This window comes from Hydractinia symbiolongicarpus, chromosome 6 (genome assembly GCF_029227915.1).
Source record: "Hydractinia symbiolongicarpus strain clone_291-10 chromosome 6, HSymV2.1, whole genome shotgun sequence".
NCBI lineage: Eukaryota > Metazoa > Cnidaria > Hydrozoa > Anthoathecata > Hydractiniidae > Hydractinia > Hydractinia symbiolongicarpus.
In genome coordinates, this window is record NC_079880.1 from 19,977,846 (window position 1) to 20,088,938 (window position 111,093).

At 34.6% G+C, this 111,093-nt stretch overlaps 7 protein-coding genes across 7 annotated transcripts; 4 read left to right on the forward strand and 3 right to left on the reverse strand.

Annotated features, from left to right (window-relative positions):
* Positions 1–23,654: 23,654 nt before the first annotated feature.
* On the reverse strand, positions 23,655–57,743 carry LOC130647433 (ubiquitin carboxyl-terminal hydrolase 35-like). Its single transcript, XM_057453284.1, has 2 exons — positions 57,620–57,743; positions 23,655–25,862 (listed from the first exon to the last, which is right to left on the reverse strand). Exon 2 carries the CDS (start codon positions 25,800–25,802, stop codon positions 25,158–25,160), a length of 645 nt encoding a protein of 214 aa, XP_057309267.1. The 5' UTR covers positions 25,803–25,862; positions 57,620–57,743; the 3' UTR covers positions 23,655–25,157.
* Positions 27,253–27,733, forward strand: LOC130647434 (uncharacterized). Its single transcript, XM_057453285.1, has 2 exons — positions 27,253–27,395; positions 27,468–27,733. Exons 1-2 carry the CDS (start codon positions 27,326–27,328, stop codon positions 27,713–27,715), a joined length of 318 nt encoding a protein of 105 aa, XP_057309268.1. The 5' UTR covers positions 27,253–27,325; the 3' UTR covers positions 27,716–27,733.
* LOC130648157 (uncharacterized) lies at positions 31,918–35,023 on the forward strand. The gene is made up of 6 exons (XM_057454194.1): positions 31,918–32,213; positions 32,331–32,438; positions 32,755–33,104; positions 33,319–33,716; positions 33,816–34,675; positions 34,903–35,023. Exons 1-6 carry the CDS (start codon positions 31,918–31,920, stop codon positions 35,021–35,023), a joined length of 2,133 nt encoding a protein of 710 aa, XP_057310177.1.
* On the reverse strand, positions 55,941–56,633 carry LOC130648158 (THAP domain-containing protein 1-like). The gene is made up of 3 exons (XM_057454195.1): positions 56,529–56,633; positions 56,268–56,435; positions 55,941–56,027 (listed from the first exon to the last, which is right to left on the reverse strand). The coding sequence occupies exons 1-3, from the start codon at positions 56,631–56,633 to the stop codon at positions 55,941–55,943; spliced, it is 360 nt and encodes a 119-aa protein (XP_057310178.1).
* A 1,610-nt stretch (positions 57,744–59,353) lies between the features above and the next one.
* Positions 59,354–59,938, reverse strand: LOC130648160 (uncharacterized). Its single transcript, XM_057454196.1, has one exon. It carries the CDS (start codon positions 59,936–59,938, stop codon positions 59,354–59,356), a length of 585 nt encoding a protein of 194 aa, XP_057310179.1.
* Positions 59,939–78,288: 18,350 nt separating this feature from the next.
* On the forward strand, positions 78,289–88,121 carry LOC130647578 (tectonin-1-like). Its single transcript, XM_057453490.1, has 8 exons — positions 78,289–78,298; positions 84,739–84,794; positions 85,456–85,638; positions 85,920–86,000; positions 86,250–86,405; positions 86,762–86,887; positions 87,608–87,709; positions 87,828–88,121. Exons 2-8 carry the CDS (start codon positions 84,752–84,754, stop codon positions 87,974–87,976), a joined length of 840 nt encoding a protein of 279 aa, XP_057309473.1. The 5' UTR covers positions 78,289–78,298; positions 84,739–84,751; the 3' UTR covers positions 87,977–88,121.
* Positions 88,122–103,302: 15,181 nt separating this feature from the next.
* On the forward strand, positions 103,303–104,034 carry LOC130648161 (uncharacterized). Its single transcript, XM_057454197.1, has one exon. The coding sequence runs from the start codon at positions 103,303–103,305 to the stop codon at positions 104,032–104,034; it is 732 nt and encodes a 243-aa protein (XP_057310180.1).
* Positions 104,035–111,093: the final 7,059 nt, after the last annotated feature.

Consider the following 111,093-nt stretch of genomic DNA (forward strand, 5'->3'; position numbering starts at 1 on the left):
CTTGGAAAAAAGAAATGAACAAGGCTCTAGCTTGGCACCAAAGATAAAACGCAGAAGATCGATATCTGCAAAATAACAGTAATTCCGAAATATGATGAAGAAAACGTCAGCAATGGACAGGTTCACACGAATTATCAACATTGATAAACAAACCCATCGGGTAGAAATTATTTTGCAAAACAAGTCACGTAACTTTAACATATGTATCGGAATTGATATCACGTGTGATTGTGCATTTTAACAGATGGCTAGGAGAAGAACTTGCTGTCGTGCAGTATGGTGTTCACTTAATTTATTTGGCATTAAGGAAAACGATCAAGTCCTTGTTTAAGTAAATGTTGCAGACGAATTACTTGAAGATCTTCTAAAGAAATGCGCATTAACAGTAGGCAAAGTGGTAGAATTTTACAGGTTCTGCAACAAGAAAATTTTGCAGTCCTTTAAGAAACGACAAGAAATTTGACGGCTCTCAGGAATGGATTTTGCCAAAGAAGCAGTCTGGGAAACCGTCGCGTTGTTCAGAGCAAAATAAGGTGAGTTGCATCTAAACGTCAAGGGCTTGTTATATTTAGAGCCAAAGGATCGATAGTGGAAACGAAGTTGCGGTTTTTTCTGGGCAGAACATGTTGCTAAAACATCACAAGCACTAAACATAACATTCGGCCATTCCCATCGCTTCTGGTTAAAACACATCCTGAACTGGGAATATTAACTCGTGAAGAAAGGTCTAATATCCAGTTAGAAACATTTGACGTTCAAGAAATGTAGCAAATGGTTTTGTAGAACATTCTAAGAACTTTTTATTTATTCCGTTGAAGTATTTCTGTTTTTTTCAATCTGTTCCGATGCGTTCTCACTTCATACATTTTTCTAAGTTTCGCGTGAAGAAGACAAAAATGGCAAACTAAAATGTAATTATTCTTTTTAACATAGCATCAACCGTGTTTAATAATTTTTCCCGTATTTTATAGAGATACGATTATATTGTATTCAAACGAAAATGTAAAGCTCATTTGTTGATTTTTACATTATGTTGTCTACCGTAATTTATTTTCATAGAAATGGTATACTTGTGTTTACTCGTTATTGCTGCATGACATACTGTCATCGACTTGAAATATCCAGCTTCAAAGCTGAAATGAAGCCAAGAAATTAAACCCGGGAAAGAACACAAACCTCCAGCAAAGTTTGAATAAATATGTGAAAAGGCCCTAAAAATACCAAAAATATTAAAGGTTGTACTTTAAATCTTCAACTCGTGTTTTAAATTTGCAACTGGTACCTTAAAGGGTAACTCGCAAGTCCTGATATACTAAAGTACCTCTAATAGTATCTAATAGACAGGCTAAGCAATTCACCAAGACAGAGTTTTCTAAAAGCGTGACCACGCACTTCCTCCTTTCCCACCACCATCACTACTACTACCACCTTGATCGGGATTAACTCTATATCTTGGTGATATAGTAGGATAGTAGGGTTAACGTTGGTTTATATAAATTTGGTGGATATTAAAAACACCAGATTTACGAAACAAACCAATTTACGAGTAACTGAATCGCTAAGTTACAAACATTTAAAATGATTTTAATAAATTATAAATGAATAGCGTTTGTAACTTAAAATTGCAATCAAATAAAGAAATAAAGAAGGAAAAAACATTTATTATTTCTATTTAAAATAGTTCCTTCATATCCTAATCAGAACTAAGCATAAAATTCCCCCGTTACTTTTAAATTTCCCTCGATGGTAGATATATTTCCCACTATCATATATTAGTCATATATGTTAATGGGGAAAGTACCTATTACGTGGGAATTATAAAACGTATAAATGAAAAAAAAAATTTATTTGTATGAGAAAAAACAAAAAGGAAGGTCGATGTACGTCGATTAAAACAAGCTACGTTAAAAACGAGTTTTAGATATAATCTATCAATGCAGTTTGAAGTTAAAAAGAAATTATTGATATACAAGGTATATAAAGCGAAAGAACATCATCAAAAGATGGTTCGTATGTTTAGCAGTGCCATCGTACTTCCAATCAACGAATTCATTACTGTTTGCAAGAATGACACTCTAGCAAGGAAAGCCCACAAGGGTTCGTAAAAAGTACAAACTATACTGTCAACCAGCCGAACCGACAACTGAATTTATTTATTGGTGAAACTACTGATCTATATGTCGCAGTAAACTTCCCAGATATGACCACTTGCTTCCAAAAATTGAATGTTTTTACAATGACAGTAAGCGTTTATAATCGGTACTAGCAATATTATTGGGGGTTTTTTCATAGTAAAAGTAAAAGCTAACTGTTCTATATTGTGAAATTTTAATCTCATATTTTTGTAGGATGTGCTGAATTAACTGTTTTTTAAATTCATTTTGATTGTGACATAACAAACCCTCTAGACATAAAGTGCGAGACATACATTTAACAACATCGTAATCATGCTGAGGATTTCTCTTGATATTGTAATTTACGTTCTGCCGGTTCATTAATTGTTGACCGATTCTTCGTTTTATGTTTTTGTAATAACTTCAGTTAATTCAGGCTTTTGCTAAAAGTTTACAGATCAGCATTACTTCGGCTTATTTTGTCACACTTATCAGCAGCTTTTTTAAATGGGAAAAAATTATTTTCTACGCAGGCATATGGAAGTTTACTGTGTAAAAATTTTTAACACGGGTACTGATATTAATGATTAAGTCTCCCAAATCCTCAGTCCAAAACCAAACTATACCAATACTATTCTTACCACACTCACCCAAAGTAATCATTAATACAGGGGGATATGAGCGTCCCCTGCCCTCAGAAGCTCAAATCAAAGCTTAGATAAGAAGATTCATCGATCGTGAAACATGCTATGTAAAGCAGGATCATACGCTGTCATGCTTACGAAGAACCTATACAACAACATCGAGAAAACTACGAGAAACGACTACATGCTGAAATTATACTCAACAACGTTAGAAACTACTTCACACGCAGGAAAAATGAAGAAACGAACTATTGAACTATTATCTGGAATGAAATTTTAATAACAACCTAATAAATTGGTTTACAATATTTACTAACATACTCTGAAACAAACAGTATACTACTTATATATGCAATACTCACTGAAGATGCTACGAAAATACAGATATATGAAACTTGCCGATAAGACTTGCCAATACTAGTTATATACTACAGTTTTGAAATACGTACCGATTATTAGAATTTATAATCGGCGTTAGGAAAGGTGCCGGAACTCTAATGAAACCGGCACTGGAGGAAAACGATTGGACCTACGTGGAAATTATGGCCTGTCTCTGTTTCTTTAAAAACCATGCAAAACCTAGCCGGTGATCCATTTTGGTTTTTAATTCAAATTTATCTACACCAAATGACACACTTTAAATTCCATCCCGTCTGTCTTATATTCAAAAAAGGACTGAGGTGGTACTTAGGTTATATTTGTTTATCAACACATTTGGTTTGCCGGGTGATAGCCCAGCAGGCTGTTGGAGCCTGCAAAGCAATGACTAATTTATATACCATGACAGAACATCGACGAATATGATTATCTACGCATTGATTCAGCCATATGTTGCAAAAAAAGCCTTTCAAATTTGAAAAAAGCAAGGTATATTTCATCAATACAGATGAAGTTTTAATCAATAGCAGAATAAGTTATTCAATAAGATACAGAATAACAAGAAATAAACCTACACCAAGGAAGAATAAACCAACTATCACAGATACAACTAAAATAAAAACACTGATTACAACAAATGCAATTAGAAGGTAAATCAAGTTTACACCTTGCTACTAGATTTAACAAACTGTTTAAAAAACGTATTTTATTCTTTTCTATTATAGACTTATTTGAGATATTTAAATTCTTTACGGAACATTGTAATATCTACCATCTTTACAATAGCATGTTGCATTAGTGTTTATTACTGAAGATTGTAAGTTTGAAAGGTCTTAAGAAAAAACAATATTAAAACACGAACTGTTAAATTCAATTGACCTGTCAGTGTGCTTTTGTGGCCCAAAAAAGTTATGTAGCGTTTAGGTTATGCGCCATGTTGTTAAAATACTATGTGCTAAACTTTCTATATAAAATATGGAATTTTAGAAAAACGTTACCTTAACTGGCAAAATATACATTAGAGCTGCAAAGAACTTTTTGCTACAATTGAGAGCAATATACTAGTTGTTAGCTTACGAAAAAAATCCATATCTCAAATGTTAATCGACAAATTACTCGTCATGACGTCATTAACATTAAATTAATATCAATAGCTAACTCTAATTTTTAAAGCCATTACAATGCACGTGTAACTTTAACTAGGGACCACCTAGGACTGAGTTCCTAAACCTCGCTTCCAGAATCCGTTTCGGAATGGACTGGTTGATGACGTCATCAAAAAATCACTGAAAGACGATATGTGTGCAACCGATTGTCAAAAGCACATGATCTTATCAATTTCTTCATAAACGTCGAACGGTTAAAAAAATTTCTCTAAAAACTTTTTGTATAAGTGGATTTTTCCACAAGCCTTATCCATAAAAATTCGCCCGCTACAACAAAGTCAACACAAAATATCGCTTTTGTTATTAATAGCTTAAAAATTTCGCGCGAGTTTTAGAATGACATCGATTTGGGCGGCAAAGAAAAATACGTTGTTTTGATGTGATAACAAATTAGTTTAATATTTTCTTTTGCTTTCATGATCAATTTTATGTCCATTTCTATCATTCAAACCATTCAAGCAAAATTTGTTTTAAACTTAATTAAACTTATTGGTTTTGACTAGAAAAAACAAGAAGAAAATACGCTGTGGTTACAGTTACAAAGAGCACATTGTCAAATATCAAAAACAACTTTGAGAATTTTGAGAAACAGGCTGTTTAAAATGAAAAGTGCTCTTGTTGAGAGCATAAATTTTGTTTTGCAGCACTCGTAATATATTTTAAGCATGAAATGAGGATCAAGAACGACGCAGAGGAGACATTTTTTGTACAATTAACTATACTAGAGGAGATAACAAGGAAGATTCAGCGGGTAATTAACACGAGAGTCTTGGAAGTGCAGTTAATGTTTGCACAATAGGATTTGCGTAGCATAGCATATTGCTTCCCTTTATTAACCCGGCGTTGACATTGCTTCCCTACTGTTTAATTCTCAATTTCTCTTTATGACAATCTCAAGAATCAGATTTTTCGTAGATGGATTACTAACAGCCAATTTAACAGAAGGAAGCAGATGTTTTTTAATTCGTGCCATGGTCGATGTACTGCAGTGCATAGGATCTTGTGTTCACTGTATTGGATGTTGTTCAATCCTATTACAAAAGGCCATTGTCAATATACTGCAGTGTATAGGATCATGTGTCCACTGTAGTGGATGTTGGACAATCCTATTACAGAAGGCTGCTGTCATGCTGACTTCGACAATTCTGTGGACGGGTAAAAAGACCGATTTTTTTGCAAAAACGAGGCTTTTCAAACCGTATTTTACCGACCTAAAACAGCATCTCCTAGCAGCCACTTCGATGGTAAAAAATTTGTAATGTGAGAAGTATTTTGAGCGTTTGGTGGACACAGCTGTTTCAGCAAGCAAAGTTTCGGAAACTTAGACTGTGTATGACAAAACATTTTCCAAACTGTTGACTGGGGCGAGAGGCGCCTAAAATTAAATTTTTTAGTAACTAGCATTTTAATCACATTATCCAGACTATAACCAAGTGGTCTAAATAGAATATAGCCCTATTTCAACAAGATTAATTTAAAGTAGCTGAATTCCCGTGGAAGAATCCACTGAATCTCTCATTAAACCGATTTAATTTGAACTTTCAAAATCACATTTCAACCTCGACCCCGGCTTTTTGTCTCCGTTATAACGGGATAGAAAAGAAGAGAAAAAAGCACTGGGATCAAGGTTGCTCACTATCTGTATTATTTTATGTTTATACCCGCTAAAACAAAAAGGTCTGAAAATATAAGCATGTGAAACAACAAGAAAAATAATAATAAAATAAATAAAAAATGGAAAATGTCTAAAAAAATCAAAGGCGTCTAACAACCATTACGTAAAAAGCGAAATACGCCTAAAACATATACTTGCTTTGCCATTCTAGAAGTACACCAGGAAAAAAAGAATACCAAACATTAAAAAAAAAATTAAACATTTTTTGTTAAGTCATGCAAAAACAACTAATCAGTCTATTGCATACCGCAAACCTTCCAAAGTTATACTCAAAATATAAGAAATTAATAGTTGAAAACACATAAAAGAGAAATTTGCTTTAACAGACCTAAACTCATAATCAAGAAAATTACGCATAAAATCAAAGAAGCTAACATTGTATCGCTTTCAAATTTAAGAATCGAATATATTTCAAACGCTCGTAACGTAACAGATGTAAACATTGATTTAAATTTAGCTTTTATGTTTAGGTTTATTTCAACGACATCAACACTGAATCACAAAGTCTGTAGTGTTAAAAACAGTACCAACGGAAAAATTACTTTTTACAATTTATATAAATTCATCTCTATTTTAGAAAAATAGTGTTTTTTTCGTTTCAGCCTTGATGTTCTTAAATTACTTGACAAATGCTATCCTTATTATTCTCGTGTTCTTAGCATGACTATGGTCTAAAAATATATAATGTCTTAATAAAATAAAGCATGCTATGAGTTACTATAGCTAGCTAATGGCAATTTTTACTACATGTAACGGTCCATTGCTTGGACAGAAAAAAAATTCAGTTCGTTTGATCAACAATAATAAAGTAAGCTGCTAATCAATTTTGTGCGTCATGCAAATGTTCATATTTAAAACAAACAATCAAGCTTAGATATATTCTTATGATATTCTAAACTTCTGACCCATTTCTCAGAGCATATTCTTAAAGGAAATATATTTCGGCTTAAGACACAACAAGAAACTTAATATTTCTCTATTTTTTTTCAGGATTTATTTGAAAAAGAGACAACCTTCTTCGCTTCGGTTTTCTTTTTTCAGTTAATAAACAACTTTGCGTGAGATACGGCGCGCACATGGTAAACCAGGGGTAAAATTAAATTGTTTCAACCATAACGATCGAGAACGGCGCTGTAACATAAATGACAAATGGACCCCCTGTTTTCTCGTTTGGCGGCTAACTTATTTTTTTAATAAATTTTAGTGTAAGGCCACGTCATAAGAAAGTGACCAGTGATTTGCGTGTCGTGGACTCACATAGTTGCTTACGCAAGAGAATTAATATAAAAGACACAAAGTCATTCAATTGATGCCTAGCATTTTGGTGACTGTGAACACCTCCTAAACTTAAAGCAAAATATTTTCAGGCATGAAGTTATCCCACCAGTAATTGTTATAAAAATCATCCACGAGAGTTACGAGCTTCAAATTAAAAACTGAAGGTGTATGAGTATATTACGAGCTGATATGGTATCAAACTCTAAGTAGATTTTTCAAAGACTTTTTTAAAGCTCAAGATTGCTACTGGGAACTTACACCAACAATCCCCCAATAAAATTATGAGATTCCTTTTAAAAAAATAACGTCAATGGCATTTTAGATGTTCTAAACGTCACCTTACCCTCTGACCATTCCTAATACCAAAGTTGAGGCTCTGTGAAGGTGTTGCAAAAAAGCAGTCTCACTATATTCATTGGGCGATTGTCAGAATTCTTTGACATCTTGTTAAATAAAAACGCGTTAGTTACACAATGGTCTTCTTATCGCAATAACATAACCTGAGTGCTTACCCGCGTGTACAGACACATCAAGGCACCACCGTCCTTGAAACGTGTTAATAAACAGTGATGCGAATAGTTTACAGTTAGCTACTGTAAACAAAACGGGTGTCGCTAAATATGCATGGCCCTTCTAACAAAGGTGGCACTGAAAATTATCTAATCTGAAAGTCATTCGCACTACTATGCACACGTGCGACACACATTAGCAAAAGCTAAAGTAGTCTATTTCACGAACAGTTGACAATTGTCGCAAACAAAGTTAAAACAGGTATTGCAATAACACACGAATTCCGTAACACTATATATTAAACATAACTTGTGTAGCACTGTTGGTATGTTTTGATTGAATGTTTATAACCTTCATATGTTCAGTGCTTTTCTCATTATAGGCAAAATAAATATAAACATGAACAGAGTACCGCCCGCTACGTCAATTTTTTAGACGCACGTACGCCAAGAGATTGGCATGACGTGGCGTGCCAAGCAACATCATGATAAGCGCCTTAGAAACTTTTCGAAAGCCACAATGGGCAGACATATGAAGACAGATGAGGCAGACAAAAGGACAGAGAGAAGGAAAAATAACCGTGGCAGGTCTGCTGTACTGAGTTGCTGCGAGAAAAGATGGATACTGAGACAAGCGGGATATTTGCGTAGAGAGTATGGTTCGTTTACCACGAAACAGGTAAATGTAAATTGCGGGCTTATCATATGATATTTGCAATGAAACAGTGCGCAAAGTTTTAGCGAAGTCAGCATGCGTTACAGCCACTCGAGAAAAAGGGATGTTGAAACGCAAAAATGTGAATGCACGCATTGAATTCTCGAGGAAATTAAAGCCCATGGTAACGTCTACCCTTTGACGCACTTCCCTTCGAAAAAATCACTCTCAGTTTACGCGAAGAAACCGGCGCAAATGTAACATATTTCCTTCGTCCCATGGCATACGGAACAGGAATGATATTGGCCGAGCGAGTTTGGACATCAATCCCATGGAAAATGTCTCCCGCAACGTTGAAAGAGAGGTATAAGCTTTTGCGCTGTGATCGTGCCTAACGTACGAAACGTTTAAACAATTTAGTCAAAGATGCAAAAACACATTGCTTTTCCAGAAACACCATCGAGAAGACAATCAAGGCCATGACAAATGGTGTGAACATGATTGTGAAGGCAAAGGGTGCTAGTAGGTTTTTTTGTTATCGTTAATTTTGCACATTTTATTTCTTATAAGCAACCATGGCGTTGGAACTTCACGGCATTAGGGAGCAGGGAGGTTTTGCAAAAAAGCAGTCTCAATATATTTCCTGGGAGATTGTAGCTTTGTTGAGTAAACTTTGTGGGATATGTGGTAAAACGTTGCCTAATCGATCGCATATTGTTCAAGAATCATAAGGAACTTAACAGTATTTTATTCTCATTGGTCAGACAAAGTTCTGTCACTCGTGTTTTCCTACTATAAGTAACGTCCATAAACGTTACTGAGCTACATTTTTGTTACTTGTTAACAAACACGAAGACACGAAGTATATAGTGTAAGAAGCCATTGTAATGTCATTTTAAGATTATTGCTTTGTAATTTTTTTATAGATATGAACTCAACTAATGATTTCAAATGCAAGTTTTTATATCACTTAAATATAATTTTGCTCTGCGTAAAGAAAGACTTAACACATTAAGGAGATGTATTTGCTCCTATTGTGGAGCATTTTACTCAGACTCCTGTAAATTTACGTTTTTATTACTCTAAAACATCCCCATACCATCGGAAAGAGCTTACAAGGTTCAAATAATCGAAAAAAGAGAAACAGTCATTAACAGAATGAGATGAAAGGCACATTTTTATGAAGAAACAGAACAAACAACAATGAGAAGATGCTAGAAACTCATGACTTAATAACACTCAAATGGCCGCCACAAATCAAAGAGCTAACTGCTTTTGAAAACAATTTTATAGATATATTTCAAAAATTAAGTTTAAAAAAACGTGAAGACAAAGCTTCGGTATACGCCGAAAAAACCACAAATGTAAAAAAGTTAAACAATACAAATAAGTTGTTAGTTAATCAATATCTTGTCATATAAAAAGTAAGCAATAACGTTGACGATCGAATTAACAAGGAAGGCAAAGAAATTATAACTTTAAAAGACTATAAAGACAACTTCAATAACAACCCGAAAGTCACATTATTAAACTTGCAAAAAACGAATTAGAAAGAATAAACTCTATAAAAAAATTAAATTAAAACTAAATTAAAAACTAATTAATTGTAAATCAGCGAAAGGATACAAATGACGTCTCAAAATTGTTTCCGATACACAAAACAAAGCTAACTAAATTTTTTAAATTTTTTAGATTAAAGAAATCTACTCTTAAATCATAAAGAAGTTGTTGAACAAAGCTTTAAATTTTGCAATCGATTTAAAGGGGCTATGATACGGCTGTTGGACTTTAGTGACTTACGCGAAAGTCGAGTTAATGCTGGTGGAAAATTTTTGATCACTGAGGAAAAAACCAACAACCTAAATCATCTTAAATATCATATTTGGCATCCAAGTATAACTGAAAATGACAGAAAAGTTGCCTACATATATTGAATATGCGTGACTTATTCTATATAAGTACTTACCTTGGTTTTAACTCAAGCTATTTAATGAAATAAACTTGAAACCTTTCAAACTAACCAGCTATATCCTAGGATATCTTAGTTAAAGCACATACGTTTATTGTACATCAATCCAGTCAAAGCAACAACAATAACTTTAGTCTTTTTAAAGATATTAATTACCTTCTCAAAGCAAGTAACTTAGCATTTTTTCTCTCCGTGCTGTCTTTGTTCCCTCGTCAAAACAAATTTAATCGATATTAAATATATTTTACAAACCGTAGCTTATTTTACAGCGAGAAAGAATACCGAAGAAAAATTTTTCTTTTTTCAGGAAACAAAAAAAAAAAAAAAAACTACCAAAATCTACATAAAAAATTAATTATCCATAAGCAGGTTGTCTAGATGTCTACGCGGTTCTATAATGTGTATAATTCCCCGCATTTTGACCTTTTGAGTGGTTCGTTTATTACACGCCATTCTTTGGAAATTGCGGGGATTGAGCTTATTGAGCCATTTTTAAAATTTTTAGTATCAGGAGGCAGAAAGAATTAAAAAAAAGTTAAGTCAATATTTCAAGAACAGGACTAGGATATTGTTATTAAATGCAACCAAAAAGTTTTCAATTATCTTGATATTACTCCAAACTTAAACGACGGCAAATATAAACCAAGCCAAAAACCAGATAGTTTGATAAAAGGCAAACATTAAATCAAACCACCGTCCAAGTGTCATCAACAAACTCTCCTAAACTATTGAAAAACGTCTATCAGATTATTCAAGCAATGAAGGAATATTTGACAAGATGGCACCAGTATACAAGGAAGCGTTGAAAAAATCGGGTTATAATGTAAAAATTAAGGGCAGAAAGAATCAAAAAAAAAATGTCACATGGTTTAACCACCGTTCAGCAAAAATGTAGAAACAAGTATTTGGAGTTATATTTGAAATTTAATTAGAATCACGTTTCCGCGAATCACAAATACCACAAACTCTTCAATAAAAATACGGTTAAAATGAGCTAAAGTTGTACAAAAAATATGAAATCTGTTATCAACGCCAAAATCATAAGACTTTAAATACTGAAAAACGTAGGGATACAGAGAAAACATGCACCTGCATGAGAAGAGAAAGCAGTTTGTTGTACGGAGGATGTCTTCAGGAGAACATAATTTATAAAGCCACGGTATCCTGTGACAGTCCACTTTATCTTGAAAAGGTGTATATCGGTACTTTGGTATTTATTGGAAACGTTACGCAAACCGTATAAATTCAATTAGGCATGAAAAATATAAAAAAGGATACTGTGATCCGACCCGTGTTATCCGTTGCCCCAAATTGACCGAAGTTTTGAATAATCGAGAATAGTCAAAACGGGTCGGCTTCAACCACCACGGGTCAAGCAATTTGTTTCTTTTTGTCTTCTCCACTATCCACGTGCAAGCTTGTCCAGACAGTAAGCTAGCTACATATTATTATTATTTGTTTCTTAGTTGTATCAGCAGTGATTGATTGTTCGACCACCTAAATAATTAGCCAACGTTACAATGTTCAGCAGTTGATAGACTTCGTTTTACAGTTAGATAGGTAGCAGAGCTTGTATTAGAGCTAGCTAGCTAACTCAGCATAAAGTTTAAAAAGATACAAAATGCAATGTGCAGCTAACTATATACAGTAGCTAGGTAGCTAGTGACTTGTACTGTTCACCTATTTATCTAAAAGCTATTGTCCTAGACATAACAATGGAAACTAAAAGCCAAAAAACACATAAAAGATTTAAAGAATGGTGGGAAATAGAAATGTCAAAAAAGAACTCTTCCATAATATCAGAAGATACATATAGTATGATTGTGTGCTTTTTAAAGAAGGGAAGATCTTCAGATACGCCACCACATATCATTCGTCGTGTACGTAGAAAGAACTTCGCCATTATGAATTATCCAACTCTCAATTTACATGATATCCTTTGTGTGCCTGGGGAAAATGTACGTGCATTTCAGTTTGTGGCATGTAATTCTGTAGATGCAATTGTGTTGATCTTAGGGGTGGGGGGTGCATGTTCACTGTGTTTATATTTGTGTTTAGCTAAACTGTGTTAAATAATGTTATTATGTGTGGCTATAAATTGCTGTGTGACAATGGATAATATTGCATCTTAAGACAAACAATACGTTAATCTGAATTTGTTATAACTAGCATGTTTTTCATCAAAAGTGTACCAGTCTCCAACAAGCCAAGGCATGTGACTGTAGAATATTTGAGTAAGAATGAGTTTTAGGTATTATATATCTTTTTTCAGTTAAAATTTGTGTATAAAATAATAGAATTATAATTGCTTCCTAACAATACTTAGGTAAAATATATGAATTAGCTATATAAATGATGATACATAATTATTTTTTAAATAGTTAAAATAATAAGTATATATAAAGTTATTTACGTATTACCTATTTTTTTGTTCATGGTCCAGCTTTTAGTTGGTATTCTGTTCATTTATGAATGTACAGGTGCAAATCCTGTCTGGATCTTCTATTAGTTCAATATATATGTTATTTGAGTTTTTATGCAAGAATGATTATGATAATTAGCCAGTATGAAATTTAAAGGTTATATATATAATTAGGTTTTGTTATATATTTATTTTCTGTCTGAAAGTCCAAACAAAGTTTTTTGGTGAGGCATATTTCTATTTGTTATCTGTTAGCCTTATTTTTATCATATAGTTAGTTAAGAATTGTGTATATTTTAGTGCAACTCACCCCTTGGTAATTTTAAACGTGTTGCAACTGATTGTCAAATCTTTGAGATAATAGATAGAGTGCATTGTAAAGAAGTTCTTCACTCTGGTGTAAAAAAAACATTTGAACAGGTATGAAAATGTTTGCAACAGCATAATTTACATTGGATATTACCGTGTGTTATTTTAGTTTTTAAATGAGACTGTTTTTAGATAAGCAGAACGTATGACAATGTTCCACGTAGTGCTGTTGAATTTTACATAAAGCAGTGTGTCACATGTGCATTAAAATCCGTGCAACTAAAAAAGGCACCATTAAAGCCAATCATATCATCAGGTTTTCTGCAGAGGATTCAAGTAATTATGCGTTAAATTTTCTCTTTCTTCTTATTTACCGTTTTCTTTAGCTCACGGTTTATACCATTTTTATAAAAAACCTAAGGCATTTTGTAAGACTTAGGAACGCCAAATTTTAAGACACTTGCAAAGGTAACAAAATAAGGCATCAGTCAATTTGTTTTAATAGATTGATCTGATCGACATGCAATCAAAACCAGACGGAAAGTTCAACTTTATTGGGCACATAGTTGATCATTTTTCGAAATATCGTGTGCTATTTCGTCTGGAAAGAAAGACAGCGCAGGAAACAGCAGACAGATTTGTTGACAGATTCCTTTCCTTCTTTGGGTTGCCAAAGATTATACACTCGGACAACGGGAAGGAGTTTGTTAACAATATTATGGATTGCGTTTGTGTAATTTGGCCAGGAAAAACTACGTTTGTTCATGGAGCACCTGGTCATTCGCAATCCCAAGGTATGGTCGAGAAGGGAAATGCCACCATACAAACAATGATCAGTGCAAAAGAGCGCCACAGTGATAGTTGTTGTTGGGCAAAGTGGCTCCCAGAAATTCAGTGTAAGAAAGCACGAGTTAATACATACCTATTCTAGGTTTATTACTTGTTCATAGTAGTAAAGTAGAATGGGTTTGAATTTAGATGTAGTCTTATGTCAATTTTTAACATCAGTACCTTATATATTTTGTACATCTTTTTAACCTTTATAGTTGTCCTGAATAGCACTGTCGTTAGCAGCATTAAAAAGACGCCCTATGAAGTGGTATTTGGACAAAAACCAAATGGCCTTCATCAGCTTGGTTTAAATGTTAATTCCTTTGATAAAAGCATGGTTGCTGACATGATAGGTACCAAAGAAAGCACCATTGTTTCCAGTGTTGATACAACAGATACGGAACCTGATAATACTGCTCCGTATGTAGATTTCTTATTGCACCAACCACCAGATCCGATGGAACAAGATGAAGATGAAGAAACTTTCGAAACTACTTGCTCCGAGCGAAAGGAAATAAGGAAAACTGTTGCTGAAGAAGTCGCTAAGAATGCCATTTTCATTCAAAAGAAATATAGCAAAGGAAAGCGTATCAAGGTGGCTTGTTATAGAAATGGAGATCACGTAACATTAGCTGTACCAAAAAAATTACGCCACGCATCAGATCTAAAACGTTTGCCTTGCGTAATAATTGGAAAATCCGGAGGTAATCAACCCACGTACAAACTTCTTTGTGAAGAAGGCACTTTGCAAAAGCGTTACACAGCAAGTGTATTGAATCCGTTTAGCGGGCCTGTTCTTTGCAAATATCCATATGACGAGGAGTTGTCTTTGTCAGAAGTTGTAAGAAAAATTACCCACATGCCTGTAATCTACTGTCGTTGTAAGTTGTCAAACTGCAGAACAAATTAGTGCAGATGCTACAAAGCTCATGTTAAATGCTCATCTCGTTGCCATTCTGAACATACAGAGAATTGCAAAAACAACGAACATTGTGATGTTGCATCTCATCAAGACAAGAATATGGATCCTGTAAAGCAGTCGTCAGTGTCCAATTTTCCAAAATTCGGAGGCGCTGTCGTAAGCCAAGGCAACCGTTACGTCTTCCAAAATAGCTGTCCAGTTGACACCTGGCTCGCTGTCATGAAAATCCTAATTGAGGGTAAAGTTTTAACACCAGACGAAAATATCCCAAGTCATATAAATCAGTTAGTAGGTCTGATCAAAAAGGGCAGTTACGACGCTGCAAAATTGTACGTGGCACAGTTTAAAAATTTAATTTATAACAACACTATTAACTTCTACGGAAATGAATATGAGCGATTTATACAGTCATTCTTAGAGCCTTTGATCTGTTATTCAGAGTTATCAAAGTGCGATAGTCCACATTGCAGTAATCTGAATAGTTTTAAAACTTACAATTCCTTCCCTAAAATTGATGTTACTGAAATTCCCGAGTCTGACTGGATTAAGACATCTCACGTAATCAGTCAAGTTTGTTCGTGGTTTTCAAAAGGCTACACAATGCGGACTAAATGTAGTGACAGAAACACCAAAGGACTATCGATTTATGGATCAAAATAAAGAAAACGGGTAGAACAAATAAATACGCAGTAAATGAAAGATAATTTCTTTTTCACTACGATTACTAGGTTGTAGCTATTAGGTTTTTTTACACACGTTTAAACATATATTTAATTTTACTAGAACATGGAAGGCATATTGCAATGGACAAAGAAAGACAGGTTCGAAATCGTTTAGAAGCATTCCCTGTGTACTTCTGGTTGACTTAATTACGCCAGATCGAAGGATTGACATGCAGTCTATTCCACAGAAAATGGATATAAAGACTAGCTGTGGTGAAAGTGTCAGGTATTAATTTAATTTTAAGGTATCTTATTGGTCTGTAAAATCCGGGGGTGTCTACACCCTTTTAAAAAACATGGCTCTCGTGAAAGCAAAAAATCCCATTTTTGCTAAGAAACACAGTCTTTTCTTAAAAAGCGATGTATCATCTGCCACCATAATTGGTCAAATGATCCGAAACAAATTTACAGACGATTTACCGTTTGGTGGGGGAACAGATAGATATTTTGATTTACATGGAGGTGGAAATTTTCTCTAGACATAGAATGTAAATAACGTATTACTCTACCCTCCGTGAAAATAACTCCAAAAAAAAAACACTTGCGCTAATTAGTAAGAAAAAGGTTTTAAGCTGATACGATTAAATTTTAGGAGTTTTCATCTTACACTTATTGTATTATAGTTTGTTATGTTACAACTTATGTTATTGTATCATAGTTTGTTATGTTACAAAGTTATGGTAAAGGTATGGCAGAACATGTATAAATGATAAAGCCAATATGAATAACTATCTTTAATCTTTCGTATCTTTAATTTAATCTAACACCGTTTGGGGAGTTTTTGGTCAACTTGGGTCAACAATAAATGTTGCCCCATAGTGATTAGATGGTGTTTGGTCAACTTGGGTCAACAATAAATGTTGCCCCATAGTGACTAGAGGATGTTTGGTCAACTTGGGTCAACAATAAATCTTGCCCCATAGTGACTAGATGGTGATTGGTCAACTTGGGTCAACAATAAATCTTGCCCCATAGTGACTAGAGGGTGTTTGGTCAACTTGGGTCAACATTAAATGTTGCCCCATAGTGATTAGATGGTGTTTGGTCAACTTGGGTCAACAATAAATGTTGCCCCATAGTGACTAGAGGGTGTTTCGTCAACTTGGATCAACAAAAAATGGTGCCCCATAGTGACTAGAGGATGTTTGGTCAACTTGGGTCAGCGATAAATCTTGCCCCATAGTGACAAGAGGGTGTTTCGTCAACTTGGATCAACAAAAAATGCTGCCCCATAGTGACTAGAGGATGTTTGGTCAACTTGGGTCGGCGATAAGTCTTGCCCCATAGTGACTAGAGGGTGTTTCGTCAACTTGGATCAACAAAAAATGCTGCCCCATAGTGACTAGAGGATGTTTGGTCAACTTGGGTCGGCGATAAATCTTGCCCCATAGTGACTAGATGGTGTTTCGTCAACTTGGATCAACAAAAAATGCTGCCCCATAGTGACTAGAGGATGTTTGGTCAACTTGGGTCGGCGATAAATCTTGCCCCATAGTGACTAGAGGGTGTTTCGTCAACTTGGATCAACAAAAAATGGTGCCCCATAGTGACTAGAGGATGTTTGGTCAACTTGGGTCGGCGATAAATCTTGCCCCATAGTGACTAGAGGGTGTTTCATCAACTTGGGTTTTTTTTACTGCTGAAATATTATTGTCTTGTTTCTGCAAACCGCAAAATACAGTGAAATGTAGTTTATTTGCATTTTGAAGTTAGATATTTAATGTGCTTTGTAAAGCGTCTGCAGAAAAAATATTAGTTTGCTTACTCCGTCAATACGGGTCAACTCCCGTCAAAACGGGTCGGGTCCAAAATTCGGTCAATACGGGGCAAGAGGTCAATACGGGTCGGAACAACTGAATTGTCAAAGGAAGTTGAGGATAAAACATAACATTAAAACGTCACATGTGAGATGAAACGTCATAAAGAAATGTGCAACCTTAAACCGCGCATTGATAAAATGTAATTTGTGTATGTAAGATAAAACCTGAAATAGCTATTTATAAACACAAAAATCTTAAAAAAAACGAAAAAAAAAACGGAACAAATACGTAAGTCACAAAGGATTGACCAAGTAAAGTGATTGTAACTTTATTTTAAGATTATTGCATTGTAATGTGCATGAACTTTTAAGGAACGTGTGTAGTTTTCTATTTTTCTTAAATATAATTTGCTCCGCGTAAAGTATTGGGCACTTTTCTTTGGAGAAGTGATAAATACATTAGGAAGATTATATAGATATTGGGATCTATTATAATTTGGGATCCACATTTAAGTAAATTTTGCTAAAATTTTAAAAAATTAAGTTACTAATAATTTTGGGAGGTGACCACACTGAATATTTTGGCTTCGTTAACACCAAGAAGTACTAAATTTTTATTTGAGAAGTTGAGTGCTCTTATATAAAAAAGGTTTAATACAATTTTATATTGAATAACGTACACATAATTGTCTATAACAATATTTAGGCTAAAAAACAACCAGAAGAATAAAACTAATATTACATTTCATATAAAAGAAATTAATGATACATTTTCCATATTTTAGCCATTGAGAATAACCCTAAAAGAATTCCTCGCGCAAGTCTTTTGATGACACATGTGAAAAGAACGTGCGATATCAAGCAAATGCAACCAATGAGTTAATCCCGCCGATGTTTGGTAGGGAACTCATTCTGTGACAAAACAGACTACAGCACTGCTAAAGTCTATAGCAGAAAGTGACAGATAAACAATTATTAAAAACTAGTCGTAAGCCGTGGAAAATCCACGGCTTACGCCCGTCCTTTCTATACTGCATTGCTTGAGTCTCGCTATTGTGCAGGTAAGCTACCATTTTGCGTGACAGACAGACAGACGTATACGGGCATTATAATATAGATTTGGGCACGGAAGTTGTTATCCCAGCCAACCACTGCAAACAGCAATAAAATTCAATTTAAAAATGCCAAGGAATCAACTACGTAAAATATCACGTTGGTTTAAAATTGGTGAATGGGTAGGCCAAGGAATGAGAGTCGAGCTTGCCCGTCCCATTAAATTATCAGTCGAAAACAGGGTATTCGTTACACATATGCCTTGGGGGTATCTGTATAATGTAGTTCGTCACATTTTGTATCAACTCAAAAAGCTAGAAGATCACAATTTACTCTGAAAATGAGGTCTATGTTAAAATTAGTGGAGACCATGAAGGAAATAGTTTTTATAATGGCATATCAACTAGGCAGTATTATAAATCTAAGCAAAGATGAAAACTATTATTTTTACCCAGGATAACACAATGCTCCTTAGCATTATTGAAGGTAAGGTACGCTTATAGCAACATATTAAAAATTACAAAACTCTATGCCTAAAGCAGAAATTAATAACCTTCAAAACTAGGCAAAGACACAAAAACAATCTAAAGACTGCCTTTAAGTGTTTCGACCACAAATAAAAATGCTGCAACAAGTTCAGTACAAAAAAGGCGGTCTTCCGTGTATGTATGGCGAGTACCCATGTCTACATGCAATGTATGGTATAACCTGGTGCATATGGTGAATATTGATTAATTGGGTTTCCCACTTTGTTCTTTTGTGGCTTGGTCACGTCGCTAGTTGATTATCAAAATAAATTAATTTTTATAGAACCTTTCTTGCAATTTAATGAACTTCCTGTAGTTTAACAACGAGTGTTTCGTACGCACACACTTTTTAAAGACGTTTCTTATAAAATATGCATACTTTAAAAACCTTTCTTTTTAGGCCGTTTGTTATTCTGTAGTTATGGTATGTGTGATACACAATAGCTGTCACAGGTGTTTGTTTTGTAACAATCGATAAAAACTAATGAGGATACTTGTGTTTATTCAATATAAAAAAATAAGGAGTTGTCGACACTCGAAGAAAATTTAACATATTGCTGTGAAAGTGGTGGAATCCTAAAAATGGTAAAGAGTTATGTTATTGGGAAAATATGTTTTGACATACCAATTCAACAAGAATGCATCATATGTTTTTTTACTGCAAGCTAATTAAATAATTTCACAATAGCACCTATGTCAACACGAAATTTAGGTATGTATTCCTGATAATCATATTTTCTCTTTTGGTCTACTTGTCACGACTATCATGTAAAAATAGCTCTGCTTTTGGAAACAGAAGACAATGAAGTTGATTCGAATGTGGCGACTACATGGAAATTTTTGAAAAAATGAATGACAGCGAAAACTGGAAGACAAAAAAGCAAAATTAGCAGACCAACAAAATCAGTTAAACCGGCTTGTATTATCTGGTGGCTCACAAAGAAATATATTGATGTACGAAAAAAATACGTCGAACACTGAGAGGACCATTATAGAAGTAGAATTAGACATCTTAACCTTAGTAAACAACAAAAGATTTTTAGTAGGTATGATTATTATTATTATTATGTATTGCTTAATTGTGTCTTACAAAATAAACTAAGAAATTTCTAGAAAGTACAAGATTCGTGAAAATAATTTTGCAAAACCGTGAAGTATCTTGATGTGACTGATTTGCGAAATTTAATCTTCGCGAAATGCATACTTTTGTACCTCGCGAAGAAAAGTGAGTATTAATCCATTTAAGGTATACACTTTGTTGTTGTACATTTGTATAAAATCAATTTTCAAACCTGCAACTTTGTGAAATAACTTTTAATGTATTTAATAATTTTAACTTTGATCTTAGGATGCAAGTCTCATACGCTCTGCAATCTGAAGCTATATTTAATAGTTTATAGCACGTAATTCTTGGTGTTGGTCCTTGCGCTTTTTCAGTCAATAAGGCACTACAAAAATGGGCGTTAAACGTCAGGCCTACCATTGCCAACGTTTTATTTTTCTGCGGCTTTAGCCGGCAGAACATAAAATTCGTAAAGTTCTATTTTATTTACTTTTTATTTATATATATTTTGATAGCAAACTTGCCTTTGATAAAATTAAAAGACCACAGGATAGGAAACTACCTGTAAAGAGAAAGAAGATTGACCGACTTATCAAGGTTATAACAGAGGGTAAATTACTCGTTGTCATTCAGCCTGACTATAAGAGCAGACATTCAGAGTATGCATGCGCAAACTTCTGGGAACAAAAAAAATCAGTTTTTTTTAACTTACAGGTATCAACAAAACTTCATTTAAATATCAAATTTGCAGAAATTATCACTTTCCATTATGTATTTTGGAATTCATGACAAATTCTGATCCTGTTTAAAACAAAAACAAAATATTTCAAGAAACTCGTATATTTTCTTCTCTACCTTGACCGGAAAAATACCAACTGTTCCAGGCCTATATCTTCTGCTGACTGGTTATCACAGTGTTGAAATTTAGGCCTGAAGTAGATTAGCAATTACTATAACAGACCTAAAAATCCTAACTAATGGCCTTTTCTTGTGAGAAAGTTACATACGATTTCCTACACCTACTAGTTGTCCAGCGAAGACCTGAGCCTAGCTCCAATTAACAACACTTGTTTACAAAAATAGCTACAAATAGGCAACACCATGATTAGCACTTTGCAAAACTTTGTAGAGTTTGTGGTAAATATCTTGGCAAACGGAAGTGCAACTATAAGGTGAGCACGACAGGATACACGACTTCAACCAATATCTATTCCTTAATGTGGATAAAGATTCTGCTGAAGTGCACCCTAACAACATTTGTTCAAAATGTTATGCAAGAATAAGAAACATTCGAGATCGTTCTACAACAACAAAACATGAACAAATACCCTGGATGTCACAACCTATTTTCTTGGCCTGTTTTACTGATCTGCCAGCACGCATATTGCCTTTTATGCCTTATTAAAAGGTTTGTAGGGAAAACTAAAGAGGAATAGAAGCTAAATGCCCCAACTGTGGCAGTGAAACATTGGTGGGAACAAATTGCTATTCCAAACATCTTGTGGAAATGATTAATTGACTTTGCGTCACATGTGATAAAAATTGTGGTAACTGTTTTCACTAAACTCAAAAGAGAATAATTTACAAAGAGGTGGCAAGCCACCGCAATGATGAACTCAACCTGTTAGGTCTTTGGAAACAAGCTAGAGTACACTATTAGAGGATCAAAAATCTTGTTCCTCCAAAACAATCCTAACAACCCTTATTGAAAAGACTTAATTTGGACAAATTAATACAAAGGGAGATTGATGATGCTGCTGTGCAAGATATTCAGCACAAAATCGCAAATTCAAGTGCATTTAAGACGGGTGGATAGGGTATGCATACGGGAAGGATTACATGCGGATGTTACTAAGTCTAAAAAAATAAGTGGTAATCCACTTATTTTTTTAAAATAAATTAAATGCCTCTAAAAGCACAATTCTTCCTTTTTTCAAGGAATTAATTAAAAAATAATAAAAAAGGACAAACACATTTGAAAAGATGAACATGACTTTAACCAAGGGGAGGTTGGTTTCGACCCATTTTTCTGAACCTAAGTACCCTGGATGTTTAGCTGGGTCACCTCGAAGAGGTCCGCGGACGGTCATCAGCAGAAACTAGACATCCCTATCTTCCTAAAGTAAACTTTAACTGCTGTTCTTTCGTTTTTAACTCAGATAATAAGTGGAGTCGTTACTCTCCAAAGGCAAGATCATGTGTGATCAAACCCCCCTGCTAATATTTTTTTTTTGACTGGGGTAAGAAGTGGAGTCGTCACTCTCCAAAGACAAGACCTAGTATGTTCAAACCCCTTGCTAACTTCATTTTTATTTTATTTTGTTTTTATTTTTGACTGGGGTAATAAGTGCAGTCGTCACCTCCGAAGACTGAGTGTAGTCATGCCACCTTGCTGACTAATTCTGGTTAAAATATTCTTACCTCAGCTCTTCTAAAAAGAAACCATGACTCGTGACTGTTAATAAGGCGGTCATCACAGAAAATTACTGCTCTATCGTTGCAATGTATCCACATGTGAACCTTTTGGTCGAGGACTATGGTTGTGTAGTGACCATTATTTACGTTGCCGCAATGGTTGTACTTGCGTTACCATTCCAGAAGTACAGCAGGAAAAAGGATACCAAACATTAGAAAAAATCCAACATTTTTCGTTAAGTCATACAAAATCAGCTATTCAGTCTGTTGCTACGGCAAACCTTCCAAAGTTATACTCAAAATATAAGAAATTAATAGTTGAAAACACAGAAAAGAGAAATTTCCTTTAACAGACCCAAACTTATAATCGAGAAAATCACGCATAAAATCAAAAAAGATAGCAATGCAGCGTTTTCGAATTTAAGAATCGCATATGTTTCAAACGATCGTAACGTAACAGATGTAAACATTGATTTAAGTTTAGGTTTATGTTTTTTATAACGACATCAACACTGAATCACACAGTCTGAAGTGTTAAAAACGGCAACAACGGAAAGATTACTTTTTAGAGCTTGTGTAAATTCTTCTCTAGGATGTACACGCTGTTTTTTATAAGAATAGTGTGTTTTAGCTTCGACTTGGATATTCTCAATATTTTCTTCACGAAAGCCCATTAATGCCATTGCTCTTGCCTATTCATAATTTTAAAAAAGTGAATAAGCAAATAACTATTTTTATCTTGGCTAGTCATATTTTCAAAAATGTGAATAGACGGGAATCTTTTTTCGCCTTTTTGGCTATTCATAATTTTGAAAGTGAACTCGTTCGCATAGGTTTTATAAAATAACGGTGGAGGAATCCAGACAGAACAAGAAAATAAATATGGCCGCCGCAAACACATTGTCGGGGACAACTGCTACTACTGTGACAAATGAAGAGGTATATATCTTAATTCTTCACATTACATATTATGTTCTATAGCTTAATTTCGTGAATGTATCTTTTTTTGTTTGTTAAATTAACTTTTTAAGGTTCTCTGTGGTTAACAACTGTTGGGCAAAGTAAAAGTAGGTTATGGATTTTGGTACAGCGAGGAGAACTAGCTAATGATGGCTTTATCCTTGTTAGGTAGCTAGAACCTATTTATCTCGCTGTATTTATCACTAGTTAAGGTGGGTCAATATTTTTTTAGATAGTTTTATTCTTGAAAGACAGAGGTTATGGTACAGATCTTTTGGACAACTTTGAAAAAAGTCGAGTGAGTTTTGCAGCTCTTGTGATTTCGTTTACAGCGGCTGTTTTTATTTCTTTCTGGTTTTTATTGGTTCTTAAAACTGTTATTGCACATTTAGGTTTGTGGTGATAGTATACATTTGCTGAATTCACAAGACTTCGAAGAAATGGGATTTGGACTGGCCGATTTTCGACTGTTAATGCAAAAAATTTTATATGAGTTAAAAAAGGATCAGTTAAAGAGTATTGTATCATCAATTCGGCAGAGAAGTAGTAAACGCCGTGTTGAAAGTAAAAGTAAAAGCAGTACCATACCCATTGAGTTTAGTTGGCAAAATGTTGAAAAAAAGGATACAAAAACAAATTCACAGCAAGAATTGCTCAGGGAGGTAGCCTAAGAAGAAACAATTTTACTCATGACACATTGTTATCACAGGTATTAGAGCATTTAAGGTTAGTCTTCTTTCCTAACGGTGAAAGCAAAGAGCATGGAGGCATATCATTGATGAGAGTTACCTTAATTGGAACCTTGAATGAAAATATTGAGGATCTTTCCATATCGTTGCAGTCATATATTGACAATTTATTTGATTATGAGATAATAAAACAGCAAGCTATAGTGATTCGACTAGTCTAATAACTCTTATTTTAAGTGGTACAGGTAAACCCTCTAAAGATCTCTATACAAAGCAAGATCTCCCTTTTACAAGGATGGTCTGTACAACTAAGTTAATTATAAAAGCAACCCTCTGGACAATACAAATATTGCAACAACAAAACAAAAACAAAAAAACAAATATTGACATAAAACGTATATATATACAAATAAATAAAAACTATAAAAAGGGGGCAAACAACTACCTATGCGAAGACATAAAAAGAGAAATTTTACACACCCTTGCAGAGCTTCTTACAAGAATAACTATGAGTACAGCAGGATCGTTAACCCTGTAGACCAAGTGAGCAAACTTGGCCTCCCCACTGGACTGGGGTAAAAAGTGGGGTCGTCGCACCCAAAGACAAGACATAGTCGAACCCCCTTGCTATGCTTCTTATGATTACTTTATAAAAGAGTGAAGAGTGAGCAAACTCTAGGTTCACGGTAGACTGCTTGTGACGGAAACAGCCGGGGTAATACAAAACCGCTAGGGAAAGATAACCCTCCCCTTTTTTCGTCAATGATAATCAGACAATATTTACATTTTCACAAAAAACAACACATACAAAGAAGAGTTATTTAAATCGAATGGTGCAACTCTAACAACTGCTTTATCGTCACATCTTAACCATGAGCCACAGCTGCGATATTTAATGAATGCCAAATAGTGACCTGCTCCTAGGGTGCCCGAATGATTAATAGTGACAGCTAACGAATATTTGTTGTTACATGATATGTCATCCGTTGGCTGAGAGCGAAGTCTAAAAATGTCGTCATTTGAAGCAAGGCAGGTAACAAATTAGTTATTTTTTAGGGTTTTTCCATCAAGAAACGTAAACCTCTTCAGTTGGATAATTAGAATGTCTCTACACTGGGTGAAAACTGTTTCGCATGTACTGTCTTGGTAAGAAGAGCACTGCGGGCAAAGCCACCTGTTATTTCCAAACAATTTTCGGGCTGCAAAAAACAATTAATTGAACCTGTAACGCTGTTTGAGATAGGGAGTGGCACAATAGGCATACTTTCTTCCCTGCTAGATGGTAAGAAGCATGCATTACATGACGTCGTAGTGGTTATAATGTTGGTGATGATATTCTTTGCGATAACCGAAGGGCCTGTTAATTCACCCAAGACATGAAGCAGTATTTCTGGCACGTCCTGCTGGGTATTAAGGTTGAATGGGTTCTTCCTAATGCTGGACATCTCACGCTGCAAGGCTCTTAAGAAGGTGGAAGGGTCAACAGCTGTGGAAGACTGGGACAGCATGGACATACTCAGCATAACAGACTTCAATAGAGGAGAAACAAGAGAAGGTTCTAAAGCACAATGTAACCAAAATGATGGGATTGCAGTTAATGCTTGCAGGATGGAATTGGCGTAACAGGTGTTTTCTTTATTTATTAATCCTGCGTGAATTACTTTGCTGTGGGTAGGTGGGTCTGGGCCTGCTTTAACAGGTGTATTGGGCTTGGTGACTGTTGGTTGTTTGGCCTTTGGCATTAGAGGAGTGGGTATGGAATAGTTGGTTGAAATAGGGATGTGGCTATGTTCATTCCATACCTTTGTATTTCTAGCGACCCAAATACAGAAAGAAGCTTTCATGCACATGTCACCAAGTTAACGAGCAGCTTGAAAAGTTTTTCTGCGATCCAATCCCAGTCAGAAACAGATCTAGAGCAGTAGCCTCTGGCACCTACTTCGATGGCAAAAAGATCTATATGCCAACCGTTTTATTTAATTATGTTCACCAGAGAATTGTATTTGGACATGTTAGTTGAATGCCAAGTTTCCATATTATCCTCGCATGGACAGGTAAGCTCTATCACAATCACATGCTTGCTGTTGTTGGAATAGATAACGAGATCTGGCCTGAGTGATGTTAAAGCAATATGCCCAGGGAAAACAAATCCGTCCTTTAAGTCAGACAAAATCATCCAATCGCAGGCGAGATGTAAAAGACATGAAATTCTACTTGCAAACTAAATTACTTTCACTTGCTTTAATGGAAGTGATTCACAGTGATAGCTCTGGAGATGATTTTGAGATAAATAACAAAGTAAGAAGAAAAGAATCAACAAGTTTGGTAGGATATGATGTGGAAAACATTTCTTCTGACGAACAGCAAAAGAATGGAAACAGTGATGCAAAAGAAAGAAAGCAAATAATAATAGAACAAGATAGAGAACATGCTCTCTTGGTGGCTGAAATTTTTTTTAAAAAAATCAAAAAGCCTGAGCTTTGAAATCTTTAGAAAGAAGACAACTTGTTATAGACCAAGAAGAAAAATTTGCTCAATCTTTGGCTAAAGATAAGGAAAAAGAAAAGCTAAAGAGTGACAAATAGAATGACGTAGCTTTAGGCCAAATGAATAAACTGAGGCTAGATGGTCTGGCAGCAGAGGAGCCAACCTTGCAGGAAGATTGCATACTTTTGACTGTTAACCATATTGAAAGAGGAAGAGTACAAAGATTTTTCTATCTTGTTCAAAATTTCAGCAGGTGTACATGGATTGGCTCAATAACCGAAAGTAGCCGAAATTTTGCCTTATCTTTCAGTCCTACAACATATATTAAACCAGAAGAACTTGTAACTGCTGCTGACAACAAAGTGGTTAGCATGACATGGGAAATTCATGCAGTTTTTAGATTAGATGACGACAGAGTTGCACACAGTAGCAAAATTTGTTGTCCAGTGTGTGGAAAAGAACAAAACTTAAAGGAAATTGAGGCACACATAGCTGTCTATGCAGATAATACTTATATTGATCTAATTGATGAAAACATAATAAAAACTAGAATGGACGAGGCTGAAAATGAAGAAAAAACTTTATACGAAGAACATATTGTCCTGCAACATCCAATGTGTTGATAGATCCTGGTGCGATTGAAATAAGATTGAAAGAGGCTTTAGTCAACCTAAATGTAAACACAAATGGAATTTCTTTAAAAGTACGACGTAATCATATGTTTGCTGATTTTTGTAAAAGATTTAGCCGTCCATGGATTAGAGAACATTTAGGTTGAATGATTGTTGTTACTTTCTATGGTGAGTCAGGTGTAGATCAGGGAGGTTTAAGAAGAGAATTTTTTTCTGGTAAGTCTTGGTTTCATAGTTCATAATTTGAGTTTTAGAAATTATTTAGATAAACTGATTAAAATATTTTAGATGCCATGGAAAAAGGAAAGCAACAACTGTTTGTAGAGAGTGATGATGGTTACATTCCTCGTATCAACTGTTACGGAGATATAGACAATGAAACATTTAAATTGTATGGCGAATTAATGGCATCTTTAATTGCGATGACTGGTCCTGCTCCAAACTACTTCGCAAAATGGGTTTACAAATATTTTATACATAAAACTAAAAAGAAGATGAAAAAGAAATGGATAATTTTTTATTTAATTTTTTTATGACAAGAGTTTACATTAGCTATGTCATAGCTATGTCATAGCTATGTCTGTAATGTATTCATTTTAACAGTTTACTTGTAGTCGGAGAAAATAACTGATGAAAAGGCGTTACAAGCAATGCTTTCTTCTGATGATGGAATGGATGTATTATGTCAAATCGGCTATAAGGCAATACCTCAAAGAGCAAAAATGCAAGATAGAGATACAATATTAATTATTAGAAGTTATGTTTCTCTTTATACTTCAACGCTGGTGGCATAAATCTCTATGGAAAAAACCTGTTGAACTAAAAAAGATTCTATAGAAATATATTTGTGTGCTATATATTATCAATGGCTTCTATAAGTTTTACAAAAAGTTTTTTAGCTTCCTCGGCGTTATTCGGAAATGTTAGGCGTTTGTTAATCATCAATTGAAGTGCAACTTTATTACACTCTTCTGTATTACACCCTAGAGGATTCTTTTCAGTCGTATATGGCTTCGCTAGTGTAAGATATGCTTGGTTGATATTGATTTTATAATCGGAAGTACCTACAAGGAAATTTAAAATTTGCTTTATAAAAAGTTTTTAAATACACGATTTCGAGAGAAATTGATTGTCATTACCGTAGGTTCCAGGAACTGCATATATTATATCGGGTCGTTCACTAGGGCTTTCGTAATTCGGGTAGTGACGTATCCGGTGAGTGTTGTGCACTTCTCCCATATCGTCAAACTCTTTTTAAATTAATCCATGGAAACAAAATTTTAAGCATTCCCTTAAAAACACGTTATACCATTTAAAATACTTTTTTTAAAAAGAACTTTTTTTAATGCCTTCAAAACAACATACTTTTGAATTATGTCGCTGTTGTCCAAAGTCCCATCTATCTCCATGTTGTAAATATAAGTTAAGATTTTTTGTCATTTCCGTCTTTATTCCTTTAATAAGCATCGGAATGTGAGTAGTTCGACGGACCTTGAAATAATTTATCCACCAGATTGTGTTTTGGCGCTTTAACTGGGACCAGAATGCTTCGATTCTCTAGAACGATATCTAGTCAAGCTTAATCAATAGTCCTCTTACCTGATTAGTGGTCGACTTTCCAAATCAGAAACTGCTTTCATTTTGACGGAAGAATACTTGAATTGCTGCAATATTTAAATTTTAAATTCCGTGATCTGATCTAATTAACCTCGATTTTCATAAAACAAACACAAAAAACATCAACAAAAAGATTGGGATCGGAAAGCCGTTCATAATTAATACCTCTAATCTCTTTCATATAATTCATGAAAGAGTGGGCGACAGCTTTTGGGCAATTGTTCGTAGACAAGGTCTCTAGCCATAACAATTTTTGCGAATACCTGATATAAAAGGACAGAAATAAATCGATAACTTCCAAGCTTTTTGACGTTCCATTTTTCTCTAATTTTATTTACCCGTCTATGCAGCCATGAATGAATGCAATACCCGTACGGCTTAACTTGTCGTAAATGAATTGATTTCCAGTATTCTCCACATACAAAAAATGGGAAATTTGGAGACGAATTCGAATTTTTACCTTGCAAACGTACTTTCTTCTTTGTAAATGCCTAGCTCTTCTCAAAGCGACACCACACGGATCCATCAATTGCCTTATCTCCCCCCTTGGTAATGAAAATATAATAATCAGTTTATCAGTATTAGTACGTGTGTTGTAGCATACTATGCATTTGAAATATGTGAAGATTTTACCTGCTAGTTTGGATATTATACACTGCTTTCAACTTCTGATGGAGACTTCTGTAACCCAAAGCTGACCTACTTCCACCGATTTCAAAATGTGCAAAAGTACATTAAAAATAAAATATCTTGATAACATTATATAACAATTGATGTGGACAAGTGTTTTTCCGCCTAAATAATACGAGAATTGCAAGATCTCTTTTTAGTTGGCGCAAGCTAAGAGAAATAATTGAAATTAATGAACTACATAGGGTATAAACTGGAATGGGGTAGAAATTTAAAAGAAAAGTAATGCACCTAATTTTTATGTTGTGAACTCCATAAACACAGATTTTATTTCTTTGTAGCTGTAAACTTTGTTGAACAGTTTCTCCACTATCACTCTTTGTACAAAATAAAGAAATAAGGGGTAATTCAGCGACATACTACGTAAAATAAGTACCTAAATCAAATTTCTTGATCATTTTGAACTCTCGTTGGGACCAGATAGCGCATGCGTACTGTTATTTTTGTTATAAATTGTGAATAGACGACGAATTCTTACTTATCCATTTTATTGAAATTTTGAATAGGCAACTAAATTTTGTTTCATGTCTATCCACTTTTTTGAAATTACGAATAGGCAAGAGCAATGGCACTAATGGACTTCCGTAGTTCTTAAAATGACTATGGCCTGAAAATATTTGCTTTAATAAAATAAAGCATGCTATAAGTTACTATAGCTAGCTATGGCAATTCTACTACATGTAACGGCCTATTGCTCTGAAACAAAAAGGTACAGTTCATTAGATATACAAAAAAAGTAATCTTCTAATCAATTTTGTGCGTCATACAAATGTTCATATTTAAAACAAACTATCAAGCTTAGACGTATTGTTAGGATGTTCTAAACTTCTGACCCATTTTTCAGAGTATATTCTTACAACATAAGTGCTTAAAGAAAATATTTTCCGGCTCAAGACACACTAACAAACTTATTATTTAAGGAAAAATTTAGCTCTTACGGCTAAAAAATCGTTACACACCCAAATTCAATTCTCTGTCAAATAATTTAGACAACACACCTGCTTTTCTTTCGCCTTCTCAGAAGGTCGCAAGCTAGCAAGGCTGAATAAAAGTTCAATCAGTTTTTTACTTCGATTACTAAATTTCGCTTCATCCCAAAAAGAACGAAATGAAAATGTATAGCTACAATTGTCTGATGCATTTCCAATCAATTTTTTTTGCGATGGTTATATGATCGTACGTTTTTCTTTGTTTTAAGAAATATTTCTGACAACAACATTATTAACTTCGTTCGACAACAACAGTTGGCATGCTTTGTTTGAAGTAACTTTTTTGAGGATTACCTTGAAAAACAGACAACCTTCTTCGCTTCGGTCTTCTTTTTTCGGTTTATAAACAACTTGTTTCCATGAGATACGGTATACCGGGGGTAAAGTTAAATTATTGCAACCGTAACGACCGAGAACGGCGCTGTAGCATAAATGACAAATGGTCCCCCTGTTTTCTCATTTAGCGGCTTACTTATTTTTTTAGTAAATTTTAGCGTATGGCCACGTCATAAAAAAGTGACCCGTGAGTTGCGTGTCGTGGACTCACAATTTTACTCACGCAAGAGAATTAATATATAAGATAATAATGTTTGATCTTTAGCTCTTGGGGTCATGGTTAGTGATGTTCCCTCACTATTTCCTTTTTTAAGTAAATCTCACCCTAATATTCTTGTTATTCTTATAAAACATTTATATGTTAAGTTATGTTGTGTATTGATATTTATCTATGAAAATAATTATTTTCAGCCATTAGTTTACTCAAAAGAAATTAGAGAAAATGTTGGTCGTCGTCACTTGAGAAGAAGAACAAAATTCCTTTATGACCAAATCTTCATGACAGGTTGAATCTAAGGACCAGAAAGGACTATAATCCAACCTGCTCCTTGGTGTCATGTTGATAATTTGCCAACACACTTTTAGGAACACATGGACAAACTGGCTGAGTAGTTCTTAAAAAAACACATTAAAAACATCCTGACTGCGCCAACATTTAAAACAATACCGTTGTTTTCAGTGCTTTTGAGGCCAAAGATTCTTCAACTAACCTGAAAGTTGCATTATCAAAATTCAAGTCACAAATTATTATTCTTTAGATAGCTACATGGGTATGGGGTTAGATAGCGGACAAATTCGATATGTCAAATTGATAAGTCAATTTGTCCAATTGACATTCGATTCATCAAATTAAAATGTCTATTCCCATATAATCAGTCGTCAAATTGGAAGTTGAGATAACAAATCTAGACTGCTTTTGAGACATTTCGAAGAATTATAAAGTCGTCAACTTAAACTATCAATAGAATTCTTTGACTCTCAAAGTCACGTGAAACTTTCAGCCAAGGTCAGTCTTGATAATCTGACTTTACAGCCTACTACGTATTCTGGTCTGTGGTTTGTACGTGCTCTCCTAAACCTCCACCTTTGTGTTTAAAGTTAGTAAAATGGCGGAAGCGGGAAAGGCCACAACAAACCAAAACCCAAGTTGCTTAGATTTCATTGAAGACTCTCTTGCATTACTGCAGAGAGCAAGAGAGCAGGAACAATTAAGATCCCAGGAAAAAACGAACGATTCTTCCTCGCCTACTAGTAATATAAACACGGAAAATGGAGCAAAAGATTGGGCCCACTCAGCAGGGCAGGATTTTTTGAAGGCCTTTCCAAACAGAGCAAACCCAAATTCTGGAAGAGTATTGCAAAATACATGCCTAATGTTAATAGAACTTCTGGGAACACAGAAGTGCACGAAACTATGTACCGTATACAAAGAGCCGACCGTTGAGATTTCCACAAACTTGGACACACGACTTTATATGTCTGAGTAAAAGGAATGATGAATACACTCCTACACAAACAGAACTTGGTACTCTGCGTATGGCAGGGCTTGGAAAAAAAAAATTGTTTTTAAAAACAAATATGGTGATCATCAACACATTCAGGAAACATTGGAAGGTTATTTTCCAAGGTAAGTTTTACATATTTTGTGCAGGGGATCCCATAATAATCAATAAGTGGTGGCATGCAAGGCAGATAAAATAAAATGAAGGGACATTTTAAAAAAGAAAACGAAATTACGAAAAAGTAATAAACTGCTGAGCATAACAAACAATTGGCTAAGAAAAGGGTTGGATAAGAATAGCTAAAAAGGCTCTTACTATGCTAGACAAATTAAGACTAAATATGAACATAGCTAGCTACGTAAACATATTTTATTTGCTGAAAAATTATAGAAGAATTTAAACCCTCAAAATATCAATAATTCTTGCATTGTATATGTATAGGTTGAAGTGTCAAGACGGAGCGTTTCTATTGGCTAAAGCTGACTCAGGTGGTTGTGGGCTTCGAAAATTATGCAAAATTGTATGTCCTGCAGTTGGCTATGACGTTCAATATTTAAAAGGAGAAGTTCGGTCATCATGTGTTTACATTATCCCACTGAACACTGATATTGATGTCACGCCAGTTACCAAAAATGATTTGTCAACAGAACCCTGTAATATTGCAGAATGCAAGTGCTCACATTGTGGCGTAATTGTGCCTTTAACAGAATTTGAAAACCATAAAGAACAATGTATGTCAGAGGATGTGGCTGGGATATCAAGTACTAGCAATGCTGATCCTGATATTGCAGGTTAGTTAGTGTTGTGTATTGTTTTCTTTTGCCTCTGTTAATCATGACAAAACCACCCCCATAAAGAGGAAACAAGCGAAACATCTATGTATTTTCATTCGTGTTATTGATTCTTCTTTTTATTCATAAAAGACATTTTTTTTCATTTATTTTTATTCATAATAGAAGTAGACATTCCAGGAGATTCTTGAAATATGTTTTTTATCTTCAATAGGTCATGGAAATGATCATGTCCATCGTGACCAAGCAATTCTTCTTAAATTGATGAGCATATTCCCAGATGAAAAATTTTCTGTTCTCCAGGAGGAAGCCAAAAATAAAACAATAGAGGAAGCAGTCGACTCTGTGCTACGTGTAGTATCACCAGACATTGAATGTATAAAGACAGTTAGTATGAAGCAACGTTCTTCAGATTGTGCTACCAGTTCTAAGTCACCAGGAAATGAAACAAAGTGTTTTGAAACAATAAACAACCTTATCAAAGCTTTTAAATGTCAAGTCAATCCAGAAGTAGAACTTCTTTATGTCGACAGAGAAGAGTTGTGGCGAACTGCATTATCTTTTTATAAGAAAGCGATAAAACGACCAAGTGTTTTAAAAAAACAGTTTGAGGTATAATACTTATATATATACCTAATTACTTTAATACTGTTATATACTATTCGAATTTCAATTTCATGTGAATCTATTTTTCACTATTTTTATTTACAGGTCCAATTTACAAGTGCAACTGGTGAAGGTAACAGTTGTGATGCAGGGGCTATTAGAATTGAATTTTTTGAATTACTTTTCAAAGAATTTCAGAACCGTTCATTGGAAGGTGAAGTTCCACTGATGGTCCCAAGACGTTCAGAGAGCATTACTTACCTTATCCTTGGGATGGCGATTGGACATTCAGTTCTTCATGGGGGTCCAGGCTTTCACTGTTTTCAGCCATGGGTTTATGACTTAATTGTTGGAATGGATTTTGACCAGATCATTAACCAAATAAATATTGAAGATATCCCAAGGCATGCTGGCTCAACAGGATTATTAGATTTTGTGAATGCTTTGGACAATGCAACATCACAGAAAGAGCTTGATGAAATTGTAGATAAATATATCTTGATATTAAACTTTTCGAGATGGGACCAAAGTGTTGCAGTAACTACAGCTAATAGACATTCGCTAATCAGTGAGCTGTTAATGGACGAACTTATTCGCAAAAGGCAGAGTCAAATCAAATCAATTCAAGAAGGATTAGATCTTACTGGATTCCTAGCTTTTATCAAGGCTAATGTGTCTAGGTGTCGACAAATTTTTGTGTATTCTAAGAACACTGGACTTACTCCAATGGAGTTCCTACAACTTGTAAAAACCGACAACAACGATGATTATGAGAAGAAACAAGCATTTGATTTTTTTTCGAAAATTATTACTGATAGTTCAGAGAAATACATATCAGCTGTTCTAAAGTTTATCACAGGCCATTCACTTGTACCACCGTGGGGTTTGTGTTCCCCCATCACAGTTAAGTATTTAGATGATGATGACGCTCCAGAAATTTGGAGAAAGCCATTGCTATTGAAGGTGTAGGTTTTAGTGACAATAAATAGATTTGACATTGGTTTTAGTTGCTGACTGTTTTGTTATTTGAAGTGACTTTTATATTTTACTTCTTATACCTTAAGAAATTTTTGTGGGAAGAAATTATTTCAAAAGTTGCTTTTAAAGTTCCTCATCTACAAAACTTATTACACAAATTACATGTATACTCAGGCTGCAGAATGTTCTTCCCACAATAATTTCTTACCTTCAGGTACAATTTATGTTGCTTTTTGAAATTTTGCATAAATAAACATTCAATGAGAGAAATTATTAAAAAATTCATCAAGACAGTATTTTATCACATTGAAAGAGAGCATACAGTTTCCTTGTGAGTTCTTAGAAGCAAAAGAGTTATTAACGCGCAGAAATAACATCATTTCCATGTAGGTGGATATATATTTTATGAAATGGTACTTTTTTACGTTATGTTATGCATTATAAGCTTGAAACAAATGTCTTTTTTATATTATTTCCGTGTGACGAAGATTGAAATTTTTAACTTTGTCCTCTTTGGTTGATCAATGTCTGAACATAGGCTAGCACTTCAACATAGATATCAACACCAAAGCTGTCTGAATTCTTATAAATGTCAATTTCACGTAATAAGGTGTTCTTCTCTTCTTCATTAAGAAACCCTTGTATGTCTGGTATTTCCACCCCAGTTCCACTTGGTAACGTTACAGGTCCATCAAAATCAACCCCGTATGATTTATCTACGTCGAAATCCCCATTGCCTGGTTGGTAGTCGATTTTACCAAGTAGCCATAGCTGATTTGGAGTGCGATTAGAAGCAGTTCGAATTGGGTGGCAATCCCAACCATCCTTAAATCTTTGTAAATCTACATTTATCAGATGTACAAACACAATTTTTACTACGTACAAGTGAAGACCATTCGATATGTCAACAAATTACTGTCTTCTAAATACCAGAAAACGCAATAAAATTTTGACAGTGACAGGGTAAAAACATCTCTCCACAATCTTTCTATTCATTGATTGTGGCAAGATTTTCCAGCAATATAACTGCTGCGCCCGGGTCCACGCCCCGGGTGCCAGAACATGAACCTTGCAACATCATAGTTTTCCACACCTTGGTCGCCTCTTACTCTAGATGGAAGACCGAATGATTGCACAGCGTCACGGAATATGTTAAGCACTGTCTCTGCTTTGTTGTTTATATGACATTTCAAATACATGATCTTCCTGGAATATCCGTCTATGCAACCATAAACTATAAATCCCCAACGAATTAACTTGTGGTTTCCATCTAAGTGCCATAGCGCTAATGAACCAGGTACGCTGTATATACGGCGCTGGGTAATTGGACTATGTAGCGAACGATTGACAATTCCTTGTGGGTCAACACACCAAAGAGCATTACGAACGCGACTCCAAGTTACCCTAATGTTTCGAGCTAATAAATGACCCTTCATTGTTCTTATCCCTGCGTTGGGAAAGTTTGACACTAACTCTGTTACAATTATATGTAGCGCTTCATCTGTTATTTCAGAAAATCGCGGGAATTCAAGGCGTATTTTGAATTCTTGTATACGTTTGGAAACTGTTTTTTCACTGACTCCCAACATAGCGGCTATGTCTTTCTGTCTGAATCCTGATTCTAAGCATTGTTCCAACCAGGCTTTTCGAATTGCGTACGGTGGTCTTCCAGAAGATCCTGTGAAAACTTTGGGCGGAAGATGGTCATCATTATTATCACATGCATCCAGAAACTGTTCGACATTATCCAGTGCTGATATCACCAACTCAATCAACGACAAGTCTGTATATCCCAGTAAACTACCTTGCAATGCAACAGATATAAATTTTTCCATGCGAAATGCGGTGTAATCTAACAATTCTTTTGTGGATTTGCCTGCATTAGCATCACTCAAGTTTTGTATAAAATAATCTATGTTTCTCAAAACATATACCTGAAAGGTTTCAGCAGGCGAAACACGAGGGTCTGTTCGCCATATTGATGTATGAACAGCACGTGAAACGTGACAATAATACTAAGTATACACTGACGAACATTATTAAAATCTTGAACTTTACCTTATATTTACAATAATACTAAAAAATCCTGAAAATTAGTTGTTGTTTTGAAGTACAGTTCACAATAGAAATATAACTTTAGTTTATACAATTTAAAAAGTTTGAAGGAATAGAAAAAAATTAAAAAAAATTCGTGCAATATATTTTTACAGTGTAAAACAGGTATAAACACTACAAATATTATAATTAATTTACTGACCATAGTAATCTTTAAAATATTGCATTGTATTTTCCAGACCGATTGTTGTTCACCTTGGACTGAAGTATTTCAAATCGAAGAATATTAAGTGGCGGAAAAATACCTAAAACTTGATTGTTTTAATGACTCTCAATTTAAAACAACGATGTGGATACACAAATTTGATTTCAATATCTATATTTCAATTTGAATGTCACTATTTCAAACTGGTTATCAAATTGACATATCAATCTTCAAATTGATGGTTATCAATCTTCAATTTGATAGTCGCAATGTCAAATTGATTGATCAAACTATGCTTATTGACATATCAATTTGACATATTGAATTTGTCCGCTATTTAACCCCTTACATGGGCGTACATCAAATATTTTATAGTAAAAAAGCCACTGGTAAATAAAGTGTAGGCAAGTGTATGTTTTCACATGATTATTTTTCTTTTAGGGAAATAAATAAATAAACCTTACAGGAGCATCAGGTACATTAATTGGAGAAAACAATTTAATAAAACATGTCCTAAATTTCATATTGACAAGGCCTTGCAAAAATTAAAAGATTTCCCCATACATTGTTTTTTTAATAACTGTGAAATCCTGGTAAAATATCTTAATTATAATACTCGTATACGTTTTACGGTTATCGCGCAAAATGATAATCACAAAAGGGAGAGGCAGAGAAATAAAGACGAGCATACCCATGTTATTGGATCAAATTTAAAACCTGTCAACCAAATGGATTAAAAACTGAAAAAGACATACATATGTTTTTTGTGAAAAGATGTAGTCAAAAGGTTGAACTTTACAGAGACGGAAACAGTATATTTCATCCTCCATTTTTGCTTAGAAAGCAAATTGAAAGTGGCATAACTTATTTCATAATTTAAAGTACTTCCAATAAGCTTTGAAAATAATAACTATAGATTTTGGAGAAAATGAATAAGTATTGATATTTTGAGGAACTTTTCGCTCCCTGACATCTGTCCCTGACGATTTACACATATTTTATTTTTCTGACTAAGCACTTCATTTTTTGATTTAATTATGTAAACTTGTGATTTATCCAACCTGTATGAAAATTATGCAGATGTCTGTTTCAAATTCCACAGTGAAAGCTATTTTAAAAGTGTTCAAAATTTCTTCTGTCCCTGACAATTGTGTTCCGTCCTGTCCGTAACAAATAATTAAAAAAGTTGAACTTATAATTTTCATGTTTTTTTTAAAAGAGAAACATTTTTATCTGTGAACTAAAAAAATCAATCCATGTTATTACTTTAAAGGATGATTTTCGCGGAAGAAATTTTCGCGAGGACAAAAAATCGCGAAATTTTTGGAATTTATTTTCGCGAATAGCCTCTCCTAAGATTTTTCGCGGGAATATATTTTCGCGAATGGCCTATTTTTAAAATATTTCGCGAGAATAAACTTTCGCGAACGAAGACATTTTTGATTTTTTTATACGTACCTAATTTATAAAAAACGTGTTTTTTATACAAAAAGCAGTTATATAAATGACAGCTGATTTGAGAATGTAAGTTTTTCTTTCGTTTGCACTTTTTCAAAACACAAAATAAACTATATATAAACAAGTTTTACAGGGTAAAGCTTTTCGTATTAACGAGTAACAAAAATATTTGTTCTAACAGTGTCATTGTTCATCTTCCATGCTTTCAAAAGCGTCAAAAGCAGATCTTTCCCACACAAAATCACAATCCTCATCTTCGTCGTCTTCACCGCTATCGTCATTTTCGTCGTCGTCGGCTCTTTCAGAGTATCCAATCTGCTTTTCTTCCAAGGTCAAACCACAAACCGATTGAAGCTGCTGGTTCTCCACTGGACTGCTTTCACATAACGGGTCGATCTCTTGAAATGGGTCGATTGGAGGGAGATTCTTGCTACCCAGCTGAATCGCATCAGTAATTCCCGCTGCTCTCCATCCACTTTCAATGATTTCCTTTGCTGGTAGTCATCTCATCATAAAAGTCGACAACCCATTGAGCATGTAGGGGTTTGAGAGTAGTTAAACGCAGCTTAACATCTACTTCATCAATTTTGACCACATCATTAAGCTGCTTTGAAATTTGATCAGCGTACCAGGTGCTGAATTTATTTCTCAAGAAGCGCTTTGCATGTCCATTGACAGTTAAATCTAATGGTTGATAAAACTTGGTCATATTTGCTGGTACATTGACGACACATATGTGGTTTTCCTTGATCTTATTGAGGACTTCGCTCGTCATTTGGCCAGTAAATACATCCATGATAAGCAATCCTTTTTGATCAGGAGGAAGCTTGAGTGTCGCTCGTTCTTCTTTTAGGTAGGGCGAAATGATTTCTTCAATTATTTTGATTGACTCTGTCGTGTTAGAGTAGGGAGTGGGGTTTGCACTCAAACTGAAGCCGTCTGGAAACTTGAAGCGAGGTAGACTCTGTTCCGTCTTTCCCCCGTAGATCAGCTGGATAGGCAAAAACTTATTTGTAAACGTTATTCCAAATGTTCCAGTAATCGATCGTTTGTCGCTAGCAGCTTCCATGACTACGGACGCTGAACCACGTTTGGCTAGGGTGAAATTACCAGTTGGGACATATTTTAGGGGTGTTTGGTCAATGTTGATGATCATGGAGTGTGGTATGTTATGCTTTTCAATAAGGGTGACGATCTCATGGTGAAACAAAAATTCCATTTCTTTCCTGGCTCCGTCAGGAATATTAACCTTCGAAGAAGTCTTCATCCGCCGAACGAACCCCATACGCTTGAATAAGCTTTTTGCCCAACTTGATGAATCGACATCAATGTTTCCAACGGCGCCCGGATACCTTGACATAAGAGCTTTGGCTGTAGCCTTGGCCAAGCTTGAAGTTACGAGGGCTCCACGTTGAGCTAACAGCCTTGATGTAAGATTGAACCATTCCATCAAATTCTCCAAGTAGCAGTGGACGACGTACTGGCTTTGAGTATTTGGACACAGATTTCACAACTTCACGTTTTTCTTTCGAAGCGATTTTTATCTCCTTCACGACTTTCTCTTTGAACGATCGAATTGTGCTTTCTGTGAGCCCAGGAAACTGCGACTTGAACTTCCGTAGCGCAGCCTGTTGCCATTTTTACGTGCGTAGTCGCCAATCGTAAATCGGTCTTTAGGTTGCCATTTTACGTAAGTCTTTCTTTCCTTCGCCTCCTTAGCTTTTTCCGAGATTGCTTGCACATCAACTACACCGAGGCCATCGACTTCAGGCAAGGATTTAGAGGTAGTACCTAAAAATAAAAATAAAGGATTTTGTAGAATAATTTTTTAAAATATACCCTGCAATAATTTCATGATAATTCATTTGGTACAAGAGCTTTTTGCTGGCAACGAAAAATATAACACTAACCTGCAGAAGGTTCAGGAGGAGCAATGTTCTTTTCTGCAGGACTGTTTTCTTTAAGCTTATCTTCTAAAGCTTTTTTAAGCTTTTGACTTTTTCGAAGGAAAGACATGGTTGATCCTTCTCATCCAAAAAACTGTTTGTTTCCTTTTTCAAATCACACAGAAACAAAACACAACAAAAAAAATTATGTGAAATACTTTTTCGATTGCAAACCGGGGGTATTGATAGAGTGAAAATCTCTTTTGAAAATATAGTTTGCATCTCTTATCTTAATAAAAAAGAAGAAAAGCTCACAAAAACATTTCGAAACTAAATTTAAAAAAAAAACATGTATTTTGGTAAAAAAAACGTCTTTGATGTTTATATTCTAAAGAATTAAGATTTAGAACAGCATAACCCCCGGCATAAATTGACTTATCCTTGTGTGTATTCGAATACGCCTCTTCTTTTATGTTTGGATCGAATCAGTCTAGACGGTTTCGAATTTAGCAGACACCTCTTTTAGACAAAATCGAACGACAAATCATCTTTGTCATCACTTATGTGTACAACTTTCTTGCATCATGTCTTCGACAGAAAAGATTTTAAAATTTTCTTCAGCTGTAAGAGGTTTCCATTATTATCAGAGATTATGGTTCCCAAGAGAAGAAGAAACACTTAATTGCTATTATGAACAAGACAACGCATTTGATCTGTTTGCTATAAAAACCGAACAGTGCGATTCTGGAACCACAGTGGGACACTTAACCAGAGAAATTTCTAGGATAACAAAGTTTATTCTAGACAGGGGTGCAAGGATTACGGCTACTCTAACGTCAACAAATTATCGTCGATCTCCATTGGTTCAAGGAGGATTGGAAATCGCATGTGAAGTCACTGTGAGAATGCCAGCTACAATAAAAAACCACATGATTTTGGATCGTTATAAAGAATTGCTGAATGATTATTATATCGCACCAAAAGATGAAGAAATTCTCGGAAATTTTCTAGCACTTTCAACTACTAATGCTTCTCGACCAGAAAAAGAAACTGCTCCGAAAAGAAAGAAGAAAAAAACCACAACAAACGTCAATGAGAATATCCCGGACATAAGGGTTATGTTCCGTCGCCAACAAAAAAATCACAATAAACAAAACAGGGACGACGCCAAAGTCGAAACAGTAATTGTAATAGATTAAACAAAACAAAAAAAAATTTTTCAAAAGATATCGAAAAACTGTTTACGTTATTACTTCCTAATGCTTTCATTTTTTAGAGTGAGAAGTGCCATAAATAAAACCTTGCACATTTTTCTCAAACTTTTCCCCAATAATACGGTATTTGTTATGTTGCAAAAAAAATTTTTTCGCGGGAATTTATTTTCGCGAATCAAGCATACTTGAAAATTTCGCGGGAATTTATTTTCGCGAACGACCCCTTTTGATTTTTTTCGCGGGACTTTATTTTCGCGATTTTGGCCAAAATTCGCGAAATCGCGAAAATTTCTTCCGCGAAAATTTCTTCCTTGAAAGTATATTTTACATTTTTGATACAAATTGCATCCAATTTGTATTTTTTCCATAATGTATCCTCCCTATTTCTAAATGTATCAGAAATGTCCCAAGAGATGGAATCAGAATATTCATGTCCTACCATAGAATCATAAACATTCCACTTAAGTCCCAGTGGGATATCCAAATTTATAAAAATACAAAACAAATCTTGCAAACCATTTCATTGTAAATATCAGTATTATTTACTTTATGGGAAAACCACGTTTTTTTAAGACGAAATTAAAATGAAGAAAGACAGAAAGACATGGATAAAGAAGCTTACCTGAAAAAGAGAAGGGACAAAAAGACAGCTCAAATGGCAGCATTGAAAGCTAACAAAGAAAAATATGAAAAGTACAAAACAAATGACCGCCAGAGGAAAAGAAAATCTAAACATACTGACGAAGGTGATGCTGATTCATCATTTTCAACAAGACAATCACTTGACAAAGCCCTTACTAAAACTGTAAAAAGTCTGCCAAAAATCCCAGCCAAAAAGAAAGCAGTACTAGCAAAACTGGTAACAACGCTTTCACCCCCTAGTAAAAAGAAAGTCGTTACTATAGTTAGACGTAAAATTGATATTGCTGCTGGTGGTCGTCCTTCAGAAACAAATGAAAAATTGTTATCATTTCATAAAAGAGCTGACATCAGTTACTGCAAACCCGGACTCAAAGGAACAGTATATTCTGGAAAAGATGATACTGGGACAAAGATTTACCGTTCTCGACAATACCTTTTATGGAGTTATAAAGAGCTTGTGGAAATGGTTAATGCTGAAAAACGAGTCAAATATAACTTTAACTTTAAAAAATTAGTAAAGGCAAAGAAGCATATTTTTTAAAAAGAAGATGATTATAGTGAGAAATGTGAAAACATTTAACTTTTACTAATTGCAATCAAATCAACACTAATGAAAGCGGGAAGAAATGATCTGTGTAGTAAAATATCTACTGATGCTGTTAATTTTATAAGTGGTTTAGTTTGTTCTATAAAATGTTTTCAATGTTGCAATATGTGTGAACAACGTCCAGGAAAAAATTTTGCGGAGAATTTTGATGGTACAGCTGCTAAAAGCAACAAAAATCATGTATACAACATTGTGAAACACTTGAGAAAAAACTTGGTTAATGATGAACTTATTCTCAGTGTAGATTTTTCAAGTAATTATGAAAACAAACACCTCCATGAGATACAGAGTGCTTATTTTGGTCATAAGGCATTAACATTGTGTACTGCTGAATGTTATATCAAAAATATAATTAGTGATAACCAAACAAAATATGCTTTGGATAAACCAACAAAATAAAAATATTCAACAGCAATATCCTCCGCTTGATAAGAAGAAAATAATTTACAAAGAGGTGGCAAGCCACCGCAATGATGAACTCAACCTGTTAGGTCTTTGGAAACAAGCTAAAGGTTGTACTCCTCTAGAGAATATGCCTCTAAAAAACAATATTGGAGAAACAAAGACTTTTAAAGGAAAATTGAGGTCAAAATTGACTTTTTTGATTTTGTTATAATTTCATTCATACCATAAAAATAAAAATGTTCCCAAAAAATTATACAATTTTATCAATTTTTGAGGGGGGGGGGGACGAGGTTACAAAGTCATTCGGTGATGACATCACAAGTGCGAGAGCGGCTCAAGCGCACAAAACACAAAGTCGAACTTTTATATTGAAAGAGTGCAGCACGACAGAAGGATGTCTGAAACGCAGAAATATAGTTATAGTTAGTGTGCCTTCTTAGATTTGTCTTTCACCTAACATCGTATTTTTAATTTGTATATTTTTAATACATGTTCTGAATCAAGGCATTTGGATTTTTTCATACTAACTCGAGCAAATAAATTAAGAAAGAATAAATATCTGTCTTGTATGCCACTAGTTTGGCTGTTTTATAAAAATTATTTGTATTTTGGACATAAAAATAATTCAATTGCAGACATAAAATGCCAAATTGCCAGGCATACGGTTGTTCTAATACGAGCGGAAGAACTCCTCGTGAATATTGCTGTTAGTGAAAGACCATGTTAGAAATCATGCTGAACTGCGTAATCAGTAGTGCGTCATATGAGCGATATACTAACATGGTGTTTATTGTTTAAGGTGGTTCCCTGGGAAATAAAGCCCTTTTTCATTTTTTTTTCAATATTGAGTATTATATACTGTTGGAAAGGTTATTCTCTCAGCTATAAGGTGGTATAAATGGTTTTCCAAGGTCCTGCAATAATTTTGCAAATTTTACAGAAGTTTCTATACAGGTAGAACCTAAAATTTCGAAAATTTCCTTAGCAACGGTCCTTAGAAACTGATTTAGGCCAATATCTTTTTGTTAAAAAGTCGTAAGGGCGTGAAAATGCCGCCATTTTGACGCCAAAGGGCTGTTCTATCTTGCACGGCAAAGTCTTACTATAAGATATACACCGAAACCATCCTGAAGTGCTTTCAAAGTTAGAGCTCCTGGTGAAAGGTCATAAATTCTTCCTCCATTTTTTAAACACAAATAGCTTGATTCTTTTAACCAATTAAAGTCATGGCTAACAAGAAAAGTTATCAGAAGAGAAGATCAAGGAAGAGAAAAGGTTTTAATGGTGCAAATGTTACAGCCAGCAATACAACATTAAACGGAACATCTTCAGAACCAATCCAAGAACTCACCGAACCTGAACCGTCAACACAAACTGGAGCATCAGCTGCCAAATTAGATTGTAGTACTACCTCAGAAACAATTGAGAAAGAGTTTGTTGCTAACTGTAACATTATAATAGAGAGTGACTTGTTAATGTCTTTGATTTTTATGATAGGAAGATGCCCAGACTGTGCAGCTTCTGTAAGCGTGGAACATCTATTGCAAGCCAAAATGGGAATGGCTCATTTCCTTTTAATCTCATGTGCAGAATGCCCATGGAATTTGAAGTTTTGTTCTTCTAAAGAGTGTGATAAACCAGATCCAGTTAATGGCAGAAAAGGTTATGACATTAATAGAAGGACAGTAGTTGCATTTCGTGAGAATGGTATTGGTTTCAGCGGCATCGAAAAATTTTGCAGATGCATGAATATGCCACAACCAATGACAAAATCAACATTTGAAAACATTAATTCATTGGTCCACAATGCTTATGTACAGACTTCACATGAGTCCATGGCTACAGCAGCAAAAGAAGTGCATGAGAAAACAAAAAGAAATGACCCAAGTAGTGTTGACAAAGAGGATATCGCTAATATAGCTGTCAGCGGTGATGGCGCCTGGCAAAAGCGCGGATTTTCATCCCTTAATGGGGTAATGACATTGATCGCAGATGGAAAGTGTATTGACACTGAGGTTATGTCGAAAAAGTGTAAAGAGTGTGATGTTTGGGAAAAGACAAATGACACCCATTCTGAGAAGCATAAAGAGTGGAAAGAAAATCATGCTGCGTTTTGCTCTATCAACCATAGAGGCAGTTCTGGTGCCATGGAGATTACCGGCTTGAAACGTATTTACCATCGCTCTGTGAAAACTCACAAACTCCGATACACTTTTTACATTGGAGACGGAGACACAAAATCTTTTGTGGAACTTTGTAGTACAAATCCCTACCCAGGACACAGCTTGAACAAAGGTGAATGTATCGGGCATGTACAGAAACGTGTCGGAACCAGATTGCGAAAAATTAAAACTGACCACAAGGGTGTAAAGCTTTCAGATGGAAAAGGCATTGGCAGAGGAAAGGGAAGACTCACAGACAAGATCATGAATACACTTCAAAACCATTATGGAATGGCTATTAGACAGAACACTGATAATCTTTATGCTATGCGTAAATCTGTTGCTGCTGTCCTTTTTCATTCGACAAATGAACCTGATGAAGAAAAGCGTCACATGTACTGTCCCCGAACTGAGAACTCTTGGTGTAAATATCAAAGGGATAAGATAACTGGTGAATCTACTTACAAAGGGCATTTAAACATTGATAAAGTTGTCTCAGACCTCATTGCACCTGTATTTTCAAGCAAAGACCTTGGAAGTGAGGATCTACTTAAGAAATGCCTTCATGGTCAAACACAAAACGTAAATGAGTCTCTCAACAATGTCATCTGGTCAAGATGCCCTAAAAGAGTTTATGTTGGAAATGCTGTTTTCAAAACAGCAGTAGCATCTGTAGTAATAGCATATAACAATGGAGAAACAGGACTGTTACCAGTATATTCCAAACTTGGTTTAGAACCTGGTTATTATACCGAAACTGGTTTTCGTAAAGCTAACACAAAACGTGTGAAAGAGTCAAACCGCAAGTATACTGACAGAGTTAAAAATGACAGAAAAAGGCAGAGAGCTGCCAGAAAAGGTTATGAAGATAAGAATTTGCTTGAGGAAGGGGAAACATATGGATATGGTGCTTTTGTTGGACTTTAATTATTAGTTTATGAACAGATTAGTTTTTTTTATACAAACTGTTTTTTTTCTTTTACCGATATTTCAAAACAACATTTTTGCAGATTTTTGAACTCCTAACAAAGATAACTTTTCATTGGAACAAGCTTTTGAGCTGAAATTTTGAACATCAGTTCTTCATTCTATTTAGGAGGGACTGTGTGAATTAGTTTTTCAATTTTACTATTTTTTCTTCTCCTAGAATCTAGTATGTTGTCATTGATATTCTCTTTTCCGGAAAAGTCAAGTTTGGTGGCCAACCCGATGCGATTTAGATAAAAAATTAAAAAAGTAATTCACTCAGTCCCTTCAGCTACTCAATATTAACACATGTGCAAAGTTTTATCTTCTACCTAGAGATATCCTTGTTAGGAGATACCATATGTTTTTAGCCTATAATTTGTTAATTATGCGCATAATTAGTGACGTCATCAAAAAAATTTAAAAAAAGAAATTTTTTCTTCCTATTTTATTATGATACAATTTTGTGCCAAAGCATTTTGAAAAAAAACCATTTTTTGGAAAAAAATCCTTGTTTCCCAGGGAACCACCTTAAGAGTTTGTAAGTATAATATTATATTATATTGTATTGTGGAAGTTATATTTTTACTAAGCAGAGTTTTTTGAGTTTTTTCTGAAGGATAGTTATGAGAATAAGGTTGCGAGTTAAAAAAAAGATGAAGTATTTGAGAATTTGAATTTGGATTATTTGGAGTCAATATACGAGAAATTGAGACTGAAACTTAATTTAGTTCTTTTGATTAAATTCGTATAAAATCATTGGAATTTTTAAGAGCTATAAAGAAGAAAATTTAAGAACTTGTGTTTGACGGATTGTTGTTTATTACCAAAGAATGGAAGATAGAGGTATTTTGTTAGTAACATTTTTTATCCATAAACATTTTCAAAATAAAACGTTTGTTCGTATAAAACTGTTGTTTAGTCTTTCTGTCCTGAGTACTTGGGCTTTGCGTTCTTGGGATAACCTCACTTAATAACCACGAATTTCTTGTGTTGGAAGGCGAGTTACAGTCACAGATCCGTTTTAAACTTTCCAACAGACGAGAATGAAAAAGGTTTACAATACAGCAAGCTGCACTGAAGTATCTTGTCTACAGGGACGGTGGATGTAAATAAAATTGGGATTAGGCTCCCAGAAGAAGGTGCTGAATACACTTTCTTGCTTCTTACAAGCATGAGTACTGTCCAACTTGGACCTATAACTATTCACTGAGAAAATCTTAAAGAGAAAAAACAATCCTTCACTCACAAACAATACGACACAAGACAGAGCTAACAACATAAACGGACACAAATGTTCAGTAGATTTGTAACAGACACTTGTAAAATTATTTATTTTCTTATATATACTTAATACATTTTTACAAGTTTTTATGATAAGAAACCCGACTATTACAATTCTTTATAAGTAAATTCTTTGAAACTTGTATAACTATTTGCCGGTGATGGGAATACTTCGCGGGTTCTACTAATGACGCACAAAAAATGACAATCCTTTTCCCACGTCTAAGTCTTTCATCATGATGGACCAAGGCAGAATTTTGGCTACAGGCAATAAATCTATAATTCCTATATAAAAGGCGTAGCACCGTTAACAGTAATAAAATACTTTCAAACAGTTGATGAGAACCAGGTCTTTTATTCTATATTTGAAGAATTGTGCAAGGTTCCGCTGATATCTTTGTTTTTATACTCGAAAACGATAAAAACATGCATGTGCATTATTATTACTTAAAAAAATAGCGTTACGTTATGAGTAAAACTAGCTTGCATTCATCTTTTTTTACTTCGGTGAATTCGTTTTTATATTGACGGTGTCTGATGAAAGAAGTTTCCAGAACAGATATATTGAGGCATTATGTGTCAAAGTCGCGATATTTTGTTACGCATCCAGAATTAAGTTTATCACCAAGTAAAGTGCAGCATTTACATTCTTAAAATGTCGGAATAATCGTACAAAACGTACATTTGTACCAATGCAGATTTTTTTGTCCTACTTGAGTTAAACTCGTCTTAATCGTCGCTATCGTCACTGCTAAAAGAAAAATTTCTTTTGTCCCATTTTTTTTGGTACATTCGGGCTCTCCAACATATTCACGCATACAATCTTCATTACTAGCAACGGAATATCAGAGCTATGTTCGCAAATATCATCAAAAGAACATAAAGAAACTATGTCAATGTCTGAGGACGCCATCGCTGAATGAATGTTTAAACATGCGCCTTGAAACTATCTCGCACCAGTGACGTCACATTTTTAATCACGTGACCTTGAAAAACTGCTAATTATCGGCTATATATAAACATTTCAAGCTAAGGTTGTTTTTTGACCTCAATTCCCCTTTAAAACAGGGAACTTGGTCAATGTAACTTCACAATCTTATGCTGGTATGTATGCAACAGTGAAGTACAATTCGTATGGTGATGAAGTTGAAATTCAGTATTTTAGAAAGAAGTTTGGAAAATGTGTGCTGAAGCCTGGTGATGTGGATTCCAGAATGTCTAACGAAATGTTGCTTGTTGAAACTGAAGTGGACAACCGTGACATATTTTATAGAGTAAATATTATAATTAATTAGTTCCATAACATAATATATTTTTTGGCATATTCAAATTTACATTAGGGGTTATGTTTTGTTGTCTCCATAGCTTTTCAATAGAAAGATTGCAAGCTTTTTGACGCAGTGATAACTTTTGTTCCTGAAGATTAGCATGCTTCCAAAGACATTGCAGTATACCTTATAAAGCCTTATAATGATAGTATAGTTTTATTTTATATATATTAATAGTTAACTTCAATTCCACAAATATTTCACAATAGGCTACTGTTAAACTAATCACTTTTCAGTTATCTACTATAACGGTAATTTTTTGCCGTTACTGACATTCCATCTCAGAAAGAGCGCCTCGTTGAAGTTCCTTTGCCTAAGAAGAAGAGTAAAGTATCAAAAATTTATGTTTTACGTTTCTTTACCCTTACATACCCTAGTCTATTTGAAGTTATATTTATTTTCAATACTGGCATGTAAATTCAGAGCATTATGAGGTTAAACAGAACTTTCTGAAAATGCTTAATTTTTGCATTCCGTCTTTGAGAATGACCTAGTTTGTCAATTTCTACCCCCAGCAAAGATTCGAAGGAAACAGTTTCATTTGCCATATAAATTTAAATAATAATACATGCGACTCTAAATTCCGTCCCTGATATGCACGAAGTTTTTTAATTTGACCCATTTATTCACAGATCGTTGATTATTTTTTTAAATAATATAATATTTATCAACAGGATGACATTGCTGTTTATTTTGTACAATTACAAAGAAAGATATCCAAAAGCCTGTTATAGATCAAGGTAAAAATGATGACTATGTAGTGCCACCAGTACAGCTGTGAAGAATGCATAACATTTTCTAACCTGATGGATTAATAAGTAATTCATACAAAACTGGAAATAATTTTATATTTTAGGCCCATTTGAACAAAGGACATTAAAATCCTTGGCAGATGACCATAAAAGTTCAGAAACAGTGGAGGATATAAAAAAATGCCAAAAATGTTAACAATGTTATATATGTTATGTAACATTCCTATCGACCAAGTAAGTATTTACTGACAGTACTTAAACAGATTATGATTAAAAATACCAAACCATACAAACAAAAAATCACATGTATGTAGGTTGCCATTTTAATGCGTCATATTTCCCTGGGAAAATACCAAAAAATCTTCAAAATGTGGGAAGATGAATGTCATTTGTTGGACATTAAAATAGCTGCATCTAAACAAATAAAAGATATAGGTGATATGAACAGGCTTGGTGGGACTAGGCAAAAGATAGAGAACTTGAAATATGTTTGCGAGAATTGCGAGGAGAAAATTGGCCTTATACGTGATGCAATTGAAACTGCAATTATTAAAGAACCAGACAACGAGAATAAGATTAGTTCCATATATGAACCAAGGTTAAAGTATCTTAATAAACAGAATTGAAGAAAGGGTGGTAAACACTTTAATGTTTGTAGCGATAGCACAATTTGGATTTCACATAGCACATAAAAAAAATTGTTAGTTGATAGGGAACTTAATTCCGTTATATTCAACAATGGTTACTTTTTTTAATAGTTGAAGGAGATTGATGCTCTCAAAATTAGCTGCTTTACACTTGAAAAGGGGGATGGTATTCTAGTGAGAAAGCTCGATGAAACCTCAAAAAGGTTAAATGTGTGGGAGAAGCATATCATGGTCATTTATTTATTGGTAACCACACATCACTAATTTGCCCAAAAACAACTTTGAAAAACTAAATTATTTTTATTGGGTTGGTAACATAACCGATTTGTGTAATGCTATACCTATGATGGTATAAAATGTACTTGGCCTTGCAGGTACAAACATTCACAAAATAGTTGTCAAATTATCAGCCAAATATACAAGCTGTGGTTTTATAAAATATATTATGTGCTACAACGCAATGAATTCTTGTTAAGATTTCAACCAAAACCATTAAAACCGAGTCATGACGGTATGTGTATCTACCCTGCGTAAGGGAGGTCCTACAGGCACCCAATATGTGAGAGACATTTGAGGATGGTTTCTTGCACAGAATGCTAAGGTAATCTTCGATGGAATCATAATTATTGCAACTTGACCTATTATGTAATTTGAGAGGTAGAATCACTTTGGCTGGGACGGCCACAATTGAAATATTTTGTTTTATAATAAAGAAAGAGACTTATGACTATGATTAAAAGAAACGTGTTAATATATATTTTATGTGATGAGTCTCACCAGTTTCGAGCAATACACCCTTTCAATTATTTTCAGTCAATTATTTTGGTCCACAAAGGCAGTTCTGGATTCTTTAAGGCATTTAGCCTTTAAAAGCATGGAAGTTGTTTGTCAATAGTTAGGCCTGTCCCATCTTTCTAAAATTGCAAGAGTTCTTTAATAAATAATAATAATAATAATAAATATTCAAAGTGGCTAGCCCAGAAAATCACAAAAACCTATAGTTAGTGGATTGTTTCCACTGGGGGCCACTAGAACAAAAAAGAAACAAAAAATGATAAACCTTAGACTGCCTCAGCTCAATCAAACATAGTAACATTTATAATCTGTGAAAATTGAAAAGAAAAAGATTAAAAAACAAAAATTAAAAAGTGATCTCCATTAGAATTTGCCAAATACATTAGAGATGGAAGTCTTAAACGAAAGCAGACTTCCATCACAGGTCACTTGGTCTGGAAGATTATTCCACACTTTTGCAGCTCTAAATGGGAAGGCTTTTTTGCCAAATTCCGTGTTGACCAAGGTCGCTGTCGTCACAACAACACCATGATGAAAAACAAAACACAAGTCCTCAACAAATGTATATAATGTGTTGGTTCTTGGTCGTTGTAGATGGTTTTAGGTCGTTGTAGATGGTTTTTAGGTCGTTGTAGATCGTTGTATGTCGTTGTAGATCGTTGTAGGTCATTGTAGGTGGTTCAGTAAGTACGAAAAACATATTTGTTTAAAATCTTTGCTACACGATTTTTTCTATTAAAACTTTTTTTTACAATCTCTTGAATTTGACCGCCCATATGTAGCAATAAGAAGAACAAGAAGAAGTACGTATATATTGCTGTATCAGTAGTAGTAGTAGTTATCTTTCTTTTTTTAAAACTATTTACAAGTAAAAAATCCAGAATGAATACAACCCTTTTGGGCTTTCCAGTCATTCTGTGGTTATATAGTAAAAATTACATATCTAACTCCTTTAAATATTAGAAAAAAAGGAATTTTACATATATAATATATCAACATAGGAACTACAAGTATGTTTTCAAAAGTAAAAATATAAATACACTAACAAATTAAGACGGAAAAAGCAAAAGATAGAAATAAGAAAGTCTTGAGACAAATATGATAGAATATGATACAAAAAAATTATGTGTCTTTAAGTTTTCGTTTTAGAGCAATTGAGAAAGGAGAAGAGGAGTAATTATGTATTGAAAGACAGAGTTGATTCCAATTCTGAGGACCATAGAAGGTGATAGGTGAACTCGCTTGTTCGAAATGAATAGTGGACAATGCATTTTGTTGAGTTTGCCTGTTTACGCGACCGTGTTGCGATGCTAGTTTAAAGAGACAGTTTAATGAAGATGGCAAACTATTGTTTACAAACTTATGTACAATTTTGCAACATTCTAACTTGTACATATTAGGAGCATTTAGTGGAATAAATTGGTCATCTTTTTTACCATTGCGTTTATTTAAGTTGTTTACACTTTTTTTAAGAACGGTATTGATTTTACCTAAACCTGGTGTACGAGGTGAGCCCCATAATCTAATGCAATATTGAAGATGGGATTGAATGAAGCAATAGTATAATGACTTGACACATTTATAAGGAAGAAGATATCCAAGCTTACTTATTATACCAGTACCTTGCTTTATTTTAAGAAATGTTTGTTCTGTTTGAGGTTTCCATTCAAGTTTTTCATCAAGCAAAACCCGAAGATATTTTACAGATTTAACACGTTTGATCAGTTTCCCTGAAATACTTATTTTAAAATCTTTCAAGATAACATGATTTAGATACATTCAATGTGAGCTGGTTATTTGTGAGCCATTTATTTATCCCACTAAGCTCATAATTAATTAATTTTTTTTCGGGTTTCATTGGGTCTTTGTGACTCATGAAGAGACAAGTGTCATCTGCAAATAATGTATATAGAAAATTTTTAGAACTCACTGGCATATCATTTGATATATATCAAGAAAGTAAAGGACCAAGAACTGATCCCTGTGGAACACCATGTTTCATAACAATGAGTGAAGATGTTTCACCATTTACTTGGACACATTGACGACGATTATTCAAGTAACTGTTAAACCATTGCAGAAGGGGACCCCGTATACCGAACTTTTCAAGTTTTTGTAAGAGAATGAACGATTGACAGTGTCAGATGTCTTTGGTAGATCTAAGAATATAGTAAAACAACTTTCTTTTTTACGAATTGCATTGTATATCTGATTTGTTGGATTTAAGACTGCTAGTGCTGTGGACTTACCTTTTTGAAAACCATATTGGTTGTTGAAGAAAAGATCGTTTTTGTCTAAGAATGACATCAAACGTTTGTGTACAATTTTTTCAAAACTTTTAGCAAAAATAGGTAGAACAGATATAGGCCTGTAGTTTTTGATTTCATTTCTACTACCATTCTTAAAGAGAGGTATGACTTTTGATAGTTTCAACGCATTAGGGAATGTACCTAGAAAAACGGACTTGTTGATAATAAGTGATAATGGTTTTGAAATGATGTTGCTGACTTGCTTTATCACTTTGATAGGAAAATTATAAATGTCAGAAGACATGTTGCTATTAAGTTTGTTTTTTTCTAGACAAACTTCTCTTTATCAGTAGGTGTGAAAAACATGCTCAATTGATTGCTGGTAATTTTTTTAATTGGGCAGCTAGCTACCTTTCTTTAGATCTTTTAAAAGATTTGGGGCCACAGCAGCATAATGTTCATTAAAGTTTTTGGAAATGCTATCATGATTTTTTTTATTATTTCTATACTGTAGATGGTACATGATTTGATTTAGAACGTCCTAAAAATTTTTAAACCGAGCCATTTTTTTCTACTTTTCAATAATGTCATCCCTACTTTCTCTTTCTTTCGGTGCCATGACTCGTTTTCTTGATCTGTGTTTTTCACCTTTAGCAGCTCGCTTATATGCTTCCATCACCATGACCTTCAAATAATCATACCGCTTTTTTCATTCACGGTTCGAGCAATCAACTTTTTGGTTGGTTTTCGCCATGCAATTTTATAACGTAGCTTTCCAATTTGCCCTCCCGATTGAATGACAGCTTGAGACCTCGTGCAGTTGAAGTTATTATCCAGAGCAGCCAAGTAAGCGCCCATAACAATATGATCATGCTCAAAATGGTACTGCTTAATATACTTCAACAAAATGTTATTGAACACCTCAACGTTTGTGGTACGAACCACTTCCGTCAGATATTTCATATCGTTTTTGAACTTCTTATCCTTCACCAATGCAACTAAATACTGATGCGCAGGAGAACCTTCTGTCAGCCATTTTTTACTAGCCTGCTCCTCTTTTGTTAGCGGATCGTGTTCACACTTTTTGAATCGCTTGCACCCAGGCCATTGGTGTTTATTGACCGTGTGGTAAATTATAGACTGAAATTTTTCGTAAATAAGATCGGCGTCACCATTAGACGTTGTCACACTCCACCAGAAATGGTTGACAATCGATGGTACCCACTCAATCAAACTTTCATGACTTTTTTTCTTCGCAATCTTTTTAATTTTTTTATTTATATTTTTGGCAACGTGTCATGGATCAAATTGATGCGTGATCGCATTAAATTCAGGGTTCACTCTCATAAGTTTGCGAATTTGTATATGTTTATCAGTTGCCAGTATGTCTATATTAACGTCCTTATTTTGAAGCTCTTGTAAAATTCGAATAAATCCTTTTTTTTCCATTGCATTAGAGTTCTTAACTTCAGTCACCGGTACAACCAGTGTCAATTACTTTTCCAGTCTGTGTTTCCATGAATGTATTATTACAATATTTCGCGGAATGTCCAGGACTGCCATATCTTCCATCGCCAACAAGAACAACTACTTCACGCGAATTCAAAAGTTCTATCATACGCTTCCGCTCCCTGTTCCATTTTTGTCGAACTACAGGTAAGATGTAATCACGTTTTATCTGATAGTACACGCTGTCAGATATAAATTTCAAATTGATTAACCACGCAAATCTTGAAATCTTCGTAAATGGCACACCAGAAAATGTAATTGATGTAGCGATTAATAAGTCCAATCCATTCATTGAACCAACTGTCGGTTGCCTTTTCCATTCAGTATCACATTCATTAAAGCATTGAAATTTCAAATGTACTTGGGAACCAGTATTTTTGACTTCTTTTATATCAGAACGATCTACAGGACCACCACACCTAGGACAACGCCGTAACAATTCAAACAACTCACTCTCATACACCAAGAATACACGCTCTTCACTAATTTTCTCCTTCCATCTAACACTTTCACTTAGGGATACTTCAGATTCCGACATATTTTTGTCGGGAACATAATCACTATCATTACCATCGACAACCTCTTCGTCACTCGAAATCATCACCTCGTCATCTAATTCATCATATACAACTCCCGATTCATCATTTACAACTCGCGATTCATCATTTACATCTCCCGATTCATCATTTACAACTCCCGATTCATCATTAACATCTCCCGATTCATCATTTACACCATCGCAGGATATATTATTGTCACTCACAACGTCTCTAACATCACAATCTTCTCCTACACCAACGTCAACCGAACTCTCACGCACCACCTCAGAAATGTTCTCTTCAATTGTCACGTTTGCTTGTTTCTCACTAACCACCTTCGGACCTCTCTTTGGTGCCGGAAATTGTGTACACTTTGAGGAGCTGTCTTTTTTGAATTTTTTTGTCTGTGATCTGACACTTCTGAAGTTTCTGATTTTAGTGAGAGTACTTGCTCCTCGGAAATAATTTGTTTCAGTCTGTGTACCAGCTGTGTTATATGTAACTTCCGTTTGAGTTGACATTTCATTCGTCGTGCAAAATGTTTGCATATCAATAACATCGTAACATTTCTGGTATATTGTGGTCACACGATGAATCCTTGTTGGACTTATGCTCTTTCAATAGATTTTTCACAATCTGGAATTCAGAAATGTAAAAATATATTCGAAACTTGAAAGAAGTAACACTCGTTTTTAGAACTAGGACTTTTAGGCCTGGAAACGAAGTTATATTTTTCGCACTCTTATATCTAATTATATTAGGCATGACAGTTATTCAAAAGAAAAATATTACATTCATATTAATTGCTAGTTTGAAATTGTTTTTCAGAAGAGCCTGGTGAAGAAGTTGTTATCCAAAAAGGGAAGCACAAAATACATCAGAGCGTTGCTTAGCTTCTGATCTCTTCGAGGATGTTTCTCTACTTGATTTCTTTTCAACATAAGCAAACAATGTTGGTACAGCCCCTGGTACCAGTTTTAGAATTATCTTTTTGCGCGATGGCTCTTTCCCATTTTCTTCGCTCTGTTGTTGAGCATGCTTTTGCTAGAACTCGAAAGATTTATCAAAACAATCTTCGGTAAAATGCTCTGAACAAAGGAACTTTTTCTTCGGTAGGAATGTCCGTTTGATCTTCACGGTCCACACTTGCGCTAATTTAGGGTCCGCGGGAAATTTATGATACGATACTTTATCATTATTATCTGACTGATTGTTGCATTTATGAGCACAACAGTGGGGCATGTTTACATTTTTTTTAGCATACACACCATTTAGAAATGAGCGGGAAAGTTATAAAAGTGAGCATATTTTGCAGAATAAGTGTCGTGGTTGCACGAAAGTTTCTAAATGAGCTATAACATGCTCTCAATGAGGACATATTTTTATATTAAGCTTAAAACGCAGTGAAACCGTACAAGTTGTTTTCTGTCTGGATACAGTAATTTCAAGCTACGTATATGTGACGTCATAATAGAACGCAACAAAGCCATACGGTTTTTTGAGCTATGTCACTAAGTTCTTATCTATTTCGAAAACAGTTTGAGAAGGAGCAATGGCGGACACAGCCGAAGCGAAGGAAGCGAGCGAAGGACAAACTTTTGAAGAAAAGTATTAGGTAATCTTACAAATTCAAGTAAAATAAACAACGATAAATGGTCCATATTTTCAAATAAAATAAACTTGTGTCGGCACCTCGGGATCCCTTTAAGTACAGGGTCATCGTCCGCCGGGAATGAAGGATCAGTTATTGTTAGTTGTGGAAGATTTTTATTAAAACTTTCAAGCCTTTTTTGAAGTTTTATTTTAAGCTCATGGCTAGATTTACTATTATTATGAACATTAATTTCAACTTCAAACTGATTATTGTTTAATGTATTAAAAGGAAATAAAAGACAGCTGCAGCACGACGATAGGGCACGATTAATTTGGTTAATGTTAACTACTTTTGCACTTTTAAGATGTAAATAATGCTTACCAATTTTACATTTAATTGATCTATGGTGGTGATGGATAACTTTGGTACATTCAAAGCAATGAGGAAGATCCAATGTGTCAAGTTGAGTGTTAGTGACCTGGCAATATGGAATGTGTAAAGATATACGGTTAGCACAAAAGAAGGGATCATCAGTATTAGAAAGAGTTTTTAGTTCACAGAAAATAACATTCGAGGCAATATTTTTGCAGACATGACAAATAGAGGATTCAAATACCAAGCAGCTATTCCATACCCACTCCTCTAATGCCAAAGGCCAAACAACCAACAGTCACCAAGCCCAATACACCTGTTAAAGCAGGCCCAGACCCACCTACCCACAGCAAAGTAATTCACGCAGGATTAATAAATAAAGGAAACACCTGTTACGCCAATTCCATCCTGCAAGCATTAACTGCAATCCCATCATTTTGGTTACATTGTGCTTTGGAACCTTCTCTTGCTTCTCCTCTATTGAAGTCTGTTATGCTGAGTATGTCCATGCTGTCCCAGTCTTCCATAGCTGTTGACCCTTCCGCCTTCTTAAGAGCCTTGCAGCGTGAGATGTCCAGCATTAGGAAGACCCCATTCAACATTAATACCCAGCAGGACGTGCCAGAAATACTGCTTCGTGTCTTGGGTGAATTAACAGGCCCTTCGGTTATCGCAAATAATACACCACCATTATAACCACTACGACGTCATGTAATGCATGCTTCTTATCAACTAGCAGGGAGGAAAGTATGCCTATTGTGCTACTCCCTATCTCAAACAGCGTTACTGGTTCAATTAATTGTTTTTTGCAGCCCAAAAATTTGTCTGGAAATGACAGGTGGCTTTGCCCGCAGTGCTCTTCTTATCAAGACAGTACAAGCGAAACGGTTTTCACCCAGTGCGGAGACATTCTAATTATCCAACTGAAGAGGTTTACGTTTCGTGATGGAAGAACCCTAAAAAATAACAAATTTTTTACCTGCCCTGCTTCAAATGACGACATTTTTAGAGTTCGCTCTCAGCCAACGGATGACATATCATTAAACAACAGATATTCGTTAGCTGCCACTATTAATCATTCGGGCACCCTAGGAACAGGTCACTATTGGGCATTCATTAAAGTCGCAGCTGTGGCTCATGGTTAAGATGTGACGATAAAGCAGTTGTTAGAGTTGCACCATCCGATTTAAATAACTCTTCTGTGTATGTGTTGTTTTTTGTGAAAATGTAAAAATTGTCTGATTAACATTCACATAAAAGGGGGAGGGTTATCTTTCCCTAGCGGTTTTGTATTACCCCGGCTGTTTCTGTCACAAGCAGTCAACCGTGAACCTAGAGTTTGCTCACTCTTCACTCTCTTATAGAGTAATCATAAGAAGCATAGCAAGGGGGTTCGACTATGTCTTGTCTTTGGGTGCGACGACCCCACTTTTTACCCCAGTCCAGTGGGGAGGCCAAGTTTGCTCACTTGGTCTACAGGGTTAACGATCCTGCTGTACCCATAGTTACTCTTGTAAGAAGCTCTGCAAGGGGGTGTGAAATTTCTCTTTCATGTCTTCGTGGTTTTACGCCCACGCATACCACCCCAGTAACTTCAGGCTGGTCCTGACCAAGGCTGGTCCTAAGCATCAATCACCTGTAAAAGGCTGAGTGTTGGGATCCCGTAACACGTGTAAAGCTACAGCCAGGTTCACAAGTCCTGGCGCATAGGTAGTTTTTTTCCCCCCTTTTTATAGTTTTTATTTATTTGTATATATACACGTTTTATGTCAATATATGTTGTTGTTTTGTTTTGTTGTTGCAATATTTGTATTGTCCAGAGGTTTGCTTTTTTAATTAACTTGGTTGTACAGATCATCCTTGTAAAAGGGAAATCTTGCTTTGCATAGAGATCTTTAGAGGGTTGCTGAGATAGTTTGTTAATATCATCAACAGAGCGTATGATATATTTTTTAGAAGCATTGTTTTTCTCTTACCATTTTTAGTCCACACAAATTCATTTTTTTTTTTCTTTCTTCAGCCGATCTCTTGCTGTTTTGAAGAGACTGCCGTTTGTTGCTGTTAGACTTTCATTTATGTATATATAACTCTCTGAACCTTCAAAACCCAAAACATCTGCGGTTTGGTCCCATGTTTTTTTGCGGTTTTCCCAAAACTGATCTCTAATCCTTCTTGACGCAAACTTAACAATTTTCGCTGCGTTTTCATCTTGTGATGTTCTGTGACTTATTTCTATGTCACCAAGCTCCATCCTTACATTCATAAACTCGGCAAGACCCAGAATGATTTGATCTGTATTTTCTTTTCCAATTCTCGATAACCCTCTCACATCAACCATATTCCTTCTACCATACTGTTCAAGGTCATTCAGACTTCTCGCCTCGGTTAATGCATGATTTTGCTCTGTCAATTGCTTATTAAGGTTAATGACCTCTTGAGCCTTCTTTTTGTCGCAATTCAGAAGAGTATGTACTTGCTTTTTCGTGTTTTGCAGATCCGTTTTTTGTTTTTCAAATTCTGTATTTATGAGTGCCTGAGACTCGATAATTCCATCTACCTCCGCTTTCACACCAGTTACCATCTTAAATAGATCGTCATCCTTGCATTTGTAGCATGGTTAGCTTTTTCAATTCAGTTTGACAAGAATGTCTTCATTTTGTTTACAAACTTTTTCGATTTTTTCTAACACATCTACATCCGCCATCTTTGCTTTCTGACTGAGTAAGTAAGTAAGTAATTCCAAAAGTTACAGTTTTTGATAAACTCGTTCCAAATAAATCTAATGTAAATAACGATACATGTTAATATGTTACATGGATTAAAAACCTACTGCTCTAATATAATACATCTTGTTAGAAAAGATGTACAAAACGGTAATATTTAAAACCTTTTAATGTTTTAGATCTCATTGAGGCTTTGGAGTTAAAAACGAAGGAATTCTGTAGGGATAGCAAAGCTAGTGGATCTACGGCGACCTTTAAAACGAAAACAAAAGAACAAGAAAAACACTCAAGCAAAAACTAATAAAAAAGTATCGTTAACAGGAAGGTTGCAATTGACAGTGTCTTAGAATGGCAAGGAAGAAACGATTTTCATTAGAAGAGACAGAGATGGGAAAGATAAGAGAAGAACAAGAGAAAAGAGAGCAATTCATACATTTTTGGATTAGTTTTTCTAAAGCTATGTTGTATTATTGTTAGTGAAAAATATTTTTAATTTCTTTTGAAAGTTTTGATGGATACTTTTTCTGATAAAAGATTACTAATTTGTGAGATAGCTTTATTCCAGGGGATAGGAATTTGTGTACACACTGAGTAGGTGCCCGTAGGTTATGGTATTAGTTCTTGGGATGTGGAATTTTATGTTAGATAGTTTAGTGTGATGAGAATGTATTTGATTCACAGGTATAAGAAGGTCTTTACATGCAATGTAAACATTTGTGTGTGGTATGAGTAGGCAAAAAGGGTGTTTAAATATTGAATATGTTCCTGAAATTTTACAATTTTTGTTTCAAGATACAAAGGGTGAAGTGTGTCCCGATTAAGTTCAAAATTAATAATTCTTAAAGCTTCATTTTGTAATGCACTTACTTTGTGTACGAGCGATTGTCACAGTCTGACCCCATATCAGTGATGCATATGTAAGATGGGAGTGAAAGATGGCATAGTATATGTTTAGTAGAGTATCCCTGGATACAATGTGCCTCAACTTGGCTAGGACTCCATTAGCCCTGTTTAATTTTGGAAGTAAGTCATTAATGTGATGATCCCAAATTAGATTTTCGTTGATTTTAACTCCAAGGTATTTTATTATTGAGACTAGTTGCAGTTTTTGCCCACTAAGGCAGAAATTTAGATGTTTTTTAGACTAAATTTGTGTGCTCGTAGCCATATGTTGAAAGTTTTAAGTCTTCGTTTACTTCCTTGTTAATTTTTTTTAAAGAACTACTACAATTAATCAAGCTAGTATCATCTGCAAAATGAATTACTTTTGAGTGTTTTATTGCACGATGGACGTCGTTGAGATATTTTAAAAATAATAAAGGCCCTAAGACTGAGCCCTGTCGGACTCCATAAATTATGCTAGAATTATCTGTTGTCATACCGTTTATTGTTACATGTTGTTTACGGTTAGTCAAATAAGCTTTTACTAGTCGATAAGGCCCGTGGAAAAATCCACTTAGGCAGGATAACAGAGAAAAATAACCGTCATTTAAATTTTGATGACATCAGCAGAGACATGTCAGAACACAAAACTTTTTTTTTCAGAAATGTGTATGCCTGTTGCCTTCATCGTATAGATCTTGAAAAGTTGATCAAGAAAATGTATAGGATCGAGTATTTTTGACAAACGGTTGCCGAGATATTAGGGTTTGAAGGTTTTTTGATGACGTCATCAACCCGTCCATTCCAGAAACGGATTCAGGAACCCAGGTTTGGGAAACTTACCGGTGAAAGGTGGTCCCTAGTTACCTACGCAGGAGATGACGTCAGTTATTTCCACCTGTTTCCAAGTTATTTAGCCTTAAATTTAAAAGTGCAATGCAATGGCTTCACTTATCTTAATATACTTTTCTTTGACGTCAATATTGCTTTAACGTCAAAGTTTGGTAATTTACAGAACAAATTTATAGACGATGTTTTATAGACTTTATCAAAGAAATTTTATCCACTTTGCAAAAGTCACAGACAGACAGAACTGGCGTATTATTATATAGATAAGGCTGTTGGGAATGCCTCTAACACCATATTATTCAAGTTTTGTAACAGTATGGAATGTTCAACTGTATCGAAGGCCTTTTGTAAATCTAGAAAGATGCCACAAGCAAAGTTTCTTTTGTCCAAAGCAGTCCTGACTTTCTCAGTTAGTTGTAGTGGGGCATGCACGGTATTATGTTTCTGCTTAAAACCACATTGGTATTCAAAAAGTAAGAGATCATCTTCAAAGAAAGAATAAAACGGTGAGTATATAGCCTTTTCAAAAATTCTATTGATATTGGAAAGTAAGGAGATAGGGCGGTAGTTTTCAATACAGGTTTTGAGGCCTTTTTTGTAAATTGGTACAATGTTAGAAGTTTTTAGAATATCTGGGTAAGTTCCAGTTTGAAAGGAAAAATTAATAATTTTACATAGAAGTGGACTAATAGTAGGGGCAAGTAATTTCAAAAAAGTAGTAGGAATGCTACCAGGACGAGTGGCTTTATTTTCCTGTAGAGAGAGTATCAAATTTCCAATTTCTATAGTAGTAGTAGTGGGCTTCATAAAAATAGACTGTGAGTTTGTATCTCCCATATAGTCCATTGGAGAGATGCTATTAGGTCTGATTTTAGATTTGGTATGTTCAGCAATTTCACCAAAAAACTTATTGAAAGAATTAGCTATAGTGAGGTTATTACTAATAGGTTTATTGTTTATTTGCATTGTGCTAGGTATACTTCCTTTGGAGGACTTGGAGTTTATGATTTTTTTGTTTCCGTCCCAGTTTCTTTTAAGATTATGTTTGTGTTCGTGAAAAAAATCCTTGAAGAACTTATCTTTGCTGAAACTGGTGATTAGGTTGAGTGTCTTTCTATACTTTTTGAATTGAGTAAACAAAAATGCTTTTTGATTTTTTTCTTTTAGGAATTTTTTATATATGTGCTGTTTGTAGTTAATGGATTTAGGTATTCTAGGTGTTACCCAGGGTTTTCTGCTTATTTTAGATTCTTTTGTATTGACTTAGACAAGAGGAGCATGATTATCAATGATAGAATTTAATTTGGTAATAAGAGTTGTAGTAGCAACATTTGGGTCATTTGATTGAAAAAGGTCTTCTTCCCAGTCAACAGAAAGTACGTCTAGGAGGAAATCATTTTTAGTAAATTTTCTAAAGGAACGTTTAACCTTTTTGTGTGTGTCAGTAGGGGATACTGGTTTGTTGAAGATGGCAAACTGTGGTATAGATGGCAAACTGTGAGATAGAATAGGTGAGGTTGCCAGTTGTACATGGTGTAGTTATTAGGTTAGAGAAAATGTTATCAATGAGTGTTTTCGACCGTGTTGTGACTCTAGTGGGTTTAGTTATATGTGGTATGAAAGTGTTTTCATGTATTACATTAAAAAGTTATTTTTTTCTGCATGGCTATCATAGTTAAGGAGGTAAATATTAAAGTCTTCCATTATTATAATGTCTTTATTTTCTTTTTGTAATTTTCCATCAGAGGACTGAAGGAATAATCATTAAACTCAGTTATTGGTATGCAGGGATGTCTATAGATACACCATAACTATTACTTTTTTTTCCGGATTAATTTTTAACTTCAATTATTGTTGATTCAAGTTCTCTGGGTTTAAATATTTGCAAATCACACCGATGTGAAATGACAAATTTATTAGAAATGTATAGCTTAGTGCCCCCTTTACTAGATTCAGTTAAACATTCCTTAAATCCGTAGTTTGTAAGGTTGTATTATTGATTGAAGGATTACCAACCCTATTGCGTGTTTCAGATATACCAATAAAATCAAATGATATTTCACAAAGAGATAAGAGGTTATCTACATGGTCAAAGTAGTAGCTTAGGGAAGCAATGTTTTTTATAAAGAGCAGATAAGAATTTTTTTGATGTTTTGATGTTGTTTAATTTGTGGATTGAATAATAACAGCTTGCACTATCTAAATCAAAGTTTATAGTTAAAGAATCTAGTTCTTTAAAGAGTGAGTTATGTGACTTATAGTTTTCAGAAGAGATGTTTAAGGATTCATTTGGATTTTTACCGGTTATAGTTAATTTTAGGATTTCATTGTTAAATTTTGAAAAAGGTGTTGTGGAATTAATAAATTTATTACTGCACCAACTTATGTCATTTTCTATGTAGCTCTCATATGTAGAATTAGAAGTAAAGTTACATTTAATGTGAACCCTCTTATCACACGAGTCACAACATATTGCTCTGTGGTGTTTAGCAACTGACTTATTACAAATACCACATGGGTATAGTATCGGCATTTCACAATGTTTGTATGTTATTGCAAAAGAAATTGTAGAAAGTAAAGTAAGAGAAAATAAGTAAGAGACGACATAGAAGAGATCAGATAGCTGTCGATGCAGTTTCAGTTAATGAAAACAGTAAGCTAAAAAGGAGGCGCTTACTACTTGTGGTATTACTAGGAGTATTTTTAGAGGTAGAGGTATGATAAATATCTAAGTATAAAATAATATAGATACATATAATGCATACTATAGTGTGAAATAAGAAGAAACAATAAAAAATTGAAAAGTTAACACCTTAGAATTCTTTCAAGATGGCATATTTGTATTCACTGGGCTTTTTACCAAAAAGTCGTGCTGGGTGGGAAACATACATCAACCAGTCAGGATGTTGCAGCCTCAGTTCCTTTCGGTATTTTTTTGCCTCATTCGTTCAGCTAGCAAGGTTTGATGACTGTACTTGGTTGTCATTGTTTTTGTTTTTGTTTCTGTTATAGTTAATGATTTTTCTTTTAACTTCTTCACTGTGTTTCCAAGAAGGAAACTTTGCAACAATGTTAATTGGGCGAGCACGACTTGGATTATTATTAGTGTCATTGTTTGAATTTGATGTGTTATTCCGCTTTAGACGTAAGCTCTCTCAATCCACGATTTAATTATATTAGCTGACTTATTTTCAGTTAAATTGCTTATTACGTTAGATAGTTTGTTTTTAGTATCTTCGCAAGATGACTCAGTGCCTTCAATTCCCTTTGATAACCAGTGTTGAACGCATAGATCTGTTGACTTGATCATCCAGTTTGTCCTCTAAGTATTTAGGGTCATTAGTATTATGATTGCCAACATTCATTGACAGAGGTGTGTCTGTTTTAGCTTCGTTGCAGTTAATGACTGATTTTATCTTCGCTTTGTTCACTTCCATATTTTATCTTAATTATCCCATTCGTGGTGTAAAATCCTTGGATAATTTTTTTAGCAAAGCATTGCATTTGCCAAGAAGAGATTTGAAGGAGACACAGAGCGATTCGTTAACGTAGCATTTCCCAATAATATTGAGATCTAATAGTTTCTCTTCGCTTAGGTTTTTCAACTTGGATTTCTCCTTCCATATTTTAGTTGCATCTTTGCGGTTAACCAGCTTGGCAATGACTGTTTTTTTTTTGATCTTCAAGACGGTGCACTGTGTGGAGGTCTTTTGGCGTAACATTAACATTAATTTCCTCAAGAATCTTAAAAACCTGATTTTTTACTTCTTGGTTTGGTATATCATTTGAAATTCCCACAATCTCCAGGCATTCCCTCCTGGAGTATTGTTGCTGTTCGAACGTAGCCCTTTCAAGGTTAATGATTCGGCTATTGAAGTCACCCAGTTGAATCTCATTGTTAATGTTGTTATTGTTGTTCATCAATATATCTATATCTTGCTTAATTTTCTGGACTTCTAGCTCAAATAGAAGCTTTTTAACACTCTAGAACCGTCTATGTTGTCCCTCCTGGAAAAAAATTGACAGGGTAAATTTATTGGAATTAATGAGGCTAACCACATAAAATATAGATCACTACTTTTTGTGGTCAAAACAACAGAATTGAAAGCACTGTTTTTTATTTCAAAAATTGTATTTAAAATTTTGCTCAAGCTTGACCTCAAACTGCCCTTTTTGGTCAGTTGACACGCATACTAATCTACCATACTGAACACAAAAGTTACGAAAAACACGAAATTTGATTAAGTGCTAGTTCATCCTTAGTATATTGTAGACTTTCCACATAAGTTCGTAATTGTTATCCCATTCTCTCCTGCTGCACTTTTCATATATTTGAAAGCGTTTGCAATTATAACAGGATGTGCTGTATTTTTAACGTCGTAAAGTCTTCCTATGAATTAGCTTTATGCAGTTAATTTGCGTCGGGATTTTTTGAGTTTCCAGTTTTCGCATCAAAGACTTTATATAAGGTATTGTTATATATGGAGACTGACGACTCCACTTCTTACCCCAGTCACACAAGATTGTAAAGAGTAGGACAGATGAAAAGTTATGGATAAAAGAAATGTCTAGTTCTTGCTGAAGACTGTTTGGAGACCTCTTTTGAGGTGACTCAGACATTTTGGGTACCTAGGTTCAGGAATATGGGTCGAAACCCTTGTACCCTTTGCAAAAGTCCTGTCCTACTCTCTCTGTCCGTTTGTTCAATTTTTGTGCTAGTTATCTCCTTGGAAAAGGAAGAATTGTGTTCTATTATATGAGCATTTTCTTTAGAGGAGCAAAACCTCTAGAATTTAAAAGACTTAACTGGTCGAGTTTATCATTGTGCGTGCACTTTGTAACTTTCATTCTATTCTTATGTTGACATATCTTTTCTATATACAGATTTTTGTAGTGTATTTGTTGTTGTTTTTTGCGACATTGACTAGAAGGCTCAGTTGAGTCTTGTCTATCATCTGGCTTGTTTCTGAACATTGTCGTCCATTGTCTCTGGAAAGATTGGATGTAGTTTCTGTTTACGCTTTCTGTTCTTGACCTGTTGCTGTCCTCCGAGTCGTTTCTTCTTAATGTAAGTCTTGAGATTGTCCCAGTGCGATTCATCGTTGACAAATTTAATCTTACAGTATGTGTGGCATTCGGACACTCAGCCCTGTCTGTCATGACTTTCCAAATGCGGTAACAGTCGTTGCAGTTGTCTCTGTACTGCGTATGGAATCAGCGTCGGTATTGTCTAAGTCGGTGTCTAGTGTTATAAATCCCTCATGTGTCCATTGATCAAGGGATTTAACTCCTGATATGAGTGTACAAATTGTCTTTGTCTTGACACGTGCCGTTGGTGGACTCGTAGTTGGCTGCTTGTTAGTCGATATGCAATGCCCCGTCTGGTGAGTTGTATTTTTCTCGAGTAAATTATGTGTACTGGAAGACCAGCTTCAGTGTTTTGCTCCTTTATGAATGTCGGCGTCCAAGTCTTCGTCGGGTATGTCGACGATGTTTGCTAGTCGCAGTCTTTTCGTTTTTCCCATCGTCTGAATCTATCATTTAATGAATATAATCATTAGGTTCAAAGTCAGTAACCATGAGGTCAAACTTTTCTTTGTATAATATAAAGTCTGTTTTAATCCAACGGATATTAATAATTACTGCGTTCAGTAACTTGATGCGTTTGGGTTGTTAACGCAGCTGTGAGAACAGCAACGGTCACTCCTTAGCGTTCCTTCTCAATGTTTCTCTCTGCAATGTCAACTTTTGATCATGTCGCTAGTCCTTGACTTCTACCCACTCTACATTGTTGTCGACTTTGTCATGTTTCAGCATCTTTTTGCAGTAGAAGTGGGGCTAGGAGCTTACTCTTCAAGGTCTCTAACATATTGCCTAAAAAGCCTTGGTTTTGCAAATCTGCATTTTTAACCACCCGATAAGCATGAAAGCATCCTTTTGCATTTGGATTGCACGAGACTCACCACAATGGTCACAAGATCTTACGCACTGCAGTCCACCAATATTGCCACGACCGAAGGATAGTATATCCCATGATCATAACCTTAGCCAGAAACTTAAACAAAAGGTAAGCATCGTCCACGCTGGTTTGAGAAACAAAGGCAACACATGCTACGCAAACGCCATTTTGCAAGCATTAACTGTTCTTCCAAAACTTTGGTCTCCATTACCATCAGCAATGACAGTACCAACCTTAATTATTATCTCCATTGATTTGAAGTAGCTGTATTTATGGTGCAGAGCAAGAATTAATGAAAACTTAAAATGCATTAGCGTGAATGTTCCTCAAGATTCATTTATAGTGTCTACACTTTGCATACAATAATTTCGCATATACATAAATATACTCTGCAATTCATAACCTTTGAAAAAACATTTTTCCAGGGCGTGAAACCTGAAAAACAAAAACTATCACGCTCACTTTGGTAAATTTTTCTCAAGCGTTTAAAGACCGTAGAACTGTAGAAATGCAATAGAAAACTATAAAATGTTGTTTTTTAATAAAAAGTCAAGCAAATCTGTTCAAAATTTTGCACAAAATCTATAAAAACAATATCAAGGATGCACAATATTATTAAGACTTCAAATATCAGGACACCGTCGGTTTTCTTCATGTTGTCGGTTTTCGCGTGGATTTCACTTTCACCGTCATATCCTCCGGTTCATCTGACCGCCCAAGGCTGCCAGCGTTGTAGCTACTTGTTTGTTTGTTTGTTTGTTTGAATGCTTTTTCCTTTACTCCTGTTTATGCGCTTTTATCGTCTCATTTTTTCAGGATTTTTTTTTGCTGCAAACTTGATTTTAACAATGCCACAAAGGTGTCCCTTGGTAGTAATGAAGAGGTTACAGATTCTAAAAAGCAGCTCTAGATCCTGTATTATAATATACAACTGTGCTGGAAAATGCCGAAGAAATTTTTACTTTCCCACAAAACTTTGGTTTGAGGCATTTGTTCCAAACTCTCATTTGGATTTTAGGTAATTATAAGAATAATCATTGCATCAATTATTAAATAAATAATTATTACACCTTGCAAGATTAGTTAGGTTATCAAAATTAGTTTCAGCTCTGAAAGAAATACTGTCGGTAATCTTCCTTTCTCTGTGTACTTTGGTCTATTTGAATGGTATGTGCACCAGAAATCTTTTTGGACAAAACTGATGTTGCTCATTCAGCGGCTTTTAATCGTCTCTTATTGTGTGATAATTGCCCATATTGAATTTTTCATTCCTTGCACATCACCAACATTATTTTTTTGATTGCCTCACCTTAATAATTTTGGATTCGGTCAATAACAACATCCGTCAATCTACCAGCGCCATCAACTGATTTATTATCTGGTAGCTTCATACCCCTTCTTTGTGTTTAAAATTTCCTAAAGCTGTTCCCATTCTTTTTTTACTATAGCCCACACATTCTTTTTTCACTACTGGGCAAATATCCCTAAACAGTCATCTCTCACTTTGCCAAGAGTTACAGTGTGTCCGTCACCAAAGATATAATGTACTTCAATGACCGTTAGCCAATCGATCGCAAAAACATTTCACGAGTACCGCTATCTTTCATTTCACTCGATGATCCAATGTGAGTTATATGGTTTATACCACGTTTTGTATGCTTTAGATTCTCTTTCATATTTAGCATGTTAACTCTTCGGCTGGAGCAACATTTTTCATTCAGGTTCTTCATAATCTTTTGGTAAGGATGCTCTCTAATTGAAGCTGACAAACCCATGTTAGCTAAAAGGATTTTGAATCCTGATTGACCAATTGGTTGGTATGCAAATATTGACGTTATATTTACATCAAAAGGACAGGTTTTTGAGTTGTCGATCAACTTTGATGATCAGTGACTCGTATAGAACGGAGTCTGCTTGAAATTACAACAATTACACCTCCAATATAACTTTTCTGCAAATCCTTTTTTGGCACCTGGTTCTGTAAAGAGTTCCACTTTACCTTTCTTGCAATTGGAACATTTACCAATCGCTAAACTATCATTGAGAACTGAACTGTCAATAATCTTGTAACCACTACATTTTGTTTCGGTTGCACGAGAACTGTGAAGTCTTTTTTCTCAATCTTAAAAATAGAAGTTTTTCTTTACTTCTATTAGGAACAGGTGGGTAGGTCTTAGAGGTAATAACATGTGTCACAGTATTGACAGGAAAAAGGAGGAGACGTGGTTGTCGGTTTCGGTATTAAAGTTAGCGAAGGTTGCGATATCGTTTCTTGAGGAAATAATCCTAATAATGATGGCAATAATGCGACTGGCTCCTGCTCAGAGATAACCAAAGGATTGTTGGTTACAGGAAGCTCAGAATAAACAGGTATAGTTGGGTTATTGACATTATTAGACGTGGAGGTTGTAGGACGTCAGCTATTTTGTTTTCCACTATTAGGATTTGCCCAACATGGCTTTCCCTTTCTAGTCTACTTATGTCGTCTGTTTCTTGTTCTAGTCTTCATTTTTTTTTTGTAATTATTGTTCTAGAAAATATCTAAAACAGAAAGAGTAAAATAAATCCAAGAGAAAACATTTATAACGAGTAGTTTTTAGACTCAAAAACAAAGAATCTGCTATCGAAATAAACTTTCACTTTAGCTGTTACATACTAATCACCTCGGTACTTCTATTACGAAAAACACGGGAATTTCATGCACACATTTGGAGAAGGTCCCTAGCAACAGAATGTACATTGCCGTTGCTAAGGAAAAAATTGCCAATGGCGTGAAGTAAAGCTTGAAGAAAAGAACCTGCTACTTATTTTACCACTAAAAAATCTTTGGACAGTGTTTTTAGGCATACGCGCAGTGTAAAATTAAAAAAATATTCCGGGTTTCTATGCACTGTATATTTTTGCAGTACATGACTACCCTAAAGAACTTTGTCCTTCGTCATCAGTTGTTAAATAATACTCTACACACAACTCTCGGCAAAAAAGATTATGCATGTGATACTTCTTCATAATTATTGCTGAGTTTTTTTATCATTGAGTTTAAAGACAACAGAAAAAAAATCACCGTCTACATTTTTGAGTTGGTGCCATACATCTGTTTTCTGCTCAGTATTCAGGTGCAACTGTTGTATATCTGACTACTTTTTTTTGATTCTTTCACCCAATTAAAGGTCACCTACCCTTTGTTTTAACGCCATTATCCATCCACAAAGCCAGACACCAAATTTTGTTTTAGTTTTTAAAAAATTCTAGAAAGTATGGTCAATTTAAAATGTTAAATATTTTATTTACTGATTGACAAACAAAGTATACTTTGAACAAAAAAATATTTTGAAGTGGTAAATGGGAAAAAAAGGTAAATATGGAACGATGGGATTATATTTAGGGTAACACATCGTACAAGTCAAGATCATAAGGTAGATAGTACTGGTACTACAGTACATAGCTTTAAAATAATGTAATGTGTGAATCGATGGAGATTTTTTATACTATAACCATAACCCGGTGATTAAAGATCATTTATATTGGTAACCTACCGAGTCAAAACGTTCTCTGGATTTTTGAAATAATACATAATAACACTTTTTGATTCAATTGCTTCCCCAAACAAGTCAGTGGAGTTACGCAACTTTATAACATCACACCTATACGACCCATCGTACTTTGCATCTTTTACAATCACATATCTGTCTCTATTCAAGAAAAAGCAATTAACTTTTTTATCGAAAGCCATGCGAATATTCTTTGGATTATTTTTTATTACACTTGTAGTTTTTTAATTCTTTCAACTAACGACATATTTGGGCTATTGGATTATAAACGGATACTGACCGGTTTTGCTGTTATGATGTGAAGTACAAAGCTCGAGGTCAAAAGTACTGACCGAGCTCAGGAAGTCTGTGCCCTGACGGAGGGCTTTGTATTTCACAGAGCATCATCAAAACCACTCACTATCCTTTTATTACCTGACTCTATCTGGTCTGCAAAGTTAACGTTTTTATGTAAGCAAATGAATTACAGCGCTGTGCTGATGCCACAAACATCAGAAGATCGCCTCACCATGTCCTTATCTACTCCGATAAAGCTGCATGCTTTCTCGACTCAATCTATCATGTCACTAGTCATAGGCGCTGGCATCTTTTCTATTACTTTAGAAACGTAAGTAACCCATAATTTGTCTAAAATTGTTTTAAGCGGCTTGTTGATGCAATAAGTCCATTGATTGGCATTTCGACGTACATCCAGGAGGGATCATTTGAATCTCGAATTTGTATTGTACCAGATTATTCGTAATTTCATCTGTTTTGTGTGAAGAGAAGGCGTCAAAGTAAGCGAAGAATTTTCAAAACCAAGTTGTTTTGAGACCTGTCTATCATATTTTAGGCAAATTTCTTCAACCCAAGCTTTCATCAACCATTTATCCATCCAGATTTTCTCTTCCGTTTTGAGAATGAATCCGTCAGGAATGCGCTGGTTTTTAAAGGACACAAGATACAATATCTTTTTTTAACTTCTAAAGGATAAATTAACGGCCTGCCATCTCCATCACAATTTCCTTTATCGCTAAGCGTGCAGTAGTGTTTACTATGGTTCTTACAGATGATTCATTTATACCAAACTATGTAGATGTAGCTATAAATTTCTGGGTGAGTAAATAATGTTTCCGAATCTCGTGCTTCGTTTTTTTCGGAGTACCTTTTGGAAGATTTTTGGGTGTATTTCCTTGGATGTTTATCATTTGTAAGTGTAAGTAGAAATTTAAGGTTATCACATTATACATTTCACACCATTGTCTTATTTTCTCAGAGTCGTGATTTTTCTCCAATATCCGACCGATTTGTCATCAAAAAAAGGCTTCGAGGGTCTACCAACTAACGTAATTTAGCGATATCTAGAAACAACCTTGACAGACTTTATGAATGTCTTGTCAGCTGGGTTAAAACTGTTTGACTTACAAGTCAACTCAGTCCATTTTCCCTTTACAAGATACATTTTCTAGTCACTAACGCGCATCGAAAGGTGCGGGATTTCAACCTCAGTATTCCAAGTAATATAATATGTGGATACATTTTGCTCCCTAGGCTGCGTGACAGACTTGATCTAATCTAAATACACGCGTGGCATAAGACAACGCAGTTTAGACTGAACACGTAACTTAAACTAGATTTAATTGGCCGTATCAGGCTGTGTAATTCCGAATTTTTTTTCGCATATTACCATAAGTAATTAATTTACCTATGAGCGGGTCAAGTATAACGATGCACTCAGCCATGGGTGTTATGAATAAAGACAAGGGTCCGCCCATCCTCAGGTTTTTGTCGTGGCACATACTTCTCTCACCGTTATTTCATGCATCCTTGTCCGCCTGTCAACATGAGGTACCAAAATATACTTGGACGGGGATTGTTACTATGATTATAGGTGCCATTTTCAATTTAATACCCAGCTGGAACAAGACGTCTTAAGATGTCTTTTTTAAATCTTATGTTAGAAAACGCTATAAGATGTCTTTAATGCATCTTCTTAAGAACGTCTTTCAAAAGACATCTTTTATACGTCTTTTGAAAGTAAATAAATTCCAATCTTGTAGTATACGCATTTCAGATGTCTTTTAGAAGACATCTAAAAGTTATTTAAAATATATCTTTAAAAAGACGTCTTTCTCTTCTTGCTATAATGCACCTAAAACGCGTCTTTTAAAAGACGTCTTGTTCTATTTCCAAAAGTGGTCTAAAATGCGTCTTTCAATAAACGTTCGCTTTTTATATGAAAAATTTGATTTAAAAACGGGGGTGTTCGCAAACTTAGTTAGCATGTTTATTTTTTTAGAAAATCCATTTTTCACGAAATTGATGAAAGCGGTAATCGTCAATTTTAATTTTTTTTAAATACAACAACCCTTAAGAATACGTTTTTATTTCATTACCTCGTAATTTTGCTTTCCTGCACCTCCTGGCGGATATTCTTCGATGAAAATTAGCGGTATTTTAATGAAAGCATCAGAGAGATTTTAATTTTCATCAGGATCTTCACTACTACATTCATGGCGCAAGCCAATTTAAAAAGCAACAAAGACAAAGTTCCGCTTGAAGGCAAATTAATTTATAAAATTATAGTAGGTAAGTGTATTAGCTGATGTATTACGTTGTTACCCTTCTATGTATGGTGTGTTTTCTGACTACGTTTCTATGAAAGTTCATTATTTATCTGGAAATAAGCTTTTTTTCTCTCTAGATTCTGTCCGCGAGTGTTTCAAAGAATGAGCAAGAAATGCGACGCATAATTGGGACCAAGCTGCGAACGCTCCCAGTCAGAGGATCAGGGACATAAAGGGTACCTTAAACGTATAAATTTTCAAAAAACAAAGGAAAGCCCTTTCGACTACTTACTTACGAATGTCATTTAAATACATTGACTTCTTTATTATTTCGAATATTTATTTTGTTTATTTCGGCCTTGCAAGCGTTACGACGAATGTCTTTTAGAAAAGCGGAAGATCTCTAAAAGACGTCTTTTATAGCTCTTTGTGCCGGCTGGGTATAAAATAGGTGAAAAATATATAAGCACCCACAAACAGACAAGATAATGCTATTATTATAAAGAAATCCACGGGTTTGCAATTGTGCATAGTTTTGTTGTTACATTTCCGACCGTTGTACATACCCCAGGCATTGATTGCAATTTCGTTTATCTTCACCACGGTTACCATTTTGATTAAAATACGGGGATTAACAATACAGAAACTTAATAAGTTATAGCTATCTTAAAACCGTTCATACGAGAAATCCATTGCGTTTATCGGCTCGGGTTTTATACAGCACGGTACAAGTTTTAACTTCGTAATAACCCTACTGATAGCTCAAACAGTGAATAAATAACACTGCCAGATGGTCGTAAAAACGTATTTAACTAATAACTTGAAATTTTGTTGTTAATATCTTTAGTCCTACAAACATCGATTGCAAAAAGCAAGCAAATTTTTACACAATAAAGTTTTTGAAAATAATCCCGGTTTTCACATCTAGATAAAAAAACTTTCAGAAAATAGCTGTCAGGTAATATCTACAATATAAACTATTTTGTCAGATATATCACCTCTCGGTCAGCGTAACGATCTCGCAAGCTCGGTCTAAATTTTCAAGCTCGAATAATATTCCTAGGTACAGATTTACAAGAGAGTTTATATTGTTTTAGTATAACGCTTTGCAACTTGTAAGGCAACAAATTATCGTCCTCAAAGCTTAAAAGGTAACATAAAGGAAGTGCAAATTTAAATCTTTATAACAGTAAAAATCAATTCCTCCCGAAACAGCAAAAGAAGAAATAATAATATTAAGTTTATTCCTAATGAAATCAGAATGCTTGCATATTTTATTAACACCAAGGAAAAAAATGCTGCTAAAATGCTTCCTATCTGTTTGATCATAGTTCAAATGTCCTCCAAATAACATTGATTGGTCGACGACACAAGTTTGGAAAAAACAACCACTAGAAACAAATGTTCGCCCAACTCACAGAAGCTTGAAGCTTCAACATAATACACTAACAATGCAATTTTGACGTTTAAATGAAGGTGGACATAGACAAATACAAACTGACAAATTAGTATGGTGATAAGAGAAACGTGGCTTATGATTGCAAACCTGTAGGAAGCGGCGTTCCCTATTTTAATTTTGATGACTGTAAGACATAATAAGAGAACGGCTACACCATGAGAAAAAAGACCAATAGAAACAGTTTCGTAAGACATGGATAAAACATCCAGCACTAGAACTAGAAAATTTCGACCATAAGAGATGTTGACAACGGTAATGGAAAATGTCATTGCGTAAATAAATAACATAATTTTTGATTTCAAACTCTCTTTTAATACCTTTATAGCGTCACTATTGGTAAATTGATGTTTTGTACCAGAGGGGTTATTGATGGATTCAGCTCTCTTCAAATCGTACTCCCTTGACAGATCGTGCGCAAAACATGTAACACAGAGCTGTACGATTATAGTGATAGAGAGAAGAATGACACCTGATATGTTTCCATATGTAATTTGCAGATTGCCGAAATAAAAATTAAGCTCTGCAAAGGGAAGAACAAAACAAGGTCCGATTGTATAACCTATTGCTGACGCAACACTCAGATAAGTAATTTTGCTTTGTACATCTTTGACTGGATACGATCTCACTGTTTCGCCTATTATTAACGGTCTTACTATCATAACTCCGCCATTCAACAATTTTCCAATTAAAGGAAAAATTGGAGACCATGGTACAACATACGATATACTTCCAAGCATGGCTACGAAATTTAAAATTGTGATGATTAGTTTTATACGTCTTGTTTTATCAGCGTATCTAGCGACCACAGATGACAGCAACATAGGTAGGATATAAACTGCAATGTTGATTAATCCATAATATAAATCAGGATGATCAGTTTTCATAAATTTTGTCAAGTAAATCCATAATGTAGCTGTGTTTGCACTTTTTTCAACTCCTCTTAGAGAAAGAATACTCGTATGTCAGGAAAGTGATTTTTCGTTTCTTCTCCCAAACTTTAATATCAATAACATCTTTCATGTTGAAATTAGATGCGCTGTAGATGATACTTTGTTGTTGTTTATGATGTTACTGTTATTAATTGCCTTTCCGTGGCAACATAGTATTTCCAATTTATTGCACAAATTTTCTATATCATTAAAAACAAATTATTATATGATAAATCTTGAACAATACAAACTATAGTTCCAAAAGTAATGAAGTAATAGTTCTATTGACTAGAGGTTTATCTTCGTTGATAAGTAGGCTCTCCCTCAAGATTAACTTAAAATTATTACTGTTACTGCATAACATGGAAAAATTCCAAACCGATGGAGTATAATCACAATTATATCTATGTTCCAGTGTTAACGGGTTTGTCGATAAGATCCGATATTCCTAAGTGCTCGCATATTATGACCTTAAAATGGAAGTGTCGCAAACGCCTTGTTTTCCTCGCAGCATAGTATTTGTAGTTTTTTACGTCGATTTTCCAACGAAAATTACAAGGTTTCTTGATTACGGTTTATTATCATCTCAATGATTGCTTAACAAGATGAGTATTTTTTTGTTTCAATTCAATGCTGTTTTTCACCTGTAGGCCAACAATTTACATGCGATACGTTTGTCCGCATTATTAGAGATTCGGCTCAAACATGTGTTCTTTTAGCTTTTAAATGGATTAACACTTTAGCACGAAACTGTTTTCAAATTTTGGTTCGGATTATTTTTAATATATAATAACAAAATTGTTAAGGGCACTATTGCGATGCCAAAGTAGTTGAATTAGCTGGGAAGATGGATACTGGAAATGTAAAGGGATATAGCCGCATTATACATATAGTTGCGTTCTATAAAATGCTGCTCAATCTCGACCTTAGAAGGGGTATTGATGATAAGGTTGGTCAAAGTAGGCTGTTGTCGTATGATGAGTAATGAGGAGTATGAGTATTACGACGCACTATACTTACGCGTTTTGAAAAGGAATAATGTACTTACTAACGTTTTTGTAATCCATAAAGGAAACATTATAAATGTGAACATGAATAAGTAATATTTATTTTTGCTTACTTCAATATATTTTGTATCAACTTCAGACTGAGTACAAATACATAGTAGTAAAAATTAGCTATAAAGTTTTGTACGCATTGTGTGTAAAAATTTAAGTACAGTTTAAATCAACATAGTAAAACAAAAAGCGCATAAAATGCACTACATTCAACACGGCTTTATGCTATGAATTCAAAATTGAATGACTAAAGCACAAGATCTTTAATCAGCTTTAGTTTTAAGACTTGGTTTAATGTTATTGATGTGTAACGCTTTCAATGTTATTAAACATGTTAAAATTCTGTATGTGCTTGCAATAACACTGACCAGTTATTTTCATGTGTCCAGTCTTGCTTGCACCATCGGGCCGAATTTTTTGTCGATTTCTCTAATTCCGCAGTAAATGTCAGTTTTTTAGGCTAGAGGTAACACGCAAGAAATTAATAGAATTACCAACTCTATGGAAGAGTAACAAAACTGAGAAAATTTGTTTGAGCAAAAATTTCTGAAATGTCAATGCGCGAAAATATGGTGTAATTATTGCCATTTGTTGGCATTCTCTTTTTAATGCAGAAAGTTCTTATAAAATTTTCATATCACCAATTTTACTCCTATTTAATATTTCCTAATATGGGTTCTGTAACCATTTTAAAAGAAAATACAAAAAACGTTTAGTGAAAATAAGTTGCACATTTGAGTATATATAAAGTATATATGATAGTAAATTTTGAATAATATGTGATTATTAGAACAGGCTTTATAATATTTTAAATTTTATAGGAGTTTGACTGTAATATTCAACGATAGTTAAGCATTTTTACTGCAGTTGATTTGTGTAGTTATTTCATCATAAAACATTAAATGTTTCGCTACTTATAGGGGCAGTTTACTTACTGTGTAAACTTGAAAAATCCATGATTCCATAAATTTTAAGGCTGAGTTTAAATTTGCACAGTGTATAAGAAAAATTTGGATGCAACTAGAATATCCAGCTCTTCTCATACGATTTCTAACATGTTCTTAACAAAATCGACTACCTGGGAAATAATAGCCATTGAAAATGTCGTTTTTAAATATGTGGTCAAGTAAAGATGTCTTAGGATGTCACGTTAGCTAGTTAGGTACACGGCGCAGCTAGCTAGTTACAGCTCATGAATGTTAACGCCAACAAACTTTCAAGACATATTTCACATTAAAGGTCTTTTGCTAATATTAAACAATCAAGCTAAGCCAGATCAATAGAGTTAAGTCAATAATATTCTATTGCTTTCATCGACAGAAAAGTTTCTTTGATGTTGTGTCTTTTTTCGCCCGCCATTTCTAAATCTTGCTTTTAAGACGAGTGCATCACTTTATCTCGTTATACAAAAATGCCCATTATATCTGGGCATCTTTGTATAACGTGTCATCGTTGGTCACTCCGTAATAACGGTACAGGGGTCACAAGACCCCGGAGACAAGGTTGTACAATGACGTCATTATATTGTTTTCTTTTTTTAAACTTAAATTTAAAAGCAATATTCTACATGTGTGCCATAATGACATAAGGGTCATTGTTTTTAAATTTTTACCTAAAAGCTATTTTCAATCGGTTTATAGGCAAATTCCGGAGCGTTGATTAACTAAAAAGCCTTCACGGCTGCCTTCAGCGAAGGGCTACAGCGCAGCATAACTTTTAACCTCATAGAAACCAAAATATTAGCTACAAATGTAAACAAATAACATTGCCAGAGAATTGTCAAATATGACTTGAATCACTCCGCTAGAAAAACAGCACGAAATTTTTTATAATTCTAAATCCACTGCGTTTTTAATATCAACAATAATCAACACAATGAGCAACAAGCAAAACCAATTGAATATGTGTGATGGACTCTTCTTCTGACAAAAAAACGTTTAACAATATTCGGATTGTGGTTATTCGAACGTTTTTTTTTTTTTTAAAAAACCTGTTGTTTTTTTTACAAACGTGCCACAAGTAAATCATTAGAAAATAATCGTGGTTTCTACAAACCCAAACAAAGCAGCTATCGTTTAATCGATACAATATAAAATTACCCTCGCTCAGCTTCGTTAAGATAGCAAACATTTTTGCATATATGACGTCATTCTCGATCACATATCTCTTTAATAATAGCCGTCGACTGTCTGTCTGTGTGTTTGCGAAAGCCGTGTCCCGTAACGGAAACACGAATTTTTTAAAATGCGCATCAATACCAAATGTGATATATTTTTATCCAGTTTGTTGCGACGGGAAATTTAAAGGACGAGCGAACGCGACCGGCGACCACGTGGATTTTTCCACGGGTTAACGACTAGTCTTTATAATAATAACGGTATTCCGTCTGTCTGTTTTGCGCCAAAAAACTACTCGTCTTACCGAAACACGAAATGTGATAAATAAAAGACGGGTGAACGCGTGGATTTATCCACAGGCCACCGACTAGTCTGTATAATAATAGCCATCTGTCTGTCCGCGATAAAAGGGACGTGAAACAGGCACGCGAAATAGCGTGTAATTTAAGACGGACGACCATGTGGATATTTTCACGGGTTAAAGACTATTCTAATACATTCTCGATACATTAGCTAATACATTCGCTTATGTTTTAGAAAGATATTTTTTTAGTTTTACAATTTTTATTTTATTTTTGTTTATGGACGTTTGCGGCATTTAATCAGTGTCACTGTTTGGATTTTTTAATTATACGTCTAAGATAATAAAAAAAAAACGCAAAGCACAATAGTCGGGTTCTACGCTCGCGAAGTCGGTTGAAGAAGCATCGCGAGAGAAAGATCTCCTGTCATTCTTTATTTTGCGAAGTAATTTACAGTAAAAGTTAATGGTGATCAATACAAAGTTGTGTGCTTAGTTAATACAGGTAAAAATTGTTGAACTTCTTTTTGGCAAAAGTGTGAAACACCTAAAAACAGACTTCTGCTCTATTTTACTATAAAAATAAATTAAAAAATTTCATTTTTGCTTTGTGTCTGTTTATTTTTTCTATCTAATCCATATTTTATAGCTGCAGTGTTTTATCTTAGGCGAGGAAAATGACTTAAAAGTCATTTGATTCTGTGGACTAATCCCTTTATGTTAAAATGAACAGGGAGACGGACGTCAGTCCGCCATTTTTTAATCGCTCCCTTAACTTTAATGAAAGTTAGTCGTATTGTATAAGAAAAATTTGGATGCAACTAGAATATCCAGCTCTTCTCATACGATTTCTAACATGTTCTTAACAAAATCGACTACCTGGGAAATAATAGCCATTGAATATGTCGTTTTTAAATATGTGGTCAAGTAAAGATGTCTTAGGATGTCACGTTAGCTAGTTAGGTACACGGGGCAGCTAGCTAGTTACAGCTCATGAATGTTAACGCCAACAAACTTTCAAGACATATTTCACATTAAAGGTCTTATGTTAATATTAAACAATCAAGCTAAGCCAGATCAATAGAGTTAAGTCAATAATATTCTATTGCTTTCATCGACAGAAAAGTTTCTTTGATGTTGTGTCTTTTTTCGCCCGCCATTTCTAAATCTTGCTTTTAAGACGAGTGCATCACTTTATCTCGTTATACAAAAATGCCCATTATATCTGGGCATCTTTGTATAACGTGTCATCGTTGGTCACTCCGTAATAACGGTACAGGGGTCACAAGACCCCGGAGACAAGGTTGTACAATGACGTCATTATATTGTTTTCCTTTCTTTAAACTTAAATTTAAAAGCAATATTCTACATGTGTGCCATAATGACATAAGGGTCAATGTTTTTGAATTTTTACCTAAAAGCTATTTTCAATCGGTTTATACGCAAACTCCGGAGCGTTGATTAACTAAAAGGCCTTCACGGCTGCCTTCAGCGAAGGGCTACAGCGCAGCATAACTTTTAACCTCATAGAAACCAAAATAGTAGCTACAAATGTAAACAAATAACATTGCCAGAGAATCGTCAAATATCACTTGAATCACTCCGCTACAAAAACAGCACGAAATTTTTTATAATTTTAAATCCACTGCATTTTTAATATCAACAATAATCAACACAATGAGCAACAAGCAAAACCAATTGAATATGTGTGATGGACTCTTCTTCTGACAAAAAAACGTTTAACAAAATTCGGTATGTGGTTATTTGAACGTTTTTTTTTTTACAAAAACCTGTTTTTTTTTTACAAACGTGCCACAAGTAAATCATTAGAAAATAATCGTGGTTTCTACAAACCCAAACAAAGCAGCTATCGTTTAATCGATACAATATAAAATTACCCTCGCTCAGCTTCGTTAAGATAGCAAACATTTTTGCATATATGACGTCATTCTCGATCACATATCTCTTTAATAATAGCCGTCGACTGTCTGTCTGTGTGTCTGCGAAAGTCGTGTCCCGTAACGGAAACACGAAATTTTTAGAATGCGCATCAATACCAAATGTGAAATATTTTTATCCACTTTGTTGCGACGGGTAAATTTAAAGGACGAGCAAACGCGACGGGCGACCCCGTGGATTTTTCCACGGGTTAACGACTAGTCTTTATAATAATAACGGTATTCCGTCTGTCTGTTTGTGCGCCAAAAAACTACTCGTCTTACGGAAACACGGAATGTGATAAATAAAAGACGGGTGAACGCGTGGATTTATCCACAGGCCACCGACTAGTCTGTATAATAATAGCCGTCTGTCTGTCCGCGATAAAAGCGACGTGAAACAGGCACGCGAAATAGCGTGTAATTTAAGACGGACGACCACGTGGATATTTTCACGGGTTAAAGACTATTCTAATACATTCTCGATACATTAGCTAATACATTCGCTTATGTTTTAGAAAGATATTTTTTTAGTTTTACAATTTTTATTTTATTTTTGTTTATGGACGTTTGCGGCTTTTAATCAGTGTCGTTGTTTGGATTTTTTAATTATACGTCTAAGATAATAAAAAAAAAACGCAGAGCACAATAGTCGGGTTCTACGCTCGCGAAGTCGGTTGAAGAAGCATCGCGAGAGAAAGATCTCCTGTCATTCTTTATTTTGCGAAGTAATTTACAGTAAAAGTTAATGGTGATCAATACAAAGTTGTGTGCTTAGTTAATAGAGGTAAAAATTGTTGAACTTCTTTTTGGCAAAAGTGTGAAACACCTAAAAACAGCCTTCTGCTCTATTTTACTATAAAAATAAATTAAAAAATTTCATTTTTGCTTGGTGTCTGTTTATTCTTTCTATCTAATCCATATTTTTTAGCCGCTTCTTCTTCTATGCCCTTTCGATTTGTAAAAACAGTGTTTTATCTTAGGCGAGGCAAATGACTTTAAAGTCATTTGCTTCTGTGGACTAATCCCTTTATGTTAAAATAAACAGGGAGACGGACGTCAGTCCGCCATTTTTTAAGTCGCTCCCTTAACTTTAATGAAAGTTAGCCGTAGTTACCACGCAGCATCATGTTGCCATCACAATATAATTTTAAAGTTTAATTACGTACTTCGCCACTGGGCTGATCAATTATAATAAAAGCGGAAGATTTTGTTTCATTAACTATTCAGCTAATTGCTTGAAACTGATATGCACTGTGTTGCTAATGAAAAAAATATTTTTTTTAATTATATTAAAACACTGCATATCATGCGCTTGCGTTTTCTTTCTCTTTCAAGTTATAACGGAGTAAATATTTTAACTACAATTATATCATTTCGGTACCTTTATATCAGTCCCCATCATAACTAATACTGACGCGCCAAGAAAAGGTTTTAACCCCTTAGATTAATAAAATAAGCATATCTTTAGAAGTCCCTCGCATACAAATAATGTCCGCCAATTTTTTTAAGGCTGGCGCAGACTAATACAACCTTGATTTTCATAGAAGGCGTCTTACATATTATAAAGACGTTCAGTAAAAATTTTAAAGGATACTTTTCAACGAGCGCGTAATATTAAGACAATAAAAGACGAAATGTCAATGCCCTAGAAAAGCTGATACACGTCACTGTAGATAGGTGATATTTCTACAAAATGTCCAAATTGAATCAAACTTGGCACACTTATAGTATGTCACAAAAGGAACAAGATGGCAGCAATAAATTTTTGCTTGGGTCAGCACATTTTCTGTGACGTCATCAAAAGCTTAACATTTGTTCAAAATGCCACTATCTGCTTATAATTCAATTACTTTAGTTCTAGAGCGAATTTTTACATTCTGTTTGAAGTTTCTGAAAGCTAAATAAATGTTATTTAACATATTTTCCGGTTTTGACATAGATCGTATGAAAAATTGCCCAATATTCCCCGAAAATCCGTTTTTTCCGATTTTCGGAAAAGTCCGAAAAAATCGGGAAATCGGATTAACCACGTGACCAAAACATGCAAAATGATTCTTCTTGATGAAACAAAGTTGTGTTGTAAGTTTCAAGTTCTAAACATAATCCTAACAAGAGTTATTATACTTTTCCTATTATAAGAGTTTCATAGAGATTTTTAGGGGTAGTTTCGAATAATAGCCAATATCAAAGCCTCTGAAAGATATGGAACCTGAAAAATTTGCATGCAGGTGTCTAATAGATAAATATTGAAACTCAGTAAGTATTGTAGCCATGCAACAGAGCATTAAAGAGTTATTAAAAAAAAACCATCAGGGGGGGGGCGGAAGTTTCTGATATCTCAAACCATAATTTTCCAACTAACAGAAAAACAAATACGTTTCTCTCGTTCCGTTAGATACTCACGAGATTGAAGATAATGTCTTTTGCGAACGGTTGCCTTAATAATGTTTCGTGAGAATAAACCTGTTTGATAGATGGTAGACGTAATTGTGCGAGAAGCTAAGATAAATTGTCACCAATGATAAAAACATGGTTTAATATCGATAAAAAGAGTTTAATAGAAGAGAATATTAAGCAAATTTTGTAGATGAAAAAATTGTGAGAATTAACTTTCATCTATTTTAACATCGCGAAACTTCTTTCTTTAAAGTGCCTCATTGTTTACTTCAGCGTCCGCAAAAACATTTTCTTCCGCTGCACTGGTGTTAATGATCGTTGATGATCTCTATTTATTGTTTTGTGTAAAAATATGATAGCATGTTAACAAAGAGATATCTTTTGTAACAAATGCTTTTAGTTTATTTTTAAGTAGATAATTCAAATAATAATTGGTTGCTATTAGCAACAAATGGCATGTAGATAGAGAGGAAGTTTTTTGTCGAATAGAAAATGTTCCGTTTTAAAAGTTTAAAAGGGAACTTTGTGATATATAGTGGTTATAGACGATTGTGTTAAAAGTATTGCAGTTGTGCTGAGATACGCAATGCTGCCATGAATTTCATCAGTGGTTTACCACTACTTTTTATGCTCTAATGTTGTAATCTATAGTTTGTGTTTGTTTTATTTCAGAATAAATAAAAATGAGAATTTTGGGATTATTACTTGCAGTGTCTGTTGTAGCAGGTAACTTTATTTTTGGAATTAATCCAACCAAGGACTGTGTCTTTCACATAGTGATGGGAAATAGTTTTAAGGGCCAGTTTGTATCAGTTAACGATTTTTTTTGATTGGTACTTTTAGTTTTCTATTACTCGCACAAGGTCAACAAAGTTTAAGTGTCTGTAAAAAATCTAAATACACTTACTACCCTAAAAAGGAGGGCGGGATTTTAAATTTCGTAAATACAAGCAATTGCGAATGCTGTCACCGGTACAAATTTCTGCTCACATGGGCACGATTCAATTCTTTGATTTTTCGAACCTTTCCAGGCCTGGGAATGGATGCTTCCATAATGCGGACACTGTGGAGAGTGCAGCTATTGAAGTGTTTTGCACCATACTGACTGCAGACTGATTCTATTTGGAAATTTCAAGAAATCAAGTCCCTGTTTGTTTACACTTATTCAGCAAAATCCCTGTTAATGTACAAATATATTCTTAAAAAAAAACGAGTAGCCTGTAGAGGTATTTTCTGTACATAAGTATAACTTCTAGTTTTTTTTCAAGAGACCTAACAGGTTGATTTTTTAATTACATTGGCTAGCCATCTCTTTTTAAATAATTTTCTGCAAAAATGCTTTTCCACAAATTAACGTTTAGTGTACGTTACTCTTTATTTTAAATAGGACAAAGACCAGATCCAGGGTACAGTTGGTGGAATGTTGCTGGCAAATTAAAAGTGGTCTCTACTGGACAAGCAGGTGTATGGGGTGTCAATAGCAACGACAATATATTTTATAAAAGCGAGACGTATTTAAGCGGTGCTGTGCAATATCCGTCACCTGTCGGAAATCATTGGCAACATATTGGTAACTTTCTTTTAGACTGCTTTTATTTCCATACTGTTGCAACAGGTTTCATGGAGGACATCATTCTCTATTAATAAAATAATTTACAGTGGCTATACTTATACTTATGCAGGAAAAGTAAGTTACCAAAACACGATTAGCTTTTCAACTGTCTTTTGTTTTGTCATACAGCCTCACTGTTTTGTAATAGCTTGGCGTATTATGGAATTAGCCTTCGACTGTACTCTTCACCTTCTATGTAGTACGCACTTGTGAAACAGTTAAATGCTGTCTCGTTTTAGCTGGCGGACTAAAAGAAATCAGCTCTGGACACAACATTGTTTGGGGAGCGAACGCCCATGATCATATTTACGTCCGAAAGGGTAAGTCTATATTAGCTGTATTTGGATTTCTTTCTTTACATATGTTAAGTGAAATAAAAAATTAAAAACTTTTTGCAGTAAAGATGCATTGCCCTTTCAAATGTTATCCTATTTTTCTCCTTTTTATTCTGAAGTAAGATCCAGTACAATTTCGTCTATTTTCAGCAATGTAATGCCTAGATTCACTTCTTAATAGTAAACATTTTTTTAAAAACAACCCTTGCATGAAAATTTACTAAACGTATTTAGGTATTTCAAAAAGTAAGCCAGTTGGAACACATTGGAAACGTATTAGTGGTGGACTCAAACAAGTGTCTGTGAGTCCTAACACCAACAATGTATGGGGTGTTAATAAGCATGACAATATCTACTATCGAAAAGGTGCTTCTTTATCCAATCCAGATGGTTAGTTGATTTTGTTTTTTACAAACGTTATTTAGAGTCCCCGCACATTTTTTGTACCTGGGGGTCAAAGAAAAATCTGGAAGTTGCTTGTGCCATATCTCTGTAAAGCAACACATGTTGCCACCTGTCTGAAGGTTTGCATTTTAAAGGCTTTCCCAGGCATCTTCATTTGTTTTTGGTCAGTACTTGGACAAACCGAATTCTGAAAGCTTATACCCCTTCTCCCCCCCGCCCGCCCTATTAATGCATTGCTTCGTTTTTCGTTTTTTACTTTTACATCGGATGAACAATGATTAGTTATCACATGTTGGGTGTTTTGGATACGAGATATTTATTTTAATTCCTTTTAACTTCAGGTACCGGATGGCAGCACATTGGAGGCAAATTGAAATTTGTTTCTGTTGGTGACTCCGGTGTATGGGGAGTCAATAAAAATGATCAGATATTTTACAGAAAAGGAACATTTGGTGGATATACCGCTGGTAATTATTTTTTTATATATATGTACCTTTAAAGTAACCCCTTAACAATAATTTTAGGCCATTTTAGTAACCATCATCATAGTTTTCACCTTACTGATTGTTATGTATGCTAACACAAATTAGGCAGGTTTATGGAAACCCGCTTTTTATTTATAAGGTTTTGTTAGATCTTAGTTTCTCTGTAAAACAACTGTTTTTATTACCTCAATCAAAGTTTTGTTGGGGTACCACTGGACTTTGCCATAGACACTAGCAGGTATCCACAATTCTTCACCAACTTATCCCTCTCTATTCCCAAAAGGTAATTTTAAGTTATTTTTGTACGATCTGTGAATAAACTCGTATGTGTCGATAATGCTTGTAACATAAAACACGGATTTTCTTAAAAAAAATGCAGACACATTTAATATATGACTTGTCAATGTTTACAAAGGTTATGTGGTTTTTTGCGCAGGCATTTCTGTAGGTAGAAAATATAAACAACACCACAGTAATAAAATAATTAACCAAAAAAAAGGAATTCCAGTTCCTCTCCGAGCCTATGCTACTCAAAAGGTCTTTAATGGCTTTTTACATAGCCATTTTACTCCATGTTAGTCCTGCTTTTTGTCTACACAAAAATGCACGCATGTCCATTGTTCTCAAAATGAAATCAAAACCTACGCCACGCGAAAGTGGTTTATAAAAGAAAGTTCAAGGACTACACTTTTCTTTTTTAAGGTACCGGATGGCAACACATATCTGGAGGTCTCATGCAGATCCACAGTGGTCATAATATTGTTTGGGGAGTGAACAAACACTACCACATCTACATTCGCGAAGGTAAATTGATTCTGGCGACCTTATTAATTAGTATACAGATATATTTGAGTACTTTCTTCGATATGTGTGTCTGAGATGATATCTTTTCAATCCCTTCAAACGACATTTTTTTTCCTAGGGATAAGTGATTCGAACCCTACTGGTACAGGGTGGCGACGTATGGATGGATTATTGAAATACGTTTCCGTAAATAGTCGTGACGACAGCGTATGGGGAGTCACCAAGCATGATGTCATCTTCTACCGAAACGGTGCAGGACTTCTATAACAGAAGCATGGATTTTGTTTGTGTGAAAGGATGAGGTGCAGATTGCTGTATAACTTTGTAATTTTTTTATCTAATCATGTAGTCCAAAAATATTATTCCTGTATTAAAACTAGCGTGATGTCTTATCAAATTACCAGAAAGCGAACTTACTGTTGTCCTTTTTGGCGCCTACTAGTTGCAACATTTGAGGTCGGGTACAAATTAATAATTTTGCACTACTATTTTATGTTCAGTTGGTTTCGCTAGTACCAAGCTGCAACGGTCGTTTGTTATCTTTTAAGTGATTCTGGAATCTACCGAAGCTAGATTTGTATTTCGTACGAGTCTTAACAGGCTAAAATTATTTTAAAAAACAAAGTAAATCAAAAATAGTTTTGTTTTTATTGCTTTTTACGTGCTTAATTAGGTTTCATAAAATCAGTGGTTACTAACTTGAACTCACTTTTTACTTCCATATTTTTCATTCTTTTTTGCTGCACAAGTTGAAATAATTAATTATAAATAACGTGGGCATTTTATTGTGCACAATTAACTCATAACAAATACTCCCCCCGTAGAGGACTACTAAATCAGTAATACGCCATAGAACTTCCTGCGGAAACGGCTGGTTTATTTATATTAAAAAAAGTTATTGATAACTATTTCCCAAGGATTTCCTTCGTTTATTTATAGCTATTTTGCCAGTGTTAAATTAGCGTCATTTTAAATAATAATGGCAGCAATAGCTAAAAAATGCTGGCTGAGGAAGCTGAGTGTTATTCCCTTGTTGCCAAAAGACTCAATAAATAATTCTTCATTATTTTAACCTTTCTTTTATATACCTCCCAAGATATTATAACCAACTTATGCCATACTTCAGTACTAGCTTGACCTTCTAAAAGTTACAAAAACGGTTGAGTTGATGGATTTATAAAATTACGAAATAATGCGTACGAAGGTACAAAATCTGGTAAAAAGACTGTATCGTGGCTAACAAATGGCCTAGCTTTATTTTTCTTTTAACGCTGGTTGGTCTCGTTTTTCCATTCACGTGGTTCTAAATCAGTGGGTCAAATGTGAAGAAAAGTTAAAGTTGGTTCTTTTTTAGTCCTTTCCACACTAGAAATATATTGATTGTTTAGGTATTTAAGACTAGATGGCACACTATTTACTGCATTTTTAGAATCTCTAAGTATCAGAATTTGTACACACTACATCACAACAGTGAGCATAACATTAGTGTTTAAAAAATAAGAGCAGTACCTGCTCTCTCTCTATCTCCAAGAGTAATTTTTTTAATTTTACCATTAAATAATAATATAGTTGATCTCAAAAAAAATTAAAACACTATTTTGTTAATACCCAAATTCTTTTATTGTCTAACATTATCTAGAATCATGGCTGTGACATTTACAATATTTTAGTTTAACCATTTAGTTTAACCATTTGTTGCTTTTTTACAATATCAGGGCTGTGAAATTTTTTATTATTTTGGCTGCCCTTTGAATGTTCTTTACAAGATATTGTGTATGATGTGTCAAAATGGGCTACTAGAATAAATAGTTTGGCAATGAAGAAATTGTTTCGCAACTCAGTATTGCGAAAATCCTGATTCTTCCTAACCACGTATCAACACCAACTTCTCACCTGGAAATATCTGAAGCAGATCGTTTGTCTTCCTAACCACGTACCAACACCAACTTCTCACCTGGAAATATCTGAAGCAGATCGATTACAACTTATGCAAATACCAATCACATGTTTTCAACGATTTAAGAACAAAGTTAGTCGAGTTACAAATCAAGAAATACAACAATTTATCTCATGCTAGAAGTATCTACCATGTCCAAAAATAAAAAAACATGTGAACAAAAAAAAACATGTGTTAAAAGACTTCAGAGGCCGTCTTTTCCGTTGGGATAAAATTGAGAAAATAATATTTCTCTATTAGAAAAGTAGATAAAATCGACAATATCGTTAACGATTACATCGATCATAATTGACCTATAATTTGAAACCATTATTCTCTGCGTTTTTTCAGAAAGGATTTCTATTTAAAAATATACTGAATACTGGAAATTCTGGATTTATGGAAGATTATGTTTCTTCATCATAGTTTAAATAATTTGACCGAAATGATGAAACCTTATTTCTAAAGGCAATTTAGGAAAATGGCAAATTTTTGCTCACAAATAAATTGTATGGTAAAATCAATAAAAGAAATCTCTTTTTAGTTGCCCGCGTTCTGCTATTGACCCCTCCAATTTTTGGCCGTCGAAGCAAATTAAATGCACTTACTTGATAGAACAGAATTCTATTACAACTGCCAACAAGAAATTTCTTAGGTTGGTATTGATAAGCTGATCATATCTTTATCCTTATTAGACAACCCTCTATCTGCAACGCTGACAATAACAACGTCTTTAAGGCATATTTTTATTCTTCTGCCAGAGCTCGAAAGGAGTCTATTTTAATCTTACAAATATTTTTATCAATACCAGAAACATTTTCAAATTTTGCCAATCTCAGCAACTATTAATTAAAAACAAGTAGTTTTGTTCATAGCACTCTTCAAAAAGGAACAGTTGAAGCAAAAATTTCTAGATTCTCAAATATTCTCAAATATGGTTCGACAAAAGTTAACAGGCTGAGTTTCAATGACGCTTCTCAGACACACCACTGACGATGTGTATTCCAAAAAAAAATTCAGTTTAGTTGATACTATGAACTACTCCAGCATATTCAAGGCGGGCCATTACTAGAAGTCTGTCAATGACAACAATGTCACCTGGCTCAAGTGTAATAATCGTGCCGATGCTGTGGTAGAAGTATCACAAATACAAAAATCGCTAAATTTCATTCTGTTTTTAAGGAAATATTAGCCTTCTCTTGTGCAACAAAATAAATAGAGGCAGGCATCCATTTTCATAAATAGTGGTTGAAACCCGGCTCACAAAATGATCAGTTTACCGTGATTATAGAGTTTTCTCACTCCCTTCTCTTCACTGAGACCACATATCACTGGGGTTGGCCACCACGCAGTCCAGTAGCAAAGTTATAATGTCCTATTATTGTGAGTTAGTTTTAGAGCATCCAAATAAACTTTAATTCCCCTATTTTTCTGCTGGACTAATGTAGCATAACACCTCAGTTTCGACAGGGTCCATCAATGATCTTTGTAAGGATAAATGTTGGAACAATTAGCACGTGTAAATCTACTGCCAGTGTCACAAGATCTGACACACAGAATGTTACTTGTTTTAATTTACCCATGTCATACGTTGAGAATTTCTTCAAAATTTACACGTTTTAAGACATTCACATTATATTAAGTTTTCTTTATTTAATGTATCCTTGTTTAATTCAGTTTAAACTGCTTTACTGTTTTGTTTTTGACTGTATCTATTGTTTACCATTCTTTCCATATTTTTGTTCTTCGGTGTACTTTACATTAGACTATAAACCTACGTTTATTTTGCCAATTCCTTGCAAAAAAGGAATCAACACCGAAAATTGAGAAGATTACGGTCATGGTATGGATACTGTGCGTGATTTTGTCGGCTGATTGGTTATTTTTTCACTGCATTTATCAAAATATACATACTGGTATAGTGTGGTCTCATCTCTCATCCCTTATCATAATAGACGAAATGGAAATAGACGAACAAATTACAAGCGTTCGTTTAAGATGACAGCTATCATTTTTTGTGTGTTTATTCTATGTTTTATACCTGGTATAACTGCACACTATTATAGCCTAATTTGCGGTTATCCCTGACTGTGAAAGAAAGATAAAAATGTGAACAAAGATACGACAATTTCTACCAGTGTGATTTATTGGAAGCAATTTACTTGTCAAAAAACATTAGAACATAAACGAAGACTATCGAAAATAAAAGCTGGAATGAATAAAAGACTAAAAATCACTTCTTCGATTTCCACACAATGTTTTCTATTATATACCAACCATAGGCCAGCAGTTGTAAATTTAGCCATGCCGTGTTCCATTTCGGATGGTTCAGGATGGTCTTTAGCTCTATCACCATTCCAGAGAATGAGCCGGCACTTCTTACAATCCTTTACATGCCCACCCGGATTGAATTTGATGCTATTCTAGCTTTTTTTTGTGGAAGGATCTTTTTATACGGTACGTAAACTCTTGGCAAAAGTTTGCGTAATTTTTCGGAATCACAAACAATTCTCCAAAATTTCACACACACAAGTGTGCGTATGTGGCAACGATATGCGAGGGCCAATTGTAATCACTGCATTGCAATACTAACATCAAGATCGTTTCTATAAGTTCTGATGGCAAATCATCGAAGTTGAAATTGCGAACTAAAGTTTGAATAAAATATATATGTTATTGTTTTTGTTACAGGATAACAATACAAAATGATACAATAACGAATGTGCTTACCTTTCCGTGTGCAGTAAGATAAGCTCAGACTTCCAATTGAATGTCTGAGCCTCATAGGCTTTCTTGTGTCGCGTTGTGGACGATCTAGGGGAAATTATTATACCAAAAGTTAAGTTGAATAAACTCAAAATTGAATTTTAAAATATGGAAAATAAGACTATTTACCATTCTTTTCACTTTATTGGTAAAACGCAGTGACTGATAAGATTTTATTGAACACACAAAAGAGTTTCGATACTTTCTTACCTAAAGTAACAGTTTCGTTCCCTCCTTCGCTACCTTCATCTGTCTCATTTTCCTCTTCCCTGATTTCTAACGCTTTATTAACCTCTTCTCTCCTTTCAAATGTTTCATTATCCTCTTCGCCACCTTCAACTGTCTCTTTTTCATTTTCACTCAAGACAACATAGTGTTCTCCACATTCTTCGGCAAAATGTCCTAATGTTATTCTGTTAAAAGGGCAGAAGTCTGTTGGTGTTATTGTAACTTGAGCTTCAGGTCCCAGGGTTGAGATCAGCGTGATTTCGGTGTTATATAGCTCAGAGGGAGTTCTTAACGTTAGCTCATTACCATATGTCCCATTTGAAAATATTCTGTTTAAATATTCACTAAACTTCATTATCATAGGGATTTTCCTCTAAAAACCTCGCAATTTCGGCTCTAACTGTTTCGGCAGATCTGAAAATTCCATATTAAGTCAGCGCATGCGCTATAGCACTAAATTAGCAATTTCCATCACCAAGGGGGTCGTATGAAACGGAATACCCTTGATCTTGAAAAACATCAAAGCGATCTTGCTTTGTAAGTGGTACTAACAAATTCTTCTGATATAATTTTTGTTGTTCCTTATGAAGTTGCTTCAGACTTTTTCCATTTTTCTTCCGTTTATGACATTTCTTGAAATCTGCAATGTCCTCCACCAGAAACCATTCGGCCTCATTCCTGTCAGTCTTTGGTGATTTAAATTCCACAAAATACCTATTGTTGTATTTTCCCACCATCAACACTTTTCCATGCAGAACTAATCGATGCTTGGGTGCTTTTTTACCTTTTCGTTTTTCTCCATGTCTGACCAACACTTCATCGCCGATTTCATACTCAGAACACTTACTTCTTTTACGAAAGTAAGCTACAGTTCTATCAGCAATTCTCTTGTTGTTTGCTTTCACCTTATCCCTGGCCTTTTCGATACGCCGTTTTCGTTTTAGAATTTGATTTAAAGTGGGTAGTGACACAGGTTGAATAACTGGTTTGGCCTGACCCTCGACAGGAATTCCACAATTAACTAATTCGTTTGACTTCCGTCCATAATATACCTCGAATGCTGACTTCTATCCAAGTTCCTCTCGCTTGTCGTTATTTAAGCATTTTGTATATTTTGAAAGGTTTTCTACCCAGTTTACACCAACACGACCTTGAGTTATGAGATCGTATGATATCTTTTTTCGCAAAGTTCTATGCGATCTTTCTCCTTTCCCTTGTGATTGAGAGTGGTAAGGTCTGCTTTTAATCATTTTTATTTTTTTCTTCTGACAATACCTTTGAACTGATCCACAAAACTCTTTACCCTGGTCACTTTGTAAAATACTAGGGGTCCCATGTAAATTGTCAATTTTCTCAAGCTCCATTCTAACTTTGCTTGCATGTTTTGAAGTCAGTGGTACTAACCAGTGAAAGCGAGAAAAGACATCGAGTAAGGACAATACATAACGATACGTTTTTCTTTGATATTCAACTTGCATAGATCGATTTGATGGATAAGATGAACCTGGAAAACAAACAATACTTTTTTTAAATTGTCTCATTATCTAGCGTAATGAACACAAGTCAACTGTCGATAACGATAAAGGTAATACAAAAATACAAAGTAACATCATTTCACAATTATGTAAGTCAATTCAGTAACCTTGATCACAGTCTTTTTAATTTTGATGATAAGAAAGGGGGACCCAACGTCGCAAATAAACTAGAGGGCGAGGTTTTCTTCCCCATGCCTTTACATTTAATTTAAAATGATCACAGTATGAATAGAACCTACCTCATTTGCAGTGACTGGTTTAGGAGCTGCTTTGTTGCTGAATTTCACAGAAAATTTTTTAAACTCAGCATCATTTGATGTTATACTTAGAATTTTCCTGCCACTGATTCCCGCATATCCGTCCGCAGCTCTGTTCCTTAGTTCTTCATATCCAGCGGATTTACTTTTTTGAATGTTTTCGCTACCACTTTATTTAATTCACTTTTTTTCAAAACTCGTTTACCTTGAAAGAAAATAGTCCATTCGAATCTATTTTCAGATCATTTTTTAATCTCCAGTAGTTGATGTACGCGCTTCTGTGAGTGGCAGTCCTGTCTTTCACTGGGATTTTGGATTGTCCATCGTTCATTATCAACTCCCCTATTATCTCATACTCGTCTTCTCGCATTGGATCAATGTAACTTAACAATACGAACCTTAATTTCCATAACAAAATCAAAATAAAAAATTTGCGAAACATGTCTGGTCCAAAAACTATTCCCAAAATTAAAATCCGTTAAATTAAGTATATGCCGATGTCCAAAATCTTATCCTATCCAGTCTCGTCCAAAAAACCAAGTTTATTTGATGTAAGTAATAAATTATCTTTTATGCTAATAATATGCTATAAACCTCTCTATAACCTGCTACAACACAACTAACTTTATCAAAACTCACAACAGCTTGATGATTATTATTCAGAAGTTATTTCATTGTTTTGACACCTTGATAATAATGGTGACGCGTGTCGCTGCAGAACTCATGAGAGAATACTAGCTGGTGATGATAAAATTTTCGAAAATACAAATACAAAAAAACATAACACTTTTACTCATTCTTCACTTTTTTACTTTTACTTGTTTTCTGGGTTTTTCTTTTTTCCAAAAAAAAATCGAACTGAAGCTATAATATTTTAATATACTTTATCACGTGTACAATGCACCTGCAAGCATATATTCACTTTATCATTTTTACTAACTTCCAATTTGAGTACCCTTTCAGTGTGCTTCGTTTTGAATTTATATCGCGCAACCTCCTTCTAAATCTTTTTTCTATAGGAGCGTCTGAAAGGCTGTTGATGAGCAAAATAAACCAAAAATTACAAAGTGGGGCAAGACATTATTACAAAGTGGGGCAGCTCCGAAATTAAAAAGTGGGGCAACGATGAATTACAAAGTGGGGCAGCTCCGAAATTACAAAGTGGGGCAAAAGTTATTAAAAAGTGGGGCAGGCATTACAAAGTGGCGCAAGATAATTACAAAGTGGGGCAGGTTTTTACAAAGTGGGGCAATTATCACAAAGTGGGGCATAACACCATCCTTTCCGTTGTTGTAGCTTAAAGTTGCAAGTGTTTGCTGCATTTTCTGTACAAAAATGCGAAATCAGCGATCGAAAAACAGGAAAGCAATGTTTATTACATTGGTTACGGTTATATCGCTATGGCAATGTTTTTTAAACCGATCAGCTTGAAATCGCGAGAATTTACACCAGTCAAGATATTTTGAAATCATAACGAAATTTGTTAATCGACATGTGAGACAAAGTAAACTAAGACAAGTTATTTGCTTAACCAGTTCGGTATAGAAGACTTCAAACTTTTTAGCTTGATGCTTACTTAAATTTCAACATTTTACAACATTTTGCCAACAAAATGTAATAAATTTTGTGAACAGTAGTTACAAGTAGAAAGGATACTTATCTTTCTTCTCCGCTAAAAAAGGAAAATGATGAGTTTAGACTATAGCTATAAGATGAACGCTAGAAATAAGGTAAACAAAAAAATTAGCAACCTTCAAACCATACATATAGCTAAATTCGCCACAAAATTGACTGAAAATTGCTCTTCTAAGTCAATACTTTGTACGAATTGGTTATCTAAGATTCTAAACAAAACATTCTATCTATAGCAACAAATAAGAAGAAACATATAGCTTAGCTATTATTGAAACAAAAAAGTTTAACAGAAGCAACTTACATTAAAACTACTGCAAAGCGATCCTTTTTTGTTTTTACATAAGCAGAAAGATAGTTCTCTGCAGGGTAATATCTTTTGTTTTAAAAAAACCAACTTGTTTTTGCAGCACGTCAGGAGTAACATTGAATTAGATCTAATCTTCCCTAGAAATTTGACATATGTTTCATGTATCTGATCAGAATTTTCGCATTCGAAAACCAACTTCACACGCTCTCGCAAGCTGCAACAAGGTTGAAAACGGACAGATCTTTTCGGACATGTGCGACCGTTATTTATACCAAACGCCTATAATCTTTATCAATACTTAGAAACAACCTTAAAGGGTTTGTGCGCTATAACGTCTAGCGCTACGGTCAAACCTTCAGAAAAGAACATATTAAAGTAGTACCTGGAAACAATCTTGATAGGGCTTGTGGGCTATAACAGACTTATGCTAACGTCAAACCTTCATAGAAAAACATCCCATGGTTATACCTAGAAAGAACCTTGACAGATTTTGCATCCTATTACCACATCAAGACTGCTTGACATAAACAGATCACGCCAATATCGGTTGGTTATCTTCGGAGATTATTTCTTGGCACAATAAGTGCTACATTTCTTTATTATGTCGCGTGAAAGGGTTGACATAGTCTAAACGATGCATGGAATGGTAAACCGAAAAATTGAAAGCTTTTGACTGGGATATGTCTTCCTAAAGTCTTATAAAAAAAAAATTATATTTATACACAAAGCAAAATCATCGTTTAGAACACTACTACAAAAAATCCCTTACTGATTTTTAATACTCAAAAGATTTGAAAGGGATATTAGGTAAAACTAAGAATACAAGAAATGACTTCATTTATTAATTAACATGTATACGTCGACGCAGTAATCGAAAAGGGTGCAAAATAAACCTCGTTCCATGTTGCGCTATGATTTTAAACCGTCGCGGTAGTTTTAAACGTGAGATATAGAAAAGAGCAAGCAGATCAAGCGATTTTTCTGAACAAAGCTCAAGATGAGAAGGAAGTTGATTACACTAGCAGCTTAGCATCAGTCTTTTAGCTTAATATAAACTATCAGTAATGACAAGCAGTTCCGTTTCATTGATTTGAATGGTAATGAACCGTATTTATTTAGCCCACAATTTATAGGTCGACAATTATTTTTTGTGCGTTCAAAAGAATAGTCCGTTTGTTGATAACTTGAAAAAAGTGGAGTTTAGGCGTAACAGAAAATGAAACTAAAAACAACTCTATTGTGTTTTTTTATTTCATACTGTTTCGCAAAGCAGATGGATATAGAAGAAAATGGTAAATGACTGTGCTGTGCTTTTCACATATTTACATTCTCTAAAAAATCTTGGTCTGTGTTGGAACCCTTCCACACGAGAAGAGAAAACTTTACCAGAACGCTACCAGGAGCCTGAAAGACACGTACATATACATCAAATCACGGCGGTCACACAATTTATTTGCTATAGTTCGGGATCGCTTAACGTTTAAGATCCTTGGAAGTGTTTCTTTTGCGAAAGAGAATTTATATCCACTTTGGCTTTAATGAGAAAAATCACTCACTTATTTTCCAATATTTTGTTTTAAAAGTGGAATTTTCTAAACCAACCATGGTGAAATCTTCTATTGATACAACCAACAACAGTACGTAACTAATATAACATTTCTTGATAAATTATGATTTATAAGAATGAATATACACCATCTAATTTAAGAAATGCTTATAACCCAAATATTTCCTAAATCCAGGCGATGCTCTGTTCCTAGATGCTAAAACACCTCAACTTTGGTTTATTTAAATACACGTTGATTGCAACAAAAAGCCTGGCCCTGTGTCCAAATAAATGTCTGTTTCTATATTATAGTTTAAATATATAGCTTAGGTTGTTCTAATCCGGTTAAAAAAGCATATTAAACATTGTATAACTTGTGTTATGAATTTGACTGGATGCTGCTAAAAACACGTTATTTTCCTTGTCATATATAAAGGCCAGTTTTGGAATTCTGAACGTAACTCAGCGCCATGTTTTACTTCTTATATACACGTGCATTAAATTTAAATACAAAGGATTTTGTAGAAATTAAATCGGACCAGTGTGAGACTCTCTTGAGCGGTGCTACTGCTTGTGACAGTAGTTTTTTAATGTTTTTCTATTACGTCCCTGACGTGACATAAATCAAAAAAATGAACTAAGTTTTTTACATAGAGCCTAGAGATGGCCACTGGTCACATTGGTCGCAATGGCCTGATTGCACTTCAGTAATAGATGGTTTTGGTCAAAAACACAGAAACAGATCTTGTTCTGATCCTGAGCCCAAAAATGGAGGCAAAAGCTGTCAAGATCCTAAGGATGATTCCACTAATTTTGAAGATGGAAAAAGGGTTGTAAAACAGAGAACAATATACGGTACGTTATTATTGTGTACTTTGCATTTCCTGTTTTTTGTTTTTTTTTATAAATGGAGGGGAACATCAACACTCTTACCTACAGAAAATGTGTATGGTAGGAATGTACAGCAAAAATATTTAATCCTAAAATAAAGACATCTTAGTAATTTATATGTATTGCAGTTCTATCTATCAGGACACGTAAGCACTTCCTCTACGTCGCGCAGTTGAGTAAACAGAAAAATACTCAAGTTCATTTCAATCAGTTCAACTTGGAATTTTATCCCAAAAATTTCTGACATCTTTCTTTTGAAAAGTTAAGATGGTACCCAACTATTTTGAAGATGAATATTTAATGCGCAATGTTGGGAAGGCGCAGAATTATCTATCGTAAATAAATGTCTGTCATCAAATGGATGAGGTCAAAAGAAATTACAATCCATATAGAGTTTATATACGGACATTGGAAATGAACATTTGCTACGGCTAAAATTACTGTGTGTTTATTTGTTTTTCTTTTTTGTGTTGAATTTTTTTAAGGTAGCATGACAATGACAAATATTTCGTTTTGGTATTACTTTGAAAATGATGGTCCGCAAAAACTTCAAGTTATTGTCAAGTTAAACAAACTACCATATTCCCAAATGCTCTCAGCTGGGAGAAGTAAAGAATATTCTGTAGCCAAATATATGGTTGCAGCTAAAATTATTTTTAACAAATGGAAACTGTGGCATGTTGATATCGACCCAAAATATATGTTCACTGTAAGTATGCATTTTTAATAATAAATCATCGAATTACAAAAATAAATTTTGTATTATAAACATTCTTTAACCCTATATTGGTATAGGCTTGTTTAACCTTGTAGGTATGGGAATTACGTTTATTCTTCGCTTTTTCTTTTTTTTTCAACTTCCGCCCCTCATAGTTTTATTGTATTTCCATTGTAGGTCAAGTTTCATCCATCAGGAAGTTCTTTTGGTATATCTGTTGATGATACTAAGTTAAGCACTGGAAAATGCTGCGAATGTAAGCTTATGTACATAAACACAAGAATAGGGAGTTCTTTCACAGGTTAATTTTCCGTTCCTCGGTAAGTGATCAGTGGAAAAATTTTATACCTTTTGATGGTATTAAAAACGTCCAGTGTCGGTTTAATTCACTTATGTCTGACAACTTAAATATGTCGAAATATAAATGTCACTCTATATGCGATATCGTTTTGAGCTAATAAAACTATCAGAATGACATAAATGTAGCTTTTAAAGCAAATTGTAATGATAAATGCCAAAAATTATTTTTGACCCATGGTATCACTTTGTCATCCAAAGTTGTGATGCTACAGTTTTTAACTAAAGACTATTTTGCACCTCAGAAACGGCTTTGTTTTAAAGATATTTCTCACAACTAGTTCATTATTACAGTAATTTGGTTCTTGTAACAGGAAATATGTTAGCGAGCTATCACCTCTATGTCATTCTTTAATTTTAGATGAAAGACCCAAAGAGATTCGAATCAACATGCATGCACGTAAGATAGTAAACCTTGATGTGTTGAAAGTAATGTTGTTGGACTAAAACTATAAGTCTAAAATTATAAGTAAAAATACCCCAGTTAAGTAAAAAATGATTATAAAATTAATTATTTGATTATGTAATACATTAAAGCGGGTGTTAATATAAACTAATTATTTGGGACGTAGAAAAATCCAGTGAGGCAGAAGAACAATGAAAAAATAAGAAATTTATGAGGTTTGATGACGTCTGAAGTGCATCAATAATTTTTTAAAATCGATGGGCAGAACAAACTAAAAATAAACTTCCAAATCACGGTATGCAATTGTGATAAAGGGAAAGAATTTTTCTTTAATTTGAATTGGAAAGAAAATAATGCTTCTTATGTAATTTTACTTACGTTTTTTGAAGAAAGAATATCTAAGATAGATTTTAAACTGTCTTAAAAGGGGGGAAGACGCCATTCACATCTTTTCATCCTAATTTTCCTTTAATATGCTACAAAACTTTTGTACCAAAATTTGTAGTTATGCTCTACCTTTTTCATCGCTGTTGGAGGGAGGGGGGATTTTTTTAGCCTTCTCCCAGGTTTTTACATTCCCAAAAACAAATTTTTCCATTCCCTTGAAACGGAAGATCAGTTATTTCTTGAAGTTTACACTGCATGAAATACAAATCTATTTTGAAAACGTTTAAGTAATAATCTCTTTAAGTGTGAGCAAGAAACATTGGTTTTCAAACGTTTACAAGAAAGATCTTTCTGCCGGGAACACAATTGTTAGCCAAAAGGGCTTACCGTGGAGAATGTAAATATACAAAAAGGTCTATAAGTAGCTACAAAAAGTAGGATTGCCGCCTTGAAAGTTTTTAATGGATGTTTTTAGACCAATGTAGAGGTATTAGCATAAAAACATTCAAAAAGGTCTATTCTGCAGACTTTTATTCTATCTTAAAGCTTCAAACCAGTGTTGTAAATGGTTGTGTATCTTCATTATGATTTTAGAAAACCCTAACAATGAAAAAAAGTTTCTTGAAATTTGTCATTTCAGATGATTCTTCACCCCTTTGTTGACATCAAAGAAATGTATTTGTAAACACAACAAAATTTGTAAACACGCCGGCATACTTCGAAGCATACTTTTGTGAAATAAGTTCTCTTGTTAGCGAATTCTAGTGCAGGTAAATGGATGAATTGTTTATTTAAAGTTACTATTCGGTGGCCCGTGGAATACTCCACGGGCCACCTACTTTTTTTATACAGCATTGCGTGCGTCTCGCTTCTTGCAATACTATTTTGCGTGACAGACAGACAGATGTGTACGGGCATTATAACATAGACTGCGTATGTTGTATTTGCCACCTAAAAAAGGTATAGGAATCGAAGTGAGGAAAGATTTTCCAAGATTGGAACTGAACACGCAGCTGTTACAATAAAAAATTTTTTTTACAAAGGAACTGCGATCCGGAGCTGTTCCCGGACATTTCAGCAGTGGAGTGGAATAGGGTTGTGGCAATGGAGCATATGTATCATCGGTCCTGATGGAAGAAGTCCATAAGAAATATACACCTTTGTTCAAGAATTTTTAATTATGAACAGGAGAAAGCGCAGTTCGCTGTATAGAGATGTCCGATATACAGAGATTTCGCCAATTTTCAGTTGTGACTAAGAAAGATCTTTCATATTTTTTTTTACAAGGATTATAAATAAGAGACTAGTATTTGCACATGTATAAGTAATTTTTGACAAAGAAGATTCCTGTTTGGTACAGATTTATTGGTGCCAGAAAATCAATAGACAAAAAACAAAACAAGGTTTTTAAAACATAAATAAAGCTTAACGACAAATGTGTCCCCTGTAGCGTTTATATTGAAACATTTTATTTAGTGCAGAAAAGATTGTCCACTTTATGGCGTGTTCGCTTTATGATCGCCCAATTTATAGAGACCTTTCTATAAGAGTTTAGCCTAAGATCCATCCTTTTCGAGTTTTACTGTCTGCCTTATAGAGGTGTCAGTTTCAGGGAGACCCCAATGTTATAAAATACGAAGAAGTTATTGAACTAAGCTTTCTTTTTAATACTACAGATATTGCGCAAATACCTAATTCCCCGTTCCCTCTATACGGCTAATTCGCAATGCATTATGGTAGTTGTATTCCGCGAAAACGTAAACAAACCATTCGTAGTAACAAAAATGGCCGAACAAGTACACTTCATCCTTAATTCTACTCAAAACCAAAGCGATATACAAAATTCTAATCAAGACAACAGTTTTTTTCAAAACTTGGGCTCTCCTGCAAGCATTGGCTCAAACTTTTCATCAAGTTCAAGCTTTTTATTGCAAGCTAAAAGTAAAGGAGGAGGGATAACTTGCTGTGTACCTCTCTGTCAAAACAACTCAAAGAAGAATCCAGACTTATCTTTTTATGTCATTCCTAAAGACTCAGAGCTTCGAAAGAAATGGCTTTTTATGATCAGTAGAAAGGATTTTGTACCTTCTACATCGCATAGAGTTTGCTCTGTTCATTTCACTGGTGGAAAGAAGACATATATGAACAATGTTCCCACAATAGTCCCAAAAACTATCAAACCAACAGCTAGCAAACCAAGAAAAACTCTCAACAGTACAAACTGTAAATTGCAACTATTTTCTCCTGTGAGGGCTACGACAAATGACATTGCTGCAGAATTATCTGTGGAGGAAGAGTTAAAACAAGAGTTGGAAAAATTGAGAGCCGAAATTAGTTGTATGAGAATTCATGAAAAGGAACTTGATCAAACTATTGAAAAACAACAAGCCACTATAAGTGACATAGCATTTTCAATTGACCGGTTTAAACACAATGAAGCACACTTTAAGTTTTATACCGGATTCGAATCTTATAAATTATTCAAAGCAGTTTTAGAATATTTACAACCAGCTGCAAATAAACTAATATATTGGGGTTCAAATACTAACACTGAAAATACAAAAAATATAAACTCTACAAAACGAGGCCGATCACGATCATTGAGCGCAGAAGAAGAATTCTTTATGATACTGGTTCGAATTCGATGTGGACTTTTGTTAGAAGATATGGCTGTTCGATTTAATATGTCGACAAGTCACATAAGCAGAATATTGATTACATGGACAGATTTTTTACATTCACAATTCCGTATGCTTCCAATATGGGCTTCAAAAGAAACAGTACAAAATAGAATGCCGAAATGTTTTCAAAAAAGTTACCCAAATACCCGTGTCATATTAGATTGTACAGAAGTATTTGTGGAAATGCCTACGTCATATCGCACACAGTCCAGTACCTTTTCAAATTACAAACCCCATAATACAGCAAAAGGATTAGTCGGAATAGCTCCTGATGGATCAGTGACATTTGTCTCTGATTTGTATGGTGGACGCTTTTCGGATAAACGAATAACAAAAGATAGTGGTATATACGATTTGCTAGAGCCTGGGGATTCTGTGATGGCTGATAGAGGATTTGAGCTCGAGGAAGATTTACCTGATGGAGTAACATTAAATATTCCACCATTTTTAGATGGAAAACCTCAGCTAAGTTTATTAGAGGAAAACGAAACTAGAAGAATAGCATCTGTACGTGTACATGTCGAACGAGCAATCGAACGTATAAAAAATTACCGAATTTTACAAACAGTTTTCAAACTATCAATGGCTGCTGAACTCAATAAGATATGGGTTATTTGTTGTTATTTAGTTAATTTTTTACCACAGTTGGTACCAGATGTAAATACGAATGACTAAAAATTATAAACTTTCGTACACTATATATATATATATACTAGATCATGAAATATAAAGACAAAACAATATTGTGAGGAAACAATTTTATTTACTCACACTGTTGTTCTGTAATGTTGCTGTGCATGAAAGTGAAATAAAAGTGTGTTAGCTCAGGCAAAGTAATTCTGTTCCATTTTTCCTTTTGAAAAACTATTGTTTCCACATGTCGGTCAACTTTTGTATAAACAATAAAATCAATTTCATTGACTTGTGTTACTGCCATCACACCTTGACATTGGTGAAAATAATTATGTCTTTCTTTGAGTTTTGGCTTGCCATTCGATATTTGTAAAAAAAAATTTTTATCTTTGCATGCGTCAGAAATAGAGCAATCCTTTTTTGAATATGGGCACTTCACCTCAATCAATCGAGCATTCCCATTCAAAGTTGTTGCGCCATCAGGACTTGCACCTAACCACGGCCATTTTGGATTAATAACGAAACCACATTTTTCGACTTCAATATTTTTCTCGGTTTGATACCAGTTTAGAGCATTAACTTCATTTTCTAAGCCCCATTTGCAGGCCTCTGATGTAAAGTTTTTATTTTTATTTAGACATTTTTGTAATATGCTTTTTGGATGTATATTTTTTCTTCTATTTATAATAGATCCAAAATTGGATGATGTTATGCGTTTCTTTCTTTCTGTGTACCACATATCACATTTATACTGAGTACATGTGGATTTTTCTATGTCTCGAACTTGTTCGGCATTGACATGAATGAAATTGTTTACAAATGACTTTTGCTCATCTGATAACTCTGCTATTTCTGGTTCAAAGTCAAGAGCCTGCAAAAATAAATTAACTGTCGGACGTAATTCAACTGTTTCACTGTTTGTCTGTTCAAAATTAAATTCTTTTATAGATGTGTCATAAAATGATGATGGTTTATAGTCATTTCCTTGTAATAAATATGCCATTGAAGTTCCTTGCCCTATTTCAAATAAGTCTGTCGCTAATTTTTTGACTTTTTCGGTTGAGGGCTCATGTGCAAACAGTGGTGTAGAACAAAATTTTCTATTTCCTGTGACCAACGGTCTTTTGCGACTTTCATTTGTGTCTTTCGTAAGGTCTGCTTTCTCGAATGCCATTGCAGAAAATTTTATTGGTGCAGAATTTGCACTTTCTCCAGGTACATGCCATTTTTGTAACAAATCTGTGCATGTCTTGTCATCAGGGACAATTTTTAAGTCCAACTGTTTGTATTCAACCAATTGAAATAGAACTGCTGCGACATGCTTACAGCATCCTCCTGCTCCAGCTTTACATAAACATTTCGCATACAAAATATCACCACTTCTTTGACACAGGTGGACATAAACAGAATATTTTTCTCTTTTCATGGAAGCAGCTACAAAACATTTCACAAGAAAAGTTAATTTTTCAGCCATAACATTACTTTTAACTCTCACTTTCTTCACGTAGCTCTCCTTGAATAGTTGGTATCCAAGAATTTTATGCTTTGTAGCACCCTTCGGCTTGCTATCACAGCTATTTCCAAGAACTAAATATTGGTGAATTTTCTCCTGGGTGATCGAAGGCATAGCTGCAAGATCAGTTGACCATTGACTTATATCTTCGTGTGTTCTTTCCTCCACTTCTTCGTCCCTCTCGGCATTTGTTAATTCTTTAAAAACAGGTCTTGGTACCACACAAGAGCTTTGAGAAAAGCTAGGCCCAAGATCTGTAGAGCTTAAAATTATATCTAAATCTGTATCCTTATTTATTACTTCCATTTCGACTTCTTTCACTCCTAAAACCTCACTAACTAACAATATTTAAATGTTTACATCAATAACACGGGTTTTGGATAAGGGAGATAATGATTTTCTTGAGGAGATTTGAAAATTATCACAAACAATAACGGCTTTTTGTTATTATCGCCACAATAAAAAGAATGCTGTTATTTATTTACAAACTCTCGCTTCTGGGAGGGAAAACTGTAGAATACAACTACCATAATGCATTGCGAATTAGCCGTATAGAGGGAACGGGGAATTTATGGAGTCGACAACAGTATCGCAAAAACTTATTAGAAAGTTTGGTGAGACATGTGCATGGAAAATTATTTGTATGCAAAATGTATGCCAGGAATCAGTTTGGATATTTAGAAAACCTGCTCCTGATTCTCTATACTGGAAATGGTATTATGTACAGTACTTATATGTATTACATACAGTACTTCAAAAAGACTTGTACAAAGTGTGTAGTTATTCAAATACAAATAAAACTACGCATATGCACCGCTATTCCAATTGTAATTGTCCTATCAAATGTTTATTAAAAGTAAGACGACGCATGTTTCTCTTGATTCACAATCTAAGGGTGTTGAAGTTGAAAAAGTTGAAGAAGAAGTTGAAAAGAAAATATTGACCACTAACCACAAATATACAGTCCTAAACTCTGAATGGAATATGTTTTACGCTCTGTTTTCTTACTTTTTTGGTTTTTTTTGGTTTTCATTCCAATTTTGCATGAACTAACGAAAGATACAAGTCGGTATGAAATCAAATAACAGCGAATTGTTATTTTTTTTTCTTTCTTCTTTGGATTTTGAGCGAAATAGATATGAAACACACGTGATCCCCCAAATATTTCAACGAACCAAAAAAAGCAGGTTGTAAGTGGGAAACTAATCACGTGTGAGAGATGTTGATGTTTTTATGGCGTTATTTCTGAATTGTGTGATTTCGTGTAAACAGCTTAACTTAACCACTTTGTTCTGTGCTGCCTCCAGACTAACGACTAACGAATTGGGGTATCTAATAGCCATTAAACGACTTTGTGATATCCTACAAAACTTCCAGCTCGGTTTGACTTCTGAATCGGAACATTGACACCGATCTAACTTCATAGCAGAAATAGAAAACGATGTCAAAAATTTTATGGTGATATTGCCGGTAATTTTTTCATTTTCTGATGATTTTACATTTTTCTCTTGCAATACAAATCAGGTGCGAATTGTAGACGTCAATACAACAAGGGTTTACAAAAACTGATTGCATCATGCGCGGTTTTTAACTAAGTCTCGCTGCCTCATGGTTTACAAATTATTTCAAATAGTGTTTTAAAAAATCCAATGACATATATCCACCAACGACATAATTTTTTTTCTTACGATCTCAACGCCATAATGGTTCAACTCTGTACGGTAGCACTCTCCCACCTGCAATTCCCCAATGATAAAACACCTGTATACATGCACGCATTTCATAAGGAACCAACATAGCGACACACTGCAAATTCTACAAGAGGGCGAGGGACAGAGTGGTGTCTTACAATGATCAACTTGACCGGTCAGGTCTAAACTGTTTGACTAAAGGTGTGGCGCATCTACAAAGTTGTTTTAAAGCTCTTCGAGAATCAGAAGTATTTTGATGGAACAACATTTGGAGTTGTTAATACTTGAAAGGTACTACGGGCAAATAAAACGGTATAGGACACACATAATGTTGTTATTAAACTTGTGCCCGTGATCTTGTGTGGACCGTTGAGTCAGTATCTCCTGTGCCCCTGCAAAAACCAATCACATCTATCAAACAAACACAAATCCGGACATAATATATTGGGAAAAAGGGCGGAGTTTCACAAGCAATTAAGAACTAAGTACCTTGCACTGTGAACTTTTCAATGTTCACATACTGGTTAGGTTTGTAAGTTTAGACTTAGGTTTTTGGATCACGTTCGTAAATCAAATGACCGGATACTTTTTTTCTTCAGCGATTCAACCTCTACATAATGGGAGAAACGGGTTATTAAATTTCTAAACAATATTATATAATTATATATTGGTGGGTTTTTACTGATGTCACCAAAATTTTTATATTCTTATATTTTCTTAACCGGTGATGAAAACCGGGCGATTCTACATATTATTTTGATCAGCGTTTCAAGCTTTACGCAATACTGGTAGGGGCTAATAGCTGGTAGCGCAGGATTATTGTTGTTGTTTTTTTGCCTTAGTGGATATTTGCACGGGCCTTATGTAAAAGTTTCTTATAATAATACGACGAGTGTGTCTGACTTTCCGTGGCAGGCAAAGTGGATGCGTTCATTTTTCTTTGAAGCTGCCGAAAAAGTTATGTCTAATTTGCTCACTTTTCTGACAGTAAGGCACGACGTTTATGCATTTAGACTAACGTCAATGTATGTAAGAACATTGAAAGGTTGGAAACTTAGCGTTTCGCTTTTTTTATTCTCTAAAACATATGAATATCTTTTATCTTCTGTTGTGAAGATATTTATTATAGGTATCCTTAAAAACTGAAAAAGACACGAAGTGTAAAAAATTTAATAAATCCCCCCCCCCCCCCTTTTAAACACCCCCTCAAATAGAAGCCCCCTCAAAATGTCAAAATATTTAATAAACGCCCCGGGCGTTTACTCGAAGCATTACAGTATACGTATTCTTGATCAGTGTTTCAAGATTTATACGATGAAAGCAATAAATATATAAATGTGTATAAACATTTCTACAAAGAATTATTTCGTTTTTTTGCTGCTGTCAGAAAAAAATATAAACCCTTGTATCCCCTTAATCGTTCTTTGAAACCACACGATCTTATATATTATTTGGGCTAGCATTTCAGGTCCAGGTTTTATACAATATAGGCTGCAATTAAATTTTTTAAACTTTTTTTTATTGCTTGCGTCGTCAAACTGTAAATGACCTTTTTCATTGTTCCTTTGCCTAATCGGATTAAAAATAAAGGCAACAGCTAAAAAAATTGCGAAAAGAAATTCTTTGTGCATCTACAACGGTTCATTGTTGACGTCAAAATTCAAATGACTGATCTTTCTTTTTTTCTTTTATATTCGTTACTAATGTCTTGAACATGGAACATGATGATGTCGTGGTTAAAAGTCTGAAAAAAATGTTATATGCAGCATTTCGCAAAATTGACCATTTCGAAGAATAGCCCTTCTTCTCATCCTTAAGCTTCCAGATGTTTTTGGAAAGCTCAGTTTCATTTTAATACTTTATTGATACTGTATTATTATATACTAGTAATTAGTCCTGTAGAAAAATCCACTATAGATACCAAATAAAAAGCAGCGAAATGGTGAGCGAAATTAACCATTCATTGTTTTTTGGTCAAAACGTTTTGTTAATAATTCCATTCAAGCGAAAATAAATAAAACCAATATGTTTTTCATATAACAGTAGACAATAGACACGTGCCTGAGGGAATAATTAAAATTAATTACCCGTGACTTTTGTGTAATAAAGTTTACATTATTACACAAGTGTTTTATGAGAACAATAAAATAAATTAACCGTGACTTTTATAAAACAAAATTTCCAAATCAATTTGAAAAATCACACAAAAGACAGAATAAAATAAAAGTTTAGCAAAAGTGACATGTTACCACAGCTATTTGTTTAGAAAAAACAACACATCCATTTTCCCTGACACACGCAACTGGCGTTCCATTATATAGATACACGCTCATTTTAAAATATTGAGCACTCTTAGTACTTTGTAAAACACTGCCGCATTGGTATAGATTTCTCCCATTGTCCTTTTAACTGGCTAAGTGGATTTTTCCACGGGCCTTACCGTCTATTCTCTTTTAATAACACAGAGAGTGCGTCTGTAACAGGCAAAGTGGATGTGTTTGTTTCCTTTCATGTAACCGAAACAAGTCTCGAATATGGTAAATTTTCTGACGTTACGGCGGGACTGTAACGTCAATATTTTTGTTTAAATTAACGAAGCCAATACAATGCACTTAAAACTTTTGAGGCTAAATAACTTTTGGCCTTAAAATTGAGGTGGTGGCGTCAGCCTTTTTTCACTGCGCAGGTATCTAGTGGAAACTTGTGACAAAATTAAGCAAATTTCCCAAATCTGGGTCCCTGTATTTGTATAAACCATCGTTTTATTGGGGCCTGAGTTATCGGAATCAGAGGTTTTCCATAGCGTTTTGGCCGGTTTTAGAAGTCCTGAGAAACGCCAGTGGAATCTCTCTATCTGGAACTTCTCTCTATCTCGAAATAAAGTCTCGGTCTCTTTGTGGTCCGCCCAAGGTATTTTCCTTTCTTTATCTCGACCTTTCTTTATCTCGAACAAATATTTTGGTCTCTTGCAAGTTAGAGATAGAGAGGCTTCACTGTAGTACCCGTGTTTGAGTATTATTACCTGGTTCCTTTTTTGCTTGAAAGCTGCCCAGTCTATGATGGGTTTTTTTACGATGCTTTTCGTTTTAAGAAGTCCCTTTCTTTAATGGGCTATTATGGGCTAACACTCACCCAGTACGAGTACCCTGTACAAAATGGCCACTACGATTACACCAGTTAGCTTCTTGCGTCAGCCTTTCAGATGTTTTTTCATAATTAGCTGATACAGATAACAGATATTAATAACAGATATTTTAAGTCATAAAACATGGTCTATAACCAATGTAGTAAATAGCGACTCTCCAACATTCAACACGCTGAATAATCACGGCCCAGTATGACAATATTAAATTTCATGATATCGGGAATAGGAGCATTTTCCTTACAACCATTTGGACATAATCATTTTGTAGAAAAAACAATACAACAAAAGGGACGCCGCATAGTTTACCTTTCGTGATACACCTGACATGCTACGTCAAGCCTTCCCGAACTTAGAAGTGTTGTTTTAAAAAAATGGAAAGAAAATCATTCCAGATTTTACATTATGAGTAGAAGCGTGCGAAATCAATCATAATGGTTGTGTTTGCAACGTTGAAAAGGCTATGTCCTGTGTAGATTTTCGGAATAATAGTAATCATGATGTCAATTATTCGTGAGTTTTCACCTTTTCGTTCTTTTTGTGAGATATTTCTTTCATAAACTCCACACGTCATTTCTCTATAAACACTAAATGTGCCGGTACACCCAAATGAAGGGTAAAAAAAAAGTGTCAAAAAACGGAAAACGAATCAACACACAATAGAGCTTACAGTTTCATCAGATAGCTAACTATTGGTGTAGCTTTTACTTGCCTTAACCCTAGCTTCTTTTACCAACAAAATAATAGTCTAAAAC

What these genes read in the sequence shown, in the direction of transcription:
- LOC130648160 (XM_057454196.1), bottom strand. Translation starts at nt 59,938, where the DNA reads ATGGTAACTGGTGTGAAAGCGGAGGTAGATGGAATTATCGAGTCTCAG.
- LOC130647578 (XM_057453490.1), top strand. Translation starts at nt 84,752, where the DNA reads ATGAGAATTTTGGGATTATTACTTGCAGTGTCTGTTGTAGCAG. An exon ending in TTCTTTATCCAATCCAGATG is followed by an intron (nt 86,406 to 86,761) that starts GTTAGTTGATTT and finishes TTTTAACTTCAG; the next exon opens with GTACCGGATGGCAGCACATT. An exon ending in ATTTGGTGGATATACCGCTG is followed by an intron (nt 86,888 to 87,607) that starts GTAATTATTTTT and finishes TTCTTTTTTAAG; the next exon opens with GTACCGGATGGCAACACATA.
- LOC130647434 (XM_057453285.1), top strand. Translation starts at nt 27,326, where the DNA reads ATGATTGTTGTTACTTTCTATGGTGAGTCAGGTGTAGATCAGGGAGGT. An exon ending in AAGAAGAGAATTTTTTTCTG is followed by an intron (nt 27,396 to 27,467) that starts GTAAGTCTTGGT and finishes AAAATATTTTAG; the next exon opens with ATGCCATGGAAAAAGGAAAG.
- LOC130648161 (XM_057454197.1), top strand. Translation starts at nt 103,303, where the DNA reads ATGATACTGGTTCGAATTCGATGTGGACTTTTGTTAGAAGATATGGCT.
- LOC130648158 (XM_057454195.1), bottom strand. Translation starts at nt 56,633, where the DNA reads ATGCCCCACTGTTGTGCTCATAAATGCAACAATCAGTCAGATAATAAT. An exon ending in AATTAGCGCAAGTGTGGACC is followed by an intron (nt 56,436 to 56,528) that starts GTGAAGATCAAA and finishes TTCGAGTTCTAG; the next exon opens with CAAAAGCATGCTCAACAACA. An exon ending in AAGCTAAGCAACGCTCTGAT is followed by an intron (nt 56,028 to 56,267) that starts GTATTTTGTGCT and finishes TCTGAATTCCAG; the next exon opens with ATTGTGAAAAATCTATTGAA.
- LOC130648157 (XM_057454194.1), top strand. Translation starts at nt 31,918, where the DNA reads ATGGCGGAAGCGGGAAAGGCCACAACAAACCAAAACCCAAGTTGCTTA. An exon ending in GAACTTCTGGGAACACAGAA is followed by an intron (nt 32,214 to 32,330) that starts GTGCACGAAACT and finishes CTACACAAACAG; the next exon opens with AACTTGGTACTCTGCGTATG. An exon ending in TTGGAAGGTTATTTTCCAAG is followed by an intron (nt 32,439 to 32,754) that starts GTAAGTTTTACA and finishes GTATATGTATAG; the next exon opens with GTTGAAGTGTCAAGACGGAG.
- LOC130647433 (XM_057453284.1), bottom strand. Translation starts at nt 25,802, where the DNA reads ATGCCAAAGGCCAAACAACCAACAGTCACCAAGCCCAATACACCTGTT.